Source organism: Idiotropiscis lumnitzeri, chromosome 13 (assembly GCF_059441095.1).
Source record: "Idiotropiscis lumnitzeri isolate Australia: NSW breed Sydney's pygmy pipehorse chromosome 13, RoL_Ilum_1.0, whole genome shotgun sequence".
Taxonomy (NCBI): Eukaryota; Metazoa; Chordata; class Actinopteri; order Syngnathiformes; family Syngnathidae; genus Idiotropiscis; species Idiotropiscis lumnitzeri.
In genome coordinates this window covers 12284289-12406777 of record NC_142403.1, presented here as the reverse complement: position 1 = coordinate 12406777, position 122489 = coordinate 12284289, and the positions used below count along the sequence as shown (strand labels likewise).

The window sequence follows — 122489 nt, the reverse complement described above, 5'->3', positions numbered from 1 at the left end:
ACTTCATCTTTAATAGCGCAATAGCCTTTCACGAAACAATACAAAATGAAAGAAAAATCAATTAATCACAATAGCCCAATGTTGATTTGATCTTACATTACCGCATTAGAGCAACAAAAAGAACGAAAAAAAAAATTAGGACGTCTGACAAGTCATTTCGAAGAAATCAAATTCAAGTTTACGTAATTCATAAACTGGTTGCGCTGCCCCACAATCCTGTTTTCTTCCAACAAATTGATGCACAGATACCCTGAAAAAAATATCAGTGAATTTGACATTTGTATTCCCGAGAGCTCCTTCCCTTCCCTTTTGCTATCACCGTGCACATCAAACAAGTGAGGATTTGTCTCCCCTGCGCCTGTACACGCAAACACAAACACACTTAACGCAGCCCTACAACGTCGACTTTTCCTCCTCCTGCAAAAGACTTAAAAGGGATGCGTCACCTCACATCCACAACAGCAGTTGCATGCGCACGACTTCAATGTAATCCATATGAACATACAATACATGGGACTTTCGATTTCAGATGTTTACCGTTTCTGAGGCACGACACAGCTCTTGACACACACTATTTTTTTTTTAAACAATACATTACATGTGTTGTGTAGGTCAAACTTCTTTGCAATGCTGCTTTTGATACTCCCCAACAGTGGAGGTGACAAAGGTCCATGACACTTCATTTGAAAAGACTCAATCCGTTTAAATCTGACATTCAAACACATGGTAGATGTTAAAAATAAAGAACGTTTTGTGTTCTCTTTGTCACATACTTGCATGCATTTTTATTTGTAGTTTGAGCTCGATGGAGAGTGGAATGAGAGGAAAGGGCAGTTATATAATGTTGCGTATTCGTGCTTAGCTACCAAAATACTAGATAGATATTAGGGCTGGGTTTATTTAAAAAAAAACAAATTGTTAAAAAAAATCATAATAAAAATAAATAAATAAAAGATAAATCAATTTGTCTTTTCATAGCCCGATATCAATACTTTTAATAACCTCTTTTTCCCCATAAATTGTCATGGCTTCACAAGTCACTTGAGATCTTGTCACTACGCACAAGTAGCGCATGAAAACAAAAATGGCGGAAGTCGTGACATCAGCGCTAACGAGCATGAAGGCAGATGTATTTATTATTTTTGATCAGGTCATGTTAAATAAAACGTACGTGATTAATGCCACTGCATTGGCTTCATTTCTTAATGTCAATATTGATATTTTTACTAATGCACCAACCAGCAGCAAGACGTTTGTACGAATTGCAGCATTGGTGAAAATCCTTTGAATAAAAAAAAAATCTATCAAAGTGAATCACAAATCAAATCGAATCAGGCCCTTGTGGATTAAATCGATTTTGGAAATCCGAATCGATTCCCAGTCCTAATATATAGTACATATACAGTACGTACGAACAGGCAGTGGGACAGCAAGTATTGCATATAGCAAATAATTGTGCTACATGACCGAACGCTGCTTCCTACAAGCTAAACGTAGTCTAGCAAAGCAAAAAACAAACAAAAAAACACCTTTTGATGGACTACACGTGAAGTGGTGCACTCGCCTGACCTATCGTGTGGGTTAAGCTCCAACTCGGTGTCGGCGCGAATGACAGTACGTAGGCGCACGGATAATAGTCACAGCACTTCAATTTTTCCGCACTTTATCGTACTACAATATTGTAACAAGATTAATTAAATAAATAAAAACAGAATAACATGCGATATAAAGGAATGGGAGAAACTGCCCAAGGCAGCAACAGGCGGTGACGATGTACATGTGGTGTTTTAGTCTCTTTAGATTCAATACATTTAAAAAAAATTAAAAAAAATAAATCATTTTTCATTTTGGCGTCGTGTGTTTAAGAATTTTTTGGGGGGGAAAAAAATCAATTAAAAAAAGTAAACAAAAAAATACCTCTTTGGAATTGGGCCATATGGAAGCAAATGTGGAAAAAAATCAAAGCGCTTTTTGCAACTTTCATACTGTGAATGACTCGTCCAGGGCTTCGTCTGCGTTTGCCCGAAGTCGACCCCAAACGGGGTTCAGTAGTAAAGAAAATGGATCGCTGGCTTGAGCGCGCCTCACCCACTCGTAGTGGATGATAAATTTGATGGATGGGCCTTTAAAAAAGCTCTTTTAAAAAGTCTTTAATCTGGCTTCCTTGAAGCTGAAGCGATCTCGCAGAAAGTTGTGGCAATTTATGGAATAGCCAACTTGCTTTGCGTTTGCTCAAGGAAGACACTATTCATACGTCCTTTCACTTTGACCTCTGTTTAGGAACAGCCACAGGCTGCTTTGTGCTTGAAATCTAAATTCCGAGACATACTAACTGTAATTTAAAGAACCGTTCAAAGTTGTGAGAGTGACTTTTCAAGGAAATTGTCCGAGTAATAAAACATCTTTATTTTCGTACCATGACAATTTTCATAACATTTACGATACGTTAAGATATTTAAAAACAGTTGGATATGAGTACAAACACATTTCAGCACGTTTAATATATTGAGAGAGTGCAATGGATTAAAAAAAACCTCTGTGTTTGCAGTAAACAAACTTATCATCTCACGATATGCAGGAATCATCATGCATTACAAAACAAAACTACAGCCAGCACGTTCTGTAGGCTTAAAAAGCAGGATTACAGCGGATAAAGTTCCAAAGTTTTGAGCAAAAATGGTTTCGGTTTCGTTCTTCTTTCAAAATGTCATCAACTCCACCCAAATAAGTAAGTGACCTCTAATGGTCTAAAGTGGAACACCCAATGTATAGGAAAATTGGACAAAAATATTTACTGTACAAAAAACTAAATTCCGCAAAAAGCAGAACCATAAACCTGGAACCCACAATATATTCCCGTATTATTTGATTGCAACAATTTCCAAGAGTTGCTTGTGTCCTGTGTGTGCGCGTGTGCATGTGTGTGTGTGCGCGTGTCAGCCAAGTCAACCCACAGCTGGCCGCCAAGATCAGGAGACCTTGAGCATGTTTCACGCTTACTTTGTACTTGTGTTCTGCTCATCCACTTCTTCTCTTCTCCTAATTTGCACAATTTCCCTCCATCCATCGTGGAGTGCGGTGAGAAGCAACACACACCCCCAGCTGTGATCTGAGGCTTGTGGAACTTCTTCTCCGCCGGCCAGCAAACTTATTTGTCTGCATATATTTGGATGTTTATGCATCTTCATTGATGTTCCTGCGCTGGTGAAAATATTTCACAAATGTTAATGACCGCATTTCATAGAGTGGCAAAAAAAAATAAATGTGTTCACTATGGTCATCTACGCGTCGTCATGCTGCTCGTGGAAGCACTTGACTGGAATCCTTTTCAAGGATGTTAATTGTAAAGAGTCAACAGCTGGTTGACCCGCTACTTGTGTGGGGCAGCATGTACATTCGATAATTACGCTGGTCAACAGAAAATGTTAAGCAGAGTTAAGTATATTTTTGATGCTGATTTAAAAAAAAGGTCATTACTCGTTTTCTAGACCATGCAAACTACGGCCTGGGGGCCACATGCGGCCCATTCAACGTTTTAATCCGGCCCGTCAAACTTGAAAAGAATTAAATGAATAAACCTTGTTAATGTTTTATTTTCGAAATACTGTGGTTTTTCAAAGACATATATATTGTTGTAATGCTTTTGTTCACTTTCATTTCAAATTAAATGTATTTTTTTTCTCTGATGAGGTGAGGTTACCAAAACACGCCATCCTTCTGCTTCTGGTCCGGCCCCTCTGTCAAATTTTCTAACCCATTGTGGCCCGCCAATCAAAAAGTTTGCCCACCCCTGTTCAGGTTTTTGAGATATTTTCATTTTTTGTTTTTTTTTACTTCTAAAAGCTCACATAATATGCATTGTAATTTATAACTAGGACAAACATTATCATCATCGTTTTTAATTTTATTATTAATAATACCTGATGTGCTAGAGAAGAACGACGGCAGATTTAGAGCCCGTGCAAAAAAAAAAAAAAAAACTGGAAAAGTTTACTTGCATATCTGATTAAGAAAATGCAGTAACATTTGTTGTCCGTTGTTGCATATCTAAACAGGGAAGGGAAAGGGAAGCTGGGATGGATTAAAGGCATTTGCATTCATTTCAATGGGGAAGCAAGTATGCAGTTGCAAGAAGGAGTACGTGAATCTTTTGGAATTAGCTGAATTTATGTCCTTTCTCATGACAGGATGCGTTCGTATTAAGATTAAAGGACTTTCATCGGATGTTGTGGTTTGTTTCGATACACAGTGTCATTCTGTTTGTTTTACAAAAAACTAACTGGAAGTGGCAAGAAAGAGCTTGAAGCAAGCATACTGGGCTTCTTTTTTGGAGGAACTCTTAGTACAGAGTGCGCTTGGGGAGGGCGTGGTTTGAAACAGGTTGACTTCAAACTCCAGCTCAATTATTTTGCCGTACTTGCAGATTTTGTACATACATGTTTTACTGAGCTCGATCTAAAGGGAAAATGTGCATTTAAACATATGTCACATATATGAGGAAGAAAAGCAGGAATAAGCCTCAAACCACAAGAATCCGAATCATTTGTGCGATTCAGTTCTCAGGATGGATATCTACTTTGAGCATCCTCCCACTCTTTTGAGATCCAGTGAGGACGGCCCCTCCTGGGACCCGTCACACACTCTGCCTGAGGTGTGTCGTCTACTTTATATCTGAGAACATATGGAAGCCTCCCTAGAGCGGAGTTGAAAATGAACTCACGGCGTCTTCATAACAAATTGTTGATGATAATTAACTGAAAAGCAGAATACAATCATTATGGCTAACTAATGACTTTGGTAGGACACACAGGCAGGGATGGCGCCCAGCGTACGCTCGGCGCTGGGAAGCTGCCTGCATGTCATTTATTTCCTGCAGTATCTGCTTCCAGCACACTCATGCGTAGCAGCCAACGGGCTCCTTCTGTTCCTTTATCATGCGCGCTGATATTCACGCATTGGAGTGCAAAGGGAGTAAACACACACACGTGCACATGCACATGCACGCACGCACCAAGAAGATGAGAGGTAAAAACAAAAAGCAAAGAAGAGTGGGCTTGAAAATAAGAGTGTGGAGATTGCAGTTTAACCTCTTGGCTCCTCTGTCGAGCAGCAGTGACTCTCCGGAGCATCGCTGATATTGCAGAACGATAGCCATCTTCGCGTGTCCGCTGGCAGCTTCATTCAACACAAAAACACACATCAGCAAACGGCTACCTCACAAACACACTCACCGCTGATAAGGAGACAATGATAAAAAGGACTTTGGAGACTGGGAAGACTGCTAACACCACTTGTACAGTTTTACAGGAGTTTAGCACGAACCCCCGACACCACTACCGAATATATTTCTGTGAACATGAAATACATGTGAAGTTTGGCTATTTGCTGGCAGGCGCAGTCTTATCTCCAGAATTGTACGTGTGATGTCCGAATACGATGTTTTGCTATCAGAGTTGGGCAGTCCGTCTCGAGGGTGGAACGGTCCGGCCCGGCTGGACGGCCATTTTTGGGGCGGGGGTAGCCAAATTAAAAAAAAAAGGGTTTGATTATAACAAAGGCCAGAGGTTGTTTTTAGTCGGCCCTTGTGCATGTGATGAACCTACTTGCGAAACGGGCAAACGACAAAAATCGCCTCAGAACGCGTCAAAAGTGCAGCAACCAACTGATTGTGTATGGATAGACCTGAAACAGTAGCGTGCGTTCAAGCGTGTATGTATTTCCTTTCTGCTATCACGTAACCCACACGTCCCACCTGCTATTGGGGCATACCATTACAAGAGGGGGGCAATACCAAAAACCCGATAACACAAACTGTGCTTACTTACTTGCATTGGGCACGTTCACAGAGAAGAAGAAGGAGACTAATAAGACCATAATACAGTAATCATAATAATTAGCCAGCTGACAATGTTGAAATAAACCTCTGCCATTAGCATCTCTCCCGCGGCAGCATCATGCACGGATGCTTTTCTTTTTTTCAGGAGCCGCAATGGGGTGGGGGGCCCACAATTTTTAAGAATAAGACCAGAGGGTCGACGCTAAAACGGTACAGAGATTGCGGCCCTAGGGTGGGGGACTGAATGCCAAAAAAGGGTCAAGTGCCCACCTCTGTTTGTTACATTAAGCATTGATTTGGCTGGTGAGAAATGGTAAAACCACGGCTGAGGTCCGTGCTCTTATACATGTGTCAATTCAGATTTGTTGAACAAAACCTGAAATCAACAAAGAAGGAAGGGCTCGAGTGCAAAACTCCACTTTGTTCTAATTCTGACGGTTAGGTCAATAGCTCCCTCTTGAGGTGGCAGTTTGTCGGCGCCCACCTTCTGTCGTCACAGTGTCATCATTCAAGCCCACTTTTACATCAATTCCTTGAAATCTTCTCACTTCTCCACCCACAGCCCTCTCCAGCCCTCAATCCATCACTGTCCCGCCGATCAATAATCAATCTGCAGGGGCCGAGGCCAGTGGCCCGGTGCCATCCGTCTCCATCGGCCGACACGGGGGCGAGAGGCGGCGAGCCTGGAGAAAGAGATGGGAGAGGAGGAGACAGAGTTCAATCCATCCCCAATACGCGGTCAAGTCTGCTCTGCAGGTATGGATCATCATTTGGAGAGGTGTAATTGCTGGTCAAAAAGGGTGCAGGGGGGGGAGTGTGGGGGGAGGAATTCTTCGGGGCTGCATCAATAATGTTTCTACAGGCCGCACCGTCCCTTCATCGTAACCCCCACCCAAGCTCCTGCCTGACCCACTTTACCTTCTTTTCTTCCTCGTCACCGTATTGGCTTTTACCCCCATTCGCTTCAAATTCACCCAGTGGGAAAAAAATGGATCACTCCTCCTTTAAAGTTGGATTTGTGCTTCAATTATGCACCAGAAAAATGATCACCGCTAAACTAAAATGCCCCCAAATTCCATCCAGACATCCCATTCTCCATTATTGATTGTCCTCATGACTCAAATTTATTAACTGGCTCACTTTTCATGTTCGTCATATACCTTAACTGTAATTTTTAATGCACTTTTTCGGGGTCAGAAAATTTAGTTACGTCTCTGCAACAATACTGATTTATTGAAGCTTAATCCTCTTTTGCTGCTCATCTTAAATATTCCCAACGCGGTCTTCATTTAGCTACCTTTGAACATTTAGCTGGGAGAAACGTCCCCCTTCTTGCTTGGTGAATCCACCTCGCTCTCCCAGCTGCCGGCCTCTCCAAATGTGCAACAAAACACCAGCCGGTGAAATAACATCGTGAGTACTGTGCAGTATGTCAACGACTTGACTCATCCCAGTGCCGTGGGTTAGTTAGTGTTTTTGTTCGTCCTTGTGCATGAGTAGCTGACTGCACCAGTTGCACCTCCTGTACTTTTCTCACTGTCAGTTTCTTTATATTAAAAAAAAAATCTATTTTATTTTATTTTATTTTATTTGTTTATTTATCTTGTTTTATTTTATTTTATTTTATTTTGTTTTATTCTGTATATTTAAGTTCGTATTATACTTGAGAAATAATGGTATATTGTTATTGATACGCCAGGAAATGATTCAAAGGCTCAACATTCCGCAGCTTGTCTTACAGTTTAATACCAACGCAACAAAAGACATCCGAACATAACATTTGAATTTGGCTGCGCCACTAATTGATTTCTTCCATGTTCGAGTAAAGAACACGCACTGATTGGGAGTCGCAGGTGCAAAGTTAATGCTCACGCTAAAGCGTTGGTCCCCTCGGAGCTGAGCAACATTCATCGTTTGACCTGCTGTAGGGTGAACGTTCTCTCCCTCTTCCTGCTCCATCAAGCTGCGCTAACTACGCTGTTAACCTATCCCTTGCAACATCTTCAATTAAAACAGCCCTTGGAAGAGAGCTGCTAATTTTAGACTCTGACTCATTCCGCACCGGGTAAGCGTGTGTGCAACATACGCACACACGCACTTGCAGTGTCTTTCCGTCACGACGATAAGCCCAACGAAAAATACAAACGGAAAAATAAGGAATTATTTGTCATCGACTTTCGGTGATCGCAAGCGATCTATCGCAACTTGTGCGACATACAACATTGCGCAAGAGTGAAGGAAACCAAGTGTCAGGAGTGTAGTAATTCCTGACATACATTTCTGGGAGTAGCGGGAGCGTCTGTAAATCTCCTCAGGGCGAGACTTTCATCACACACAAGACGTTTGCAGAGCTGCTTATTGGAGTTTTCATGTTTTATGGCGAGTCATCAAACGTCGCCGCCATGATGAAAGCTCACACGTTTCACGTTTAATGTCGCCCATCAGGCTGGTAGAAACGCTTGAATTTTGGTCGCAATCAGACAAAATCTCCAGCAGGAAGAGGCCAAACGCAACTGATTAATGGTGGCAGGCGCGTTCCAATGGTGGCAGGCGCGTTCCAAAACAACACACAACATACAATCACGATAGTTTTCATAAATTGAGGTTTGCTATTAGAAGACTTCCAAGATGCAGGGCGCTATTTTTGGGCTGAAAACTAAACTAAAAGTATTTTTGCCGAGAATGCGGAATGTAGTTACCTTCAGCCAATAAGAGCGCAAGCGAATGAACATTCGGTGAAAGTGTTCGTACTTGAATAGACATGTTGAGTTTTTACTTTTATACTTCTTACTTCATTGCTAAATCACATTTTGTCACCGTTATTTTTGGAGAATCAGGAAAAAAAAGAAAATTAAAAGCAAAGCAATAATTGTATGCATTTAGAAATATCCATGGCCACTTCACACTCAATAGTTTTTATTTTATTTTGTTTTTAAATAGAATTACTTCTACTCCTCCCTTTATCTTTACTTTTCGGATTCGTGGCAATCCAAAAATCGCTTCAGTCTACGCTTATTCTGTCAGTGTTTCAAAGTTGCCACTTTGTCAACGAAAACATGAGTCAGTGATGAACTCATGGACCTTCTGCCCACCTCTAGTTTTAATCGAGATTTAGATCATATTTTCATAATAAACAATGAACGGGGATTTCCACGACAGGCAAGTAGATAATAAAAAATATAATAAAAAATTTTAAAAAGCTCGCCGGTAGGTGCGAACCGAGATATAAAAGGGGAACATTGCACAGCAAAATGGCCACTTTAAAGTCTCTTTTTGAACATGGATTTTTTTAAGTCTTTTTTTTTTTTTTTTTGGTGCGTTGGTTCAGAGTCGACGTACGTGCCAAACAATATTCATGTTCGCTAGAACTGGCATTGAGAGCTGAATTTTTCATACAAATGTCACAGGGCCTTTTTTTTTTCATCAATCGTAAAAACGTTTGTCTGGCTTGCAAAAACCTAAAATTAGAATAGTAAAGTAGAAATTCCATAAGTGACGCTCAGTTAACATGCAGACCTCCGCCGAGATGGAAATACGCTGGTGTGCCGATCCACTCAAAGCATTCTTGGAAAATATTAGAATAATTTTCCATTTTTTGTTTTCACATTGTCACTTGTGGTGTATTTTCCAAGTCTCGATGTGGATTGTAATAAATGCATCAAACGCTAAAGCTAGCGACCTGCAGGTGAAAACAACATCTCATCTTGACGCTTTTTGCACTTAATGGACGTAAACACCGTTGATTGTTAAATTGATCGACGAGGGTGTCAATCAAAAGTGAGCTTGATTATGTTTGTGGAAATATGCGATACACGCATTCAGCCTGCACATCCACAATCGTAATACCAAATTACCCGAGCTTGACGTTGTGTGATTTGACTAGCAAACTCGTCCCGCATGTTGCCACCGACTGCATAAAACATATTGTGTGCGCGTGTGAGTCTATCATTAATAATTTTTTGCCGCAATGCCGAGTGCAAATAAAAAAAAAAGGCAAATATTTGAACTGTAGGTCACTGTATGGTAATATGCACCTCAATCGACACCCCCTTCCCCCCCCCTCCCCCATTGCAAGTCGACTGAATATCCATACGCTGTATGGATATGTGAAATGCAAATGAAGAGGTTGCCCGCTTTCGAATCATTCTGGCCTCCCCCGAAGCTCCCCGTTGCCAGTGTTCCTCATCAATGCGTTCTGCTGAAACATACAATTTGCAATATGCAGTTAATGAGTTGTTGAAGGCTGAGAATGAATCCCATTCTAGACATAATTGTGCGAAGGTTTCCTCAGGGAGTGTGTACGTGTGTGTGTGTGTGAGTGAGTGAGTGAAGGCTCTTTAATCTTCATTTGATGACTCTCGGAGAGGAGGAAGGAGGCAAGAAGCGCTAAGAGATGAGGAAAAGATGAAGGAAGAGATGGCCGTGGCGTGAAAAGGAGTGAGAACGACAAAACTGCATGGGAGGTTCGACCGAAGGACGGAGTGCAGAGGGGGGCCAACAACAGTTGTGTTGACAATATGACACCATTTTAAAAAGAGACACTTGATCCAGCTGAACGTTGCCACTTACGTAATAAGTATCAATGTAAAAAAAAGCTCCCGAAAAGACTGATTTTTTTTTTTTTTTTGTGATGCGATTTTCCTCGCTGTACATGTCGCAAGTAACTGTCGAAATAAAGCGGTCAACTCTTGGTGTCCCCCCCGATGCTCATGACGTTAACACAGAAAGCATTGTGTGTGGGGGTGTGTGCGTGCGTGCGGGGTGCGTGTGTGGGTGTGTGTGCGTGGGTGTGTTTGTCTTTGCACTATTGTGAGGACCAGTATCTGACAGCACAATCATAGCGTGGGGACCAAAAAAACAGGGAGTGTGCATAGATACAGACCCTAAAAGTGATTAAAACCAAATAAAGTCCCCAGAAGATCGTCTGTAGTCAGGTGAAGGACCCTGTACTTTGTTTCATTAGTAATTTGAAGTGGTTTTTGTGTTTAACTAAATTCCAGGACATTGCCTGATTTTTTTCAGAGCCGTACAAGCACCAGAAAGGGTGGTTTCCACAATGTGAGTTTTGCTCAGGTGGCCCAACAATGTCACAAAAACAAGTAGGGGTGCGTGTGAGTGTGTGTGTGTGTATACAACAAGTCATTACCTCGGTGCAGCAGCAGCAACATGATTAGGAAAACATGGGCTGCCAAGTTATTGCGCTGCTTATTTTCACTTTTTACTTAGCGCAAACTTTTGAACAAAAAGGAAATAAGATTCTGGAAGCGCTTATGAGGAGAACGGAAAGTGACTCATGGCTTATTGTTTAACGTTGTTCAAGTTCAGTGGTGATTATTATCACTTGGAATGTGTTATTTGGGCTTGTTAAGATGAAGGGCATGCTTTTCAATTCTGCAGTTGTTTTGGTGCAGCTCAAAAGTTTTGCCGAGGTAATGAAACACATTTCAATTTGATGGTTGTATTGCAGAGATGGGCACTTGACCCTTTTTTCCCAGTCAGACCCCCGCCTGCCTGGCTGTGATCTGGGTACCCCTCCGGCCTTATTCATAAAAATTGTCGGCCTCCGATCCCGTTTTATATTGGCCAATGCAAATAAGAACATACAATTGGTACTGGCTCAACTTGAAGCAAGCATGCTGGGCTTCTTATTTGGCCAACGCTGAGTGAGATCATTTCATAAGTGTGTGGGAAAGGTTAATACTATACCCAAAAATGATCATGGCCTCTATCTGGAGGATTTTTGGTGGATGTGCTCCACTTTTGCTCATCAGGCCATTCTTCCTTTTCTTCATTTCGTTTGGTATTTGAAACCCCGAAGACGCTCCTTGTAAAACAACTAATGAAATACAAAAGTATGATCCAATTGGGTAGTGGTAAATATTTTTTTTTCAGAATTTTGTTTTTTAAATAGTTAATTTTAAAACAAATAAGTCATTTGTGTGACTTAATTTTCCTAATCATTGATCTTGAATCTTTGGATTTTGAAAGATGAAGTTTGAAGTTTACTTAATATACAATATTTACTTTTGTGATTTTTTTTTTTTAATCTTGCACTTTGACAAAAAAAAAAACTAACAAACCTGCTCTAAAAACAATTAAAACTGACTGCATTTAAAGTCATGAAATAAGAAGCAATTACAACAAAAAAAATAATAAAAACTATTCGAACCCTGTTCAGGGGGATGAAATGTCTTCAAGTGACAACCTCCTCCACTTGGAGCGTCCTTCCACACCTCCAAATGGACTTCCAACATTTTGTAGGAAGTCTCTCCAAATGTGTAAGTTGACACACACACACACACACTGCAAACATAGCACACTGTTGCCGTACGTTTTGTGCGCCGTGCCAACCCACGCTTGAAGAAATGAAGTGCGCTCACGCTGCGTGGGAACAGCATGACGTGTATTATTCCAGAAGACATGTGCGGCATATACTGTCACAGCATAAACGTAGAAACATTTTTTAAAAAAATCTCTGTTAAATGTGGAGCGTGAGGTGCCTTTTTGTTGACCTTGGCCAACTTTGCCTGAACTAAACACAACTTGGCAGTCACTGTGGCGATGATTCGCATTGATGACTCGGAAGCGCATTACCATACGATGGCGAGGGGCTGACAGCGAGGGGGCGATGATAGGTGGCGGTTAAAGAGAGGGCTGCTGGGGGAGGAAGCGCTTGGGTGAAGGGCGCTCCTGGACCAGAATGATGAAGGGAGCCTTCGAAGGACAGATGGGAATGAGATTGGAGAATCAATAGCGTCCAAGGGTGTTTTGTTATTAACGCATACAGCGAGGAGCCCCCATTTAACACCCCTCACCTGACTGCTCACACACACACGCACGCACACGCACTCTCTCGGTGTATTAATCAAAGGAACACTAACGCACATGCAGGTGACCTTTAGATCGTGTGTGACTTGACTACAGCTGACCTGATGCTAACCTTTGATCTTCACCCTCAAACGTCTTTATTTACCGAAGCCCTTGAAAGGGGCTAGCCATCAACTTTGGTGACTTAAGTGGGGGCAAACACACATGCGCGCACACACACACACCTGCATCCAAATTCATTATTGAGTGTCTCTAGAAGATGATCATTTATGATTATCTTGTGGTTCATGGGCTGTTTACAGTGATTTTTTTTTTTTTCCCAGCCAGGTCGGCTCATAAAACTACGGAGCCCCTTAAGGTGACGAGAAAACTTTGCGTTCCCTCGCAAAGATTGCGAAATAATGCAAAGAACTTTTTTTCTTTTTTTTAATATGGGAATGATTTTTAAATTTGTTTAATGCACGTTTATGTACTTCCGGGACATCTTCCTGGTCAACAAAAGCAACAAAGATGGAGCGTGTTCACCCGCAGGTGAGTTTAATTTATTTTTACTTTGAAATTGACAGCAAGAAGCATTCTAAGTCCTCCTCCATGATTTTTTCCGTCTCTGACATGCTGTTATCTTTCAAACGGCCGTGCAGAGGTTAGGATAGCCAAACTGACCCGGAAGTTACATAAACAAAAAAAAAATTCCTCTTCAAAAAAAAAAACTGGGCCCAGTTTTTTGTCCGTTTTTTTTTTTTTGCAAGGGAATGCAAAGTTGTTTTGCCTTCCATGTCACCTAAGGGGCTCCATAGAAAACAGTCAAGGTGGCGTCTTGTCTACTTTTATCTCTCTTTCTGAGCTGGCACGACCTCAAGCATCCCCCTTTTTGCCTAAATTACAACTAAATATGAAAATGGAGGGGGCTGACTCAGGGCACCATTCAATCTATCACCGCCACTTTCCCCATCAACAATCACGCGTCTCCGCCCCCAAACTTGATCTCTGTTGTAATACCAAAACTGCCCAGTGAGGGGCAGTATGGTGCCACAGGGCATCCAGATTGGCGGCTATGTGGAACGATCAGGCGAGCCAATAAGAAGACTCAAAACAATGATTTGCTGCTTCCTGAAATTGAGTAAGCAACTATACAATACTTATGATAAATGGATGTTATGATTTGTGAAGATTACCATTCATTTATCAGTGTTTGCACATAATGTGTGTGCTGGAGTGAAATTAAGGAAGTAAATGAATTCATCTCTGGATAATTAGTCCGTTGGAGACTTTTGCGGCCCCTAAAGCGTTCTTATTTCAACAGGCGGGCTGTCACGTGACGACGGCGACCTGTTCAATTTGGATTCATGCAAAGCCTGCTTGCCTGCCGGCCTGCTGTTGCTTTCTGTGGCTTTAAGTGAGACGCCGGAGCCAAGACTCTAAATTCACTCATTGTTTTCTTTTGACCTGCTATCTATTTGTTATTCCGACCGTAAACCAAACTGCGGCTGTGAAAATGAAAATGGCTTTTATGTATGGAGTCATAATCCAAATGGATTTCTCTGGCTCTGCCTGCGCTGCTCTGACAGCCCGTGGCTATTTATCTGTCCCCGCTCTAATTCTTCATCAGTGGACGTGTGCTTGAGCATTCACTGCTGCTATATGTGCAAGCTTTGTGTCTTTTAACGCTTTTACGTTCTGCTAAAGTAGGCGAGCGGAGGTCAGAGAGTTTTGTGATTTAGTTGTGCTTTTGGACTCAACTCAGCTCAAGTTTATACACAATTGTTGTTCCGGGTTAATTGAGATCATGAATTGCGATTGAATTAACTTTAAAAAGCAATTAGCCTTTCTTTTCACCTGTTGCCTTCTTTCCTTTCAACTTAAAAAAAACACTCATCTGTTTTGTTGTTCTCAATAAACAGGCAAAGCTGTTTTTTTTTTGTTGTTGTTTTTTTCCAGTTTTGACATGTAGGGCGTAGTGCACTTCTTTTTTCTTTTTTTTTTTCTTTTTTTTTGTGCAACAACTGAGCCATGTGACATCTCCCAAGGTGGCGACACATAAAAAATAAAGCTTCGCCTCCCACAAAAGCATCGACGGAAGTGTGGCTCAGAGATCGATAGACGAGTGAAAAAGTGTTTCAGTGTAGCGGAATGTTCGTAAAAGGTCTGCAACCTGCGGCTCCCGAACCATGTGTGGCTTGTTCAACCTCCTGCTGTGGCTCTCTGTTACTTTGCCTAAGTAAAGAATGAGTGGATTTCATTAACATTTTAATTAGTTGATTAATTTTTTTAATGTAATTCCAAATACGAATATTATGGACCGGTAGTCTTGACACATTTTTTAAGTGATTTTTTTTTTTGAAAATGAACGGTTCAACTTTATTTGAATGCAAGGAAAACAGTCACGACACTGTAATAAACGGATTTGACGGTGTAATTACATTTATTGACAACTTAATCAAAAGTTCAAATTATATCACTTGGAGGAGAGACATAACAGTGTTAAATTCATTTAGTCGTGCAGTGACACTTAATAAAAGGGACTACATTTATGACAAAATATTAATGGTCCCATGACAGCCAAAATCAAAACCAACCAGGTATGAGAGTTTTATGTCGTGTTCAGATATAAAGATAAATAGTTTAACATTTGAATATTAGGCCTGCTATGTCATGTTTATGTTGTCTTGGTTTATGTCAAGTTGTCATGACAAAGACATTTGTAACAATGTCAACTCTGCATCAAAAGTGACATAATTAACCGAATGACAATGACATCTGTCATAAGGATTCATTCATGTTCATGACAGGTGTCATGTCATGATTATGACAGTCTTATGAACCCACATTCAAATAAAGTGTTACCAAATGGAGTCTGCCGAGTGCAGTTGTCAGTGGCTCACTTTTAAATGCTTCTTTTGGACATGTGGATTTTTGCAGAAAATCTACATTGAGGCCAAATTTGCCAGAAAATGAGTGCTGATTGTAGTCGAACACTACATAAACATGCTGCAGTATGGAGCCAAATAATCATGAATAAAACAATTGCTTGAATTGAAGTAGGTATTGAAATGAGATGTGGATTTGAAATGAGCATGGACGTTATTTGTTAGACAAGACCTCCCTCTGCTGTATCTTACATGCAATTTCTTGAAAATGCTCCAAGAAATAAATCTCTCGACCTTAAGAGTGAAGCGATTGGATAGGACTGGACAATTCAAACATTAGACCATGTTTGGTAATTACTTGGTGTAAATTGTTGGTCAACCAATTATCTAAGACATTTTATGATGAACTACAACCATTTATGGACAGTTGCTACCAATATATTAAGTCGTGCTCATGTACCACATTAAAAATCAGAAAATTAAGCCTTTCCTTCTAGAAAAGTGGAATCAAATGTTTTATCCACGTTTTTTAATTTTATCATATGACGCCAAAAGTGGAATGTAGCCATTTCAATTTCTTCGAGTATCATCGCGTCGTCTCTCTCATTGTGGTTGAAAGGAATTGAACTGTGCTGCCACCAAAAGGCCCACAGATGGCGCCATTGTTCCTTGCAAAACTACATCCGTTAGAAGTCAAGAAAACCAGACAAATAATGCGCTTTTTTTTAAAGAGATTGACTGTATGTGTTTGTAATGAAGTCAATAATGTACATTTTATAATATTAAGTATTTTCTTTTATATTGTAATTACTAGTTTTGTTTTTGGTTTATTTAGCGCCACAATTCTGTTTTTCCACCAGTTACCGCAATGTATTCATTGTTTAATTTTAGTTCATAGTCTGAATTAAATTCCCTATTTGTTTACCGAGTTGCAGAATTTATTTTGACCTTTAAGTTCCTTACATATTTTTAAGCCTCTTTGGATTCTTAATGCTGATAAATCTTCTTTCAATAATATTATTCAAAATCCAAGTGGGCGTACAGAAACCAATAACCAAGCAACGAAATGACGAAATGTGTATCGTATTAATAGTTGCACGTGATTAAGTTTATATACGTCCCATGTAATGAATTGTTTAACAACTGTGCATAAATAAATACATTCTAATTCAAATTAAATATTCTCGAATTCATCGCAAATGACCTGGAAAAAATATAACTGCATATTATTTTATATTAAATTTAACAGTGCTGTTTTTCTCCTTCGTTCGCGTAATTTCAGATTTGTGTGTGTGCAATTTGTACATTTTTATTTACATGGCTATTTATTGGAAAATGTATTTCTATTTTTAGTGGATGATTTTTATAAATGATTGTCGACTATCAATTAAAATTGTGTCCAGTGCGTATTGTTGTATAGTTTTAGTTCTACCTTTAAATTTGCTCATCCAATTCTGACCTTGAGTATAGAATCAAAATCAATTCATCATCATCGTCACAACAACAGTGGGCGTCGCATTTCTTTAAAATAACATTTATTCTTTCCAGCATGTTTATACAATGTGACAGCACGAATTTGAAGAACAAGAGACTTGATTTAGCACTTTAAAGTTAAAAAAAAAGATTCAATGAAAAGTCAAGCGAGGCATCGCATGTCCTCATACTAAATGCAATATATGGCACAGGCAGGTGAAAAGAAAAAAGATCCAAAAGCGAAAATGAAACAATTATTACATCTAAGTCGGGATGTCGTTTCTTTTCAGTATTTCTTTTTTTTTTTTACATGACATCAATTAATTCAACTTTTACAACAGGAACATCTTAAAAGGGTTACTATGCGTCAGTTATGGAATAACTTAATGTTGCTCGATCGGAAAACTGCAATTTAATTTGGAAAACGGTTTGTTGACTTTTAAAAATGATTCTTCAACTATATGATTACAAATGATTTGCTGATTTTCTTTTCTCTCGATATCCTGCAGAATTGCGATAAAAGTTAGGACAATAAAAAGAATCTGTGGCCTTTGCCTCTCTTTTTCATGTCCAAACACCCATTACGAGCCAATATAAAGTCAAAAAGGGTTTTCCGTCTTTTGACTACAAGCCACTTTTGTGTATTTACAGTCGCACGCAGCCAAAACACGACACTTTCTTGTGCCAACATTCAAACACTTGTGGCCACAAATACAACGGGATGTGTGTGTGCGTGCGTGCGTGCGTGCGTGCGTGCGTGTGCGTGCGTGCACGCGCGCGTATGGGAAGCCGTTCGAGCGTTTATTCGCCATCCTTGACATCTAGTGACGCCCCCCCCCGCCACAAATAAAGTTCCACTTTTAGCCCACACAGTCAATTCCGTTGAGTACATTTACTCTAAAAAGTCTAGATTTGGTCCCAGTCTAATTTATGCGCCTGTGGTCCATGTACGAGTATGCTCTTTGTCCTTACTAGGACTACTACACGTGTGACTAAAGTCAAACTGACAACTGCATGCAACTTTTCCTCCAATATAAAATTCTACTAGTACTTCACTAGTAGTGCTTGTTGTGCACTGTAGTCAACTAGTACAGTGTTGCCTCACAGTAGAAGGTAGTAGGGAGGGGTCAACAAGAATACTAAATGAAGTGTAAATTGGATCTCAAGGAATAAAGTTGTTGACTTTTGACATGTGGTACAAGGGCTCCCTCTAGTGGGATGCGAACAATCATTGAATGAACTAATCAAACTAAGCAGAACGTTGTTACTGCTGAGTAAATTAAAAAAAGCTACATTTGACAAGTACAGTTCAGTTGTATTTAACTTGTAAATACAGTATGCTTACATTTACTCTTTGTATTTAAACATTGTTTATACTGTTAAAAAACACATTAATTTGTTGCCCTAAAACAGTCATTTAGGTTAGAAAACGAAGATATAAATGAACATTTCCAGCGCCAATATTAGCTAGCGCAACAAAGCAAGCAAGGTGTTTTTACTTATATCTTTAAAGTGGGACTGCATGTTGTGAAATCCACGAAAGACAATTTTCACAACTGCACAACTGAAAATATTGAGTTGAATCGCTCAATTTAAATGTGACCAGTTTGTTTCAATTTTATTCTTACAATGATAAGTAATTGTGTTTAACTTTTATGCAACAACTACGGCAACAAACTGATATAATTTGGGGTTGGGCAATTCAACAAAATTGTTTTAATAAGTTTTGTTCATGCGAAAATTGGCTTTCAACAAACAAGATTTGACAGAACTAATTGTTCCTTGTACTGCCCCCAAGTAACAACTCGGAAAATTGTTTGGGCATAAACAACTTGCTTGCTTTCTTATGCTGTCGGCTACTCGTTTTTTCCCCAAAAATATCAATAATTGATCTAATAAAGTTGTCCCAACTTAAATGTCTGTTTTAGCATTTTTGACATGGTGCTTGAGAATAAACGCTCAAACGACTTTGGCGTGTGTTCAGTCCGCCTGCGGTCACTGTTTGTCCGGCGTGTTGTTGACCAGAGGCCCGTACAGGCCTCCGGCGTAGCCCTGCTCCTTGTGCAACATGGTCCTGTCCCGGATGAGATCGCTGAAGGCATAGTCCATCGGGGGTCTGAAGCCCAGCGTGGGCATGAGGCCGGTGGTGGAGTAGGGCGTCATGAAGGCCAGACCGCGGCTGTGCGCAGAATAAGCCAACCGCAGCGGGTTGAGCCCCAGGTGGGTCCCCAGCGGGTACGCGCCCGGCTCGGCTCCGAAGTGGGGGGAGTTGGGCTGCAGGGGCGAGAAAGCCGAGCGGTTGCTGAGCGCCATGGCGCCGGGCAGCATGGGTCGAGCCGGGCCCGCAGCCGAGGAAGACGACGAGGACGAAGACGTGGACGAGGAGGACGTAGGCGGCTGCGAGCTTTGCAGCACCCTCTCACCGCTCCAAGTTTCCTCGGAGCCGGACTTGTGCTGGGCGCCCTGGGCCGGGTTGTTGAGAATCTGCTCGATGGCTTGCACCACGTCCTTGCCGCAGCCCTGCAGGACCAGCTCCAGCACGCTGCGCTTGTGGCTGGGGAACACCCGGGTGAGGATGTCGAGCGCGTGCATGTGCCTGGAGGCCGCCGAGGACAGAGACGGCGACCGCGACCGAGACGGGGACGCCTCCCTCTCGTCCTTGTCGGTCTCGGAACCGGAGTCCGAGCCCAGGGAGCTGACGGACCTGCAGGGAGTCTCGCCGCCGTCTTTCGAAGGCTTGGCCACTGGCGAGTGGATGAACGACTCGCTGTCTCCGTTCTCCGAGCCGGAAGCTCCGCCTCCAGCGTGCCGGCCGTCCGGGGACGAAAGACCCGGGGCGGAGTCGCTCTCTGCCGGCGTCTGCTTGCCGCCGGCCTGCTGCAGGGTGGATGGGCTGGACCCTTGGCCCTTTGCGAACAAGTCGAACTTCTGCACGTTCGAATCTGTTAACAAGAAAGAACGAAAAAAATGCGTTGCTGATTACGTTTTAGGTACACCTGCAATACAAGACTTGCGTAAAAAATAATATGAACATTCCTTTAATTAAAGAAGGAAAATCGAAATATAAAACCATATCGTAAATGCTCGTCGTTTCATTGACAGTGAAGCCAGCAACCTGCATTGTTATATTTTTAGGCTGTTTATATATATATATATATATATATATATATATATATATATATATATATGACATTCACCCGTTCGCTGTAAATCAATTAAATTACATTTAAATTGATTTTTTCAAAGTTTACATTTCACATTGATAATAATCATCACTTGTCATTCAATCCGTCTTTAATTGAACAATTATTGTGCTTTGCAGGTACTCTGCATCAAAGACCGCAGTTGCTGTGGAATTGCTTTCTTGCATCACATTGAGAGAATATTTCCTCATGAGGTCAGTAAAATAATACAAGCAAAAATATGATCACAACACACGCAAAAAAAGTAGAATGTAAATAATACGTTTCAATTTTTGCCAGGGAGAGGGGGGGGGTAAATTAAATATTTCTTTAAAGATTCATAATTTATAAAATGGCTTGTGGGTAAGAAGCAAAAATATTTCCATACGATAAATTGCAAATAAATCATTTTAAACTGTGGTTAGGTCAAATGTATTTCACTGCATTGCGCTTCTTTCTCAACGAACTTGAAAGAATAATCTACTCTATGCAGATTTTTTTTCATTTTATGCACAGAAATAAAAAAGATGAAAGTACATATAGCTTTGTTTAAGGAAAACGAGAAGGCACACACACTGCAATCATTTGACTCCAAGCGAGCACTCTGTTACCATATCATGTCATAAATGGAATGCAGGCTAAGGATTAATAGAATGTATGAAAATTGCAACACACAAGCGTATAAGGAGTGGGAGCGAGGGGTGTGCGTGAGTGGGAAGATGCACAGCAAATCGGTAACCTAATAGCATAATTGCCAACGTCATTATTAACTAACTGTCACAATATCAAATATATATATATATATATATATATATATATATATATATACATATATATATATATATGTGTGAATGTGCTTTAAAATATGACGCAGGCAATTATGCAGTTATGCTGTTGGGCGAACAAAGTCTACAAACAAATAGAGTATAATAATGAGGTCTGTGGGAGTCTATATATTTCTCGATATGTGGAAAATATGCATATATTATATTGTTGTTTTTTATTGTTGTTGTTTTTTACCTGACGGGTCGTTTATCCAATTTGTTCGGTGCGGTTCGCCCTTCTTCTTTTCGGCTCAATAGCATTTTTTTTTAGGAGAGGGTATTTATAAAGTAAAGTTTAATCACCGAGTGGAAAACACACACACACAGCAGAAGCGCATGAAGCGAAACAATGAGCCTGTAGTAGTGTGGCGCCTCACCGGAGTTGCTGGTCTCGCTGCCCACTGAGGCGAAGACTTCGTAGCCGGGCCTGGGTGGGATGATGCCGTTGGCGGCGGCCAGGGCGAGCCCCTCGGCGGTGCCGTAGAGCAGCTGCAGCTCGCGGGCTTCGTTCTCCTCCTGCGCTTGCTGCCTGCGAAGCGCCACCTGAGCCGCCATGACGCGCTGCCTCTCTGCGATCAGCGTGCACTTGGCGCACATGCAGTCCTTCCAGCGGCAGTAGCGCTTGTGGCCCTTGAGGGCCGACACCACGCCGTGGTTGCGGCACCGCGCGCACTTGGGCGTGCGCGGGTACTTGTCGGCGGCGCGCAGCAGTAGCGGCGGCCCGCGCAGCAGGTTGCCCGCCATGGACACCGGGATGGAGGCCACCGCGGCCACCGCTCCCGGGTGCACCTGAGCGGTCGAGGCCGAGGCCGACGAAGAGACGGCGGACTGCATCTCGGCTCTGAGATCCATGCTGGCTGGACGAATGAAGGAGCGCTTCTGCGGACCACTTCTACCGCATCGACCGAGTGGGAATCGATCAAATGCCCCCGAAAAGAGGAGCTCCGTGACGAGCGCGTGCGCGCGTGAGACACTAACTTCCTCCAGAGAGCTTCAGTGGCTACAAGGCGCTCTCTCCTCTCACTATTGTTGCGCTCACGTTTTCATTCGAGCAATTTGACAACAATGTGGCGCCTGTCATTGGCCAAAAAGGGAGGCGACGTTCTGATTGGCTGCCTTCCCTTTTCAACTGTGTCCACCTGAGTTCTTCTTCTTCTTCTTTTTATTTTTTTACCCCCCCCTCCCCTCATCACCACCATCACCAACTCCAACATTTCAAGTGTTAAGAATGTGAAGGGAGTTCCCACAAAGCTCACGTTGGTTGCAGCGTGTTTCCAAAAAGACATCTTTATGTCGCCTCATAATATCACTGCAGTGACTTTTATTGATGCGAACACAAGTGTGTTTAGATAACTGTAGTTTTCCTAATTAAAATGTAATGACTCTTCCGTCATCCACAAGGAGGTAAGTAATATCTTTTTTTGTAACTGTTCATCAACTAAAATGTTACTTTTTTTAAAAATCGTGTCGTCAACCTGAAAATATTTCAACCAAAAGTCTTTTAAAGATTGTTTTGTATTTATTGAAAAAAACCGTGCTTGTTGAACATGACATATAGTTGGAGTCCAATCATGCAAAATGTTGCATTACCAGTTTGTTAGTGAAAAGGTTTCTTTCAATTCGATTCTGTCCGTCTTTTTTTTTGTCCGTTATTCGATTTTCTTGCATGACTCGATATTTTTTTTAAGTATTTTAATTGAGCAAATCCTGACGGTACTTGTAACGTTATCGTTAATTTTCGTTGCGTTCTTATTTACTATATTAATTTGAACAGTACTGAATATTCCGCTTTTATTCCAGCTCTAGGTAATCATGTCCCATAATTATATTACTGTTTTAGTAATATAAATATAGGAATAAAATGCATCTGTACATATACGAGCAATATAAATAAGTTAATAATTATTTTTACAGTAATCGATTCGTAAGTCTGGTGATGGGTTATTTTTTTCATTCTGAGAATGAATGAGAATTTTCTATTATTGATCGATTGTTATTGTAGTAAAAATGATTAGGATGATTTTTCTTATTTTATTGTAATGATTGAGAAGGAGATTGTTACCGTTGTCTTTTAAATGCACACATACGAATAAATTAACGTTTCTGGGAGTCAGGCAGGTCACATAAAATAGAATGAAAAAATAGTAATAATCTGAAGGAAAATGTTGCTATTTTTTTGTCAACATAAGAAACATCTATCCAATAAAACAAATGGTATGCACTTTATATTGCTGCGAGTGCTGCAATGAGGCGGTGCTGTCGTTGCCTCCTCATCAAGTGTCTAACAAGAACACTTTATGATCAAGCGTGTGCGTGGTGACACACGCACAAACGCACGCACGCACACACAGACACGCACAAAGCGCTCCAAAAGGGTAGCACACAAACACCTGCTCCCTCACCTGTTCACTCTCACATGCATGCACGTAGCCACCAGAAGAAGCTCGTGTCGAGGAGGACGACAAGTGAACAGCAAGGAGGTGCAGAAGAAGTCGAAGAAAACGGCCTCCTTCCTTCCCTCCTGCCTCTCCTTTGTTTACTCGGTGAATCACAGTAAGCAAATGCCATCTGTTTCCTCATCTGCACCTTAATTACCCAGCCAACAGGCTAATGGAGACGATATTAAAACGACATCTTTTTGACATTCAAAGTAATTATGTGCCCGGACTGCCGCTGCTTGACTGGAAGGAGACGACTTGATGCGAAATCTTTGAAAAATAAAAACAACCTGCATGCACTTTTTCGCATCCCTCCCCTCCACCCTCCACCTGGTGCCGTTGCAAATTGTCTGCGTGGAAATGAGGCTGGCAGCAAGTGTGTTTGGGCAGGTCACAATATTAGGTACACTTGCACTTCTTATTCATGGAGCCACTCAAATTTGGGCTCAATTTAGACATTTTATAGACACCGTCCAATCAATTGCACACAAGTTATTTATTACAACGCCAGTCATTGAATCATTGTAAATTTTTGCAGTATATTTGATGTAAAAGTACAATTAGTCCTCTTTACACACAGGCTACCCCAAGACGTAAACATTGCTTCTACTGTGTACACATACAGGTCACATTATTAGGTACACCCGCGCAAATGAGAGCCACGTGGTTTCACCGAAAAATGAAGCACGTGCAGTCTTGTCATTTTAACAGGTTTAAGCCAGTGTCACCTTTTTTTTTTTTTAAAATTTAGAGTTGTTCTCATCTTAAAAATAGTAACATCTTAAAAGTTGGCACTTTTACACAACCAAATATGCATCAAGAAAAATAGTTCAATATGTTTCAATGCACCTGCTGAAAGGCAAAAATATTTGTTGACTGCATGCGAACGCATCACAACTTTTCAATATTTTGTTGCATCAAAATTATATTTCAGTTGAGCGTATATGCGTGCAATTTATAAGATTTTAAAGGTATGCACAGTTGCACATTACAACCTCGTATATTTACGGTTCGGAATCCGTGGATGTACTTGTCAACCCCCCCTTCATTGGCAAGATTTTTTTCCTTGGTCCCTCCTTCACTTTTTTTAAACCTAAACCCTGTTTATTCACTTATTTTGGAGGTGATGGTATGGAAGGATTAGAACAAACTTTTTCCCCTCTTGACATTTATGTGTGTCAATTATTTGTGAATTTTCGCGATTTGCGGTCATGTCTTCCCCTCCCCCGCCCAATTTGCGTTTGTCGAAATGAAGCTCATCAACTCAACAAAGTTCCTCAGTGCCTGACCTGAGCACTACAACAGCAAACAGGTGAGTTTCCGACAATATCAAAGAGCCCACCCCCCCAAAAAAATAAAAGGTAATCAGTATCTGCAAATTGGAAACAAGCGGAAGACCATTAGCTACACTTTTTGTGACATTTTTCCAATGCAAAATAAATAATAATAAATAAAGGTCGTGAAAGGCCGCAATAGATGGTGCAAGTGTACCTAAAGAAGCTACCTGATGTGAGTTTATCACTCGATGCGATCAGCGAAACTCATTACGCAGCGGTCCAAGACGTCCAAGCTTTTGATGAGTATCTTTAAAAAAAAGAAAGAAAAAAAAAGCATTATGACAGGGATTACGCGGTCCATTCTTCCAGTAGGCCAATTAAAAATGCCCCCCGCGCATAAAAAGTGACCGTGCACCACCAATCGTCTTTGAAGCGCTTCATTAGGCCCTTGCAGCCACCAAAGCGCGCGCCGGCTTTCATTGCATTGAGGGAGGCTCCAGATGAGTCGTTTTAACACCCTTTTAAGGGGGCAACAAAGGGCCCATGCTTGACCCGACATATGTAGCAGCATGTTTCCGCTGCCCTGCACCCCTGAGGAGCGGCCGCCGCCGCCGCCGCCGTCACGGCCTCTCCCGCTGATGCCGGCCCGGCCCGGACCGCCCTCCCGCAGCCTGCAGCTTGCAGCCGATCGGGCTGCTTGGCTGGCTTCTCTCTGCAAAGGCAGCCGCATGCACGCGTTGGTGAGAAAAGATGCTTACTTTTGTGTTGATAGTGGAAGTGGCAAAAGTAATCCATATATGCTCTCTTCAGATACTTGTATATACAAATGTCTCTAGGCCTGCTGATCCGACTATTTATTCATTTTGTAAAATAAAACCATTTACTTCCATATTAGTAAAAAAAAGGGAAATAAATTTTGCTCAGAAGTGCAAAATGCAATTTCTTTAAACTGTCACTAATGCACAAAACTCCTTTTTAACTTGGCACACGGTGAAATTTTGTCTTGTTTTGAACGACTGCTCAGACGCCAACAAAACATACTTTGCCCATCGTGTCTTGACCAAAAAAACACGATACATTCGCTAATGACATTTCCTAGAGAGAATAAAATACATATTTCCAGACTACACTTATTTATTCTCCTACGAAAAAGTACTTTTTTTAGACTGACAGCATCAGGCAATTCTTATAGGAACCAAATCCTCTCTTTTCCGTCAACTAAAATTGACATCAAAGTGCCCTCGACTCGCATTGCGAACGTCACGTGACCAAGGCCAAAAACTAGAGGCTGTGGTCTGACGTGCACTCCTCTTAAATTTGTGCTTCTAGCCTATCTCGTTAGTCTCAGAAGCCAATTTGCATCTCACAGCGCCACTTGTATATTTGAAGTTGTTGGTCATCTTGTTATTGATGACTGGTTGCCGTTCTGGTTTATAAATTTCAAATAATTCAGTCTATCATCCATCAATCAACATCATATACTTTTTAATGAATTCCTTTTTACATCTGTGGAAATCATCACCCCTTGAAAAAAGTAGCGAAACCTCAGAAATTATTAGAACGATCGCCCCAATAGTTGGCAGGTTGCATTTTGTCCATTGAGCATTTGAGACTGACCTCCGACAGTACTGCGCTGAGGACTCTGCAATAAAAAAAATGATAAAAAAAAATGAGTACTGATGTTAACTCAAGAAATGCTCGGGCAGCAGAAACCGGACGAAAGTCGTTTCTGGAAAAAAGGCAAAAATTATATGAAAGAAAGTGATTGATTATGAGAACTTTATGTGGACTTAAGAGGTCGTATGAATATTTGAAAGATTTTGAAAGCTCACCAAATTGCTTGTCACACGTACACACGCGCGCGCACGCATACACGCACGCACAGTGTCGTATTTGTGGCCTGGAGCTAGGTTGGGAGGGATTATCTTTGTTTAATGAATGGGCTACAAGTATTCATCAACACGGCCAGATTATTGGACTCTGCAGTTCTGCCTTCAGTGGGGGCACATAACTGCAGTGGGTGTGTGTGTGTGTGTAACCAATTAAAAGGCTCGGAGCGCGCGCGCACACACACACACACACACACACACACACACACACACACTCCCGCTTCTCTTCGCTTCTGCGTCCCCCTCCACATCACATCTGCCTCCCTTTCTGCGTCCGAGCGGTGAATAGGCGCTCATTGAGATCACAGATGGAGGATGGCTTTCTTTTTGCGGGAAATTTGAGAAACACTTTTGTCCTCAATCCAAACTCAATGTGTCGTCGCACAATGGCGCCGCCTTTGAGCGGGCCCGCTTCAATTGGCCTTGTTTTTGAAACTTCAAGTGAGAAGCACAAAGACTTGGCCCTCCGAAGCGTCCGCTGCCGCCTCGCACCGCATGCGCGCTCGAACACGTGCGCGCGCGTGTGTGAGGCTAACTGGATGTGAATATGAAGATAAGTGACGACACTGCATCACAAGCGGCCCGTTTATTGCTTAATTAGGTTGTGATAAGACTGCTCCACAAGGTGAACACTGCAAATTGTTTTCATCCATCCATCCATCCACTATCTGTACCGCTTCTCTTAGAGAAGGAATTAACTACACAAACTGAGCTGGAGTTGCATGTCTTTAGAAGGTATATTAGAGTTGACATTTTTAAGTAAAATCGTTTTTTCGTTCGGAATTACAATATAAAAAAATGAACTTTTTGCCATTAACCAGTCTTAGTCCACAGGAAGGCTCTAAATCAGGCGTGAGCAAACTACAACTCCAAACAAGGATAAATGTACAGGGAAAATATATTTAGTATCCTATATAATTTTACTGAAGGATTAATAATCCCCAAAATAAAAAAAAACTGGTGTATTTTTTTTAGATAATTCCCAGATATATAAAAAAAAAAGCATCAACGCAAGAGAACATTTAATATGCAGACTCTCTTTGGGGGCAAAATGTAGAAATTTTAAACTAAAAACTTAACATCATTCCAGTTTCCAAGAATATACACGATTAAATATGAAATGGTTTTGAAGAGTCTCGCTGAAGTAGTAATTAACACCAAATGATGTCAAAATAACTTGTTTTTTCTTAAATAATTCGAAATGTAACACAAGCATGGCAGAAAATATTCCATATTCAGAGCAGAGATCACCAGCCTGGATGGTAAACCACAAATCCAAAGATCAAATGAGTAGCTGTGGCCTTGTTCTAACAACACTGTGATGGGACATTGTAATTTTCTAAGGATGGACAGTTCCGTATGTTTTGGCGGCAAGTTGTCGTCCCACAGAATATATGTTTACTTGGGTTGTTTGTCTAAAATTAACGTGAAGTATTTGGCGTTTGAAAAAAATAATCCCAACCCCAAATAAGGCTCTAAATTTATTATATTACACAACATTTAAACGTCTGAACAAACAGATGAAATTATTTAAACTTCAAAATAATCAACTAGTACTTTGCATACTATACAAATTTAGACTTATTACAACGAAGCAGGCTTGTCTCATCCAAAATATATATGTATTTTTTTCCAGATATGTTGCGGAGGTACCTTACCAGATTATGTAATAAAAAAATGTTAAAGGTCTCGTTAAATCAGAAGATTGTAAAAGCTGAGTTGTTGTAATCAGATTGCTTACAGGGCTACTACTGCAGTGTGTGTGTGTGTGTGTGCGTGCGTGCGTGCGTGCGTGCGTGCGTGCGTGTGCATTGTGCCATTAACAAACAGACACAGAGGGAGAGGGCTGACCCTCCTTTTGTGCTCCGTCCTCAACAGTTTAAGCCTCACGGATTCAGTTTCTTTGGCCTGGGCCCGCCATCTCTGAGAAAGTAAACTGCAGTGCTGACCCTCCAGGTTCAGGCCAGTCTGGGCTCCAAAGTGGAGATGCTGCGATTGTGACATCACCACGCTTCCCACTTCAAACGGAGGGAGGGGACGTCGCCTGTGTCAGGAATGTTGTTCTCTCGCCAGCCAGCGACATTCTTGACCTCGGCGGGGGCAGGGGGGTGGCCTTGCTTCAACATCAGCATGGCTTTTCCTCCTTTGTGTGCCCTGCGCACCATCTTCATTAGAGGGCACGGCCCCACTCGCTCCAAATGTGCGCTCGTTTGAAGAGGACGAGCACGCTGATGAAGACGTCCAACTCAAGAGTTGACGCTTGTCGCTCGACCGCCGCCATGGACCTGACTTGCATTACAACATTTGATTAGCATTAGTTGCCAGAACTCGGGTTGAACAATTCATCATATTCAAATTGATATTGAAAAGTAGTACAATAAAATTTTCAAATTGGCAAGGCTGCAATATTGAAATGATAAAAAAAATGCTTCATTTCGGTCAATCTGTAAGTTTATTATTTTAGTGCACGTATAATTTATAGTGCCTCGATAAGTTGGGTGCTTAAGAAATGCAGTTAAAAAAAAAGAAAATCTGAAGCGAAAAAAAAAAAATGTTTGCATATTTAACTTAATTCAAAGGTGAAAAAAAAACTATGATTACTGTTGAGTATTTGTCAAAATTGTTCAGCCCAACCAAAAAACAAAGAAAAAGGCAACCACAATCAGAAAGGAAGTTAACAAAGTCAAAACAATTCTAAATTGCAGTAGCACCTGTGCATACAGTGGATTAAAAAAAAAGTCTACACACCCCTTTTCAAATGCCAGACAAAACCAAGATAAATAGTTTGAAAACTTTCTCCATGAATTTGACTCATAAATAAGGAGAGGTTGTAACGAACAAAAAAAACCCAGAAGATAATGTGGTTGCAGAAATGCGCACACCCTCAAAACTGGGAGTCTGACTATATTCATAGCAACTAATCACATTCAAATTCAATCTTAATGGGAGTCAGGCCACCACGTCACCATTTAAAAGTGACCGATTCACCCGAATCAAGTTGAGCGTTCTGTCCGTCAAGTGACGCACGCAGGTGTCATCATCATGCTCTCGGACTCTTAGTCAGGTTGGAAAAAAAAAAAAAAATCTGAAGAACCCTTGCTTGAAAAAAACAAGAGGGAGTGAATTTTACAGCATTATTTTGGCCAGGCGTCCTTCAAAAATAATCTTGCCCAAAAGCCCATGAGCATGGGCCTTCAGATGCAGAAATGAACAAAAAGCTTATGAAAACATAACAAAAGTAAAAAAAACAAAAACAAAAAACAAACTAAGAAAAATATCTGTTGGCAATCAGCCGAGGTAATGAGGAATCCTGACAAACTCACTTCTTGCTGCAGGTAATAAACAACCTTCGTGGAAATGACCTCGTCAAGCAGATTCAATGGATTTCAAAGGCGAAGTTTGACGGGGAATATCATTCTATTTCCGAGGCATTTCCGAGTGTGTCAGCAGAGGAACATGCCCGAGCAAATTGAACGCATCGCGCTGCGTGATAGCAACTGTAATCTTACACTTGACAGGAGATGCACTATGCACGCGCCGTCGCCCCGAGGAACACTGACAGCACATGCACCTGTCGGACGGTTGCGTAAACAAACTACACCTCCGCCCTGAGCATCCGCATGTCCGACATACACACGCAACAAGTGCTTTCAGTCATGAAATAGCCATTTGCCCTGAAACAGGAATTCCTCCAGAGAAGGGAAAAATAATTATTGGACTCAAATATGTCAAGTGAACTTTGGTGGACTCTTCATCATCTTTCATTTAGGTCAACATTGGATCATTCAGAAATCCTCAGGGAACTTCTAGATTTCATTTGGCTGCACTGAGAGAAAAGAGGGTGAATAATTTTGCATGCTCTACTTTTCAGTTATTACTTTTGAAAAGAATAAACGTGACGATATCATAGAGTTTTGTGTCCTTAATAAAGAAAAATGTTTTTTTATATATTTGTGTTTGAAGCCTGAAATAAGGAAAAAGTCAAAAAGTACAACGGGGCAACATACTTTCACTTGCAACTCACCTGCAAAGCTAAAAAGGAAAATTTTTAGACTTTGATGACAAACGTTACCAACTAACGGGTTTATCATTGTCCTCCAGTGAATGGATTAGTTATATCTCCTTTGGGATAAGTTTCCAAATTTGAAAAACATTCCCAGCTCAACGCAAAAATCTTTTCTATGATAAGGTATTAAGCAGAATCCTGCAATATTCTCACGCGAACATGCTGTTAACTCATAGGCCGCCATTGACGGATAAATCCGTCAAAAATATATATATTTTTTATCTCGGCTGGTAATGAATGAGTTAAGTGTTGTTCATATCTAACAAATGCATCATTCATAAGAATTGTTCATAAGAATTGTATCACTCCTTCGTCACGCATGCTTACTCAGAAATAATGAATCAATCAAGCGTCGCATGCGTGCCACTAAGCCGACAGAAAGTCAGGATTTGCCCCGCGGCTCTTCCTCCAGCCTCGCCTTGCCTTCAGCCATACATCGTTTGGCCCAAGCACCACTCATTCCTCGCGTGAGAAAGCAGACAAGCGCGGATATGCGAGCCGACAAAACGTGCATGTGGCACTGAGGAAAACAGAGCCGTGAGGCCCGTGACTGCGAATGACTACATGGATGGAAGGATTGACCTTCTCAACATTCGGGATGTGATGACAGCGCTCAGCCAGATTTATCAGATAATTGTCTATTTCACCCGCAAGGATTAAGTTGAAGCCGCTAGAAATCATGTTTGAGACGCAACTAATTCTAAACAGCTTCCAGAAAAATAACTGCTTGCAAAAATCATCTCGATTAATCTACAGTATTTTTGCATTTTATCGTCAAGTTATCTCCTGACAATCATATGATTTAAGAGATTATCGCTATTTTGCCAGCAGTGGTCCAAATGAAAATTATTCAGACAATTCTCCGTAAACCAATATCTGCATTCCAGTGTCTAGATGCGTAAACATGTCAATGAATCAAATCGCAGTGCAGGTCTTGCTGCCCGATTCCAATTTATTGCTTGTGTGATATTTTTCAAGTCATGACTAATATCACTCCGCTTATTCTTCCTGAACAAGAGACAGAAAGCTTACGAGCACATGCCCAAAACACTGAGACATAAACAAGCAATACGAGAAACGTGGCTCAGCTCTCCCACCACCGCTCCATTGCTGATTATTAGGCAATTATATTTTAATTTACTGTCGTGGGTCGCACGCAACATGCCGGCCGGCCGGCCAGTTGTAACCTTTCCTGATATAGAAAATATAATCAAGAGAAAGAGGCAGAGGAGGCAGCTTTGTGCGTTGACGCCACCGGGCAGCGAGAATACGTGTTGCTTCTCAATGTGAATTCACGATGGAATGGGTCAATCATCCAAATGTAAAATAAGCTTACTGCCGATTTCAACAAACTTGTGAGTCTAAATTCCTGCAGGAGACAAAATGATGTTCAAATACATATTTTATATTATGTATAGCAAATGAGCACTAATACAGCATCAAACTTAAAAGTACTCATGATGGAAGAAAAATGTGTGTTGGCTTTTGGAGGGGTGGATGTTAAAAGCATATTTGTGGGAGGAGCGTCGGCAAATGGAGATGACGATCGATCGGTTTGGGCAAGTACAGGCGGACATGAGACACCTCGTCTCTTCTCGCTGGCTTTTATTGAATCTTTCAAACGCAAAAACCACGTGGGAACAAAGGAAAAGCATCCTTGGTTGTTGTCAATGAGGCGGTGAACAAGTGTTTTTCCTGTGACAAACGTCTGTCTAGTCGGGATCTCCACGCCGCGTGCGTTTGAGGCCAAGTGAAGTTGACACACACACACGCACACAAGATGTGAAGTGTGTGTGTGTGCGTGTGTGTGTGGGGGAGGCATGGGGAGGAAGAGCAAAAGACAAATTTAGGTTGGGGGGGAATTGTAGTTTTTTTTGGGGGGACGTGGGCTTGGCTGTGTGCTTGTGATATTGTCTTTGCTCCTTTGTGCAACACCTGCACACCAGGCAGTGGTGTGCCATGACCAGGCCGAGAAGCTTACTTGCACTTGAGTGTCACTGCATGTGCATGCCAGTGTGTGTGTGTGTGCGTGTGTGTGTGCATGTTCATGTACTATGGAGACCCAGATGTTTTCGGGCTCATGCTCATGTGTTCGGCCAGTTCAGTCAGTCACTTTCTACTCTTTGGCCTCCAGGAAGAGAGTCTCCTGCGGGAACAACTTGGCTTCCAGTAGAGTTGATCCGGGATTTAACTGGGTGATCTGCGGAGAGACGGAAGAATCAGAGAGTACAGAGAAGTTATCACCACGTCAAAGAAGAAGCATACTTACATTACTAGTGTAAATTTTCCATGTGATAAATTCTGTCCGTGTGTCCTATTTAAGAACATTTGTGTTCAAATGAGAGCAGAAAGGCAAACAAACGACATGCTCCTGACAAGTGGAGAATTTGATCCCTGCTGAAATGACCGCTAAAATACCTTTGTGTCCTGAGTAACAAATATCCATTCCAAATTTAACGGGGAATGGATTCCCAACATTGTGCTTTGGAAATGCGAGGCGGTAAAATCGCTTGTGTGCGAATAATAATAATAATAATAATAATAATTTTCCCTTTATTAGTCCCACAATGGGGAAATTCGAGATTCGAACCCAGGCCTCCGGGGGAGACTGGGTCCTGAACGCGGCGCCTTAGACCACTCGGCCATCCTGGCAGCCAGAGTGTAGCAGAGTACAAAGATGACGGACCTTTGTGTGTTTTGCAGACCCTGCAATGACGAAATTCAACTATGAAACATGTTTTCAGTTCGCACAAGCTATTGTTCCTGCACAGAGGAATGATGCAGCGCCACCCACCATGGAGCTGATCGAGTTAGCCGACATGACGAGGATCTGACCAGTTTTTTTCTTTTTAAACAATCTGACTCTCCCTGACACCCCGTGGGCCTCTTCACTTATGTGAGCTAATCACTGCAGGGGTTGTGTTACATCGGGCCAATCTAACACCTGGGCTGTGTGACGGGGAGGTGCAGCGACAATGAGATGTGTCCGGGGCTTATCTGATGACTGCTGCGTCAGCCCCTCTGATTAGGAACCCTATTCTAAGCACATAGTAGGATAATTAAGCGATTCCCTGTACCTGCTCTCTTGGGTCAAAGGCTAAGCCTCACACAGTAAAGGTTGACCTGACAACAAAACGTGGCAGGTTCACACAAACTATCATAGGCAACGAAACGTGAAATCTGACCATGAACGAGTCACACCTTCGTCTGTCATCGCCCTCCGTGCGGAATAAATGACAAGCAGTGAAGTCCTTACCTTGACGTTGCGCAATCCAGCTCAACTTTTTGGGAATGCATTGTCATTTACAAAACTTGAACTTGGACCACCACATTGTGGCAGCAAGACACTTCCCTGCATGCTCTCACTGGACCTCATTACGTACGCACCAATTTGTGCACATAAACGTGCGTACGCAATAATAAGCAGCATGAGGAGATTTAGGATCCAATTTTAGAATAAATAAAGCAACAACACCTTTTTTGGTCTGCCGCAGACCCACTACCTCGCATATGAGATAGCGGTCGAGATGCGACAAATCGTGGCGTTTGGCTTGGCATTTGCGAAGGCTAATAAACACAGCATTCCTCGTCAAGGCGATCTCCCGTCTTGCTAAATATGAAGCTTTTTTAACACAAGTTAAACGCATTGTGTCGTCTTAAAAACGTCATAATGGTCAAGGTTGCGTGCTTGACATAAATCTTCAGCTCAGACCATACATAAGATATTCGAGTGAACAAAAAATAGTTATTAAAAATTACATTCGAACTGAATAAAAAATAAAAAAAAATAATAGGGTATTATGAATTTGGAGTATGAAATTATTTTGGTATTTATGAAGAGAAAAGGGATCAATACAATCAATATAAACTAGTCCAGTGTGATTGTTGATGCTGGATCGAAAATCATACGAAATTTAAGAAAAAAGAGAAAAGCAAATGCTAATGAGCTCATCCAAAAACAACAGGTCGTTATTTAAAACAGCTATGAAGGAAAAATCCACGAGAAAAGGCAGACTATAAAAGTCTGCCTTGTCTGCCCCCACTGGTTGCACTTATTGTGGTCACACATCAAAAAGTTTGATTCTAGAGGGCAAAAGTAAGCCGTCCGTACGCTTCTTTTGCTCCACAAACTTAGAAAAGTCGCTCCTCAAGTGAAGTCATTTATTCACAAAACAGTTCCACGAAGATTTTTTTTTTCTGCAGCCTTGATATATATTTGAGCATGTGGCAGAGGGGAGGAAAAATGAAGTCAAGTAAATTAAGTGAAGGTGAGGAGGGCATATCAACATCGGGCAAACCTTCGCATTCCCAAGAGTGTTTAGAAATGTCACACCAACGTGCACAGCACTGGCCTTTAACTCCCCCCGTCTTTCATCTCTCTGGCCTCATTTCAACGTGCCATTTAGACACTTGACTTCTCAGCGGGGGTGCCGGGAAGCCCGCTGCGAGCAGGGATGGGCTGCCGCATCACCCCAAGCCTGTCACCTCGTCAACTAGCTCACAGCACTGCGGGGAGCGAAGAGTGCAACGGGTCTGTGTGTGTGCGTGCGCACTTGCTGCAATCATAAGAGCATCCCAACGGCGGGCTGAAGCAAGCAACTGGGCTGCTACCTTTCCTTTTGCCCACCTCGGGAGTGGGGCGTCACAAATGGCTGACATGCTAATAAGACCGGCAGGCTGTTGTGGCAACACAGCATCAGGTAGGAGTAAATGAGGCGTTGGGGTGGGGCAGGTGTGTGTGTGTGTGTGTGCATCAGTCTTTGAACTTCATATATCTGTGTGTGTGTGCGCGCGCGTGTGTTCGCAGCAAAATTTGGATGAGATTTTTGCACCAGGGAACGATGACGAGTGCAAGCGCAGCATCTGACTCTGAAAAGGAAAGTAGGGAAACAAGATGCCACACTGACACAGGAGACGGCGGGCGCCATCGGTGATTGTTTACATTGTTATCCAATTAACAGACCATAAGCATGGAGGCATCTGTCAACAAACAAAGCTGTTGTTTTTCCGCCGCCCTGCCTAAGCCAAACTCTCTCCTCCTGTGCCGCCGCAGCCTCACACGCCAGTGTGCATGAATGCGAGCACTGACTTGCGGTTTGTTTCTCAACCCTGTGTCAATAAAGTTTGCAGGATCTCCCAACTAAAGCCGTGATCCGAATCAGGCGACCATCTGAAGTCAAAGATGGGATTCAAAGAAATGACCGTTCATATATATATTTTGGTTAATGTTTGAAAATATTCCAAGACAATTCAAGGAAATGTTTGAAATATTCTGGGTAACAGTTCAAGGTGGCCGGTTAGCACGTCCGCCTCGAATTGCAAACTGGACAAGATAAACACTAAAAAGAATGGACGGATGGAACATGTCTCCGTTTTGACTTGCATTGTCATTCGCTTTAATCGAACAATATCTTCACAAATGTGGCTGTGGTTGACCATGTCAATGTGACTTAGTTGAAGAGTATGATATCGCAATTCCAAACAACAGCAAAGCAGAACCTCAAGAGCCAAGATTGTGCAAAAACAAATTTCTCTGACATTGTCAGTTGCAACATTTTTATATTTGAACAGGCTGTTTGTTTATAAACGTCTTGTATTGGATAACATTCGTTTTGCAAGTGGTCAAAATATTTAGGCCCGTCACTGTAAAAGGAAGTAGTAAAACTGTCCCCCCCCCCCGAATTTGTAATTAAAATGATTTCAATCACTGTTATAACGAAACCTTAATGTGAATAATTGTTTTGATTGTCATGTAAAACACTGAGGTGGCATTCAGCAATGCTCAGCGTGACAGAAAAGGAAACGCAAAATAAACACGGGCCCTCGAGATGTCCGATCCCGACATAATTAAACATGCAGTGAAATAACGCATTCTAAGAGGCCCTCGTACGTTAATTAAAACCAAATAGCTTGTCCGTTTTGAAACCAGCGTTGTGTAGCGTTTATTTGGCCAATTACAAAATCAGTGGGAGATCATTATCGGCTGCCGGGAGCATCGACAGCACGTAGCGCCGGGGCGGGAACACAAAACAACGGGCGGGTATAGAGAAGTTCAAAAAGGAAGAGGAGAGCATCAGAGACTGAAACAGGAAAAGGGGGAGCGAGTGGGAAAACTGGAAATAGTACGGAGTACAATTATATTTAGAAAAATGCTGTCATTGAATAAGGTAAATGTATAAATAAAAGGGAAATTAAGGGATCATGTTTCAGAGAGGGGGAAGAGAAGGAGAGCGAATGGAAGCTGAGACAAAGAGAGTGAAAGCTGCAGAGATTGCGAGGTGAGGAGGCGGTCGAGGGGAAAATGCGAAGACTGCAGCTTTTAACAAGAAATGATCAGTGCGATACTGCCCGCGGACGTTTAAGAATTTTCGAGAGCTGCTAATGGAGCTCGGCTGTCATCCATTTTTATTTCGAGAGAATGCAGCGGAGGAAGCCACTTTGGATGAATTAAACTACTGTGAAAATAAACTGCTGTAGATGTTTTACTGAAATGTTCGGATAAGGAAAAAAAAAAACAAACAAAACTTCCATACAACAGATGTCAAATCTATTCCAGCGCACTACACGGCTTCTTTTGTGCTGCTGTTTATTGTTTCAGAATCTCAGGTTTTGTCTGAGAATCATGCTGGAAGATTGCTTAGTGGAGTGAGAAAGAGAGTACAGTATCAAGAAGGATGAAAATAATACGAGAGCTCGACAGTGTTTAGCTGGCTGAGGACGACGGGATGGAAACATGTTGACTCGGTAATGAGGGAAGACGACCTCGGGCCTCTCGGCAGAAGCTTGCAGGGCATAAGTAAAAAAAAAACGGGAAAATTGTTGACTGGTGACAAGTGAAACATTAAGTCCCCCCCCCCCCCCTTCTTCAAACTTGCAGACAGTCGTAGAAAGGGTTAGTTTCCTGAGCACGGCTAAGCCCCGTACAAATGATGCCAGTGTAAGGCCTGCTGTAGTGCTGAGGAGATAAGCCACTGGGACCAAATCCTGACGACGAGTCCAAAAACTGAAGATGGATGGGCACTAATTGGCGCCGTTTTCGAGAGGCGGCTTAAGCAAGAAATTCCAGACATTTGATTTGCCTGATGTATTTTACAGACATCTTACAAGTATATTAAGTTAAAAAAACATGTATCTGACTACAACATATCCTTCCGAACAAGCATGCCAAAGCCACTGGGAATGGATTAATTTTCAATTGAAAAAAAAATTAAATCTAAAAAAAAAAAAAAATAAAAAATAAAAAATTTCCACAGCTGTAGCATAGAGAGAACAGAGGATTTGGAAACAAGCCTCAATCACATGTGGGAAAAGTCAGCAAATCACGCATGCCAAAGTGATGTCAGTGGAGACATAGCCTCTCAAAATATCGCTAACATTATTACTGACGACTGTCGTTGTTACCTTTTATTTTGAGTGCTGAGGGGCCATCTCAAAAAGGTTGGTAGGGGGAAGAGGAGCGAGCGCAAGCAAATAAAAGCACGGCACTCGATCGACAAAGCTGTTTTGAAGTCGAGAGAAAGGAGAAGATGTCAACAGTTGTGTGGCATTACAAAAGCAATAGTGCTCTATCCTCTGATCCTGGCTGAGCAACAGTGAGAGCGTCTGGACGGGATGGAGGCTTTCTCTGCTCTGCCTCATTTAATTACAACTCAGAGCTGCGGGATTAGACCAGGGCCTGTGTTCACAGCCTCATACTGGCGCTTCCATTCATCTGCCATCTAGCACTTCTCTCCGCCATCATCCTTTCATGCGTCTTCTCTAACCGGTTCTCCATCAGGCTGCTTCGCTGAGGAATTATTTTCTTTGTCTCAAGCGTTTGTTGTCTCTACTCTTTCTCATGGGCCTCTTCTTGCCTTCACCTTAATGCTGCCATCCTGTTTTTGCTGGAATTTAAGACATCTTTATCAGGATCTGTAACACATTTACTCTAGATTATGAAGAGGACGTCGCGAGAAGTGCGTGTGTTTGTGTGAAAACATCTGTAATTGTGAAGCGTGTGATTGTGACAAAACCGAGTGCGAGCTGTGTCGTTAATGTGGATGCTGACTCAAAGTGTTTGTGCCGTACTGGTCTCGAAAGACTGTCGGCGCACACTGCCTGGGCAAGCCTACACACACATACACCTCAAGGCTGCCACCCCATCCACTCTTGATTAATGGAAAGCTCCGTTTTGTTTCCAGCAGCATGGCTAATTAAACCAGCAGTTAAAACAATGCTCATTAACTCGTTACCATAGAGCGTAGCGACCAAGCACTGTTAATGATTTGGCTGATGCCTGCCGCCAGCAGAAGCAGCACACAGGACGACAACTATTGCTGCTGACAACTGTAGCCTCACAGTCATCGTTGACTGTATTCACAATCGGCACACTAATTGATATGCACTCAAGTAGAGGCTGGACAAATTTGCAGTCAGCTTTTACTACGACTGAAAGGCAGTGATGCAACACGAAGAATAAAAAGTCAATAGCAGTTGCTTTAGAATGAAAGAATAAAAAATACATACGGTACAATTGTGCTTTTGGGATTGCTTAGAACACTCCATACCAAGTTTTACCATGTGGAGATGAGAAAATTTTTTTGCATCCCACTGATTACTATGAAACAGATCTGACCCCACTATATATGAAATTAGCCTTTACCCTGCCCCAAAAAAGTATTAGGGAATTTTGATTAAAAAAAAATTACGACAGGGTGGAAATTATTATTTCTGGAAATGCTAGAGTGCTTTTTGGTAGAACATTTTTCTAGTGCATCTCACTCAAGCGACCCTGCAAAATCATAAACTGCAAAAATTTCAGCTGAGGACTGACTACAGGACAGAACAAACTAGGGTAAAGTCAGCTCAAGTCTCACGAACTTTGCACAAAAAGAGTCCACTTTAAACTCTTAATAATGTGAGCTCTGAAAAACCTCTAATTTCCCACAAGTAAGGCAAACGGCGCAACTCACATTTTTACGAGGGAAGGTGGTGAGGAGCTTGAACTCGTCGAAGGGGTATCCCTTGGAGGCCACAAAGTCGAAGAGGACCTGGAGCTTACAGCTGCCCAGGAAGCGCCGTTCCAAAAACTCGCCACTGGGCGTACGGATTCGCAGCTTGCTGACCTGCTCCACCGACTCCTCGCCAGGCTCGGGCGGTAGGGTCTGCTCCAGTGACAAACGTATGGCCTGACAGAACGCAAACAATGTGGTCAGTACAGCACACTGGGGACACATACTTGATTGTGGTACACTTGGGAAGTTGACCTTTTGTTATAATAAAACGGTAGGCTAAAATGTCGCAAAGCAGAGAACTCGTCCAACCTTTTGTGACCCAACAGGCAACAGATGTTCATTATTTGTCTACGTAACAGCTGCATGTAAACCTAAAACGTCACTTGAACAAAATATAGGCACATTTTCCTATATGCGGTAAAGTTTAAGTGCATGTTGACTGAAGGCGGGGGCTTTACATACAGGTGTTGATGAAAGGAGGCCGGTGCGTATGGCAGGCCCAAAGCAGTACAAAAAGAGCTCCGGCGTGCCGATGAGCGCTCCGAGCACTCCGACTGAGGACACATGGCGTCAGCCAGTCCTGATGGAGACACTTCAAGCACGAGCTGCTGATTGGTTTAGAACAAGGGTCCTGGTGAGCCCTTATCTGGTCTGTTTTAAATGTTTCCCTGCTCCAACACACCTGATTCAAATGAGCAACTCATCAGCAAGCTTTGCACAAGCCGGATAATGATCCAGATCATTTTAATTAGATGTGTTGGAACAAAGCAACATAAAACAGGCTGGAAAGGTGCGTGTAAGGTCTGAACTTGGATACCCATGGTTTAGAACATAGGCTGCGTTTGGAAATTAATGAGAGGGGAGCACGCTCTGCCTCTCCAAAAACACATGCACACTCTCTCTCCAGGAAGGGTACAGGCATGTGATTGATTTTTCGAACACGGCCCCAATGACGATGGTCTCGATTTTAAAACAAATATTTAAAACAATCCCACCTTCAACACACACCTTAAAAAATAAAATGAATTGACATTCATTGACTGATTTGACTTGGAAGGAAGAAACATTGCAAGAAATCCCGCGAAATAGCGAGGCTAAACTGCCATAGATTAAGTTGCGGTCACAAATGAGTGGATTCACAATAATCAAACTGCAACGTAGCGATGGAACACTATACATCAAGAGTCCCCACGGACAAATTAAGAGCAGACAAATTTATTCTATGGATTTGACCTTAACTTTGTACATTAGAGCTCAAACGTGCCTTTGTTGGAACAAAAGGAAGCCATCACCTGTCTGATTTTGCAGCCGAGCTAATCAACTTTGGTGTGTTTGGGAGGCAGCGTTTCAGCTGCCTCCCACTTGGTTCTGCTTCTGCCCCTCAACTCCTCCTCCCCCACCGCTTGTTGTTCCTGTTTGGCCAGCCGGGGAGCATATGCTGTGACAACACGCCCCGGCTTTATTTACACACCATAATGCAATTATATTTCATAAGAGTGTACAACAGTAGCTCATTAGCAGCTTCTGGTGTTGGGTGGGCAGGGTAGCGCTCGTGCCGCACCATCAGCGGCTCCCTCAGGTGCAAGAGATGATGCTGACTGAGTTAAAGGGGCCTCCAGAGACAAACTAACACACACACACACAAATAACAGATTGAGGGTGTGTATGATGGTGGAGGTACAAATGGAGACAGACAGTCAACCACAGACACAAGCATAAACACCCACACATGTGAGAGGTAGCGTCCCTGAAGAAACCACACAACACGCGTCTGGTCGGGTGCAGAGCTTGGGCTGCTTCATACAAATAACCCGAAGCATCTACCTATTCATTTGTCAGGCAAACCACAAAAAGCAAACAAACGACGATTTATGGTGCAACTGACAGCACACCACTATATATGAAGATCTCCAAAAAGTCAGTTAATCATGCCTCCCATGTTCATATTTCGTGGTCTTTTGTCTTCAATGTATACTATAGATTGTCAAAGTCTCAAATATACACACAGTGTTCATATTTGAACAGATCCATCCGGTTGTTTCTAAGTGGGCCAAATCCGCCTTCTCTCTGGTGCTCACCAGGCTCGAGATGAAAGCCTTTAGACCCGATGAAAGGAAGTGCACGAGCACAGTAGTCATACCAGGGTCTAATTTAACCAAACAAGTGATCAATCCCAACAGCAAAATGTGTTTCAGAATCTCAATTTAAAAAAAAAAAAAAAGAATTAGAATTTATCGCAAGGGATAGTCTTCATAGTAAGATGGAATAGCATTTGTATTTTTCCAAGTGCACAACAGTCAGGATAGTATTTGTAAAAAAATGAGTTATCTTCTAAAAAAGTAAAAGACTGATCGTGCTTTAGTACGGTACGACAAACAGTGCTTCATTTGCAGACAGGACAATGGACGCCGTGGAAATGTGATATACTGTAAGTGGGGGCCAGGGTGTTCATTGTTGTAAAAAAAAAAAAAAAAAACGCACACACAGTGATATAATCAAGGTGGCCGGCCAGAGTCTCTTTTGTTGTTTTCTGTTTAACTTAAGTGACAATTCACCTGAGCGAGCTGGGTCACCCAATACCACTCGGTGCCCTGAGGCGCCGTGCTGCTGAGCAAACAGCAATCAGCCGCCACTACGCTATATTACTTCAAAAGGCATAACGGCATTGGTGCCGTCCTCGCACAATTATTGTTTTCCCCATACGCGTGACAGTGTCTGCCTGTGTATGTGTGTCTTAGCTTCTACTTGGCATACAATTATTGTTTTCAAGGGAATATATGTGTTTGCCCACACGCCTGCAAATCTTTTGTTCGCGGTGGCTTCAATATGGGCTTGTGTGCTGTACCGATGCAAAGCAGCTAATGAGAACAATAACTGTGTGTAAAGTTGGCTGATATCTGCAGGGAGAGGCCTCGCTGTAATTAAACCATGTTCTTCTCAAAAGGCTGTGTGCCTGATCACCTCTACACACTGGCAAGCAACAAAACCACAATTTAATTGAGTCATTGCTGAGAACTGACAAACACAAAACAATCATCAAAAAAAGAAAAAAAAAAAACACCAGCATGGCAAAACAGCCTGCATCCGTGAAGAGAACATGTGACCAAAAGTGATAATTATCTTATATGAGCATGATGAAAATAACCTCCTTCTCTTCCTCCTGCTCCTTTCTCATCTGTTCCAAGCGAACTTGCTCAGCCTCTTCGCGCTCTTGAGCTTCCCTCTGAAAAGGAAACAAATCATTTGATTAGATGGAAATAAGAGAACCAAAAGATGTCAGAGGCGGAAAATGCTGATTTCATAAACGTAGTATTGTTTATAATTGTTTAGAGATAATAAAACTCAAACTTTCAGTGCATTGTGATGACTAAAGGACTTAGTTGAATACAAATTACGGATTTGTCTGTCATTAAATTCAGATTTAGTAAGGAAGTAATCTGTTGCCTGTACAATTTAAAAAAAAATCTAAAACGACAACTGTATAAAACACCACACTTGAGTTTAATCACACATGTCATAGAGGTACAGAGCTTAACATTTATGAGGACACCCCCACATTTGTCTGAATGCCAACAAGATTTTTTTAATGAGCACACAAATCAAATTTAGATTCAGAACATTTTATTCATCGCTGTGGAGCAATTAAGTTTATTTAATAATAATTAATTGCATAATTGCAGTTCACTAATTTGTGGATTTTTTTTTTTTAATTAACATTTTTACATTTTCGGAAAGGTGACTCTGAAGACATCTTTAAGGCTTTTATCATTTCTTGCATATCATTAGAATGTCCAACGTCGACGTATATTTATTGCTCCAATCGGGCCAGTGTCAGTGGACCGACCTACTGGCATTATTTTCTAACCTTCTTTCGGTCCGCCTCCAAAGACAGACGGTAGGCCTCGTCCTGTTCTCTCTTCACCATCTCTCGTGCTTCACGCTCGTCCTGTGTGGAGACGGCGCACACACACACACACACACACACACACACACACACAGACAAAAACATCTGAACCAGGGTGGTGGGTGTGGAACCAAAAAGAAGCGAGGCAAAAAGAAAGCACAGCATGTCAAGTGTGGTTGCGTACAAACACCAGATATGAAAGAGTAGCAACAGAGGGGAATTCATTGTGACCAGACTGTCATTTATCAGAGTCTGAAGCGCTTTTATGATTCCTCATCTCAGTTCCGCCATCCCTTTTCTCTTCTATTCCCTCAGCTTCTCTTCCTGTTTGTACAGAGGGAAGGGGACAGGCGGCCTTTCTCTGTGTACCTGCTGCGGCTGCTTTAGAAATACTGGGACTAAATAAGAGAGTCTATTGTGTTAAGAGTGCACAGCCATTACTTTTCTTTTTTTCTGAGGGCTCATGCGGTGTGCCTGGCCGGATATGGCAAAGGAAGCTCATTGTGATGAGCGGAGGGGGCCACAGTGAAGCTAAACAGTGGGCAAGCAAAAGGACAGTGTGTATTGTTGCTATGAGTCGGCACATGCAAAAGATACATTTGTGCTCCTGGCACACATAATGGACCAAAAAAAAAAAAAAAGTGAAAGGAAACTGTAAAAGAGTGGCAGTAGGGCAAGCATCAAAAGACGAGACCGCCAATGCACTGGGTGTGACTCGCGCAAACGAACGGCACAGCTATTCATTGTATGGATTTGTGTTATGCAGATCATCAGGCAAGTTCAACATTTGAAACACCGGACCAGACAAGGCAATCTGATCAAAAAGGCGATTTCAAACTAAACTTGAGTTCACTAATTAGTTTGATGGGTGCATTATTGCATAGTGTACGTAGAAGGATACAAAATAACTCCTATAGTAGCCCAGTTTTTGGAAGCACAGTTGTGAACCGCCTCTGTTTTAATTTGATTTATCATAGCGCCATCATTACTGCTAAATACCACAAGATGATAACAGCTGACATATTTATTCTTCCTCACATTTTCTCATCGCTATTTTCTCTGGCTTTCTGCCCTCAGCCTCTACTGTCTCTTCACCTCAGCTAAACCGATTGAAGAAGATCCTGCCAAGTCTCTGTTCTGTTCAATATTTTTTCCATTGAGCATCACTTTCCAACCTTTATTAAGCCAGTTCTGCAAATCCTCACTAAAAGTATGAATATTGAAAGAATGCTCATGATGAATTTATGACAAATTGACATCCTTGCAGAACGGCATGACTTACTCGGTTGCATGAATGGCAACAGGTGGCTACACAGGTTTATTTACCTCCTGCCAACCAGACCATTGAATTGTTCTGCCACTCACTTTACGACGCTGGCATAGACAGAGGAACAAAGATGCAATATATTTGTAATTAATGAATCCTCTTCTGATTAATTGAATGACAATGGATAATTTCACGCGTCACCTCTGATGAGCTTTGTGACGTAGCACACTGGGTGGGAATCGCAAAATTAGACAGTTTTTTCTTTGCCAAAGTGAGGTTCAGTTTGTTGTGTGAGTTACACTACATTGGTGCAGTGTAAATAAAATGGACTTGAGGCACTTTCAGAGCAGTTGTATTTTCCATTCGGGTAACCTTTGACTAGATTTATCATATTACAGTGAAAGAAGAGCCTACCAGAAAATCAAGGTGACACACTTTGAAAGTGAATTTATGACAAAAACATTAGGCCAGATGATAAAAGTCATTACGTCAATTGAGGACATTTTTTTTTGACAATGCCTCACGTTGGTTACTTTTAAAGTAAGATCCCAACATACTGTTGCTTGCGCTTTTTGCAATATGTCAGCATAACTAATCCATCCTGACCTGACCTCAGCACCATCAAACACCTTTGGCATGAACTAGAACAGAGAATGAGGATCCAGGATCCCTCTCAAGGTCAACATCGGTGACCTCTTAACTCAGAATTGCTTTTCTGGATGAATGGACAAAAATTCAATACAAATCTTGTAGATAGTTTCCCCAGAAGAGTGGATGACTGGACAATGACAAATGCAGTGAGTAGTCAGTTGATGAGTAGACTAGACTTCCCTTTATTAGTAGATAGAAACCAAGATAAAAATACAGACAACCACTGGAATGACTTTGGAGAAAGTCAGAAGTGCTTAAGACACAAAGTGGCTATCCAGCTGCTCCATTCTTAGACACTGTCAACATGGAATGTCTGAGACGAGTGCACGTCTGTGTTTGTGCTGTGTCGGAGTGGGAAACTACAGAAGAACTAACACTGCAGTTCACCTCCAAAAAAATACGACCAATAGTTGGAACAAGATGAAGTGAGGATTGGAATTAAAGCAATGTCATGGCTGAATTCACCCATTCGGCTCTGGAGATGGTAATACGTCCTGTCAGGAAGAGGATTGACTCAATTCCTGTGGTTATTGGGACTAATTGACAAGCACACAGCTGCATTAGGCTTTCAAAACCATTCAAAACTGACGCCGTCTTCATGTGACATTGTACAAGCTATTTCCTTCAGGCGATCTGCACCTGGGTTGTTTTTGTTTTTTTCAACGAAAATACCTCCTAAGCACAACTTTACTGTACATTTATGCCTGTTTCTTAACTGTCCAACAGCGCTAATGCACGTTGATGCATTCATTATTAAGCAGCACAGAAGAGCAGCTTCAAAATGTTGTTTAGTGCAGTGCAATTAAAAAAAAAAAAGAGAGGTGTAGTAGATTTTTAACATCAATAAAAATGTCAATGTATTTGCCAAGCATGGAAAAAATGGGTGCAATGTTACTGGATAATATTTGGTTAACATAAGATTATTAGTCCTACTTGATCATATATTGACAAACAAAATAGGGAATTACATTTTTCTTTAGATTTTTTTTTCGTATGAGAAAGTTGACTGCTGATGCTTTTAACACACATGTAAAAGTAAAATGTATTTCATACACATATACAGACACATTTACATGAATTACTTCTTGTCACATTGTGTTGATCAACTGAGGTGTGACTAAAGTGGGGAAACTCTAAAATGATGCCAAAGCATTGTTGCCATTGAGGTGACACAAAAAAGTAGCTGTCACCAAGTCATTCATTATCAACGACCAATGCCACTCCTGAGCTGCACTTTCCAGAACTGACATGCAATGGCGTTGAAATGATCATTGCTGCTCACTGACTATTTGTTGAGCTCGCTAATACAGAGTGACATCTGTCATTTATAGATACAGTAGTCAAAATAGAAGCACACTGGCAAGTGTGGGAACGCGTCTCCAAATGAGAACCAAAGAGGAATTAGCTGAAACTAATTAGTTGCGCGTCATTTCAGGTAACAAATGCCTTGCGCTCTGCTCAAGCGTGTTGCCATTCAGACACCAGGCAGTTCCTTCTAATGAACGTGTACAAAGTGCCAAAGCAGAAAGTTTGGATACAATTTTGTGATTCCAATGTGATACCGCTGTATGAGGTAGCAGTAAAAAATACGGCATTACACATTCGCCAGGCTAATGTCTCGCTGCCATTGGATTCACCAGTAGGTAGCACTTTTGAAATGCTGCCCAAGGTCCACCCACATTTCACACCACCTCCAAAGACAAGACCAGCGCATGCATGTGCCTTTACCTCATCTTTGATGTCCTCTTGTTGCTGTGCTGTGAAGATTTCCATTGCGCCCATTAACCTCATCATTAGCTCGTCCACTGTCGTATTACCTGAGAATTGGCACAATCGGACATGTAATGAATCTCTTAAGAAATTTCAAGCAGCAAAAAGAGTAGTTGTTGGAAAAAAAACCCCTGGAAACCGAAACAGAGACTGATGCAATGTGCCATGTCATTAGACTAAAAACTGAGCCTTTGTTGAATTTATACAAAACTGCGACATTTACCTTGAATAACATTTAGAACTTCATTGGAGGTGCGCTTCCCCATGACTATAAGGAGTAAAGGGAACTGGTCTGTCTTGTATGTGCGTATAGTCTGTGTCACCACACTGCCAAAATGTCTTGTGCACATGGTGAGTAGCCTGAAAGACAAAGACAAATGACACTTGATGCATAATTTCCACATTATTTTGAATCATTTATTCTGACAGTCAACACAATTACATACATGTTAAGTTAAAAAAAAAAGATAACTAAAAGTCAATAGTACAAACAAACACGGATACACAAAAACATACGTAAGCTCAGTTCAGCATTCTGACCTCACATAATTGAGAAATGCACACAACTGGTGGCATTATGGACTTTAAAACCAATTCTGCTTTTTCTTATTCCATCAGAGTGACACGCTACCTCAATTGGGTGAATTAGTATGCCTTGCCTGGCTTCCAGAATTGATAGGGTAAGAGAGGATTTCGTATTCCATTACAAAGAGGGAAGTTTTTAAATTAACATTTCAAGCAGGGAAAAGGGTAGCAGGCAGCCCGAGCCCGCCGAGCTCCCTCTAAATGTCATAATATTAATGAATTGCTATAGACTGAATGCAAATATAGATTACTTTCTTCCTCCTGCCTTTTAATAAGATCTACTTTAATAACTGGCTGGTAAAATAGAGGGAAGTAATGGAATGGAAGGAGAGACAATGGGTCAGATGAGGGTGATGAAGTTGAAGGATGCCGCGTGGGAGGGGCCGCAGCTCTTGAAAACGCTAACGCGTTACTTGCACCATAGGATAAATAGTGCTACAGCACAAGCTTGGAGTCGTACAAATTGCACCCAAGCATTGTGTGAATATGGTTATAGATTAATGGATTGGGGGAAACAGTACAAAAGTTGGACTAAAGGATGCACTTTTTTTTTTTAGCTGGATCGAGGCTGGGATATAATTGGTGAACTCTGAGTGACCTGTATTTAGCAATGAAGAGGTTGGGTACCCTAAATCCTACTGATCATTTTGCCCCGACACTTATCCCCCGTATAGACCACGGCCCAGGTAGACCATAACAATAGCCTGTGGAGAAACTTTAACCTGTAATGAAAGAGCAGTGAACAATAGACACTAACTTGAAGGGTAACTCAATCTAAAATCTCCCATCAAACACAAGCAATGCTGCTTTAGTCACCCATCTCAAAGTCAAGAAAGTGAAAAATCATGATGAAAACGCAGTATTTCTGGAATCAACATAAAAATAAAGAGTTTGGCTACTTTCTGCAAGCTGTCATGCACTCAGGCGCAGTCATACTGAAGTAGAAAAGAGACTTTGTCAGACTGACCAAAAGTCTGGGGAAAATGATTAATTCATTTCATGATTAAGATGTATCTCATTCTGTCCAGATGTGTGTCAAGCTATCGCAAATCTGATGTGAACATTCGCTTATTTGACTTGGTGAATGAAGAATGTAGCAAAGGCCACACCAGACCGATGGCTTACTGAAAGCTTCAGGGCAGGAGACACCTGCGCTGAACTAATGGGAGTTTCAGCCTTTGCTCTATTGAGAAATATGATCGGCAACTTCCAATTTTTATTTATTTATTTATTTTTATTTTTTACACATCCCCACCTCTTGTTGAAGATCCAGACAGCTAAAATTGTTAATGTTTCCCTGCTTTGTCTCCTTTCATTTCTTGCCATCAACTTGATGACTGGTGATTTGAGTTAGACCGGCCTTATGCTTCACTGAGCAGGTGATGACTCACGCTAAGTACAGTAGTAGGTCGACCTGCAGGGCATATTTCTGACAGCTACTTGTACTGGAATTGCTCTGAGAAGTGGATGCTCTGACAGCGTACCGTGTCATAAGCACAGTGTTCCTGAAAGCAAACGGACACGTTTTGATTGCAAAGACAGCTTATCCTCCGTCTAGACAAGTTATGCTTTCAGATAGTGGGACGTCAAGAGGAGAAGTCAAGCAAAAGGAAGATGGATTGTGTTTATGAAGAACAAGGCAAACTCCCAAGCAAATCTGGCAAGTGACTTGCTGTAGCGACCCCTGAAGGAGACAAGCCCAAAAGTGGAAAAAAAAAAAAAATTTAAAATAAAAAAAAACATTATAGCAGTGAAGGTTCTAGTTGTCCTTTTCAGGGACACATTACAAGATTGTTTTAAACTAATACTGCAAAGCAACAACAGCAACTAAAAAATATATCTGCAAACCACACTAATAAAAATGTTGTTCCACTGGAGATGATCAATATTTGCCAGGTGACAGGAAACGACAGCACAATATATAAGACTCATTTCCCATAGGCGACAATTCAACGACCATCCAATCAGAGAAACTGCACTCATGTATAATTAATCTTCTAACTGGCCGGCCTGAGAGAATACAGAGTGAAGACGACACATTCCAGTATCAGCAGGTTTGTCACACGCGCACACACACAAACACACGCATACACAGCATAACTGTGTGATTGACGCCAAACAGCAGACACTCTGGATCAAGCCGGGAGCGTGAGAATGCCGAGACGCCGTGTTTGTGAGAGTGAGCGAGCGTGCATTTGTGCATGCATGCGTTAGCAGCGAAGCTGTGACTCGCTGTGTGCGATGAAAAGCTCCAGATGTTGCCTGCCTTTAATGTGCAATAAAAAGGCTCAGCTGGGGCAAAAAGCAAAGGAGAGAAAGGAGCGCGGAATGAAGGAAGGAGGGCATTTCCTTCAAAGAAATAATGGAGGGATGAGGTCAGGGTGCGAGTCTTTCTTAAACGGTTCCTACCAGAGGGCAGGCTTAACTCAGGGGGTTGTCGGGAGTGGGAAAACACTTGGGGAGTGAGATGTACAAAATGAAAATTAGGAAAGAGGGAACCACTTAATTGCCCGAGGAAATAATGTGAATTATGCATTTCAGGTTCAAACTGGCAGTGTAATAAAACCTTTCCAAACTGTTTAGCTCTTTTCAAGTGAGATTTTAACACTGTCATCTACATGGTAAAAAATACATAATAATGGATTAATTCATATTATTATAAATGATTCAATTCTATAGTTCATTTTCAACTGTTGACATCTTGCACCAGTGACACATGAGAAATGTTCATCATTGACATTTTTCCCGAAAATTCAATTTGAACTCCAAATTGCAGCACTTTGGGGGGGTTTGACTTTGGAAGTTCCACTGAATAGTAGTGACAAATATTATTCGTCTTCTGCACAAGAACTAATATAAATAATGTTTGATGGCCACTGAGTGGGGCCTGCAGTGATTCTGGATAGACGGAAAACTCTGCACACAGTTCATTTCAAGCAGTGGACTCCACTAGGCTGCCAGCATATTGCATATTAATTTAACCGTCAACAATGTGACACATTGCACTCGCAGCCGTCGAGGTGACTTCGCTACCTGGCTTTGTTGGCTTCTTTAGTAACGTCCCAGGCCCATGTGATAAAGTTCTGGCTCAGGTAGGAGATGATGGAGTCAGCACACATCATTTGGGAACAGAAGACGTTGCTGAGGACACTGTCGTCATTGTGGAGGTAGATGGCCAGCAGCTTTCTCTGCAAACAAGACTAGTAGTTAAAGAATTCTTTTCATATGACTTGATGAGTAGTCAAATCAGAGTGGCATAAGCATAGATTGGCCAGCAGGTGATGGGACCGCATGGCATCGATGGAGAAAGGCAAGGCCACCACTGGCAAATACTACACGCAATCAAGTGGAGGGTGGTGTAAATAAAATCTCTCTCGGAGGCATCAAAGATATGGAGAAAACAAAACAGACAGATCACTCTATTTATTTTACACCAAATGCCAGCAGCCTACTCAGGTTAGTAGCGGCAGGGGCAGACAATATTGACGAAGCTCCAAATCCAAAGATATTGACACCATGCTATAAGCCCAGCATTCTCCCTGTTGACTATTTAATTAAAAAACAAACACACCCACAAGTAGAAGAAGGTTCTAAAGGATAATGTTGGAAATAATGCTCTCTAAATTACATGTCACTTCGCTTGCAATGAAAAGAACAAATTGAAAAATTCTTGGTTGATTTTTTTTCTTTTTCAGGGAGCGTCACAAGGTCCCTTTCTCAGGAGTAGTAATCTAGGCTACATACAACAAAAAGCAAAAAAAAAAAAATCTGCACAGGGTGTTAAACGTGAGGGAGAGTGAAAGACCAAGTTGTGCTATACTGTGGCCTCTGTAGAATAGGAATGGGAGCGCACTGCTGTGTTTGCTCAACGATTAGTGCTTTAGAATAATCTCCAGAGCTCCTAGAGAGAAGGAGCCGGGGACTTATTCATCGGGCCGATTCAACGGCCTGAAAAGATTAAACACTCATGCTGAGAAGACAAGCAAATTCAGTCTTGAGTGAGGAATGAGTGAGAGAGGGGAGGGTGGACTTTTACAACACGAAAGGGGGGAAAAAAACGACAAAAAAAAAAAAACAAAACAAAACAAAACCCAACAACCCGATACATGGTCAAATGCTGTTATCCCAACACATGCACAAAACCAAACTCTGTTGCACCCACCGGGCGAAGTACTCACATTTGCACACATGCATGCTCAATTAGCGCAAGTGCAAAGACTAATCAAAGTGGTTATTTGGGCCAACTGAACTCCTTCATCTTGGCTAAACTGTCCGTACCCTTCTGTTCTGCAGCCGCTTTCAAGTTGGATCTTTTGTATTGCCTGTCTTAGCAGGGAGGAGCAAATCCCCGTTCAGCTAAATTACTAGGTCCAACCTGCGTTAGACAGTGACCCCATAGCCTTTCTTCACACCTGCTCACCTAAATCTGAGCTTGCTTTGTGTGTGTGCGCGTTATCTACAGGTTTAACAGAAAGAAGCGATGTTACACTTCCTCGAGATATTGATAGTAACTGAGCTGTTGACATTTGGTACAAAGTCCATTTTTTTTTTTACAAGAAAATGAATAGCGACTATCTATTGTATTCTAATTCAATTCAATTGAATATATTAAAGGCTACCCAAATACCAAGGTTAAATTGACTACATTTCCATTATTATCCCAACCAACCCAACATTGAGTTGATGCATTCTGTATTAAAGTACATTGTAAGCGACTACAGAACGCTACAAACGTCTTTAGGTCAACTACGAACGAGAATGAGTGAACCAAATAATAAAAAATAAATAAATAACTTTAATATGAAACCAATACATCGAGAAAGCATAATTAAAGTTGTCACACGTGTGAAAGTGTACACAGTTGCAGCAATATAACATTCTGATTGTTTCTACATGAAAAAAAAAAAGCGGCCAAATGCTGGACTTTCTTCTAAGACATTAATATATGAATTTTGCGGGATCTCTGTGAGAAAGGACATTCTGTTTTGAGACTTTTCCCATATTGAATATTAAATTGTATATACGTGTGTCAATAGATGTCCTCAAAATTAACCTTTAAACTGCATTCAAAGAATGCTGTGCCTTACGACCTTCTGACCAGGAAAGGGGAAATTAAATCAATATTACAATTGTTGGACAAGCTTTGACATGGCTGACAATTACTGAAAAATAACATGGGTAGTCATAACAGGTGGCCGTTACTTATCGAACAGCACAGGCTGGGTTGGATTATTCTGCTAATACCGCTGACACTTGCCAGACACTAAAATATATATAGGGATAAATCATCCTCTACCATGTGGCAAGAACAGCGGCTTTTTAAAAAAAATGTGGATGGTGTATAAATGGCAACAGATAAGAATCAGGTGTTTGGCAAGTTTTTAGGGGTATTTAATAACTTCTTAACCAACTGCCAGCGCTTGATGCTGGATTTTTAAAGAACACTAAGGGACGCAGTGGGAATGACAGCAAAGAGCAGATAGTGATTGTAATACAGATGGCAGCTCGGTCTGGAAAAGCAAACACTTCAAAATGAAGAGATCAAATGACTGATCTCATGACCTTGCAGACACTCCGGGAAAACACATTTGAGATCAATGACCAGCCACACAGGAGGCTTGCTGAAAACATCTCACGTCGGACAAACGGAAACATCGTCAACTTTTAAGCTCTAAATCTCAGCGGTTTAACTAATCTTACTGGTTTGGATTTCACGCTTAGAATTAAGATGGCTTCTTTAAAAAGTCTTTATTACTCATACATTTCAGGTAGCTGAGGCCTATTTATTATACGGTGACTCTTATAAGTTCACTCATTGAACCAAGACAGTGTGGCTTGTGATTCAGAGCTCTACCTCTTGTGTATGTATGCATGCATCAAGATGCCAGATGCCATCTTGGTTGTGCTCTTTGCTCTTGACTCTGAAAAGGCTATTGCCGGATTCTAAAGCGGATACTTGGCAGTGATAAATCCCTCAACTCCCCACTCCAGCGAGCTATGAATTTTGATGTGTCTTTGTGTGTGGCAGACAGCGGAGGAGTGGCGGTCAGAGGAGAGAGGGGTTAGAGTGATTAACCGCTGCGTTGATGTGGATTTAGCAAGGATCGTGGTTAGTGATGGGTGGCCTATCTCTCTGTTCGCTCTGACTAACCGCTGATCCCCAAGAGGGCTCAGCTCAGCTCAGCGGCCCAAAGCATTTTCATTAAGGATAGATTGAGTGCATCTCAACAGCCATGCGCTTGCATTAAGCACACATCTTCAGAAACACTTCATCAAATGTAGTGTTTTGCTTCGTGATTAGCCTCTCGCAGGATTTGAGAGAGTGCCACTGATTCCGCTCGTTTATAATCCCATTGTGAATTTCCAGTTCGGTTCAATATGGCCTTAATGAAGGAAGTTCTTTCTGCGACCGGGGCACAAAATGGCGGCAGGGACTTGGGACAATCGGACAGATGGCAAAAGTGCCGATACAACCGCCCACATACGGACGTTTTATGGCCTGGCATCTTGGATGGTTGCGACAAAACGGGACAAACAAAGAGCAGCTCAAAAAGCTTCTGTTTTCCTCCAAAGTTCTTTGCACATATCCATCGTCTCCAAAGCCACTCTAACCGCAGCACAGTTGGCAGGCTAAAATCAAGCTTCCCCCGGACTAAAACAAAAAACAGTGAAAATGGTTTTGCCCCCGTGTGCTTGTGAGTACAGTACAGAGAGGGTGAACACCAGGGAGAAGGCGGCCATATTGTACCGGCTTAGGAGAAGGGATCAGCTGAGAAGCAGATGAAACGTTAAGATTCTCCTGATTTTTTTTCCCTTTTGTCTCAATCCTCCACTGTCACCATATTTACTTCCGTCCTCTCCGACTGATTGCTCCATCTCCAAGTTTCTCTTTCTGCCCATCTGAGTGTTTTCTCACTGTGTACCGGGTGATATGAACTCCCCTAACATCTTGCTGTGTCCTCGCAGTCTAATGAGAGTGTAATCCACACAAGCTGTCAGTTGATACGTGCTTCCTTAAAAGGACAAAAGGTGAAAAACACAAGGGGGAAAAGTGGACATTTATAAATAAACCTCTGCAGCTAGGGTTTTGGTGAAATAATAATCAACGTAGCTACAGAGCCTCACAACACGAAACAGGGTGCAAAATAAGAGTAAATACTGTACTGTGAAACTTAAATGAATCCCATCGTCTTTGTCAGTCACACTTGTCTATGTTTGGCAAATGTGACGTTCTAAAAATATTTCCATTAACTGCAAATCGGCCACGGATTGCGTAGCTCTGCTGTACGTCTGTTCTTTACAATAAAAATACCTGAGCTGTTTAGTGTGAATGTGCAACTGCAACGGTAGTGTCAATAGATGACAGCACACAGTGGAATTGACAATGAGGCTTCAAGCAACAATTTTTAACACACATACTTGGAGAAATACACTGATGCAAGTTAAAAGACCTGTCTGACTATTCTCAAAAACAATGATAAACCAGTCTGCAGTCAACGGTACGTGAAGGAGAAACCAACCAAGATCCAGAAATGACTTGTCATACTGTCTTTTATGTTTCAACAATCCCACCAACTGTGACGGTGAGAAATGTAGTATGTCCCTTGACATTTGCGAATAATATCTTGCCCAGTGTCTGTTTGTTCTCTGTGTTGTCTTAGGCCCAGAAAAAAAAGAAGCTCAAGACACAATGTTGAAATTAAGATGATATGAAATGAAAACGCAAATGCTGTATATAAATTTAAAAATATGTTTTGGAAATCAAAATATAGTTGCTCATTAAAATGTAACTGGGTTAGAAAATTTGGAATTTTACTCAAATTGGAAAGAAAAAAAACTGTGGGAAGACAAAACATCATGAGATTGGCATAAGTCAAAGGAGATCTATTTAGCCAGCATCAAAGAATAAACGCAAAGCAGTAGAGACTCGCACCTAAAGCCTCACAGTGTCACTGAGTAACGAAGGTTTGTGAGTGTTTGCACATGTAGCAAATGTTGATTTGTCATCAGGGTTCGAGTTGACAAAAGATTGCAAAGACGATGCAAAAAGTTATTTGTGCCGCAAAGAAATTTTGAACAGGGTCAAAATATTATAGCGACAAGAAAATGTTGCGACTATTAAAACTGTTTGCGGATAACTGGCGAACAACATTACACCCTTTTGCCACCTCAAATAAATCTTAAAAAAAAAAAAAAGACTACATTGGCCACGTGTGTAAACACTCGCAAGCTTGATGCCACTTTATTTTTTATTTCTTGGGGAAAACAAAAGACCATTGTTTCAATGTATTCTCCAAACATTCATTTTCAATGCCGATTATCCTCGTTAGGGTTGCAAGTTAGCAGGCAGGGTACACATTTATTATTATTGTTGTTATCATCAATGGAAATGTTCTATGTATGGAGCCACTTGAAAATGCCAAAATCAGTTGGTTCACTTACTTCTCTGGCTTTGCCATAGAAGGATTCTTGAGCCGCTGCCTCCAAAGACCCAATGAAGAACATTGGGTGGTTTTCGCCATACCTGCAGGAAACACACACAGTAAATAAACGTGTTACAGGCTAACATTCTGTGGCTTTCAAGTACATGGTGTTCATATAGAAGACACACTGCTGAGCTCACCTTGAGGAAAATTCAGCAGTAAAGTGCAGTAAGGCATCGGCTTCATTCTCAGTATTCTCTGGCACTGCACGGGCAAAATTAATTGCATGGTCAGCCGTAGGATTGAGCACGATAACAGCGACAACAGGGTTCTGCTGAAACCACATAACAACGGTCCAGTACATACTCATAGGCGTTTTCCGACAGCTGGAGGAGCCCGTTCCGAACATCTCTGAATCATCCACTCCAAACTCAGAAGCGTCCTCAAAATCATCCCCTTCGCTGTCGCTAATCATGTGGACATCTGCGCACTGTGAATGTAAATGACTCATTTGAGCAAATGTCATCTTGTTACCATATATATATATATATATATTAGTGCTGTCAAGTGATTGTTTTTTTTAAATTAATCACAAAAAATTCCAGATTAATTGCGATTAATCACACACATTTTTCAACAACTATTTTTTTTCGAAGCTTGTAACACGTATTTACTTGAACATCTTGGAATTGGTGCAAAATCACCAAATATGAAGCATATTTAATTCAAAGACTGTTCTGATAGCTTTCTTTCATTCTTGAATCCGATATAAATGGAGACATCTTTTCTGGCATTTTTCTTCAAAACATTTCTCAAAACTGCCCACAAGTGCCACATTCCAGGGGTGTTGGTTTTGCAAGTTGTTTTGTTATGCGGCGTGCTAAAGATGTACAGCTAATATGGCACAATATTTGCAAAGTATACAAAATTTTTTTTAAGTAAATCAAACTGAGTTAAGTTAAAATATTTAACTGAGTTAAAAAAAAAAATTGGATTAATCACCTGAGTTAACGCTTTAATTTTGACAGCCCTAATATAAATATATATGGAGGAGCGCAGAGTTCCCCTGGCTGCATATGTGTGTGCAAATCTAAATACCTCTTCTGTGGGCTCTTGGGCATTGGCTGGTGAGGACCTTCGACAAACAGTGAGGTGATGGCAGGGATAGTTGATTCCAGAGGCAGCTAGCGTTATCTAAGGAAGGAAATAATCATTGACACCTTAGACTAGCCCTGGTGAAGTCAAAATAAAGCACAATATATGCGGTACGATATGAGGGACAAGCGAGAAAGCATGTCGACTTGCGTCTTGAGTGTTGTCAAGTTCCCAACACTGTTGTGACAATTAGCAACTTTTTCCAACCCCTCTAGTGCCTTTCCTTGAGAAAAGTAACTAGCGACAATGCCAACAGTGGTCTTCATGAAAGAAACTTTATTATATACTGCATACTGGAAGGAAGAGGGGGATTTAGGTAAACAATTATTTCCCAACTAGGAACCTTGCTGTTATTACTAAGAATGTTTTGTTGTGTGATGTTGATGAAATAGAGATAATGATTGCGTATAACTGATTCAAATTGTATATGCCAATTGTGACAAATACCAAGCAGCAACTTGTAGAAAGTTAAGTTTCATGTTTATATGGAACACAATATGTTCGCATGTTTTCATTCCAGTCTCTCACATTTCTTGCACCTCCGACTTTGACCAATTGTAAATGAGATGGTAGTTCATTCATAAGAACTTGGTGATGATGATTTATGTACCAGCATGTAGCGGAAGGATGTGCTTCAAAACGGAAGGAGTTTGTAATTGGGCACATTTCTGTCTCGCTCTAGTCGCGAGACAAAAAAAATTTAAGTCCTTTGTCTTCCTTACTCCTCTGTTGTTATTAAACGTTCTAGGTTGATTAACAGTTTTCGTTCCAACTTTGACCGATGGATCAAATGCAGAACTGACAAATATACGCAAAAAGGAAAAAAAAAAAAAAACAACCAGAGGTGATACAAAAGGTAATAAAAACCTAAACCCTTTTTAATGAAATAACATAGACATTGAAAACTACAAACTAATGAGCTGGCAAATCCAAAGTCAAGACTGAAAATGTCAGAATGCAGTGGGGACTCATTACAAAAGCTATCTGCAGGCAAAAGCCCGAGGGACATCAACAATATGATGCGTACAAAGCACAGCGATACCAAAGACACCTGCTTTTAAAAAGCGATGTGATTGGAGATAAATTGCCGTCAAATAACCATGTGGGGAAACAAGAGAAAAAAAATCGGAGTCAATATTTCCTCAACAAGATAACATCTTAATTGCCGTCAACAAAACCCATTAACAGCATGATTGGCAGTGCTATCTTGCCATCTCGCGCAACCTGAATGACACCATTGTCCTAACGATACAACATTATATTCACTGACATGTGCTAATTGTGAAAGAGAAAGTGAATACAGAAAGCCCAGATGCAGACTCTTTTTCTGGGAGAGTGAACTTCTAAAAAACAGGACTGAGTCAGGGCACGCAGGCTGGGCGAAGGGAGGGGGGGAGGAGAAAAGAGGCAGAGGAGTTGCTCGTCCCCTGCAGAGGTGCTGTGATCTGTTCGGGGACACAAAGAGCAGCTGGACGTGCTTGAATCAGGACACGATTACATGCAACGCCAATTGAGTCTGAAAAGGCCTGCACAGACCGCAGGGAGTGTGCGTCTCTCTTCGAGAGAGAGTGCTTCTTCATGCAGGTCTACACTTCTATGGCAAAACAGAACACAATGGCCACTCGACCGTGTCAGCTACATTAAACTTTTTGTCTGTTTTGCGGTGTCCTCGATGAGGAAAACAAATGGTATTGTGATTTATTTGGAGATATTTCGATTTCAATTTGACTTTTGATTTTCTTCACAATTCGCAATGTACAGTAATATTTACAAACATGACAGAAAATACAATAAAAGCAATTACTCTAATAATGTAAGGATACTAAAGAGGTTTTTAAGAGAGGCAGTCCTTTTTCAAGTTTTTAAATTCAGTTCAAGTAAGGCAAGACCTACTGTACCAATTTGCTGTCAAGTATAATTTTGCATTTATCAAAAAAAATATATATATATTTTTTTTTCATTTAAAAACTCAAAATATTTAACACTGTTGCATGGATCTATTATTGTGTAGCTCTCCAAAGTCTCTATGGGGCAAAATAGCGCAAATAACATTGATGATGTAAATATTTAATATATGTTTAGTCATCTTATTTTATGTCTCAAAAATACACTTTTGGGTAAAGTCAGCAGTACATGAAGTTGCTTCACACATAAGTGGTCTAAAACTTTTCAACAAAAATAACTCCCACGTGACTGAAGCTGACTGCTGTGTAGTGTGTGCCAGGCGTAAACATAGGCGGATAAAAGACAAAACTGATTGTGTTTCTTGCGTATTACCAATTTGTGCTGAGTGTACTTGAGTGTGAGCGTCACACCACGGGAACACCAACGACGAACACTTAACTGGATTGGCTCATATTTGCTCATGTAACTTAACTCCACCTTGGTGAGCACTCTGGGCCTAGGCATTAAGTAAACGTGCAATTCATATTTCTCAAAGCCTACAGTGATGGAAAAGAATTTGTCACTATGAAGAGTAGAAATGAGAAACGAATGAAAAAAAAAGGACAAAATGAAGGAGGCCACGAGTCTGATTTGAGAGGTGAACTACAAGTGGGGGCAAGAGGTGTTGAGACGGACAAACACATACTTGGTGAGAGTCTTAAGCATGTGAGGAGAAGGGCCCAACTATTCTGCCAAGTTCCCCCCATCGAGTGGCAATCAAACGTGAGAATCTTAACAGCGTCGAGAGGATCTCCATAAACCCTTTACTCACACTGCTCACAATAAGGGGCTTTGGTCTGAGTGCCTCATAAGTGTATAAATAAAGTTGATCACTTCCCCTGTCCAAAACAGCCTGCGGGCTTATTTTAGGGGATGCGGGGGGGCTGACATGGATGCAAGGAGGGGAGGGTTGGAAAATTGGGAGCGGGGAGCCTCTCATTCCTCTTCCTCGCTTTGACCTCGTGGCTGCTCCCAATGTTGAGGTACACAAGTGCAGCTTGAAGGCTCAGTGGTAAAATGTGGAAACAAGGCTGAAGCACCGCAGGGCATGAGAGGATGGGGTGACGAGGTTAACCCCCCCATAGCCACCTCACAAATTGGCCTCTCCCACATCTCCTCACAAAAGGATCTGGCTCCTCTTTTTTGGATTCTTTTAATTAACACTTGCATTGAGGGTCCAAGCATTCAGTGGCCGATACAGGAAAAGAATGCCAAATCCCCCCCCCCCCACTCCTGTTACCTCACTCCCTTTGCACTCTTTTCCCCGTTTCTATCTTTCCTTTTCTCCCTTCATTCTGTTTCATTTTTTTCTTATGTACACAATGTTTGGAATAGGGAGCCTGGCAGTTGTGAGATAATTACTGCTGACAGCTGTGCTGATGGTAACCCGAGTTCCAGTTATTCCGCTATTTCTTGGATGGGACGAGTACAGAAGAGGGGCCACATGACGAAATGTCATTGTTGAAGTGGATGAAACCGATGAGGTGTGGTTCAAAAGTTACATTCAACGGTGAGGCGTTGGCTCCATTGCGCCTTTAAAGCTACGACTAAGATCATGAATATTATTTTGCTCTACATGGCAAAAATACATGAAGGGCTTTTTAACGAGGGAAGAAAAAAAAATGGAAAAAGGCAACAGACGGAACTTGAAGCTGAATGTCACCTGAAGGCAGACAATCGAATGAGGGAAGGGTCTCCCGAGCTTACAACTCAGCTGTGTTGTTATGGAAACCAAAGCCCCAGCACTACCTCCAAACAATAAAACTGTGATTTCATAGGCCACTGTCAGGTAGAGGAGGATTCCATTAATGCCAGCTGGGAAATGGAGAGAGGGGCTGGCCTACAAGGCGAGGCATCTCTCGGGCTCTGCAGCATTAATACATTAGCAAACACCATGAAACACTACATAAATGTCAGCAATTACAGGCCTGCAGGAAGGATGTGTTGTAGAGGGGGTTGAGGGCTTGAGAGGATGAGGGGATGTAATAAAAGGATCCTGCCAATCACTCCTACAGGTATAGCGGAAGCACTGCCAATCATAACCACTCATGAGGCCTGCTCGGAAAAGTCTCCACAAGGTAACTGGAGCAGAAAAGCACATACAATAACACACTGAATAAACTGTTGTCCGGTGACATATGAGCATTATCCATCCTGATCTAATTTCAAGGTTCCTTGGAACCTTGAATAACTTGGAGAACAATAAACAATGAAACACTTTGAGTAGACAGTACCAAGGTGACGCAACGCTTAACAAAGCTCGTTCCTCAAAAATGTGAGAATTTCTCCCGGACAAACTCATTTCCTGCACTTAAGAAATACAGCATAACTGCAAAGCCGCTTTCTTACCTCAGAAGAACAACTTAGAAAAAACGAGTTCATGTCGAATGGACCAAGACGGAGTATTGAAATTACAGATTTAACGCTGGCAAATGCACTGCCACTTGCTGTGGTTAAAAATCTTTGCACTACATTACAGTGGAAACTCCAAATTCTAAATGTGGTAAAATTTAGGTGTCAACCAAAATTCCAGTTCAAAACAACAAGCTGTCAGCGAGTCTTGTGAAACGTTCACTCACAACATTGAGCTTTTTTTTTTTTTTCAGAAAAAAGTATCAGTGATGGCAAATAAAAAAAAAATAAGTCTGGCTGCTCAGTACTAGATGAGTGATACCACAGTATTAATTAGCTTTTTTGCTTTTGCAGCTCACATTTGCAATGACGATAGCAATTGCTTGCACGAGTGGAGAGAAACAAAAAATTTGAAGACACACCGGTTTCATTTAATTCCTCGGTAGGGATTAATTTTTCGATTGAAAATTGTTGACAGACTGCGAGCTTTATTTGAAACGTGTCCTGTTAAGTGTGCAGCCAGGACCACTCGAGTTTTTTGTATGTTCTAATTTGTTAGACATCTTTTCTACTACAGTCTTTAAAAATAGGTGAGGAAGCTGTTTACCCTTCAAAAGAGGGCTCGTAAAATAAACTTGAAAGATGTTATAATACTCAGTGCACGATAAATGCATATAACAGTAAACTCATCTCTCACAACGACGTACGTAACGCTTGCTTGTCACTCAAATTTCAGCTCACATGACAAAGCAAACGATTAAAAAGATTAAAAAAAAGTACGCTCAGGCTTGTAGTCAAAGTTGGTGTAATCGTAAATCGACGCGTGTCGGGTTGTTACTTAAAACACTGGCGGTACATTTAAAGGTTTTATGTGATTATAAAGTCTGAGTCCAGAATAAATGAATTCCCTTTATATTATTCCCAAAACATCTCTTACAAGGCAACTCGAGGGTTGGGTGTCAAACTTTGAAGTTTCCACTGTACTTGTCAGTTGATGTTACAGACACATATCTGTTGGATTGGAGTTCGATATTCAACCCTCGACACAGCATGTAACACGAATAATTGCAAAAGCAAATACACACGAATCTAAATGCAAGCAGATAAACACAGTAATATAACACAATTAAAGAGAGGAAGTAGACTTAAGTGGTAATCGATTCCAATGAAGGCAAACTGGTGTGTGCAGCGAAACGTAATCTAGGGCCTCCGGGCTGCTATGTTTATTGGCCCAAACCCCGAGAGATGAGACTGGGCTAATGAGCTAGACACTAACACTGGCTCCCTACCCACCTGCTTGGCCAGCCAAGTCCCAGGCTTTCTCTGTTAATACCGTCAGACGTTTCAATAAAGGGGGCTGAGGCTGAAGCAGAGGCCATTATTACACTTCTGTCGCTCTGCTTTTTAATATCGCCTCATCCAGGTGGTGAACAGACCTGGGATGCCTCGATAGGTTGCAATGGCCATCATACCCAAAACTACGAGCGGGGGTGAAGGGTTTTGCAACAGGATGACTCGTGACTCAAAACACACATCTTAAAAGCACTCAAGAATGACTAAGAGCAAAACACTGGACGAGAGTGGACACCCTCATACTCGTGGTTCAACACTCGTGAATTTGCTTCTCTTGTTTTTTTTCCTCCAAATTTCTTTTTACGTTTTTGTTTTTTTTCTGCACCCATGCCGCATTTTTTGGTCGACAACATATCCAATGTTTATCTTTTATTTAGGGGGGGGTGACAGGTACGGAGTATCCTCACTGAGAGTCACAAAAATTGTTTGATTTCAGTGATTGCCTCAAAAAGTTGCACAACAAAATATTAGCTTCACAGTATCATCTTTTTAGTCCGACCGGGCCTCTTTCACAACCTTGCTTTTTAAAGTAATTCTGTTGAACCATAATTTACAAGGAATGTCTGACTTTGCTTGGTTACTTTGATTCTTTTCTCTACTTTTGTCGGACTAAAAATAATGGGTTATTAAAATAAAGTCAGCACCCTGCTTAAAACTTTGCACACTACTGTATAGATATTTATTTTTCAAAGAAACAACTTCAATCCAAACTGAAAGTATAGTTAAGTTGCCCTTGCAAATACAGCTGGAGGTTGAAAAAAAAAGGAAGAAGTCAACACCAATTCTTCAAACTAAACAACAATCACATAGCTCTAAAAGAAAAACGTTAGCTCAGGGTGAACCTCAGAATATGCGCACAGCGGCTCCACAGGGTAGCACGAGAAACCATCCCTTACAATTAGCATGGGAACACATACGCTGTCAAAGAGTGGGTAAGACAAAAGGGGTCAGAGGTTCCTCAAGGTTCTACTTCTGATCAGCTTGACTGTGTGGAGGATGAATGGACGGGACGGGCGACCTCGGGATGAGTGAGGTCAGTGGGACTCAATGATCTGAGCTATAATGTCCACAGAAAGAGGGCACAGGATAGGAGCCGTCTTTGACATCTTAATTAGCTTCTGACAGATGGCTTTCGCCTGGCACTGTTACGATGCATTTTGCAAGTATTATGATGCCATTGTGGTGAACCATGGGCTGCAATCTTAATTCCACTTACTTAAGACCACAGTCTTGGATTTGGGCACAAGAGCGCTGGCCGCCCGTATATGTTAAAATAAGGGAACCGTTATGGATTAACTTTTTTTCTTAACGAGGTTATCCACACATAAAGGGCCCTTTGCGAATATAAAATCTCAGACCATATTAATCCATTCATAGATAAACACAAGTCAAAGCAATAGGTGTTTCTATCCTAAGCTGTAAGAAGTGCACAGTCCAACGACTGCACAAAACGTGTTGGTCAAAAAGTCCATTTCAGTGGCTTCTTACCGAGTCGTCAGATGCTGATGCGGGCCATCCTTCCCACTGTTGGTGACGTACTGGGATGTTGGTTAGGTCTGACACGTTCCTCTTCACCTGCAAACAGAAGCAATAGAAGTATTGTATACTAGGAGCCTACATACACAGCAACTAATGCGACTGCATTTATATACAGTGATAGTAATCGAAGAATCTGCAATATCACCTTTTTTAAGAGTAATTAATAAATACAATACAGTCTCGCATCAAAGAATCCTGAATTTAGGGTGCAAGAAAACAAGAAAGGAGGCAGTGAATGAAGCCTTAGAGCCAAAGGATGAAGCCACAACAAGAAGAAAAAAAAAGGGGGGGCAGTGTTTTTAGCATTCCTCAGATGCCATAGCTAATGCCCAGTATCAACAGCCCCACGTTCTGAAATGAACAGTATTTCTCTGCCTCCATTCAGGCGCGCATGCGGTATCTGCATCACTTAATAACATTCCATGCTTTTAAACAGTTAGCAGCCAGCAGCGCCCGGCCCAAAGGGTGCCGCGCTGCAGCGTCCAGCACATTGTTGGTTTAAAGGCCTAACGCCAGCCTGATGTGCGCCAGCCGAAAGGTGATCAAAGCCCACCGGCGTCTGAGCGCTGGCAGCCGTGGATTCTGCGACATTTGTTTAGCGAGTGCCGCAGTTTTTGGGCCCGCGGGGCTGGACATTGATGCTGAGAAAACTGCCCATTGTAGGGCAGAGCCCACAGGTCAAATCCTGTCTTTGTAAAAAGTACCGAGGAGAGATGGATCCCCGAGCATATGAAGGGCTGCTGGTCATGCAAGTGGAAACTAAAAGAACGCTGCAAACACAACGTCAATGTCAATGTCGAGCATGCGGCTGGAAACATTGCATTGCGAAGACTACGGGGGTAACATTTCTCCGAGGGTAGCAGACAGACATCAGCTGGCAACAACATTAAGACCACGAGCACAATCTAATAAAATCCAATCCGATATGAAGACTTAAAAAAGATTTGAATAGCTCAGGGTTGTTTTGTTTTCAACAAGGTTTATTAAAGTCACTGTAGTTTGCAGCGGTGTACAATGCCACTGCGTCAATATTGAGAGCTATGCCATTAAAAGTCACACATAATAAAGTGTCAGTCAAAATTAGCATTAATAAAAGGAAGTTTTTTTTCCACAATGCTAATATTACAACTGATGAACTTTGCATTGGGCCAGGCACCTTAGAGAATTAGAAAAAAAGAAAACAAAAATAATAAATGAGTGGCACAATCCACCTTTTGTCTGTCAGTTGTAAAGCCCTCACCAAACTGCTTTGAGCCGATCCTCATGAAGAGAAGTCATAGCCAGGATGGAGGGCTCGGGGTCAGAGCGGGTGGCCAGTGTTATTACAGAGTGTAATATCTATGTTTGACCAGCCGCACTACAGGGATTTGCCTGACCGCCTAGCCACTCTATGAGAAGAGGGCTAAAGGGAGGAAAGGAGAGGCATAAACACTAGTAATGAAGAGACGGCTGTCAGAGGTTAAAGCAGCCTGAGAGAAACAACAAACTAATGCCCACCACAGAGAGAGTGAAGGTGAGAGGTGGGGACGGAGGAGAGTAGAGACACAAATTGAAAGTAGAGGACAAGCTGCTCCCTTTGTGGAAGGAGAACACGGCAACGCAATGGACCATCCCGCCTACATAAACTGCCCGTAGATGACATTTTAAGTCTCAACTTTATACAACGCGAGACTACACTGCATGCTGTGCTCGACTAACAACACCTCTCAAGTATTTAAACAAGTTGCAGTACCTTACTGAGCTTTAACGACCGCATTTAGCCAGGAGCACTGACCAATACAATACAGCAGCAATACTGTCTAATGCTGCCCCCTGTCTTCCATACCGGTAATTGAACTGGTGATTATTTTTTTCTTAGTGATAAATATGTCAAAATAGAATTGCATTTTGACATTTATCCATAAGAAAAAAAATATGACTTCCTTCGCATTGTTGTGAGCAAGGCATGGTGCCAAATATTGCAGGAGAGTTACAGTAGACGATTCTAAATAAAAACAAGGATGGAGTCGAAAATACCAGAGCTAAAGGGGCGAATGTATTTACGGTCACACCATTTCAATTTGTGGCGTTCTAAGACTCATCAAGAACACTGGCCTGCCTGGCTTGGGTGCTGAGCGACAGGGCAATGCTTCTCACAGCAAAATTAATGATCCGATCATTGTAAATGCCAATTGCCTGTAATCCCCGCCTGGAAGCGAATCAAAGAGTTTCCATTAAACAGTCACAAGCTTTCTCCCTCGTGCTCCCTTTCTTCATCTCCCCAAGGCACCAGATGTCTTTCATTCCTTTATTTCAGCCGCCCTTCCTTTTCTCAGCTCAGGAGACTTGTCATCTTTTGGTTCCTATATGGCTCCCAGCTGCGAAACACGGATGGGCCTCAGGCCCAACCCCGGGGGGGCAGCAGAGGAGGGAAATCCCCAGGACAACGGGTCTAGTCACGGACACCTCTGAGCCCGGCAGCCATCTCTATTCTACCCGCTACTTCCCTGGCAAACATTTGCTCTACAGCTTAGCTCACATGCTAGCCAGCTACTTACCCCCACACTCTTGTCTAGTAATGCCAATCAGAGTGTACCCAGCCCTGTCCTCCGGACCCAGAGAAGAAAGAAGTTAGAGATGGGACACTGGGAGACACATGGAGAATGAAGGCGCAGAATAGGAGGGGCAAGGCCAGATCTCTAAGAGCCACAAGGCAAAGCCAGAGCCTTGTGCAAAGACAAACAAGATGACAGGACTGTCCCTATTGATATGCACAAGCGGGAGCATCAGCTAGTTTTCAGTGGGACAAAAGAGGAAGCAGCAAGAGAAGGGTGCTCTGTAGTGGAGTCCATATGTCTGTGACTAGACACAGTATGAACAGAAAGGGGAGCCAGGTTGGTTGAATATGGTGTTACTTCTTTGTTGCACACTCAAGTCCTAGTAGGAGCACAAATACACTCCACAGCCCGGATGGCAGAGTTACTGATGGCGTAGCGGTCCACTCGCCTGACTTGGGTGCAGGCAGAGTGGGTTCAGTTCCCACTCAGTGACGACGTGAATGGTTGGTTGTTCGTCGTTTACCCGGTGACTGACTGGTGACCAGTAGTAGTAGAAATGTAGCGCAACTTTTGCTCAGTCATCCGCGACATTAAACTCCAGTTCCTGGCAACCCTTAACAGATAAGTGTTATAGAAAATGGATGGATTTATCCATGGATAGCCATTTGATCACATTCATTTTTTTTGTTTTTTTTAATGTGATCTTCTGAAATCCGTGTCAATGCCAAGGTCGTTTCGACATTCGTAAATGATTGCATGACATGCCACAGCTACATCCTATTTCTCTTCAGAGCGTAAATTAAAAGACTCAATTTCACCTTTAGGTTACAGTCAAGTAGTGAATTCCATTTTGCCTCAATTGAGTTGAGATGCAATCAGTTAACAATCTCTTCAATAATTGCAATGTGGGACAATATCATTGCGGTCAGTGTGACTGAGAGGTAAACAAGGTAATTCCTTACTACTTATTCTAGCATTCACGTTTGCCTTCTTATTCGCATCAAGCAGGCGCCACACACACACAACTAGAACTACTAGCCTAATGCCTCAGCTGCTACAAAAGCAAGTGAGACACACGGCACTTCTTAATGTTTTGAGCATACAAGGTACCATTAGAATAATCTGTTTAAGATGCAATGCTTCATAAAAACAATGCACCAATTAAACCAGTGAGTCTTATGATTTTTTTTTTATTTATTTATTTTAAATAGACCCGTTCATTGATATTGGCACTATTAATAATAGTCATTAAAATACAGTACTGCTACGGACTTTGTTGGTTATTGGTGACTTGCAAATGGAGCTTGTCACTAAGTCCCTACGTAGTGACAACATTATTCAATTCATCATCATGGTCCTGTGCAAGAGAGTAAATACGTAAAAGGCGCGGTCAACATAGGGTGGGCAGAATCCAAATCTATTCAGGTTAAAGTTCTGGGCCTCATTTTCTCTACAGGGGTCGCCGAGATGCTTAAAGACAAGCATGCGTAAGGGAACGACCACAACATGGAGGCCCGTTAAAGCCCACATTGTCCCTGGTTGGTTTCCTACAGCCTCTTACGGCACCCCCACCATGCCGACAGTCCTTAGTCTACTTTCTGGAACCATGGTTGCCCCCCTCCCTCACCACGGGGAACCCTCCCCAGTGTTTGTAATCCCAGTAGAAACACTTAAGGTTCACAGTGGGTGCTCATCAAAACCATCTGGCTGAGAAGATGATGACAAGAGGAGGAGGAATAGGACAGTGCAAATAAGGAGAAAGCCAAGAAACCAGGGAGGCAAGATGCCTCCTTCCAGTTCAGAAGCTGGTTATACTAATCTGGTCAATTAGCACCATTACAAACCCTGCACGCAGCCTGATTATTATCAGTATGGTCTTCACACTTACGGAGGAGCAAGACCCTGTGCACTGGTGGCAGCAGTGAGCAAGCAGTAACTTCCCATTGTGACTGGAGAGTGAATAATTAGTTTAAAAAAAACTCAGCAAATTGGAAGAGAGAGTTAAAGAAGTTAAATATTGTTATTACATGGTTCTTACTAGAAATAGTTCAGTGAAAAGTAAGTAAAAGTAAGCCTTTTTTTTTTTAGAAAAAGCAAAAATATCAACCCATGCATTTTTTCGTTAGAACCCACTGAGAGTCATCAAGAAGAGGTCGGCTACAAAAAATAAATTCACATTATGCTGCAACGATAACAATAAATACTTTTATGCTCCAACACAAGTGTTTGCGTGTGGTTAACAGGATCATTATCTGATGTCAGCGTGAGTGTGGAAACTCCACATTGCTGACAAATACCGCCTTCATTTTCAATTTAAATATCTTCAATGTTCATATCTAGAGATTAGCATGAGTTTAATTAAGTATAATTCTAGACCAGTGCCAACCACCACAATCATTAACATACCGGAGAATAAAAACACACCTGACAGTGTCAATCATAGCTTTTTAAAAGTAGAATTTGAGAGCTATTTCCATTGGATATTAAAAAGTTTTTTTTTCTTCAGTTACAGGTAAAAAAAAAAAATCTTATGTTCAAATGAAACAATGTTCAACCGTCCTTGAGTGCTAAGACTTTTGAGAGTAAAAGTCCTTTTACTGGGAGGGTGGAGGAGAAAAAGAGGGGGTGACATCGGGCCCCAGCTGCGAGAGTAATTATGTACTTGGAAATGTGATCATTTGTGATGAATAATGAATCGATGGTTGAGATAGACTAGCAATGTTCAGCAAATGGAAGGGAAGCTGCGTGATGGGAAACCAGAGCACCCGAATATTACGTATGCAGGAGTCCATACATGCGACGGTGCATATTTATAAGGATCTACTGATCCTATGTGTAGGCGTGGATGTGTCTATGCGCGTGTGCCCTGTTTCCACTTACCTCTTGTATGGTTCTAGATCCTGGAAAGTTGAGGCTGTAGTCCCTCTGGGCCTCATGGTGACTGATGACCAGAAGGAAGTTCTGGTTAAGCGAGTCTGGGAGAGAACTTGACAAAGAGCGAGACAAGAGAGAGAGAAATGGAGAAAGGAACACTTTGGGGTTGAATAGAATAAAATAATGCACATAGAAGATTGACGCGTAAAAAAAACCCAATGTCATTGTATCCCCCAATCAGATAATTAGATGCGTGACAAACTAGAACAGCTGCTTCCAAGTTGAGCGAACTTCATACTTAGGGTCAAAGATATATATTGCCAACGATATTGTGAACATTGTTTTATCGATGTGCAAATTTACATTATTATTAGTACTGTCTCAAAATGAGAACCGAGCAGAGGCATCGACGGCAAAGGAGGGGGAGGAGGTGATGAAAGTCCTCATTCAGTGAATAAGCGGGCAGTATTCAGTCACGTAAATTAGAACACAACATTTTTTTTAAATGGAGCAAATATGGAGTAGTCTCAGCGAATGATATAATAATAGCAAGACGTCCCCAGCCTGGAAACGGTTTAGAATTGACAGAGCTGGTCAAAATACCATTGCATGTAAGCTAAGGCAAATTACGGTAGCTGGGAAGAACCGTCCAAAAACAAATCTGTTCCACTGCCACTTGCCAACGAACCAAAAGAAGGAATACGTCAAATTTTGTGACTCCACAAGCATGGCTATTGCTATAGAAGAGGTAAGAAAATCAGAACACCACTGAGAAAACATTCACTGAGTCATTTAGCAAACACGTATTGTGCCATATGCCAACAGAGGTTAGCAAAGCATCACAAATGCATTTCACTTGCATTTCTTTCTGCAGAGTTTTAGCCAGTTGTATGCTGCAGTGCGATTTGGTTTAAAATATTTAATTTTGATAATTTTTTAACTTTAAAAATAAATAAGAGCTGTTTTTTTTTTTTTTTTTTTCAAAAAAGAGATTCCTCTTTTTTTTTTTTTTTAAATAAATAAAATAACCAAGATATATTTATTTCACCCACGCACAGCCCATCCCGCCACAGATTCTCCATGTCCCATCCGTTGAGTTTGTAATATTGTGTGGAATACCATTGACGCAGGTAAAAGGAAGTGGTCAAAGATGATCGAACTAAGCGCAACACATAAAAGGCAAGCTTAAACATGTTCCGAAGTGATATTTTCCTGCGCCAGAGGAGGGTGGGCGCCTCCTCTGTCCTCTGGGGGCTCGTCACCCACTTCACAGGTTATGTCTAAACAAGCCTCAGCACAGCGGGTTCCACAGTAACAGCATGGTGTCCTTGAATCAGCTCAATTTGATAACCATCCACCTTTGACGAAAAGAACCACGGATGGCAGTCATCACAACCTCAACCACAAGACCAAAAGCTGACTTCAAATAGTTTATATAAATGTACAGCAGATCAACTGCATTTTAGACTTGACCAAACTTTAAATTCACATATATGCATTTAATAATAATGAAAAATAAAAAATAAAATGCGTGTATTTTCATACCATATTCAGGTTTAAGTAGGAAGTTGTTATTTTCCATATTCAGTTGGGCCCAGGCAAAGAATTTTGTCAGCGATAGCCACAACGCAAAAAGCAGACACTTTGTATGCTTCACGTGAAGGAGGCGGCGGTAAGGAATCAACTTTTGGAAGCTTCATTTACAATAAGCTGCGAGGTTAAGTAGCGTTTTGAGCAAACGCTGGGTCTGTGCGATTGAATATCAATGGGAGGCTTAAGGGCCGAAGCAGACACTTAATCAGGGCTCAGAACCCAAGGAGAGAGGAAGACTTGGGGGAAAGACAAGGATGGGGAATTAATATGTAGCATACACATTAATTATGCAATCACAGTCTTAATCTGAGCAGATCTGGGCGAGCTTATGCTAACAGAAGCTCAAATTTACAGTAATGACAGCATATTTACATTGACTAAAACTACGGAATCAATATGTAAATGTAATGTTTGTTGTAGCTAACCAGGGAAGATTGGAAATGTGTGGAGTGGGAAGGATGGATGCATATGTAATTGGGTTGCGCAGAAGGGCGAGAGAGAGAGATGTGTGTCTAACAGCATAGAGTGGGGAGCAAGAGAGCGAGCAGAACTGGTAGGCGTAGGGACACATAAATAAGGATCGAGCTAATATCGTGATTATGTTTGGACACAATCCTGAGACACTGCTGGCAGGCAAGTCGACTTCTAAACAGACAGCGATGGAGGGTAAACTGACTGGAAGTGTTACTCTGTCCTTCCAGCAAAGAGGGAACATCTTATCAAGCGATGATGGCAGACTGACGAGCCATTTGGTGTTTGCCTGGTTGGAGTTCTGTTCAAGATTTAGTTTGCTCATTGTGTTCTACGGTACAAATATAGTCACGTAAAATATCAAACATCAATGGAAAGGAAACCATTTGGAGTGACTCATTTTTGTGTCATTTCCCATCGCTCTGCTGGGGCCAGCTGCTACTCACACCAAGTTCAATTTAAAACAAACATCCACTGGATGTTAGGAGGTTTTGATTTTTTTTTTTTTAACCTCGACAGTTTGACAATCATGTTAGCTTGATTTGTATTTTTGATTTAATATTGCCAAGTTGCCAGGTCTTCAAGCAAGGGAAGCGTCGACTACTCTGCAGGAAAAATTCAGGTCCAGCTCGTTCAATGGCCAACCAGTCAGCCAGATACGTCAAAACATGAACTGAGGTCAAGAGTTTGTTGTTGGCAACATTTTCACATGACTTCTCAAGAATCAGTAGGTTGTTACTTTGCATTCGTTAAAGCAGCCTTGTGCGACCAGGTTTAGCGCCAAGGCTCAGGCACTTGTTGGAATACAATTTCTTCTATAAATAAAACATACTTATGACCTTTGAAATAAAATGCACGTAATTACTCATTCCTTCAAATGCCCATTCCTAATCCTTGCTGCTTTCACCGCAAGGGATGCGTTGTGGACGCCTAAGTGTTTGCTTGTGCCTTTAGAGGTCTCTTTCTAACTGAACACATACACTCCGTGACATTCTAGGTTGAATGGCAGCATCTGAAGGTACTTGACATGGCATAAGGGGTGCCGGAAGGAAAATGTCATTAAACTTTATAGACAGAGAAAATGGAGCAGTTTGGGGAGAGAAGAGCGGGCTAAACAGATTGGTTTCATTCTGAGGTAAGCCCATCTCTTAAAGCTGTGAGTCCCCATGGCACAGAGCAGACTCTAGACCTTATTAAACTTGCACTGCCAAACACGTGCACACACGCACACACACACACACACACACACACACACACACACACACAATGTGGCATGTGCATAGAGAAGTACAAATACCCAAGCACACAATGTGGCAAATGCATTCTTCCCAACCTCCCATCCACCAGCACATGCAGATAAAAGCACACCAAACTCAAATACGACCAGTTGTTTCCAAACCGAGGTCATCTTACCGCCTCCAATTTTTGCATCCGCAACAAAGGCGGAGGTTGCGAACCCATTCGGGCTCGGTTGTATTTTGCTCGGCCATCGTGTTCCGAAACAGCATGCTCACTGTTGAATACCTTCCTTCAGGCTTTTACCCGGCCTGCTAGCTGCCCCTCGCAAGATCTGTGCATCAACTGCTGATCACGCAAACCGCAGGTGCAATAAAATCCCACAACTCCTAATGAATCATTTTTGCAATTTAAAATTTCTATGCCGGGTCAAATGAAAATAACTATTCTTTGGCAAACAGCCTCCAGGTGAGTTTGAGCTCAGAATAAACAGAGAAGAAAGCAAAGAGGCGCACTTGAAATATTTATCAGGCCTTCATCATTTATGCAAGAGATGAGCTCCTCCTCGACACCCGCTCTTATTCACCGACATAGACACAGAGAGAACATGCTTCAACTGTGCGATGCCAACAGCTTATCATATCGCTAACTAAATAACTAGCGGAGATGAATATGAATATGTGTTCGTAGACTTCCCAAAAAGGCTTCGGATTTATTTCCAATCAAACAAAGAAAACTAAGAGGAGTTTACTCAGCAGAGTCGTAATGACACCGCAGCACTGTTTAATCAGCCCGTTTGGCGAGACGTGCACAGCGCATCAGCCAAAGTCATTGAATTATGTGACATCACAATTTTTAGTCAGCAAAAGAAAAAAAAAAGTGAAGCTACAATTTGGTGGGTACATTGTGGACCTGATTAAGTGTAGTCAAATATTTAACTCGCTTATATTGGTTACGATTTTAGAAAACGGCAACCTTTCGTCTCGTTCTCCAATATTAATATCATCAATATTAACGAGTGTGCCTTAAATTCATTCTTGCTAACGACCTGAATCCTATTGTGTCCACTGTGTGTGTGAGTTTGTATGTGTATGTGTGTGATTACATTGGTGAGCTCGAGTGAAAAAGTTAAATATCTTAATGTGGCTCATGTATTTGTACAAAAGTGTGCAATTGAAGTACACTGCATTATGCCACAACTTTGTTATTGAAGTGAAGCGGTGTCCTTGGAAACTTTAGGTTGGGGCTGGCGCTTTCCAATACACACAGTACATACAAATTGTGTGCACTGGATATATAAAATGTGTGAGCAGTTTATTTTTGTTGCGATCCAACAGCTTGTCTGGTCCCGCTGGAGGGTACGACCCCGCCCCTTCACTGTGATCACCTATCCTATCGCTGTATGGCAAAGGAGTCATTATACGCGCACAAAATTTATATACAAACGTGTGTGTGCGTGCAAAGCGGAAGGGCGGTGGGGGGTGGGCGCTTCAATTCATCTCCAACTGTCCTGCACCAAAATAGCTAAAAGGATAATGAGCTCCCGACACCTAAAATTATATCGATGATACTTGGGAGAAAAGGCAAGGGTGCTGCTAAAGAAGATGACAAGAGGCAGACGCAGCGAGGGTGATTGGCTGCCAACTCAACATGACGCCCACTTAGCTTTAACTAGCAGTTAAAGCGCAAACTGTGAATTGAAGCGCCGGTAGCTGTCAACACAAAGTAAATGAAGAGGTTTCAGTGAACTTTCTGTTTGTTCTGTATTTTGCAGTTATGGTCAGCAATACAGAAGAAAATTTCCATTTGAGGGATTATAATCCATTTGAAATTATTTCAACCCCACGCAGTCACACATTGCTGTTTATAAAAGGGTGTGTAGTTTTTTTGTTTGTTTTTTGACGCAGTGATTAATTTCTCTTTAGATTTGTATGATGACTGTTAAGAGTTTGATCTTGGAACACATAGTTGAATTATTTTCCTATGGGAAATCTGCTTTGAAATTATAACCTCAATTTTGGAGGTCCTACGGTTGTAGTTTTAGCAATATTATATTTTTTGAAAGTAGATGATGCTGACGAATAAACAACAATACCGACTCCATTGCTATAACAGAATTAATAATTCGTAATTTAGGACAGAGGAAAATGTTTTAGAGTTATCAATGGCAATACTCAGTTTCACATATTAGACTACATTAAAAAAAAGAACATTTCCTAAATTTTGCTTTCCAATTTTATTCCCCAATAAACTTCTTCTCATCCTTTAATTAGTGTGAAGCAAAGGGTATACATTCTTCATTGGGTGATGTTCGCGTGACAGTGATGAAAGGACAATCGTGCATTCAGCTGCCAACAATGATTGTATTACTGCTGTGGCTTTACAGCAAGGTGTGTGACATTTCCAAGGGAAAGGTTGTTAAATCTGCCGAGCGTTTAGAGAGATGAACGGACCGGTGCTGGATTAATAGAGCACGCCCACAAAATCCCAAGTACCACATGAACCGTTAAAAAAAATGGACCGAACTAGTAAAATAAAATATGGTTAGAATATAATATAAAGTGTGATATAAAGCACACATACACACGCACACGTGCCCGTTTATATACACTGTCTGAAAAGACAAACAACTATGTCAGGTGGGAATATACAAATAAGGGAAATAAAACTATTATTTACACAAGGTATTGCAGCAGCAGACATTTCCCGCAAAATGTCACAAAGAATGAGAGGAAATAAAGGGACCCACTGGGCAAATGCCTCTTAAATAAGACTAGTGGCGTGACTTGCTCTGGAACTGTCAACTGCTAGTTATAGACTGCCACCTGGTGCAATTTCTCAGCTACTACACTGCTCCGAGTCATGCCAGAGATGCCAGATGGAGTGCAAGGGTGGTTGGAAGGCGGATTTTTGAGAAATCAATTGAAGGCAAATACCTGTTTTTGCTGGTGCTGGCGGTTGGGGCAATATCGGGGGTCAGGACATACAGGCTGACGTTCCTTGGCAGGTGTAAACTTCGTAGCACCGTCTGAAGCAAAGAAACAATCATGTGGGCTGTGCAGAGCAGTTTAGCACTTGGTTACGATACAAGATGTGGCCTGATGTGTTAAAATGGAATTTGAGCAAGCTTGTTAAATGAAAACAGGCAGGTAAGAAGTACAGTATAAAAAGAAAATCAAATTGATGGTTCATGATTTATGGTTCAGTTTGAAAATCTTTTTTTACTGATGTATTTAGGGCCGGGGGATAAGGCTTAAAAAATGTTTTGTTCCAGCTATTTTTTCGCCAAAAATTAACCTAGTTCCACTGCCAGATGAATAATAAGATTATATTGCTATCTTCTTTCGTCAGATAAGAAAACAAGTGAAGTAAGTGTATTAAGTGAAAATGTTCCTTTAAACATGATTGTTGCCAAAATTAACATTTTAAATGTTCAACAATTTAAAGTATAACCATGAATAATTGCTTTTACAACATACAAATGTGTAGCAGGATTTTGGTCATGTCCAGCGCAATGTACTCCATGATTTCCGTTCACCAAGGTTGTTTCTCATCTTCGGAAAAATGCCTTCACTCATGTTACGGATTTCTTATCAGGCATTAAGCTTTAATGAAAAATTTCAGGGGTCAGAAAAGTCACTAAATTGGGTGACTAAAATCCTCAGCTGTCAAACCTGACTGTGCTTTTGCAAATTCGAGCTGTTCGTAGCCATGTTCTTAGTGTCAGCGGTGCACATCAGTGAGGACGCGCGTTCAAAAAATAAATAAATAAAAGATTTTACAAATTAATTTGAATTAGTGGATAATATCAATTACTTGCCCAGCCTTAAGTGTGTTTCATCATTAACAGGTGTAAACTTACACTATCGGACACGTCGCCACTCTTCCATCCTTTCAGCTGCATTTTAGATACAGGAATTCCAAGCTCTGTCTCAAGAATTTGTTTGATTTCACCTGTGGTTCAGGGCAAAAAAAAAAAAAAGTATGACAATAAGCAAAAGGTATTGCTACAGACAGTTTGTAGTGCAAGTGCTGCTGCTCACCGACTGTGCTGCCTTCCTCGAGCACAAGCTCAACAGTGCGTTGTCGGTATTCCACCCAAAAGTTGAGCATCCGAGGCAGGCGCTCTATGATGTGTCGGGAGGAAGGTGCGCTGGGGCAAAACGTGGAAGCCAAGGAAGACAACGGAGAGGGGGACGAAGACGAGGAGGACTGCGAAGGAACGGCACCTTCGGCTACTACATCGGCTGCTTCTGATTGGCTGTGAGGTCCATACATGGTGGCCTGGCTCGCCTCACTGGAAAAGTTACTGTCAAAAGGGTCAAATGGTTGACGGCAGGCATTGCAAAAGAGTGGCTCCATTAAATACAGAGTGGACCCTCCGACGTGCTAAAACTTTTTAGGGGAAAATATGCCTCGAAGGCTAACTTAAGAGCATATATCCATACAACAGTTTTGTGGAGTGCAGGTGGTTCCCAAACGGCAATAACAGCACGTGATGTGAGCGTGTCTAACAAAGGCAAAATCGGCCAGCAAGGTTTTCCAAGAGCTGTAGGCCTTTTCCCCAATCATCTTGCACAAGAGGATACATGGGAAAGGAAGTGTATTGTGAAACAGGAGCGCTTGTGTAGCCACCAACTGGCTCCACTTCAACTTTGTGAACTGGCCAATGGTCGCCGCTCTTTTTCCAGTGCCAGCCACTTAAGTAAATGTACTGGTTGCTGGTCACACTGCCAGTCAGCATCCATTCACGGCAGTGAGTCCCTTTTGAAAGGCTAGCAATAATCTCATGGCCCAAGGGCCTGAACCACGCTGCAGCACATGCATACACACTAGGTCTGCAAATACAACACAATGCGTGGGTTCAGATGGCCTTTGTGCATTCATGATTGTCAGCTAACCGTAGATGCAGTGTGAAGGGTACAAAAGATTCTTTTCTGTTCAGAAACTGTGCGACACCGAGCTTAGATGAAAGGCTCCTTGAAAAGCAATTTGGCAATAGGGCAAATTAATTGTTGACGGGTAAATGAAGCAAAATCAGTTTGGTAAATTCATTCAGGGTTCTCTGAACAAGTTAAAACTATTTTTTGTATAAAACATCTGTATTTTACATTTGATATAATGTATTAATTGTGTTAATTTCCTATGGGATAATGATTTCCAAATTTAAACAACAGTTTTTTTCAGATATCCATCTGCATAGTGATGTATTTGGAATATCATCTCGGCATGGACGCACACAAAAATGATACAAACCCATATTCCAGATTGTGATCATTAAAAAAAGGTCACCAAATTGTACCGCTCAAGAGATATAACAAGTTTTATGCAAAACTTTTGGAGGGTTATGTCCGTACTTTTACGTTTCAGTGCCTCATGCGCCCACGCCCTGAGCTACTGTTCAAATATGTCAGGAGGATGTCTCCGTGACAACGCTGATTTCATGTGCAGCTATGTGGCCTTTGAGACGACGGCGACAACAGGAGTAGGTGGCCAAGTGTGTCGTGCACGCACTCATCTCCAATTGCTTTTCTCTTCAATACAGTGACTGGGTGAGATCTGGCTTCTTACCTTTGCAAGATGCCATTCTCTTGTGGTATCACCCCATTGATGGCAGCCTGTAATTACAAAACAAAGAAAAAGTCATTCGGTTGAGCCAATTCTATTGTATCAAAAGAGAGTGTAACATTGTGCACAATGGAATAAGAAAGCTCTGAACAACAACAGATTTTGCTCACTAAGATGATCCTTTGTTTGAGGGACAATTGTATAGATCCCGAACACTCGCTGTACACCACTGCAACAAAGGGCAAAATAACAGAAGTTCAATTGCCTGTTGGTTTTGTATAACAGAAATTTCCAGGCACAAGACGTGATTTGGCCCAAGAGCAATCACGATGCGTGAACGCCACAAGGATGGTCAAATTTGGAGTCTGAAGAAAAATGCCTTCAATTATCTGCAAAATCAACTCTCACAGTGCATCTCACTAGGCTCCATTTCAGCTTGCGTCAAAAAGGATTATTTTGCTTCTTTTTTCTGAAAAACGCTGGTAAGATAAGAGGAGGATCACAAGGAGGGATCACGTCTGCGATCACAAAAATAGACAAGTTGAGTCACAAGTCACCAAGACACTGACAGCACCAACTGCTCCCAACTGGTCGTTTCTTCTTTTAATAACATTGAGCAATTGCACGTTTTTTTAGTTACCAAACCCTTTTTCAAACTCATGTTACAAAAGTTGAACTAGTCCTGTGCGATATAAAAAAATATATTAGTGTATATAAAAAAACATCTACCGAACAATATGAACCTTGTACAGCTTATATTGTTCTGTAGTCTAGCGTCTGAAACAGTAACAACAAGAGATGCCCTCCGATTACATCATCCTTGCGCAATGCGCAATGTAAATGAAGATGTATTGTATTGTATTCACTCACCAAGCATAACTAAAGCATTAACATCCGCCCCAACGTCGATACGACCGTAAGAGGTTAATTGTTCATTCCTGGAGAATGGAACATCGCCATGGCGACCGTTATGTTACGCTGGTGTTAGCATCTGTTGAGATTTGCAAAAGACTCTCGTGAATGACGGCGGTTAAAACTTTTAAGGTTTTGTGCAGCTTGAGACGCAATCTTGATCACTTCCTGAGTTGTACAATCTCATGGTTCAACTTGAGGTTCCACTGCAGTTTGACAGAACTGAAGGGGAACTTGGGATTCAACCGGTAACCCTCCTGTTTTGAGACGATTTTTCGCACGGAGACAGTCGAGTGGGAAAATGCAGGTGTGCTTTGGAAACTAATGAATGGTCTATTTTTGCTTTTTTGTCTTCTGATTAAAGCGGAGAGACATCAGGGTTTGCTTGGCTGTAGCAAGGTCTACTTTGCTTAGAAACTTCCTTGTGAATACATTAGCAACAAAAATACATCAATCCTCCCCCACTAAAACTCACAAAAGCACAGTTCTTTTGTCAAGTGTTTAAAGAAAAAAAGTGCAAGTCATCACATTCACAGGTGCAGTGAGCATGCAAGCTGAAGTCTGCGCTGTCATAATGCTGCCCACTTTCAACTCCTAACCAGCATTGGAAGAAATATACACAGAGAGCTTCCAAAAACATTTTCCCCACTAAGGCCACTTTATTACCTCCACCAAGGAGATCATATTTTAGCTTGTGAGTATTCACAGCCTTATTTTTCCTCTTCTCAAAGATGACATTACGGTATAACAAATAAGTCATGGCAGACCTGACAGAGCCGGTGCTGATGCATCAATAATCAAAATCAACATCGTGCGTGGCATCAGCAAATCTAAAAGCCTAAAGTATTAACACTAAATGGTGTTTTGCTTTTTCTTTGCCTTTTGTGTGACATGACAAATTTACAAACAAGCTCAACAGTTTGCAGATACCACTTTGTGGCATCTGTGTTCGCTTCAGCATATCGTAACACTCCAAGTTTTCCAAAACCTGCACAAGCAGATGATTTCAAAACAGCTTACATGACCAGATTGTTGATCAACTATCCGTCCATCCATTATCCATCATAATAAACATACTAATCTTGTATCAAAGGTTGTTCAGTAGTAGACTTTTAAAGTGAAGTGTTGATAGCGAACTGTGGGTCAAACAACAAGCCTACGGATAAAGAACTTACCACTAAATCCCAGTTATTAAGCTCTAACAGGGTGATTGCCTCTGCAATGTTGTCGATTCCAGTGCAAGCCTAGGAGTAGGGATGAAAAATAAAGGAGAATGAGTGACATTGTGCATGGGCTAAGACATATTGATTATTTTCTATTCATGTTATTCAAAGAATAGAGTCAAATGCTGTTCATCGGTGTCACTGTGGAAACGGTGAAAAGGAAAATGCTTTCCAATCAGTATGCATGTGTATAATGTATATGATGTATTACGCATTTCAAAAAGGATCATATCGGTCCTTTAACAGCAGATAGGTGGTTAGAATAACCATGTTGTGCATATGAGGGCTTTGAACATTCATCACAGTGCAGCTTGATGCAGTGTTACTCCACTCTCTTGCATTTGACTCGTTGTGACATATGTGGCTACCGCAGTCTCCCTTCAAAGTGCATCACGAGCTCGTAAGGAGCACAATCATCGTGATGTAAGGTGTGTGACGAGGCGGGTAAACATATCAACAGTTCACAGCTATAGGGAGTTTCACTTTTCAGCCAAAAGAAATTCATGGCCCGAGCTAACAAGCGAAAAGACACCTTCAAGTCACTTGGTCCGAGTGTTTAGGCGAGCACGTTTCGCTCGAGTGTTGTGGACGAGAGACAGCCAGAGCTCCATGCTAATAACAGCCTTCAGTTAGCAAGCTGTCAGTTGGTTAGCTCGGGGTGCTAGCCGCAGAAAGCAAAGAACCGTCGAAGAAGCCGCTCAGGTGGACGGCACCGCGCGCTCGCACAAACACACTTCGGCACTCGTCGTTTCGGTCGACAGACCTGAAAGTCCGCCAGAATCATCTCCCTGTCCAGGTTGCTGTCGCCGCTGTCGGAGGCCATGGCGATGACTGGCTAAAAGCAAGGCTTCTTCCACGGGCTCGCGTCGCTTCCCCGCAGCGCAGGAAGATACTGAATGTGAATAAAATGCCCGACTTAGACGTGATCACCCTTTTGGAGACGAGCGAAAGGAAAATGATGACCTTAACTGGGATGGAACTGCTTCAGGCAGTCATTCTACAAAGTAGCGTTAGAGTTCGACGCTTTACGGCAGCTGACGTAAATGAGTGACAAATGCTGCAACGTACCCGAGGACGTTAGACACTGTAGAGAAGTAAAGACACCAAAGTTAAGATTCCCTTCTGACTCACGGTTCGATAAGCAATTCAAATTTTTAAATATAAAGTCATTAATATTACATTTAACTATATTTTCAAATCGTGGAAGTAATAGTATTTATTATAATAAAATGTTTCACATATTTATTCCACTGTTGCACTTTTCATTCAGATCAGTGGCTCTCAAACTTTTCACGCAAACAACCATCTAAAAAGCTACTTGCCTCATATTATGATTTCAATATAATAATTAATATTCCCATCATGACCAATATGAAAACACAGAAATATACTAGATTGAAGTGTTTAAAAAACAAGGCAGAGGTTATATTCTAAAAGATATATTTAATATTATTGAAATCCACCGTAACATACACAGTTAAAACATCAACATTGCACTTAAAGGGGAAGTGAAGATTAAAAAATATATATTTTCAATATGTTCTGTATACACCCATAAATCTAAACTCAGCTAAAAATGACATTATGATTCCTATTGTGTTGGTAGACTAAAAATTGATCAAATAAAACCGCCCGGTTTCATCCATCAAAGGGTGCAGCCATTTTACATTTTCTTGCCACCCTGATGAGACGATGCCTAGATTAAATGAACTACAAAGTTAATACAGCGCAATTGTACTTAAAAAACGCCCTGTACTATTTTTTTAAACGAAGTCACACAGATTATGCACAGTTTGGACATTTTATTCTGTGATTATTTTGCATACTAGTAGAGGAAGCACATGGACGACACTCTGAGAACCACTGACATTAGAATAAATTAGTACATTTGTCAGAAAGCGATTCTATGATTGAGTGGTGAGCAAATCTGCCTCACATTCCCACACTTTGGGAATTACTAAAATGCATTCTGTAAAATAATACGGTTAAATTAATTTCTCTCTGACAGCATCAACTCTTGCATTTAGTTATCCTATTGCAGTATATCTAGTTTGTAATTTGAGCCAGGCGAGTATACCTTGTATCTTTTGCCCATGATTTAAGTATGTAATTTCGAGCTTTATTAGCAACAAGAATGTTTTGGGATAATATAATTAATCAGAGAAGAAAATTTGTATTAAGATTTCTGCCACTCACCACCTGCATGACAACATCCTGGGATGTGTTGCATGAAATTGCTCTGCTAATTGGCCGAGAATGTACCATGTGACCAAAAGCTGACAGATATGACTGGTGAGCCCTTAAATCTACCTTCCCAGCAAGTGTTTTTAAACAAATCGTTCAGATTATGGCAAAATTGTTTGTACCAACTACTCTATGACTGCCGCGAGGTTTCCAACAACAGCAAACTACAGAGAGACCATGGTCCGATCTTAATTGGTCCATAACGTGTTTGGGAGATTTTGTTATGGTCAGATGAAACTAGGCCTGAACTTTCCGGCAATAATTCCATAAGGTATATATATTTGGCGCAAACACACCACTGCTAATCAACACAAGAATGGGGCCTTCAAAAGATGGAAGAAATTATCAGCAGCACTAAATAGCAGTCAATGTTAGCACAGAACCAATAGGTTTTTTTTTCTTTTTTCAAAAAAGCAAATAAATAAATACATAAATAAAAATCAGGAAAAGCCGACCATTAGGTCACATGATGGAAAGGTTTTGAAATTTGTATGGACTTTTTATGTGGACTGAAAGTCAGTACCCGTCAAAACCAGTAGAGGGAAGCAGATTGCAAGGAATCAAGTGACAGCACTGGACTTGTGACGTACGGGGGAAATGACGATAAATACAAAGAGGAAAAAGCAGTGTCTTGTTGAACGTGTGTGTGGATATTGTTTGTCTTTTCAACATTTAAATACTCACATCCTGGACTCCCGGAGGGCCATGGCTGTCTCCGCCTCCTGGAGGTCTTTTTGAGGGATCATCATGTACTGGCCACCCGGAGGGAGTGGCCCCAATGTGCGTTCTATTGTCTTAACAGTTAATGTTCTGATACATGGAATACAGCAACATCCGCAGAACACCATAATAGCGGCAAACACAGCAATAGAAATCAGTACTGATGCAATCAAGCTTTTATATTTACCAAAGATGTTTAACCAGTCACAATACCCACTGGTGTCCACACCTGAGTGCTCCTTCATTTTGTTACTTAGCGTGCGCACACCCTCCAATGCCTTGGTAAGGCGACCCTCAGGAGACGTATTGTTGGGAATCAGAGTACAACACTGATCCCCAAAAATACCACACACTCCTCCTCTTTCAGCCAACACCATATCTAAGCTTATTCTATTTTGGAATGCCAGAAGAGACGTGGCAGCCAATTGCTCATGCACTGCCTGGAGTGCCGAGGTGGTGAAGTTCGCCAATCGTTGGACATCATAGTGGACATAATCAATCCGGTCCACATTTCTGTTTACTGTAACGACCAGGGAAAGACTCTCCCATCCTGCCGCAATTTGATCCACCAATTTATATTCGTCAGGGTCGTAATAGAATCCTTCACCTGAATTATGTGAAAAGGAATTACATGAACAGAGTGAATCACATGAATGATGTGAAAGGAGTTACAGGAATGCGAAATGAATGACCTGAATGTCTTAAATTTCAAACTGGAAGCATTTAAATGTGAAATGTTGAATGTCCCAATCGAAATGAATGGGGAATTTTGGGGGGAAAAAAATGTGTTTTTGTGGCACCAAATTTGGAAAGAGACCCATATGGCTGGGTACCTTTTATATCAGTCTGGGTGTGAAACGATGGTCGCGGCGTTGCTGGAAGAAAATTGGAGAAGTAAACGCAATCCAAATTTTTTGCCATTGGAAATGAATGGGGAATTTTGGTGACTCTTTCTAGAAGATTTTTTTTGCGCTGATTCCAGATCTGCCCCAGTTTTTTCTGTAGCACATCAAGTATTTTTAACATGTAAACTCTTTAGTAATATATATGAATTAAGGTTTTTAATTGTTTGGATACCGTTACCTTAGCCAAGGACCGACCCCTGCTGGGAACTTTTTGCCTCTGAGTCTTATTTGTGTCCATGATTTCCCATTCACTTCTGAAAATAGGCAACATTTTGTAAAAAATTAATAAATGCTAAATGAATGCACCAAATACGACAGTGCTTTGGGGGCCGGATTAAAAGAGAAGCCAGCCATATTATTACAGTACTGTGCTCATCCCTGGCATAGGGCATTCCGAATCAAACCTTCCCTCACCTAACTTGTCTGTACTCTCACAAGTGCTGATCGTATTATGACACAATTGGTTCCCCTTAAGCAGTCATACAGTTAGACAATAAGAAACAATATCAAGTCACAATGACTCACAAGCAGATTGCACATTCAAAATGATTCAACACCATTTTGCTTTGTCTTTCTCACCACGTGAAAACACTATTCACCTCTTTGCTTCAACACAGAAATAATATTTTATAGCCGCAGTCAGTGATGAAGTAAAAGTAAAAATACGTAGCTTGTGTATAGTTGCAGTGTCTATTTATTTGTCGCCTGTAGCACTCTGCATATTCATGTATACAAGGAAACAAGGAAATATCTAACAAGGATCCTTACACAAACATATAACACACATAACTCATTCACATGCGCAAACAGATGAATAGTTTGGTTCTTACAAAAATCCACCCACAATCAACACGTTGTGCCAGTATGCTCGGCCTTTTTAAATAAATAAAATGGAGAATGCCTGCCCCCCCCAAGTGAGGCAACATGTGCAGCTGTTGCATTATCAGTGAAATATCCGCCCAACACAGTTTTGAGGAAATAAACAAGAGCTGCACAGCCCCACTAACTCCATATTTAAATGTGCTCCAAGTGTTCGAGCGTTTTGAGCTATGGATTGCAATTTGAGTACAACTTACATGGCAGATAATCCATACACTATTGAATAAATGCTCTTGAATTAAAGATTGGATTTTATTTTGCTCCCATATTTTATTTTTACAGCGGTTAGGATGAAAATCAACGTCTCCAAACGTGAGATCATGATCCTCAGTTGGAAAAGGGTGGCGTATCGTGGGGTGTTGTTCATGAGTGAGGACAGGATGCAGATTCGTATTGATATGTTGTGGTGAAGGAGCTGAGCCGAAAGGCAAAGCTCTCGATCTACATTTCCACCCTCAGCTGTGGTCACGAGTTGCGGGTCGTGTGCGAAAGAACAAGATCCCGGACACAAGCTGCTCTCCCTTAGTGATAAGGTGAGAAGCGCGGACATTCGAGAGAGATTCAGAGTCGAGCCGCTTCTCCCCCGCATTGACAGGAGCCAAATGAGGTTGCTCGGGCATTTGATTAGGATGCCTACCAGATGAGGTGTTCCGATCATGTTTCACCGGCAGGAGTTCCCGAGGACGACCCAGGACGCGCTGGAGAGACTCTCTCTCCCGGCTGGCCTGGGAACGCCAGGGGATCCCGTCTTTTCTTGCCTCTTTCCCCTCAACGCATTTGAGCCCTGATGCTCCACCCCGCAGTGATTGAGACCAACATAAAACATGAAGTTTGTGCAAAAAAAAAAAAAAATCGACTTTTCTAATGTTAATTATGTTGTTAAAAATGTTAGCAAAGGAGAAGTGAAACATTTGTGCTTCCGGAAGCCACTTAGACGCAGAGATTTTGTAAAATTGATGAGTCCTAGAAGTAGATCCGGCATGTATCCATCCGCCTGTTTCTTTCACACAGAACCCAAAAGGAACTTGTTCCAGCATTTATTCACTTGATTTATTTGATATCCACGTACCAGTATGCTGTGTCCTCACTTGTAAGACAAATTCAGTGCATTCATAGAATGACAAATTCATTTGACTAACGTGCCTTAGCTGTTCAACTAGTGTCTTAATCGAAAAGACAAAGAGTGTATTAGTGCACACCAACGATACTGAATCAACACTCAAACGGCTTTCCATAAAGTGAAAACAGTGAAACTAAGGTAACTACTTAGACTTGTTCTACTAGTGGTTGAAATGTCTGACTAGTAGGGACAAAAAGCGTAGTGGATATCAAGTATAGCGAATAAATGCCCAACTGGCTGATCAGTAAAAATGTGATATTGGTTGAGGAATCCCGTAATCAGATAAAAATATGTGCAACAGAGTCAGCACAGCGTCTGCTGTGACAACTGCTTTCAACACAACATGGGAGGAGACGTGAGAGTCAGGAACGTCCCATCTGATACAGATTTCTCAAATGGAATTTGTTGGGCGGCCTTAGTCTCCCTTCTTTTAAAAGGCGGCTTTTCGTGATTCGCTAAGTTAACGCTTATGGGGGGTCTGCAAAATATCTTACATTTTAAAAACATGCATTCCTACTTCTGATCGAGTTCAGTGCATTAACGGAACCAACATATTCCCAATTTCTCCAGCTAGTTGCTCTGGGCCAATTAAAAGCTGGTGATGCATCCTTTTTTTTTTTGGTAAGAACAACAAGCGTATTAGTAAAAGAGTATAGAGCTATTTTTCCCCCAATAACAAAAGGCACATTATTCCAAGATTGTAGTCTGATCTAAGAGAATAAAGGAATCTTTTCCAAAATAAAATGTGTAATACTACGAGTACGTATTTTTAAAGTTTACCTCTAATAATGTCTCGTTTCATTAACTTTAATTCAAAAGTCATATCACGACCTTAGCTTGGCAAAATAATTTCAACTCATTTTATCCTGGCAAAATTATCTTTTTTACACCTTTATTTTTAAAGATTTTTTTTTATTCTCTTGGAAAAAAACATAAAATTTTTTTTTTTTTCCCCATTTCCTTGGAGAAAAAAACTATTTCAAAAAAACATTTTTTTTAGACCACTGCAATGGAATATAGGCTTTTTTTTTATTCCTACAGCCTTTAGTTGTACACATGATAGGAATGTTTAGCTTGTGTTACAATTACTATACATTGATAAGAATTCTGGACGCAAAAAGCTCAACGTAATGATACGAGGTGGTTGATTTCACCCAGTAAATTTGTCAGCAGAGACACAGCCACAGTGTCAAGTTGAACACACTGCCCACCGCCCTTTGTGTTGAAAGCCTTGTCGCAAACATCTAATTATCTGAATCGTGAAGCCGTAATGACTGTGGACACAGAAACGTCTGGCTTCAGCTAGTTCTGTCTGAAAGGTACAATTGGATGAACGCCGGCTCTACGGTTTTGCCTGTGATTCGACAATCTGCCAAAAAGGCGGCAAGAACGCACCTCTGGTTTCTAGTGGGCGTAGGCGTGTTATGGAAATGGAGGCCTCAGCTTGACTGACACGTGACATTTCCTTTTGCCATGTGGGGGAATCAAACAAAGCCCTTTACAAAAAACACAAACAAGTTGACATTTCTCACCAGAGATCAAGACTGCGAGTGTCTGTTGTAATCTATTCACATATCTGCGCGGCTTGGCAGCTCGGAGCCGGCGGACGTTTTGGAGGCTGCAAATCTCCAAGACTGCTACTTCTTCGACCTCCTATTGGCAAGGCTCCAAGGCAATCTGAGGAAAAACAGCACGGTGGGCAGATGGGCCATCTTGTGTGCCGTCACAGTCCACGTCAACGATACACTACTCCCAAAAAGGTTGGGAGACTGGGCTTTGAAAGTTCACGATCAACTGAAAATGCACTATAACCTTATTTGACCTTCAACTTTTTGTGAGTAGTATAAGCATGTGACAGTAAAGGTGTCTTCGTGACCTTTTTTTTTTCCGATGTCCGCTGTTTCCTGTTCCGCAGCTGCTATTCTTTCACTTTCCCAAACACAGTCCTGACCAGCAGGCCCAACACTTGCATCCATTTTTACTAATCCTGGATAAGTCCATAAATGGGCAGTCAGTATGCGTGTTTGTGATTAGCATGGTCCATAAGAGTGGTGTGTGTGTTTGTATGCGTGTGCGTGCTTGGGCGCACGTGCAGGTGTGTGTCAGTTGGTCTCGTAGGAAGAAAGCAAGGCGGCGTCCACCGGCTCCATGCAGGACGGGCAGGTGAAGGACCTCATAAGCCAGTCGTCGATACAGTCCATGTGGTAGATGTGCATGCAGGGCAGGAACCTGATGGGGTCCCCGTACACAAAGTCCATCATGCAGATCACGCACCTACAGACCCACACGCACAAAGTTGAAAATGCACATAATAAAATATTTAAAAATAATAAATTAAAGGGGAACACAAACATTTTGTTTACAAGAATTTGTTCTATGCAGGCCCACTAGTCTACACATGGCATTCTGGTTAATATTGCGCTTGGGGAATGTGAGTTTAGCAGTAAAATTCTGGTCCATCTCTGGGGGCGGTCATTTTGTCAGTTGCTGTTGACGGAAAATGACAACAAAGTCAATCAGGGATCGATTGACGACCAATCAGGGCTTAGCTTCAGAAAACAGGTGAGCCGTTAGGCACTGTGATGTCATTTTCAGTTGATAGGGAGTAACATAAAAGGTGACTAAAAACGGGTGGATTTTACTGCTCAAATCATTCTACAAACGCAATATTAATCAGAAGGCCATGTTTCAACTAGTGGCCCTGCATAGAATATATTTTTGGAAAGAAAATTTTGGATTGACTTCCCCTTTTATGAAATCGAGCATGTACATCAGGGGTCTCAAACTAAATTTACCTGGGGGCCACTAGAGGTAGACTCTGGGTGAGGCTGGGCCGCATGAGGTTTTCCCCAAGAAAAAAAAAAAAAAAAATCTAATCTTCTCAAATGTCTTTATTTTTATTTTTTAACACAAAATAAGATTTAAAAATAAATAAGGAATTAATAAGAAAATAAATAAGGAATTAATAAGAAAAATAATCAGTAATAAATAATAATAATAATTATAATAATGAGTCAAATGTCTGTATTAACAGTTCTTTAATCTTCTTCTGAACATGAATTGTCCTGAACATGAGTGGAACATTCATCAATCAAACCCCTACTAAAACGTCGAAAAAAAAATTACAATCCTACCCTCATTTTAAAGCTGAAGATGTGCCCAACAATAATCCGCGGTTCAATTTTATCCACTGTGAACAGGTAATCCTACATTTTATAATTAGTCCTGTCTGTGCTAGTGCTGATGCAAAGCTCCGTCAGACTGCACATCCTGTTCGCGCATGGGTCTCCTGTCAATCAAATCAAAATCTTGTCAAATAGCGGAGATCCTAAGCATAAACCATAGTTCTGGGATGAGTAGGCCTACTTCTGTAGTTATAAAGCTTTAATTACACTGTAATTAAAGCTTTATAACTACAGACTGGCACTTTACAGTGTAAGGTGCCAGTCATATCAAATTTGCGGGCCGCACGAACATTAAACTTTCATAATAAGGCGGGGGCCGCAAACTATCATCCCGCGGGCCGCAAATGGCCCGCGAGTTTGAGACCCCTGATGTACATAATCATGAACCCGTATTGCATAAACATCTGTATTCAGCGGTTAAATTATTCCACACAAGCAAAGCACCCACCACATTGGGCTCATCATGAGTACTAGACTGCATTTCAATTTTTCAAATTACTAGCACTTTGTACAAATGGTATTAAGTCAAACTCACCTTTTGGCATAATGTTGACACAGCAATAAATGTTACTGAATAACGGCAAATTGTAGCTTCAAAGTATAGGACACAGGCTATTATTAGGAGGTGCATCAGAACTGAAGCAAAAACATACTTTCACTTTGCCGCTTAGTTGCATTCAGAGACTGCCAAGAACACCAAGATTGCACTGGATGGATCAGTTGTTTGCTATGCATCCCAAAACAAATCTCAAATTCAGGTCATGACACGCCAGTTTCACGACTTACTCTCGGATTTTTTTCTCCGATCCGTCTCGCCCGGGGTCGAAAACGCCCCTCGGAAGGTGCTGGATCAGTCCGATGCGCTGGGCGATGCGCACCTGCTCTTCCTCCGTCAACTGGGTGGCTAATCGAGCCTGGCTTGGTGTCGGGTGATAGATGGGAACGTGAATCTGTTCCTGCACATAGAACAAGGAAGGTTTCAGGCAATAGCAAAAAAAAAAAATACAATCAAAACCCCATTTAATGTTTATTTCAACACAATCCGTCGTCCCTTCGTACGTGACACAATAGAAGTATTCAGGGGATGGTTGCTCAGTAATGTTCGTCATCTAAGGAATGAACAATTTTGAGCTGTGACTTTGGAATGCAGTGTGCTCATTGGCAGGAGATGGGGATGTTTCCTCACCACAGCAAGCGCAACAGGAACCAACACGTTGACAAATTTGGTTGGCATCCCTTTGTTAAAGAAAGAAAATACGACACTGATTATAGAACGAACTTGAATCTAACTAAAGTGGACATAAGTAATAATAATAAAAGGTAAATTAACCAATGAAAATGACTGATTATGAATTGTGGTTCAACAGAATTATTAAAAAAAAAAACTCTTGAAACAGGCCTGGACAAAACGTATGGTACCCTTAACTTGATATTTTGCTGCACAACCTATTGAGGCAGTCCCAGGTATGAAGGGTGCTTTCTCCAGTCAGCATGCTGCAGCTCCTTCCACTTGTCCAACAGGATTTAGATCGGGACTCACAAAAGGCCACTTCAGAATAGTCTGATGTTTCGCTCTTAGCCATTCTTGGGTGTTTTTATCTGCGTGTTTTGGGTCACCATTCTGTTGTAATTTGTACTTTGGATTCCTCTTACATTCCAAAAACAGGATGTTAAGTTTATTGAAGTTGAAATAAAAGACGTTCAGAATTTAGAGTGAATACACGCACCGTAATGTCGGTGCTGTTTTTGAGACTTTAAAAATAACGAATAAGTGGCATTTTTTAAAGGACAATAATAATTTTTAAAAATGACTTTTTAAGGAACGCCGGACACCCTGTCTTTACAGGAAATGACTACTTCGTGATGAGATGATACTGGTGCCATGAGTTTTCAGTATGGAACAACAAAAAAGGCACAATCTGAAAGAGGCAATGACGCATTGATCCGGTGACTGCAAATGTGTAAAAAAATGTCTTTAATTTACTTGGAAGTTCATTTTCATTTCAGTCTGAATCATATATTGGAGTGGGGCGGTAATCAAAGTCAGCACCAAGCGTGGCCATGAGTCAGCATAACTAGCTGGCATGCAAGGCAGAACAGCTTCTCCTTTCACCCGTGCCAAACAGGGATAAAAGCAACATGCACAAATCCTGGGAGGGGGTAGCGGCCATACTGGGTGCGTGCGTGTCAGCTGTGCCAATGGTCAGCAGTCCAATTGTTATCACAGGCTTCTCCCTTCTCCCAAATATGGTGCGTCAGCTGGGCCACAACAACTGTACGTTACGTAACTTGGGCTCAACTGGGCACACATGGTAAGCGCGGGGGACGGACGGGAGGGCGGGTTGAGCGATTTGGCCGGTGCGAAAGGGGCAGAGAAGTCGAGTAGCGGCGAGTTGAGCCAACATGGAGACCTTGGGCCTTCTGCAAGGTTTGGCTGCTGAATGAAGCGCAACACAGCAGAGTGCGTCAGCCGGCCAGGCCTTGGCTTTGAATGGAAAGTTGTTAGGATGCAGTGAACCCCCATCACCCTGTTCATCACGGGTGATAAGTTACAGACTCACCTGCTCTAAGGGAAAAAAACCCGATACACGGTGACCACATTGTCACTGTTGGGCGGGTGCATATTACTCCATTTTTTTCTGTTTATCCGGAGTCGGGGCAGTAGCAGGCAAGCTCAAACTTAAGACAAATTGGACAATTACGTTTTTTGGGCAATATTATCTGCTCATATTCAGTCAAATGCTTCAGAATTGCTTGGACGGCGCTTCACAATTCAGATGGGCAACGAAATAATTTTTTTAAAACTTTTCACGTCCAGTGGAGGGGACATTATGATGGCGCTAAGAGACAAAAAAAACTGAGAAATGTTACAATGTCCCAACATTTATGAACACAAATGCAAGCATTTCAAACATTTCAGGGATGTCTGGCAAACTGAACTCCAGACAGGAAGCTAAATAAAAACTAACAGTGCAATTCCTCCGGGGAATGCAATCTCACGACCAGCACGCGAGCAATAAAGTCGGGAATATTTCCGCTGACAATTTTGCCTTAGATTGTTTAAAGAGACAATCTAATCAAAACAGTAAACCAACCTGAAACCGTAAAAACAAAGCTGACTCACTTCAATGCAATTTAATTATGTTTTCATTCTCACCAATAATAAGGTACGGCAAAAATCGAGCACAATCAACCTCCTATTTGATTGACTCCAAAAACAAAAAAAATTCAAATTGAGGTTAATTCAAGATTTAAAGTGTAAAATGATGATGTGATGTGATACAAAATGGTAAAATATGACTATCATATAATCCCAAATGACAATCACATATGGCTTGTCAGCAGCTAGCATGAGAAGCTAACGTAGCAGTCTACATCGCTCAGTGCTGTAGCACTCAAACTCGTCTTAAAAAAAAAAAGTGAATTATTTGTGCAATCTTATCAATAACATTTACTTACTAACTTGCTCACCATTGTTGTCTTTTGAAAAAATAAACGTGCTGCAAAAAGCTGATGGCATTTAAGGCATCTGGCTGAAGCCACATTTCATGAGCATTTCCGTGTTCATATAGCGGGTTGTTGCTTTAAAAAAAAAAAAATTGCTATCTGATCATGCACACTTGTCATCCGTGGAGCGTTGTGCCGTACAAGGGAAGGGACACTGCAGGTCAAACTAACGCAAGTAGCTTTAGCTCCCGTTGTCTGCTTTCACTGAAATGAGTCAGCATTTTTTTCTCACCAGCTGCTTTCCAAATCACCAGAACTGACAGTCGGTCAATCATTCACTCACACAGCTTGTCACGTCAACACTAAGTTGTAAGAGGTGCAGCTATTCTCTGACATGAAGCACACTGTCGACGGCGCACTTGACATCATTACAAAACGGAACCAAAATACTTCGCTTGCCTAAGTGGTCTGGTGAGCTCACTGGGCCCATCTGTTCACTTAGCCTGGTTGCTTCCCACAAGAGAGGAAACTGATCCTTAACTCGGAATCATTGGCAAATTCCAAAGAACCTTCCTTTGTTCATTCAGGAAACGAGTGAGGAAAAAAAGCACTGCGTGTCTTTGGCTCAAATGCCGGTCGTCTGATTCATTGCTGACTGTGTGTATTCTTTTGAAACAAAGTCTGACGGGTGTCATGATTGCAGAGAATCACAACAAAGAGCAGATGTTAAAAAGTGTACGTTTACCAAGTATCGGCCTCCTACGAACTGGTGTCGCTTTCCTTTTGAATTTTAAAAACTATCCAAATGGAGAAAGGGACCAAGCATAACCAAAACCGCAACATTTTTTTTTAAGAATTCCCTACATTAATAGAATAAATCGTAAATAGACCACAAACTATCATCATAAGACACTTTAACATTGTTTTAAATTCATTTCAAAATGTCGCCCTTAAAATGAAAAACTGAAAAAGCCAACACTGAAACTTGAAGCCAAGAATATTTCAGGCACAAAGATGACTCCAATCCGGCTAACATGGGGAAGAATCAAGTGACTCACAGCCCGCTGAGCAATCTGTGTATCCTGTTGTGGTTTTGGCCAAGTTATTGATGGAAACACAAAAATGTTAAATATCACTCATTCAAACAATTTAAAAAAATGCTGTTAATACACACATTACATGTGGCGTAATCAGATGAATGGATTATTTCAACATCGAGTGGCATTTTTCCTTTTTCATGTTTGGGGTCTCACATTTTAAAACCTGGTTAAGAAGTTGAAAATGAGCACCCCATTTTACAGTGCCGTGGGCTGGAGGAAAGCACTTTCAGGAAGGAGCCACATTCAATGTGAAACAACACAGGCGAGGACTTGGCCCTTCTAAAAAAGCGTGCTATGCTTAACTGTGCAAGCACGCCAAAAATGTGTGCCGTGTTCCCAGCTTGGCGAAGGTTGTGCTTACTGTGGTCTACTGAGGGGCACCGGGGGGAGCTGGATCAGGCTGCTATGAAAGGGTTCTTTAGAAATGGACCTTTTAACTAGTTCGTTAAGCCTCTTGTGAAATCCTATCTGTGTAAACAAAATGCACGACACCGCTGGCCTGAAATGCTTGGTCAGACACCTTCCAGGTTACTAAAGGACCACATTTACATGCGCCCACTAGCCATTTGCTTCAGCACATCCGTACCTGCAACTCTCAAAATGTGAATGGTTGTTTGGCTACATATAGCCAGCGAGTGACAGGCGACCAGTCATAGCCAGCGAGTGACAGGCGACCAGTCAAATGAAGACAAGCGCAAAAGAATTTTTTTGAGATACGAATGAACCTTCATTTGGAAGTGTTTTTTTTCTTCATCTTGTGTTACTAGCACTGTATGGTGGCAATGAACACAATTCAAATCACCTCACAAAAATCAGCAGTTTGGATAATATTGAACAAGTCATCGATATTGGAACTTCAAGCTTGTAAGATGGCCGAGAGGTCTAAGGTGCCGCGTTCAGGACCCAGTCTGCCCAGGAGGCCTGGGTTCGAATCTCGAATTTCCCCATTGTGGGACTAATAAAGGGAATATTATTATTATTATTATTATTAATGCTAACAAACAATTGACAAGCTAATTTTTGGAACCAAAAGCTATTTCAACACAAACACATGTAGACAGATAATTAAAAGTCACAGGCATATATTCTATATCCTCAATGAAAAAATAGTTGCCCGTAATATTCCAGCGTCGTGTAGTAGCGATGTTATAATATATACATACCTTATACAAGTCTACTAAACTCGCACGGGCCAAAATTGCGAGAAAAGTTCTCAGTTGACGCATCAAAATTCCAGTGATAATTCAAACGGCATCTCTTGTGCTAAAACTCAACTTAAAATAGCACATGTGGAATATTTTTACATGGAAAGAGCAATGTCAGCAATGACATGCCTAATATACTTTAGTACTGAAAAGTAGCTATTCACCAAAATTCCATTTTAATCCGTATTTATTTATATCTTGTGTTGTTTAAAAAATACATGGGAAGAGGACTTTGACAAAAATACTAGCATATTAAATCGCAATATTGTGTTGGGGAAAATGCAATTTGATTATTTTTTTGTGGCGAGGATGATAACTGTATCCGTAAATGGCAGAGACAGGACGATATAATATTACAAGCGGATTAGCAAAAAGACAATGTCGAATCTGTCAACAGCTGAAGTGGAGTCCTTTTTTAATTTTACTGAAGCCAGCAAACCAAACAACCAACCATTTGTCTGGTCAGAAAGTTTACCTGGTAAGGGGGCGGTGGCTCGAGGTCGGCGCCGTCTCCGTAGCTGGCCCGGTCCGATTGGGATTCATGAAGCAACGACATGTCGTCCGAAGTTGGCGACTTAAGGCAGTTGCCCATCTTTGGCCGAACTCCTTCCCTCGGTCTCACTCGCTTCCTCTCGACGTCGGTTCTCTTACGTAACAAAGCGAAGAGCTCACAGGCCACCTTTCCCACTGTTTTTTTTTCTTGTTTTGTTTTCCGAGTGACGGCGGCGTGGCTCAGACTCGAGCGGATGACGTCTGTCCTCCTCTCCCAGGCGACGGGAGGGCTGCCTTGGGCTCAACAACACAACATCCCTCGAGCTAGTCGCTAGCCACACAAAGAGCTAGCTCGCGCCGACTAGCTAGCTCCAACATACGCTTAAAGGTTAAAAATACACGGCAAGCAGGCTCTTGCAATCCAACAAGAGAAGTCAAGGGAATAAAGGCCCGACGACCCTCATTGCAACTACTAGTAGTTCCTCCCGGAAACGTTCGCTTGACTGTCGGGGACTTTCCAGTTTTCAGTCGCTCTCGCCTCCGACAAAAAGACGGGTGCTGTAGCAACACCAAGCACCGCCCACCGAATTATCCGCCAATCAAACGTCCGAGTACGTCCACGCAGTAAGTGTTCGTAGCCAATCTGATCGATCACATTGTAGTTTTCTGTAAACATAAACAAAAGCTACGAATCGTTACATTAGGTGTGTGAGATGCAATTTGGCAGCATATTGTGCTTAGTCTTGAGTAACATTTTGACGATCAATAACAAGACATGATTCATTTTAAAGAAAAATACCTTGCTCATAAAACTATTGGTCCTAAACTGGAGGTCCCCTTTCGTTATTCCTCTCTACCTTAGCTTGAGGCCACCCAAAAGCTCTGATATTATTGCGTCAATAAACATTTTTTTAAACAAAAATTAACAAAAGTACCTTTCCGTAAGACACAAGAGACATATGGCATAAAACAGTGGTTCTCAATGTTATTGGCTTTTGGATAATGAAGGGGTAACTTGCAAAAATCTCTGGACCCGAAACGTTTGAGAACCCCTGGCATAAAAGACAAAATCAGATTTTCTCTTTCAACAAGATTCTTCTCTTAATTCAATTTTAACTTACAATAAAAACATTCAGTATATACAGGAATGTCATTATGCTCAGTGGTAGTCTTGCCCATCCTCATTTGCAAAATGCAAATATCACAATGCCACGACAAAGTTTCATGTTAAAATGTCCAGGTGGAAACTGAAGGGGAAATGCAATATCATACAGTACGCATATTAGAAAATAAAATCAAGGTGTTATTGGAACAAACAGACTCCTCATCACCATCATGAAAACCAAACCTCTCTCTGAACATGAATATAATAAGCAGTTCTGACGTGAAACACCATCTTGAGTTTCTTGCTTTTAAACCATCTCTGGCTGGGCTCGTCGGCCCATCAAGTCATACAATCATTATAATGTGGTTTCTCTCCTTTCATTATCATGTACTCCATTTGTTCAGATACATCGGTTGAGTTTGACAAGAGTTCTAAATACAACAATTCTCTACAGGAGGTTGTCAGCAAGCATGGCTGAGAGAGGGGGAGCATCAGGTTGAGGTTCACACTGTAGTGCTTGTCGTTTCTCCGCTAAAGGTACAACAGGCGGACAAACATGCGGTCCCCTCACTGCTCCGAGTGAATGGCTTGTTTGTTCGAGCTCAAGTGCTGCTGGAGTCTGTCCCACTGACGTGGGGGACAGAAGAAAAGGAGGAGGCTGCCTTTCTAAGAGACACGTGGTCATCTGTCCTTTTACAACAGGACAATTTGGGGAAAAGGTGCCATTGACGGTATATAAAGTCTACTGTGGATTCGTGAGAAACAACAGATGACAGCTAAGATCATCCAATATGTACTGGAAATATCTAAGGGAAAGGTCACCTTAATGCTAACTCAGCTGTCAGCACATAATGCATGCATTGTCTTACAAACGAGTTTTATAGATGACACTAACTTAATTCAGTTGGTGTTATAGTTGTAGATTTATTCCTACACTAAAGGTGCATCTCCAACAAATAATATTGGAGAAAATGTAATTTTAGCAGCTCAATTCAAAAGCGGAATTAATTATACAGACTCATTAAACCACTTAGTAAAATGGTAATCTTCATTCCTCGTAAGAGGTTCACTTTAAAAATCATGACATATTTCACTGAGTGTAGTGAATCGATATAATGGACAGTGCTGGGCACTTGACCCTTTTTTGACGGTCAGTACCCCGCGCTGCGGCCGCGATCTGGCTAGGCTCCCTACCTCAACACTCTGACCTTATTCATAAAAATTGTCAGCTCTTGCCCCTGACATCGACCCCCCCCCCCCTCCCAAAAAATGTTTGTGTTTGATGCCATCGTGGGAGGGACGCTAACCGTAGATATTTATTTATAGATCATTGTTTGTGTAAAAAAAGCTTCAACCGTGCCTTTATTTCCTTATTCTGATATCAAGCAACCCGTGCCTCCCTTTGGATACTGGGGCATACCATTACAAGAGGTGGGTGACAATACAAAAATTCCTACAACAATCATTAGTTGGCTAATTTACTAATCAAATCCACTAACTTTATTATGGACTATTATGGAGGTAAGTGTTTTGTCAAACCGAAGTGGGTTAACGGTTTGACTTCCCCTCTGTTCTCTCTGTTTGTGGTTTGCTCCCCCTCTTGTAATGGTATGCCCCAGTAACAGGTGGAGGCGTGGATTACGTGATGTCAGAATAAGGAAATCAGGCATGCTTGAACGCACACAGCAGTCTTGTGGTTCCTTATACACAAACAGTTGGGAGTGGCGGTTTTGACGCATTTTGAGGCAATTTTTGTCGTTTGCCTGTTTCGCCAGTAGGTTCATCAGACGCACAAGGGCCGATTCGTGGGCCGTTCCGCCCCTGGGACGAATTGCCCAGCTCTGATAATGGGCAAGTTTTACTTTTTACCCCAACTACACAGTTGTTTCATTAAGATGCACCTGTATACATATAATTTGTCTTCCATTAAGAACACCATCTCAACCCTGCAGAGACCAACACTTATTCTTTTGTTGTAGTAGTAATAGAGGCCATTTTTACACAATCCCCGAGAAAAAAACAGAAGAAAAAAACTTTGCTACTTTACTGCGTCGTCATTTGAGGCACATGCCCAGACTTGCCTCAGCATCTACTTGATTGAAGAAGTGACGTCAGCCAGTGCATGTGTCACACACTTGATGATCGCCATCAGTGCCACGTGGGCACGCCATCAGCGGCGGTTGCGGAGACAAACGCACAGAGGAAAATAAAAAAATATCACCCATTGTGTCCCCCCCAAACTCTCCTGAAGAAAAGACGATTCCAACCCTGAGACCGGGTTGGCTAAAGCCGAGTGGAGCACTGAAGGAGAATGCAGATGCCGAATCTCAGCTCTTGTGCGCCATCCTCGCTCTTATGGGCTCGGCGGCACATAGACTCCATTTTCTCTCGCGCCCTTGGCTTTGTGCAGAGCGGCTTGAATACGGAATTGAGTCCGGGATTCCATGGAGTAGTTTTTGTAATTTTGCCTGTACAAAAACAAAGTTTCGTTAGCAAATCACGCTGAGGAAAATTTATGCCTAATTGATGCCAGCGAAAAAGAAAAAAAAAAAAAAGCATTGTAATTTCCTATACATACATATGCCACAAGATGGCAGCAAAGCACTTTGCAATATTAGACAAGACAATGGCCTAACTAAATTGCTGACTAAAAATGCAAATAGATGATAAGGTACAGGTTTTACTGCTTCATACACCTTTTCAAAAATGTTAATTGTATTTATGATATTTTTAAAGCTTACCTACACCGTGGTTGATGTCTTTTTACACTTTTATGACCATTAATAACATTAAGATGAGCAGTTAAAACTGTACGTAAGTTTTTCTGATAACGGCACTTCAACCCTAGTTAATGGTCTGAGCGGAACTGAAGTTAGTGGTTCCAATCTACAGGGTGGTCCGACGATTATGATGGCCTTCCGTTCATAAGGCCGCAACAAGCCGCCTACTTTAAGTCAGAACGCGTCGTAGTCTGTCACTAAATATATTTATAGAAACACTTATAGGCCATACTTAAACGAATATCAGTAAGTACACTGCTAACGGAGCATGGCTTCTTGCGTTGCGTGACCACAAATTCTTACTTTAGTTCATCGTGAGCCATTCATAACCTCGAAACGTTGTATGTCGGAATGGTCATAAAGCAAGGACCTCTTGTATGAACCATTTAAGCACTGACTTACTGAAATGCATTCAAGTTCACTGTCACTTACTTTGCTGCTTCGAGTAGTTTTACAGCTTCATCATTCCGGCCTTGTTCCAGGCATAACAAGCTGTGCTCTAGCAACGCATTGGGAACTAGGTAGTGGTCATACTTGATCTGGGTCTCACTGCAGAAGAGATGGGTTTGAATCAGATATTTAATCGATAACAGAAAGAGAGACATTTTTATATATTTATAGATGTGACCGAGTCTGCATAATGCTTACTTGCACAGGACTAGAGTAAAGTAGTGTTCGGCCTCATCGTGATGTCCCAAGTGCTTGAGACACAGTCCCTTCAGCAAGCTCAGCAGACACTGGTCATCAAATGAGAACTCGGACCCTGACAGAGCAAAGTGATTGCGAAACTGAGAAGGAACGTCCTCGTTTATTGGAATGGAATCCCACACAAATCAAACACCTCAATTATCCTCGTACTTTCCATGCTTTCAAGTTTGGCCTGCGCCTCATCCAGTGTCTTCAGCATGTTTTCAGTCAGCTCTTTGTGCTTGCCGATGATCGTATAGCCGTTCCAAACGTACATCATCTCCTAGACAACAAATGTCGTGAATCAGCCCAGTTTTTGTCAACACTCCTAAGCTGAAAGTGTTCAAATCGCACATGGGCAGTCCCACCTGAGCTCCAACAGCACAGGTTACGTACTGTACTTGTGCATGTTGGGGAACGTCAATTACATTCACTTCACTTCATGACAGTGAATCGAAAAAGTCAAATAAAAATAACAAATGCTGTTGTTGCACAAGTGCGCACACCCTCTTCTAACTGAGGATGTGGCTGTGTTCAGAATCAACTCATCACATTCAAACTCATGTTAAATGGGAGTCAGCACGTAACGGCCATAACGTAAAGTTACAATGGATGAGTAATTATTTAAAAAGGAGACATATATGTGTTTTGCTTGTTTTATCTTCGAGAAGCGTTGAACATGACCTAATGACTGCGGGCAAATGTCCCACACCAAACTCATCCAGGCATTACTATGATGGAACAGGAAAAGGTCCTTCCCCAAATTGTTCTCCCAAAGTTGAAAATGTGCAATTTTCCAAAATGACAAAATAAATCCAAATTAATTTGTTGATAAAGAAATGTGTTGAAATATGTTTGCGCATTTGTCAAATGAAGTATGTTACATGTGTGGAAGCAGAACTGACCAGTGGGGGGACAGGAAGAGGAATGGGCTTTTCTGTGAGGTAGCGACGAGCTTTCCGTATGGCAAACTTCTCCGTGGGTAAAGACTTGCCAGCAATTTTTTGCTTCAGCCCCTGCACCTGCCTGCAATAAACATTAAGCATGTATCGATAAAACACCTCATCATCTACTCATATTTCTTTGATATGATTAATTAAATACCCAGTGTGGTAGGGTGGAACGATTTTGAAAAATAATGTAATTGCGATTTTGTTTTTGAGACGACAATGTTTTGGTGGTATAGGATTGGGTTAGTCTAGAGCAGGGGTGGGCAAACGTTTTGATTGGTGGGCCACAATGGGTTCTAAAATTTGACAGAGGGGCCGGAACAGGAGCAGATGGATGGAGTGCTTTGGTAACCTTATTTCATCTGAGAAAAAAAATACATTTAATTTTAAATGAAAATGAACAAAAGCATTAAAATGAAATATCTGTGTTTGACACACCAGAGTATTTAGAAAATAAAACATTAAGCTTTATTCATTTAATTTTTTTCAAGTTTGGCAGGCCGGATTAAAACGTTTAACGGGCCGCATGTGGCCCCCAGGCCGTAGTTTGCCCACACCTGGTCTAGATTAAAGAAAAATCAGTTCACATGAAAAACAGAGCTGTATACTTTATTTATCAATATCAATTCGAGCCGTTACTGAAACTTACAAAACATTTTAGCTTGCAGTCTTTTATGCCAAACATGAGTCAGTAAATCAAACCAGATTAAAACAATAATGCAAATACATCTTTGGCTTTATCGCTCCAACTTTGAACAGTACGCCCGCGATCCTTGTGAGGAGAAGCGGCTCAGATAATGGATGGATGGATATAAAAATAAAGCCTATCAATCGACTGTGATGAAGCAACCCCCCCCCCCCACACACACACACAATTGCAGCTTTTGTGATTAGAAAAATGCATTCTGTTACATTGCAATGACAATTTGAAATCAATTAATAATTTAGCCCTCCAACATTTAAAAGACTAGAATTGTCAAATTTTAAGTTGAGCACCTATGTGTTTTTTTACCTGCCCCCTCTACAAAGCACAGTAGTTACCTTGAGAAAGACATTATGATGTCACAGTTTTATAGCAAGCACAGTTAATGATCCCCTTTTCATTTCGTGTGAGAGAGCAAGAATGTAAAAACACTTTGACGACCTGAACAGAGTGAGCGCAGTCTCCCCGAAGGTTAGACAATCATCCTCCGACAGCATGCTGAGGTAGGCCGCTTTCATATACGCATAGGTTGCCTGAGGGAAGAAAAGAATGGTTACTACTGCAATCTGACATCCCTTAGCTTTTACAGAATGAAAAAGGAAGCGAAAAGAAGAATATTTTCGTCAAGGGAAGTGCTTCCTCGCCAATGGTGGCATTCTAGTTTTTTTTGTGTGTTTTATGTTTCTTATAATTTCCTGTTACATTTTGGCCAGACTCGCGCATGCAGACAGCCCACCTTGGACCAGGAGTTCTCCTTGCTGAGCAGGTCAGCGTAGAAGTAGGCCATCTTCCAGTGCCGCTGATATGTGAAGCACCACATCAGCTCCCAGTAGCACATGTGATGGAACTGCTTCCACTGCTGCTGAGCCTCGCAGCACTCCTCAAAGCGCTTGATAGCCTGAGAGAGACCCACACATGAACGTCACTGTGTTTTGTTCGATTAGAGTTCAGACTAAGGTTGAAAAAATTGTATAGCGATTTTTCTGACAGATAATGCGATTTCAATTTAATTAGCGATTTTCTTCACAATGCCCTGTGACATTTACAAACATGACAGAAAATGCCATTAGATTTAAAACAATAAAAGATGTTACTGTAATAATGCAAGGACACTGAAGAGGTTTTGTGGGGGGGGCAGTTCTTTCTCAAGTTTTTAAAAACTACTTGCCGTCAAGTATAATTTTGGATTCATGTGTAATTGTGTATAAAAAATGCATTTTTTTAAAACCCCAAAATGTTTTAGATTTCGTACTAATGTGCATGTTCTTTGTACAAACATTTCAGATTATGACAATAAAATCAATGTCCCTTAGCAAAGCTAAATTGATTAAAATATAATTTAGAGACCTATTATTGTGTAGATGCCAAAACTCAGTACTCTGTGGTGCATATATTATTGATGAGATAATAAATATTAATATACCCCTGACATCAAAACTCTTTGTCATGATGACGTCAGCCGGTTCCGTGTTCTGTACAATCATCAAAACCTCGACTATTTGGCCAATGTTACAAGGACCATAATCTGCTGATTTCATCGGCCAGCCGATTACTCTGTCGGGCCCTAACGTAGGTATATATTTTTAGTATTATTTTTTTAATCATCTTAATTTGTCAATGACACCATTTTAAATATCAACTGTGGCCCTTAAGCACACAAGTTCTCCTACCCCTCATCTAAAGGATAACTTGCATGTTATGTTACGTTTGCTTTCAATTGAGTATTTTTTTTTCAAAGATATTATCACAAAAGGTCCCCAGTTATGACATAGGAATTTGTGATGATAACCACAGAATGTATTGTGCCCGAAAAGAGTCCGACTCCTCAGTCCAATATGAACAACAAAATGCTCAAAGTCACAACTCTGTCAATTCCAAACTCTTCTCATGTCACTTACGGCATCCAGATTGCCTTTGATCTCCTCGATTCGACCAGCAAAGAACAAGAAGATCGCTCCCTACGACAAAAAACAAGTCACTTCTTTGAGCCACGTGACACACAAGACAACAAGACTGAAAAAAACACACACGGCTCGTACACCTTCGGGTATTTCTTGAGATAGGGCTGCAGCATTTTTTCTGCGTCTTCTACGTCTCCTTCTCCAGTGCCTGCAGGTCACGCAATGTGTGCAATGCCCCCAAAACCCCCCAAAAAAGAAAACAAGCAATTTTGCGGCAAGTGTATCCACGCATGTGTGTGTGTCTGTGTGTGTGTGTGTGCGTTTACTTGCCAAGTATGAAGCTCATGAAAGTGTGATAACAGAGCAGCAACATGTTACATAAGAATGAGCGGAATGTGCTTTCTGTACAGCCGTCCTGAAGCTGCTGGAGACCAAACTCCTGCGCACAATGACACACAACGTAAAGCACAATTACTTTTGGATTGTTTTGCAGTATGTACAGCACAAAAAGGTGAGTAGTATCTGGCAATCAGGGGACTGAGTTACAATTATAAGGAATAATCAGATATTTCATTTCAAGAGATTAAGTACAGAGGTGAAATAAAATAGAGATAAATAACAGTCAAATCAAAGATGGATTTTAAGAATGTGTGAGGGGAGTTATTACATGATCATTGTTGGAGCAGATTATGTGTTGCAGGCGTTTGACTAAATGAATGTTAACAATCAATTCAATTAAATTTCTAAAGTAAAATGCCACACATTCTCTGTTTTTACAACAATTTCACTTCATTTAAACACAAGCACAGTCGACGTGGTTCCCATGAAGTGCAAATTAGTTGAGTCTGGTGGTTGCAGACAAATACTTTCATTACACAGTTAATATTAAAAAGTCCATCTACCCAAGACCAAAGTTATTCATCACATTTCGAATTGAACTAACTTAAGTATTTGTTGAAATGATTTCCCAAGCGTGGAAACGACAGTAATGTTATGGATGTTAATTCAAAATACTTGCCGAGGCAATTTTTCATATTCTAAACAATATTTTGCCTCGTTTTGGGAATAATGATGAAGAATATCAAATATGAACAAGACGTGACACAACTGCCTTAGCCTCTTCCCTTGCTTGTTTAGCGTTAGCTTTGTATCCTTCAAAACACATCCTTCAAACATTTGCGTGTCTTGAAATCTTTTAACGCACGTGTGAGAAACTCACCTTGTTCCCCGAGAAGCCCACAAACTCCAGCAGCTTCAGCATCCGTGTGGGCAACATGGAGATCATCTTCAGGAGGAAAAAGAAGCAAAGGAACCAAAAAGCTCAGATCGTAGCCGTGTCAATTTTTGCGTGTGTACTGAGCATTTGAAATCATTGTCACAATGTTTGTCCAGTTTTTTGTATTTGAAACATTTTTAAGCCTCTTACCAAATTAAAGGCTCCAACTCCCAATTTGACTCCGCCCTCAAAATGACCGTGATTGCTGCCGTGACTATACGCAGTGGACTCAAGCACTCTGTGGAGCTCTCTTTGGATGAGATGAGACGGGCAAGGAAATTAGCGAAGAACACGACATGTGTGCCAAGGAAGATTCAAACACTCACTTGTACGTCTGATAGCTATTCCTCACTTTGATTCCTCCTTTGATGAAACTGATCATATTTTCATCCTTGAGGAGAGGTAGTTGAGTGATGACACAATGAAATAAATATTTGCCGTTTAAAAACAATTGGAGGCCTCGTTACTGACCTGAAGGAAGGTGAGCGCTGCCCTCTGCAGGAGGCATTCGGCATAGCAGACTTCAGCATGAATCTCATCTGTGGTGAAATTTGAAATTTTTGCTATGGTGAGTGACTGTAGTACTCACTCACTCACTCACTCACTCACTCACCTTCTGTGAAACCTTTGGAGAAGCTTGACTTCTTGCGGTGCCTGATGAGGAAAGCAAACATCCAGTAATTAGTATACTGCCCTGAACCTCATTCCACTTCTGTTTTTTGATTACTTAATAAAACCAGGCTGTTTTATTCGCTGCCGCACAGTCGAATGCGACTGACAGTGAGAAGGGTTCTGATCTCTCTGTTTTTTGCTGTGATACAAAATTTGAATCTCAGGTGAACAGCGTCACAATGTTGTCGATAAATGTTGCAACAATAAATCAAAAATGTCATATCGGCCACTCGTGGCTTCACTTCTCGCTACCGCGAGTAAGGTTGCCGACCATTTTCTAAAACAACTGGGGTGGAAAAAAAATAAATCACTAAATATATTCGGCGAATCACACCATTGCTAATTTTGATCTCAAAGAGAGTGGAATAGCTCACGTTTGTCCTGATTGTTACCCCGCTTAAGGGCAACTATTGATTCAAGATTCTGAACTGCAGTTGGATGAAGTTGCTGACTCAAGCATTTACTTGCCAGACTACAGTAGGAACGCAGAGTGGGAGGGGCTTACACCTCTGATGGCAGGCCAGTTTGAAGCATTTTTCGAACTGTGTCTTTGTCGGTGACAGCCACTTATGAGATTATTAAGATATACAAAAAATGTCAAGAATATGTCAGCATTATATCTCTTTCGACAATAAAGTATGTACTTAATATCTTCTGTATCGAGTCCTTCAGCAGTGGAGCAGTGCCACATACGATCAGTAGATGGTGCTAGGCTAAAACTTTCCGTTTCAAATACAGTACTGTACTAAAGGCTCAAATCAACCATTTGGGAATTGGCCTTCATCATGTAAAGGCAACGTAACGTCTCACCGCTGGCAAATAGCCTGGGCCTCCTTCATGGTGTTTCCTGCCTCCAGGATGTGTTGGGGTTCAAAGGTCATCATGGCCTGCATTTCTAGGAAGGTGGCGTAGGTCAGGGCATGATACATGCTGTCTTTGATTCTGGGAACATAAAACGAAAGCCGATTGAGTGAATATTAAAGTCTGACGTGCGTGCACGTGTGAGAATGGTTAACGCCACACCCCCAACACAAACGCGAAAAAAACCCCCAAAAAACTTGGCCCATCTATTTATACCTGTGGCTGCTGGCCTGTCACGTCACACCCGAGAAATAAAATCTTTGCCGGCACAAGCTGAAGAGTGCTTGACGTCAACGTAGTTTTACTTGTTGTTCCAGTTGTAAACCATTACCAAGTGATGATTACGGAGAAAAGAATTTAGTCCAAAAAAAAAGGCACAAAAGCATCCTAAGCACAATGTCATGCTATGTCCACACAAAGCAACCTGCAGACAAACACACCCATTAAGCATCAGAAATTTGTGCATTTTACAAAACGATACTTGCGTAGGCATGTTTTGTCAGAAGTGCTCAATTCAAAAGACTTAAAAAAATATCTTCGTGCCTACAACTATAGTTCACTTTCTTTTTTTCCCCTTGCCAACAGACTGTCAAAGTAAAACATTTCAAATTTTATACTTTGGTACTGTAGCAATACCCATTGTTGGTTTTCACACTAAACTGCAAAGACTAACCAAAAAATATCCTAAAATTATGTTGAAGTCTGCATTCAAAAGTGCTTTTGAACAAGGAAAGATCACCTTTTTACATATTTTTTCAGATAACTGAAAAAAAATGAAAATCATTATCATTATATTTATTTATAATTTATTTTATATTTATTCATTATTTCATTTCAGTGATAGAAATTTAAGGATTTAATAGACTTATCAAAGGTGGCCAGCATCATGAGAAATTGTTTCGGCAAAAAAATAAAAAAATATTTTGAAACATTATTTTAAGGGTGATGATATTCAATGTTAACATCTACACCCTTTTAGTATTATAAAATAAAACTGCTGTTCTCCCCCAAGCTCAGCACAGGGAAGCTCGGAGGCAAAGCAGGACGCAGCTCAACAAAAGGCAATTTAGTCACCAAAAACAGACATGAAGCAAGACACTAGGAAGAATCAAGATACTCAATTAGCAACGGTCCAAAAACATGGTTCAAAGTAACAAAGAAACGGGGAATAAACTCAGGGGAAGAAGATGACAGCAACACAAACAGTGAACAGAAAGCAGAAAACTAATTATGTACAAAATATCGGCTGGGACAATGAGGAAAACCTGGAGTGGCTGAAGGAATCCGATTAGTAGACACAAAGAACCGTGCTGACGAGGACGAGTGGAAAGAAAAATTGATCGAGCAAGATGAGACAGCAGAACGAACCCCCCGCCCTCCCAAAAAAAAAAGCCAGAAACAAAACTAAATGTGACTCAAAACCAACACACAGATCATGACGATGTTTTGAACGTCATTTTAACTCGAGAGCAGGAAGCACTAACGTGACACTCACACAAGACGAAGGAACGAAGGGGCTGAGTATCAAGAAAGCTTTTCGGAGGGAGCTGTGAGAAAGACGGACAATTCCAAACATTTCGCAGCAGCGCTTCCACCTTTTTTCAAGGCCGAGTGGCGCTTTACACGAGACGCTGCGGTTGTGACTGCTTCATAATAGCGCTGCTGCAGAGAACAAGTTTTACAGCTCGCGATGTCTTGGTAACAATATAGGCGTGCGGCTCAACTTCATAAATTCAATTCAACGGGAATTAAGAGGACAAAACGTGTGACTTGGAGGGCAATAGCGTGACAACAAACCAACAACAACTTAACACAAACGAGCAGAGTTAAATTCTGCGTCCGAATTTACTGGATCTTTCATTCATTAGGCATTTAAAGATATAGCACTGCTTTTTCCCCCTCATCTGAGTCCTTCCACGACATGTGACATGTGACAATGCGAACATCAGCATATAAGAATGGAACAATGGCGCATAATAGCGCTCAGAATCCTTTCACACATGTCCTACAATGCATCTTTAGTGCTGCCATGGTGTGTATTTAAGGGACAGAATAATTCATTCAATTCTGACTTTGCCTCGAAACCGATACGACATGGGGTCATGTCATCGACTCTGGGCTGAGGGTTTAGTTTCAAGACGTCATTTATGACAAGAAGTTTCTCTTGAGTCAAGCTAGCAGAAAGAAGTAGCAAATGGGCGGAAGGGCGTAAAAAGGTAAGACTGTCATGTCGGTTCTGATGACCGAGGAGAGAAGGGGTCGACGATGTTGTAACTTGACGACATGACCAGAGCTGGACGCAACAGGTCTTGGTGAATACAGCTCCAAGCAGCAGTGTGTAGGCAACGTTACCTCTTTAAGGTAAAAAAAAACAAAAAAAACTAGAGGAATCAGAATTGCAGTACTGATATTGCTCCATTGGAGTAGATCGATAAAAATACAATTTTAAGCAAAGTGAGCATTCGTATGTCCTGCATCATCATGGGGGGAGCGTTTAGGTTTTTTTTTTTTTTTTGGGACGCAACAGCAAAAGCGTGTAATGATAATCATACAATGAGGATCAATAAAACTGTGTGAATCTGAAATTTACTTTATATATTAATATACAGCCATGTGTGATAGTGAGCGCAATGTTTTTTTTTTTTTTATTTGTGTGCCCCGCGATTGGCGGTCAACCAGTCCAGGGTGTACTCCGCCCACTGCCCGAAGCCAGCTACGATAACATCCAGCAACCTCGCCACCCTCATGAGGAGAAGCAGCTCAAATAATGGATGGACGGCAGAGTGTTGCCCTTGAGCAAAGCACCGACCTCCTCAGGGCGCCATTTCATTTCATTTGTGAAATCGTCACTAAGATGAGCCCTGGTTTTGCATTTATTTCTGACCTCTGCGTGTGCAGCATGGACAATTAATTGAATTTCAACTGGGCCGAATAAAGGATGTGTTCTTTCTCAGCGAAGAACACGTGCTGGAGAGCGTGTGGCTTGTCACGTGTGCTGAAAAGCTGCTGTTGGACTTCCCGTAACTGTGCGAGTATGCTGCAGTGCGCACACTTACCTGGGTTTCAGGCGGGCCTGCGCCTCCTCAAAGTCATTTTGGAGGAACAGATCCAGGGCAGCCATGCAGTCTTCCAGCGCCAGCGACAGGTCAGAGGTTGAGCACCTAGACGAACAAAAGCAAACACAGGATGTGGTGATTCACCAAGCTGTTCCTAAAGTAAATATTCATCCTTCCTTTTTAATGAGGACATGAGCCTCAACACACGACATTAGGGAAAAATGAATGTTCACACTGTTGAATCCGTTCCTGTGGAACTTGTTTGCATTTCCTAAAAAAATAAGTATTTAAGATGTGTTGTGAAAAATGCCTGCGGTATTTAACATGTTTTGGTTGAAGCAGGTGCAGGCAGCCTGAGTGGCGAGCTGCATGTGTCTTTTTTTGCACTGCTGAGTGACATTTGTCAGCCCATTGACAAAAAAAGATATTTAAAAAAAAAAAAAAAAAAAAAAAAAAAAAAAAAGGATATTCTCCAAATTCTAAGATTGTCCTTGTCCTTGAAGGAATTTGATTGCCTTGAAATGTTTGGGTGAAAAGCCAATGTCTGCATTATCCCCATCTGTGGAATTGTCACACTCTTCGCCAATGTGGAAAACAAGGCCTCACCAACTTATGTGAGAATTAAGTTGCACAAACCTCTCGGGTTTCCTTCACGAAATTTGACTCGTGGATGTAATGTTAATTGTTTTGTGTTCACATCTTTCTGTCTGGTTTGCAAAGATTCCGCAGGACCACTCAACATCTGATGAAACGATTGGGAGTTGAGATGAATTAAGGCTCTTTAAAAATAAATAAATAAATGCCAGTGGTGAACGGGGTTCACTGTTATTACTATGTTATTCACGAGCTGCCTTTGGTAATACACTTATCAGTAATCATATTTTTGAAAGCAAAGGGACTCTCTAATTCTCATGTCAGTGCATGCACATGACCCTCACGTGAGGAGCATATGGCATAAAATGGCTCGGCACTTTCTGCTCCCTTCCTCCACCCTGCCGCCTCCACGGCATTCAATCACAAGGCTCGTAATTGCCTTTAAACGGGACTTTTATTTCTCCATTTCCACACGCAGCGTGAGAGCGTCATCAACATTAAGCATCACGGGCCACGACACACTGAAGCGCGTTGATTTGTTGCACTTTGGCTTCCATAAAGTATTATTATTATTATTTTTTAATCATCCAACTACGTGTTTGCGATCATTTAGTATGTTGTTTTTGCGTGCTTCACCCCCCTCAAACAACCACACTGATCACATGAGCTTGGAAAATTGTCCTGAATTTAAGGAAACTAGAAAACACTCAGTCAGGGTCAGCTCAAGAGTTGACATATTGAACCACTGGAGAGGAATAGAAGAGCACTGGCAGCACAAACCACTAATGTGTGTAATAGTGATGACTAATATACAGCATTCACTTTACATTCCGGCTTATTAAGCGACACAGAGAAACTCTCACATGCACATACACACACACACACACACACACACACACACACACACACAGGAGAGCACACTGGGCAGCACTGGCTAATGACATGCGTGTGACTACTGTGCTCACCATCTGACCAGCAGCAGGTTGGACTGGTTGAATTCAGGGAAGGGAATAAATGAAATAAATGAGGGGGCTTTTTCCACAGATGACAACAGGACGAGGGGTCCCCTCAATGATTTGATAACTATGGTCATTAATTAGAGTTGGCATGTGCTGGCCTAAGCGCATTTTAGCCCAAAAAACGGACAGTGCGTGTCAACCGAGAACTACGCTGAATATAAAATGGGAAAAATTATGAGAAAAGCCGCAAATCTACGAGAATATTTTTTTTTTTTTACATGAAGTGGTAATACAGGGAAATTTTGTAATTATATGAGAATAAGTGTTTATTGTCCACCGGGGTGGAAATTTGTGTTTGGCTCGCCAACCACAGTAATAACAGTCATGATGATAAAACACATTAAAATAAAAAGAAACAACATACAAGAGGATACATACAGATCAAATAATAACATGAGAATTAAGTTGTCTTTTTTTTTTAGGTTGCCATACTACTAAACTGCTGCGTAAAAGTCAAAATGCTAACTTGTACTTGATTTTCCTATTAACCAGAGTATATTCTCAAGACTCAATTCTTCTCAAATTTCTATTTTCTTTATAGTGTGGCCCAAATAATCTTTTGGTGCTCATCACTGCCATCCTCAAAATGAGCAAACACAATTTGGAGGAAAGATTAATTGGGAACAACAATGTCACAAAAATCCTTTCTCCTCATCCAAGTTGTCACATAAGATGCTGTCAAATCCTTCATAATACATATTTACTCTGAGCTACGGAGGCAAACACTCATCGAAGCAGTTTAAACAAAGAGTTTCCCTTATGTCCTGCTAAAGCGGATGCACAAGATAATATCAGAGATTTGTCCTCTCACTCAAAAATCAATACTTCCTCTCATTCCACAAACACAAAACCGTTATCACTCTCAAGGAACAACTAATGCATTATATCACCAACAATCTAATACATGCATCTCAAACATAACCACCAACTTGCCTGCTATTTTGAAATCAAACTGTGAGGAAATAATATTTGAATGCTACATAAATTAATAACATTTTAATTTATACATTGCTTGTTCCAAAAAAAAAAAAAAAAAAAGTACATGCAAGCTGAATTGATCAAAAGTCTAAGAGACGTTGGAGGTCATAACATCACCACTGGTGACGTCGTGTCAAAAAATCCTTCTAGGCAATATCTTTGTGAGCTTCAAGAGGATTAAGCGCGTTTTATTTTTTTTGCTTTTTTTTAGCGTGTGATTTTACCACAGTGATGGCAAAGGAAAGGACTTCACTTTACTAATCAGTAAAAAGAATGAAGCTGAAAGCATATCAGCCAATGACAAGGAAGGACCTGATTTAATCAAAGTTTGCGCGTGCAAAAATGGCCACAAACTTGCTTGCACATGGATGGAAAATGATTGACTAATCAGGCGCAACCAAGACTGGCATTTGACAAACAGGCAAAACTGCCGTGTAGTACATTTTGCACATTGTATGGCATATGCAAATTGATGGATTTAATTACACGCCCTGTGACTTGCGGTGGTTGACTTTGCGTCTTCAAATAGCGTGTGTGAAAGGCAGGTGCAAACAAGCACATAAAGTCTTGCCAGTGCAGCGCAGGTAACATTTTTTAAATGTGAACAAAAATTTATTGCCACATATCATCTATTCAGCAATTCAATTTTGGGCCAGTCACAAGAAGGAGTCATGCCATATCAGTGGACACAAATAATTTTAAAGGCACTTTTTCCTGTTCTCAACAGCATACCCAATCGGTAAGAATTTCATAACAGTAAGTTACAGTTTTATTATTCAGAGGTCAATCTCACATGTATGTCATCTTGTGTTGTATCACACTTCGGGATGCTAAAATGTTACTTAAAATCTTGCCTGGTGGCGAACATGACAGTGAACACCGACTATATCATGGCACATGGGCCAAAGCCCGAATTTAGAGTTGTGTGCCTTCAGTGTAGTAACTGGGCAGCATATAGTTCTGCTGGAAGAGATGCAGAATGTAATTAAGAGCAAGATTAAGAGGCAGAGAAGGTCCACAACTAATCGGCACCACCTGTATTAGTCATTGCTCCCACAGAACAAAGACAATGTATGCTTGTGAGTGTAATTGAAAGATAAATCTGTATGCACTGCTGCTCCGTCTGTGTTAAAGTAGCAGCTTTGAGTGAATTACCATAACAGAAAGCAGCACTATCACAAATTATATGTTAGCATCAAGATAGCAGACTACAAATTAAAGTTATATGGCTGGGTTGAACATTTGGGTGTTTATATTAATTGTCTTTGGTTGTATGATCTTGTATGTGTCATTGCTCCATGTGTCCCAAGGTTAAAACTAATTTTAAAAAAAATGTACAGTCCAGTCCAGTAATATGGGCTCGCTAGATCACCCGCATCAAGCAAGGGTTAACAGCATTTCCTGTGGGAAATTTTGGGGTGAAATCAGGGCAATACTTAAAAAAAATACTTTGAGAGCTTCCACTGTATTTTCTACTTCAAATCAAGTATATATAATAGTTGTGTCATTTCTCTTGACCTTAAAACTAAATCTTGAAGCTAACCTCAGACGTGCTTGATTTTCTGTCATTTGGACAATAGATGTGAGAGTTAAATAATTTCTTAAAAGATGATAAAAAAAACCTAACAAGTAAGAACTAAAGACGGCCAACATGAAAATCTGAAAGAACACATCATCCTCTCACTGCATGGTGAGAAAGTACAACAGGGACAAATGAGCACAGTAAGGCTGATTTATTGTCATTTCAAAGCAGCACGCTTGATATTGTGGCTATAATTCCTGATTATCAATGAAGCAAATGCACCCAAACACGCAAAAGCACTTAGGGAGCACGGCAACGATTCACATTCACACCTCTGCGCAACATCTCCACACTCGGCGGCGTAATAGCATCCCGTTATCAACCTTGCCTCGCTGCTGTCACCGCTGTCCCTACTAATGTATTAGCTTTTCTGAACTGCGACACAAGGCAGCTTGGGGGAGAAAAAAAAAAAATCACAGCAAGTTTGTCCACATGCCTGAGCTTTGGCACGCGTATTAGCCCTGTGATAGTGGGAAAGGAAGAAAGCAAACTAACAGACAGGTCATCCCGCCAAGCCGCACAAGTGACGTCTCTTACCCGTTCGCCAGTGGCCGTTCTCCTGACATTTTCATGTGTGTGAACAAACTAATGCGGATGAGCTCCAATGACTAAAACGATGGTGTGTTTTTCGTCAAGAGAAGCAGCAGCACGACAGCTGGCGAGAGAAGGAGGAGGAGGAGGAGAGATGGGAGGAGGACAAAGCACTCAGTAGCTCCGGCAAGCCTCTAATAAGATTGGGATGACTATCACACATCACACAGGGGGACACAAACACTATTTGTGCGATCTGCAGTCAAACACACCCACCCACACAAACAACACAATTGGAGGGAACATTCGTGAAAAACGTACACATACAGAGACCATAACTTAAGTATAAAATCAATTAGCCTTTATAATGCGTTCCTTCAATCCAAGGTTGCGCACTGCAGTCATGCGCCAATTGGTTGAGACAAAATTGGGAGGGCGGGGCCTCATTCATAACAATTTGGTAGTCAAACGTCATCAGTCCTTTTCATACACCTTCAAAGGGCATTTACAGGTAATACGTGTTGGCACTTGTTATATAGTTAGTAACAAAGAACACTTTTTTTTAAAGTCCCAGCACACTTCAACTACCTGCTTGCAAAAAAAAAAAAAACACCATCCATCCATGATCTATACATGTTCTCATTAAGATTGGAAGTGCGCTGGAGCTCATGCCAGCCAGACGGGTCACCAGCCAATCGCAGGGCAGATTGTCAAGTTTTGCATTCACACTCCCATTCACACCTACATGGTTGGATCCTTTGAACCCCAAACCGCAGAATTGTGAGGCAGACCTGCTGAACGCAAGTTCAGACGAGTGCTGCACAGTTACCTTGTACAATACACTTGAGACATAAAGGTCAAACACAATATGTTCCAGTTTCACCAAATATGGGAGTAAACATATACAGTAGTCATCAGATTTATAAAACTATGTTGTTTTTGGTGCCAATCTGTTTCCCCAAACTATTCGTGTGTGTGTAAATGGGTTAAAGAGAGGCTTTATGCACTTTGTCGGTTACCGCTTTTTGAAGTTCAGTCAAGATGACTTGGATTAGTTTACGGACACTCTGCCACATCAAATCACGTGGACCTCCACAAAAGCAATATCAAGTGTCTAATCTACCACTTAATTGACTTCTTGCTGAAATTCACAACTGGCATGACGTTTATTTTATACTTGATCAGCAATTGGTCAGCTAAACTGTCAAGCTAACCTAGCTAGCATAGCTTCAGCATTGACGCAGCTAGCTTTACAGGATCTGACAGATGAACGTAAATGTTGTCTTTTATCCTTGGCTGTTGTCTTTTTCATTGGTTTTCCTAAAAAGATCATCTTTGAATCCAAATATAGACATGTTCGGAGCGTCCTCCGTGACCATGACACTCGCTTAATGAGGCAGCCTCAGCGCTCGTCTCAAAGCTGGCATACTGATAGCTGGGTGACGCCGCACATGACACACACAATAAAACAACTTTTCTTTCCAAAACAAAGGATTCACTATATTTAAAAAAAAAAATGTTGCTTTTAAAGAATGATCCTTCAAGTCATTCAGCTGAAGTCAATGACAAGATGAATCTTTTTGAAAGCAAATAAAATCAGCAACTCGAGTTGACTGGTCATGTGACTGGAGTAACACCATTGCTAATCAAATGTGACTACACAAGCAATTTTCGCACAAAAAAAAAAAACAAACTAAGACGGATGTCATGCCTGGTATAAATGTGAGTGTGAATAGTTTTGTTCATTTGTAAATAAAAATAAAAAATAAAAAAAGAGTGACAGAAAAATTATTTCATGAATGACTCATCATTTTCTATCTACTTGCAACTTTCATTCATTTTATTAATGATTGTCTTAAACTAATAAACGAGAGGTGCATCTTTGGATTGATTTCCAAACGGTTCGTACTTTAATTTACAGTTACACTGTACAAAGTATGATAAGTGTCAAGAAAGTACTTGTCTTTTTAAAAGTCTACAACACTGCACAGGTTTCATAGCTTGGCAAAAAAAAAATACTCGACCAAACAAAACCACGACCGCGTCATAGCGTACATTATTGACACAGCAGGGAGGAGCTTGAGCAAAACCTTCTGCTGACATCAGTCAAGTCACCGTAATTCACAGTCACATTGTTGTGAAAGTGCCGCCATGGCGACACTATAAAGTCCACTGGCTGGTCTTACCCGTTGGAAGGATTTGCTTGTTGCGGGCCATCTTTGTTGTTGTGTAACTGCAACCTAAAAAAAATGAACAACAGCAGAGGAAGAAGATCATCTCGGGGGATGAAATCCATCCGAGTAGCCAACAGTGCTCGAGTAATATGATCGTGGGACGCGTTTAGCAGGTGGAATCTTACATTTCTGCTGAAATAAATGTCAGTGAGCTTTGGGAAACTGTTGATGAATAAAGTCACAGTAGGGAACAACCTGGTGCTAATTAGGCAAGGGTAAAAATGCCAGTGTTGTAAATGCATTTGTTAAGAGACAAAAAGATGGCTAAAACTCCAGATTGTAATGTTAGCAAGGATGCTAACAGGAGCACAGCAAAAAAGTGACCTGGCCGGTCAAGGTGGCACATGTGCCAGTGCACCCTCACAATCATTTTCAAAGTAGTTTTCGGTAAAAATATCACACAGTGGTGCTTTAACTTATAGTACACATCTAAAAGGGGACATTCCTTCATTCAAAATGAAGTTGAATGAGCTTAATTTGACTCACCTGAAGTCACTGATGATAGGATCTAATTCTGGCGTGTTTATGACTGACAGCCTATTGCAAAACACAAGCATAAGAATGCATTTTTATTTTTCTCAAGGCCTGGAGCTATTGTATGGACGCTACCTGTTCGGGGAGTCCGGGCCATCAGGGACGCTTTGTGTCTTTGTGGCATTCCTGTGAATAGGTTAAAGTTCAACTTTATCTGATGGATCTTGTGACTGCGAGAAGAAGATGACAGCAGAACGAATGCGACGATGGGCCGGGCTCACACATTAAAGTCATTTCAAGCAACGAAACAAATCGATGTATTGGTCACATTAATGGGAAGGAAAGTCAACAGGAAGCGGCTGAGTCCTTGTGCTTTTTACGGACTGTCTATTTTAAGAAGCAATTTGAAAACTTACCACATTCAGGTCTTATCATCTTTGTGATTGATGCTTTATATAGTGAGTATTTATACAAGGCTTTATGCGATCAGAGGTTTGGGGTCGATCAGCGATCAGAAAGTTTGAGAAAAAAAAAAGAAGTTTCAGACTTTTTACCAGTATAAAAAAATGTGACACGTGACAAAGCTAAAAATAGACTAGCTTTCAGGTTCACATACTGTGTACATTATGGCAGAGCAGAACGGCCCGGAATGAACGAGGTTGTGTTTGTTGTAATGGCTTATTTCAGGGGCCTGATCAATAACATCATTGATGGATCATGCAAATTATGACATTAGTCGATCAGCATAAAATGCAAACAATCGACGGATTTTGATCCGTTCAATTGGATTGGAAAGTCTAATTTTGACGTTATTGCAACATTTTCTGCTAGTATTGGGGACTTGCTTACTTATCCAAAGTGTCTATATACAGTGGATATAAAAAGTCAGCTGTTCAAATACCAAAACCTTTTTTCCCCATCATTGTGACCTACAACTGAAAATTCAACGTTTTCATGAGAGTAGTTAAAAATAAGAAATAATGATTGCACTAGTGTGAACACCTTTTAACTGGGTGTGGTCAGAATTCCCCAGTCACGTTTCAACTCATTCATGTTCATTTGGAGTTAGCACAAATTTGCCTGCCACTATTTAAAGTTCCTCTGATTACGTCAACATAAAGATCAGATTTTCTTGTCAGCTTCTCCTGACAAATTTCATCGTAAAGCACGTCATGTTTTGCAGAGAGGGCACCAAAGTATTTCCGAGACATTAAAAAGACCATGGAACACAGTGGAGACAGTCGTCATCATCAAGTGGAGATAATATGGCACAACAGTGACATTACCGAGAACACGACGTCCGGCTAAAAATGATGAAAAGACAAGAAGACAAGAGGTCAAGGAAGCTGCCAAGAGGCTTCAAGCAAACTTCTGGCAAATACTGGCGGTTTAGTTCAACAGACAACAAATTCTCCACGTCTTGGTGCTACGTTGAGGTTCTGCATGTATCAAAATAAGTTGTCTCTTTACAATATGTTTGTTTTGTAAATCAAAATCCTATTTTGCTGTCTCTCCAAATAACTGTTATCACATTTGAAAGGTTAGTCACAGACTTTCCTGAAAAGTCTTACGCTTCTCTTTCATAAATGTAGGAATGAAATATTGAAGAAGAAAATTTTCTTGCCTGGAGCTTAGCATCCATCAAACTCCGATCTCCGAATTGCCATTGGTGTAATTTTTTTAATTATTATTCCATCTTGTCAAGTTTTAAAAACAAAAATTTATTCAGTATTTTTTAGACTAGCGTGAGTACTTTTGCCACCTGCAGGAGGATCTCAATAGACTTCTGAGTTAATAATAATAAAAATAATAATAATAATAATATTCCCTTTATTAGTCCCACAATGGGGAAATTCGAGATTCGAACCCAGGCCTCCTGGGGAGACTGGGTCCTGAACGCGGCGCCTTAGACCACTCGGCCATCCTGTGAGAGATTATTTTTTTTCTTAAGTGACGCGTTCACTTCCTGAACCCAGGCGTAAAGAGGGGGGGTATTAGTAAAAAATAAATAAAATAAATAATAGGCATAGTGTGATGCTAATGTGTGAGTTGTGTTGAATAATATTGTATGTGACGGTGTAGACAAGAAGCCTGCTTGACCACATCAGGCGGTGCAATGCCGTCCAACAGGCTGTCGACGCACGGAACGACTTTACGGGAGTCCTTAAACACAACACCACCATAACGTAACGTATAGCCAATGAAATGCAATTAATACACGTTGAAAGAACGTGGCAACTAATTTCCCAGGGCCATATTGGCGACAATCTCCACACACTCCTTCCCAACATCCATAGACTCACTCGCTGCTGTCTTTTCCTTTTACACTTCGTCTCCACTTGAGAAAACTCATTCCACGGCGAGCACGGGCGGCAGCTTCTTGACGGGACGTGACAGTCGGGAAGCTCCCACGGACGTGAGGTTGAGAGCGACGAAAGGGTGCAGGCCAGGAGGGGAGGGAGGGAGCGAGGTCGTGGAGGAGGGGGGGAGTTACAGCTGCCTGTCACGCCGCCCTCTCCTCCCCCCGCGTGACGTGGGAAGGTGCGTTTGCTGACTTGTCAAATAGTCCTGCGTAGGTAGGAGGATCGATTCAGATATCCTTGATATCGGTAACAACTTTGGCATCGAAATTGTTTGACGGTATCGCAATGATATTGATAATCTCATTCCTTTTTTCCTGCTGTGATTTCGTCACCCCAATTGGGATAATGGATGAATGGAACACACACGCACACACTCACGCATATATTTCCACTGCAGGAACTCATCCATCCACATCACCCACCTGTAGCGCGAAATCTGCAAGTAACCTCGTCCTCCAGCTCTTAAAGTTTGACCATGAGCGACCGAGCCTTCCTCGCAGCTTCACCACGCCCATGGACCAGCCTCCCCAACCAGCGGAAGGCTGGCCAGGGCCTGCACTCTAGTAAACGCCACACACAAGGTTTGAGTTGCGACTAAAACCCAGATTATCAGAATTGAGAGGCAGAAGTTCTACCTTTCACCCTCTGTGCTTCGAAATAAATCATACAGTACCGCAAAATGACTCCTGCTTTTGAAAAGGCATATTACATTACATGGCTTGATGGAATTGATTTAAATATAATAAAACTACACATAAGCAACTTTAAAAAAAAATCTTTATTCCACTTCCATTGAGTGTGTTACATATTTGTCAGAAAATATAATTTATGAGCATGCCTGGAAATATTAGTGGTTGTCGGTCTGTACAAATGCCGGCGTGACAGCCTGGGCCGCGCGCTTCTCTATTTACACAAAATTACAAGTAAGCTGCGGTGTGCAGTCACCGCACAGACAGAGGAAATTACAAGTGTCTTATTAGGCTACAAATAGCGACAGGCGAAAGGCAGAAGAGGAAGCGACTGTATAATAGGAGGATTCATTTTTGCTCTTCTCGAACTGAAAATCACCCTCTAATTACACATGAGTACATCATTCAAATAATATCTAGAACAACTGGGGGACATATCATTCATCGAACATGGTTAGCAATCATAGTTTAGAGGGGCTGAATGCATAGTATTACTTACAGTGGCCACATGCGTTGAGTTACTACTCAAATGCAGAGAGTACTGGGCATTTTATTTGAGAGGAGGCCTTTATTCCTTAAAAAAAAAAAAAACTCACTTTGTTGTTAATCCTCACCATGACATTACATCATTACAGCCCAACCTTTAGATCCGTGGTGGGGAACCTTTTTGTTTTTGTCCTCAGAGGACCATGAAAAGCCGGGATGGAAGAATTGAGCAAATATTTATCATTACAAGTAGTTTGACCTTTACGGCTTTTGATAACATTCAAATGCTCTCACACGGCACATATCGAATCATTTTGACTGGTTGTTGATTTGCCACAACTGATTTTGAAGTGATGTCTTCAGATACAAGGAACCTAACGCATTTTTTTAGATGCAAGCCATCATTGGGCTTTATTATGTAACTGTCAGCAATCTTATTGCTAAGAAACGAACGAAAAAGGCCATAGATGGGCAAACAAATAGCAGTGATATCACACCGTTATAACCCAGTCGGCAATCGATATTTGAACTCAAACAAAGCAACAACGGTAATACAATACTCGCAGGTTTGTATTCTTTATCCTCTGCAACGAAAGGCTAATATGACTAGCTTACTGAGGAGGTGTGAACGCTCATCCCTTACGTCTGTATTATGCTGTCCCCAGGTGGGCAAAGCAATGTCCATCTAAGTCAGGTAAAAACTGTTATGTCAAGTTTTTTCGAAAGACCATTATTATAAAATAAAATATTTTTTGTGAGGCTGGACTTAACTGATGGCATTTACACTCATTTAAATAACAGATGATTTAAGATACAAGTAATATGAATTCAAATGAAACTTGAATCTCAAGGCACCACTGTATTTATCATTACAGCAGACTGTGCATGACATTGCTGTTTGCGCTGGATCTATCGGACACTAATGAGTGAATGGATAACTTGTAACCGTCGCGTACGATGAATGAGGTCGTCATTTATTTGTTCCATTTTGCTGTACAAAATTACGAAAGCAGTGTTCAAGTGGAGTCTGCCGTCGCTTTTTTTGCGCAAACGCAGACACAGAGGCGCTTCGAGAGCATGACCCAACTGCCGCTACACCGAAACGTCTTTAAAAAAAAAAAAAAAACAACAAATCAAAATTCAAGTTATTACAGTCTTTAAAAAGATGCAGAAAAAAATGATATAGTTTCCTCAAATGTTATATTTAGTTTACATCTGGAA

The 122489-nt window shown here is 41.4% G+C and overlaps 4 protein-coding genes across 6 annotated transcripts; all 4 read right to left on the bottom strand.

Moving 5' to 3' along the window:
• Positions 1–17098: 17098 nt before the first annotated feature.
• Positions 17099–22018, bottom strand: dmrta2 (DMRT-like family A2). Its single transcript, XM_088313040.1, has 2 exons — positions 21388–22018; positions 17099–19946 (listed from the first exon to the last, which is right to left on the bottom strand). The coding sequence occupies exons 1-2, from the start codon at positions 21860–21862 to the stop codon at positions 19000–19002; spliced, it is 1422 nt and encodes a 473-aa protein (XP_088169166.1). The 5' UTR covers positions 21863–22018; the 3' UTR covers positions 17099–18999.
• A 10250-nt stretch (positions 22019–32268) lies between these two features.
• On the bottom strand, positions 32269–82114 carry faf1 (Fas (TNFRSF6) associated factor 1). Its single transcript, XM_088312733.1, has 19 exons — positions 81794–82114; positions 80983–81051; positions 78899–78945; positions 77371–77636; positions 77190–77281; positions 76264–76355; positions 70034–70139; positions 64566–64652; positions 57372–57467; positions 56640–56763; positions 56474–56537; positions 56293–56374; positions 50884–51038; positions 47489–47625; positions 47224–47312; positions 43539–43619; positions 42819–42896; positions 39632–39847; positions 32269–32880 (listed from the first exon to the last, which is right to left on the bottom strand). The coding sequence occupies exons 1-19, from the start codon at positions 81851–81853 to the stop codon at positions 32797–32799; spliced, it is 2025 nt and encodes a 674-aa protein (XP_088168859.1). The 5' UTR covers positions 81854–82114; the 3' UTR covers positions 32269–32796.
• Positions 82115–88714: 6600 nt separating this feature from the next.
• Positions 88715–96922, bottom strand: rnf11b (ring finger protein 11b). Its single transcript, XM_088312734.1, has 3 exons — positions 96311–96922; positions 90870–91039; positions 88715–89172 (listed from the first exon to the last, which is right to left on the bottom strand). The coding sequence occupies exons 1-3, from the start codon at positions 96425–96427 to the stop codon at positions 89001–89003; spliced, it is 459 nt and encodes a 152-aa protein (XP_088168860.1). The 5' UTR covers positions 96428–96922; the 3' UTR covers positions 88715–89000.
• A 480-nt stretch (positions 96923–97402) lies between these two features.
• Positions 97403–120613, bottom strand: ttc39a (tetratricopeptide repeat domain 39A). Of its 3 annotated transcripts, XM_088313182.1 has the most exons (22): positions 120516–120613; positions 120034–120298; positions 117866–117916; positions 117743–117793; positions 117209–117262; positions 110319–110423; positions 107212–107343; positions 106343–106383; positions 106201–106268; positions 106056–106120; positions 105880–105979; positions 105673–105738; positions 104784–104892; positions 104594–104661; positions 104451–104510; positions 103289–103450; positions 102994–103085; positions 101805–101925; positions 101071–101182; positions 100861–100975; positions 100645–100761; positions 97403–99900 (listed from the first exon to the last, which is right to left on the bottom strand). In XM_088313182.1, exons 2-22 carry the CDS (start codon positions 120081–120083, stop codon positions 99786–99788), a joined length of 1854 nt encoding a protein of 617 aa, XP_088169308.1. In that variant the 5' UTR covers positions 120084–120298; positions 120516–120613; the 3' UTR covers positions 97403–99785. The 3 variants fall into 3 exon arrangements, 2 of the variants coding, with proteins under 2 accessions (XP_088169308.1, XP_088169309.1); XR_015846318.1 differs by lacking the exon at positions 97403–99900 and having other exon boundaries at positions 101054–101182; XM_088313183.1 differs by lacking the exons at positions 117209–117262; positions 117743–117793; positions 117866–117916; positions 120034–120298; positions 120516–120613 and adding an exon at positions 115029–115181.
• Positions 120614–122489: the final 1876 nt, after the last annotated feature.

What these genes read in the sequence shown, in the direction of transcription:
- dmrta2 (XM_088313040.1), bottom strand. Translation starts at nt 21,862, where the DNA reads ATGGATCTCAGAGCCGAGATGCAGTCCGCCGTCTCTTCGTCGGCCTCG. An exon ending in CAGCGAGACCAGCAACTCCG is followed by an intron (nt 19,947 to 21,387) that starts GTGAGGCGCCAC and finishes TCTTGTTAACAG; the next exon opens with ATTCGAACGTGCAGAAGTTC.
- faf1 (XM_088312733.1), bottom strand. Translation starts at nt 81,853, where the DNA reads ATGGCCTCCGACAGCGGCGACAGCAACCTGGACAGGGAGATGATTCTG. An exon ending in GAGAATGGCATCTTGCAAAG is followed by an intron (nt 77,637 to 78,898) that starts GTAAGAAGCCAG and finishes CCCTTTTGACAG; the next exon opens with TAACTTTTCCAGTGAGGCGA. An exon ending in AAGAGGACATCAAAGATGAG is followed by an intron (nt 43,620 to 47,223) that starts GTAAAGGCACAT and finishes GTCTCCACACAG; the next exon opens with GACGAGCGTGAAGCACGAGA.
- rnf11b (XM_088312734.1), bottom strand. Translation starts at nt 96,427, where the DNA reads ATGGGCAACTGCCTTAAGTCGCCAACTTCGGACGACATGTCGTTGCTT. An exon ending in AGCCACCGCCCCCTTACCAG is followed by an intron (nt 91,040 to 96,310) that starts GTAAACTTTCTG and finishes TTCTATGTGCAG; the next exon opens with GAACAGATTCACGTTCCCAT. An exon ending in TCGGAGAAAAAAATCCGAGA is followed by an intron (nt 89,173 to 90,869) that starts GTAAGTCGTGAA and finishes GTGGGTCTGTAG; the next exon opens with GTGCGTGATCTGCATGATGG.
- ttc39a (XM_088313182.1), bottom strand. Translation starts at nt 120,083, where the DNA reads ATGAGTTTTCTCAAGTGGAGACGAAGTGTAAAAGGAAAAGACAGCAGC. An exon ending in ATCTCAAGAAATACCCGAAG is followed by an intron (nt 104,511 to 104,593) that starts GTGTACGAGCCG and finishes TTTTTGTCGTAG; the next exon opens with GGAGCGATCTTCTTGTTCTT. An exon ending in AAACTACTCGAAGCAGCAAA is followed by an intron (nt 99,901 to 100,644) that starts GTAAGTGACAGT and finishes GTTTTTGTACAG; the next exon opens with GCAAAATTACAAAAACTACT.